Raw genomic sequence first — 141,070 nt, 5'->3', positions numbered from 1 at the left:
GAGGCATCAGGTTCGCGCCGCCCAGGACGACCACTGCTACAATTCGTCGGCAGTTCTCGTCAGAACTTCGGGCCGCGGATCTGACTTGGGAGGATGCGAGGGAGCTGGCAGCCGACAGAAAAGCCTGGAGACAGTTTGTGGACTCCATATGCTCCACCTAGGGAGCGGATATGGTTTAATTGATGGAAGTATTATCTATAAGTATTATGTAAGTTGTGCATGTTGTTATAAAAGTACTGAACAGTATTAGTTGGATTGCTCTTCGGCATTGCCAATTTGAAGAAATCTCAAAAAATCTTGTGTGGAGTTAGATAGTTACATAGTAAGTGTTGTTACTACTACTACTACTACTACCATCACGTAGGCAGAGAGGATGGAACGCCACACTCTTCTGTCCTGACATACACTCCTCGCCTCCTTCACATCCATACATCTAGTCATACATGCCCTCCGATCGCGCAGACTTTTGACACCGCCAGATTTTAGGTTCCGATTGATCTGATCGTGCCAAGTCTTTTTCGGTCGTCCACGTTCTGTTTTCCCTCTCACATTCGCCACATATATTTTCTTAGTCATTCTCTCGCTATCCATTCGCTCCACATGTCCATACCACCGTAAAGAGCTCTTCCTAATCTTTTCAATTATTCCTCTATCAGCCTTACATTCCTTTCTTATATCGTCGTTTTTAATTCTGTCATACAATGATTTTGCACACATTCGTCTGAGGGAGCGCATTTCATTCATAATAATCATTCCAAATATTTGAAGTTTTGTTGAAGCCCTGTAAATACACAGACTTCCATATTCTTCTTCGTCTATGTTGAGATGTCTAAAAAAGCTGATTTAGACGACAAAACAAACTAACAATGCTATAGTTTAAGACCATCGACGTGTAAAACTATGTAAATAATGTAATAATATTTAAGGAACATCTGAAATACAATACATAGAAAAATATAGAATAATAATAATAATAGTTATTATAATTAAGGTTGTACTATATACATATATATATATATATATATATATATATATATATATATATATATATATATATATATATATATATATATATATATTTATTTATTTATTTTCATAAAACATAGATACATTCAATATACATATTCATTTCAAATACACATTTATTATACATATTACGGCTCTTTAGGCACGGCCTGTGTTGAGCCGAATACTAACATGGTAATACAAAGTTTATTTATATATTTTTTTAAAATTTTTAATATATATATATTTTTTTTAATGATTAGATTATAAACATAACATACAGGAGATACAAAAATAATTTATGTTTTAAGGTTTTTCAATATGATAATTACACCTGGACTTTAATTAATTCACTTTCCACCTTGTCCCTTCCAATGTTAAGTAACCATCGACGGACACTGTTCTTAAAGACCCGATCACTCCTGGAAATCTTAATGGTTTCGGGCAGCAAATTAAATATTTTTGGAGCGAAAATTATTATTTTTAAATTAATTATTTTTTACATATATACATATGTAGCGAATGTGGAGGACATGTGGAGCGAATGGATAACGAGAGAATGACTAAGAAAATATATGTGGCGAATGTGAGAGGGAAAACAGAACGAGGACCTCCGAAAAAGACTTGGCACGATCAGATCAATCAGAACCTAAAATCTGGCGGTGTCAAAAGTCTGCGTAATCGGAGGGCACGTATGACTAGATGTGTGGATGTGAAGGAGTGTATGTCAGGACAGAAGAGTGTGGCGTTCCATCCTCTCTGCCTACCCCTGTGTGGAAACAGCGCGATGGTAGTAGTAGTAGTAGTGTATATATATATATATTCTTCTTCTTCTCCGTCTTATTCCTCATTGCTGAGGGCTGTGAGCCTTGCAGAAGCAATGACTCTTCTCCAGTTATCCCTTGCCTGCGCTGCACGTAGCGCTCCAACCACCGAGGTGCCTGCTGCTGCCTTAATTTGATCGGTCCATCGTGTGGGGATCTTCCTTTCCCTCTCTTTCCCTCCGCCATCCAATCGTAGTTCCTAGCAAATGGACTCAATGAGTCCATTCGCCATATATATATGTATATGTATATGTATATATATATATATATATATATATATATATATATATATATATATATATATATATATATATATATATATATATATATATATATATATATATATATATATATATATATATATATATACAATTCAGAACGCGACTGTTTGGACGAGGATTCATTTGTAAATTATGTTTAGAATAAATTCTGTAATTTAATTTCTCTTATTAATATGTATCTTTTATTAACTCCTCTCGATTCAATGAAAAAAATCAACTTCCCCTTGATGTTTAAATTTTAAGAGCGCCACACCACTCTGTCCTCGCAAACATTCTTCGCCTCTTCCATGTTCATGCATCTCCTCATACATACCCGCCGATTGTTACGACTCCTAACCTGACCACTTTCAAGTATTCCAAGTAGGATGTGTAATGTCACCGTGGCTGTTTAACCTATACATGGATAATTGCGTGAAAGAACTGAAAGATTTAAATGTTGGAGCTAGAATGAATGATTTGACTGTCTGTTGCCTTTTGTATGCTGACGACGCTGTTCTTCTTGACGATAGCAGAGAAGACCTGCAGGCGTTGGTGACAAAAGTGTATAATGTGTGCAAGGAAAGTGATTTATTGATGAATGTTAGCAAATCCAAGATTATGGTTAGATTTATATTATTTATTAATAAATTAGAATGCAAAAACAGTCCAGCACTCAAAAACAGTACACACTGAGTGTTTGATAATGTCTTAATAAGAGGAAACGCGTCCCATATTATCATATACATATCGCTCACTCCTTTCAAAAACGTCATAAATCAAAAATCAACAATTTTCAGTTGCACATGTTTCGGAATGCCCAGAAAATGTACTATATCCCAGCAAAAGCGGCATATTTTTAACTTAATATTTACCTACTGTTTTAACAGTAGATTTTAAGAAATAGTGGTATTTACTAAGTAAAACAATAATTAAATATGGATAGATTTTACCACAAAGTGACTACGGAATCAATTAACGAAATTAATATTTACCCGCTACAGGGCAGAAAGTGTTGTTTTTGCATTTTGAAGAAAAGGTATTGTTAAATTGTTTTTTCAAATATACTAAATATTTTTCAAATGGAGAAAAAACCTTTAGCTTTTACCTAAGAAGATCTGTTGCACAGTGAAAAGTTCAACAAGTGGCTTGATATTTATTTTCAATACATTACATTATATTTTTAAACTTTAAAAACGTTCTCCTGAAAAATCAAGTTTTTTGATTTATGACGTTCTTGAAAGTAGTGAGCGATATATGTAAATAAAAGTAGAATTCAATCCAATAACCGTGTTTAATTTGGGATATATTACCCGACAATTCAATATGGAATTCCACCAACTGTCTGCAGTTACGATAAATAAGTTAGACTAAGTTGCTTTCAAAAAATATTTATCAATGTCTTTACGAAATAAGGTCTTTAATACAACAAACAATTGTTATGTACTTAATAAAGAAACTACTTAAAAATTATGTGTTTCATTGAAAAAGATGTAAAAAGAGGGGAGTTGGTGAAAACGTCCCAGCAAAATCAGCAGCACACTATGCGAATACACACACGGAACCCCAAGATCAAACACATCAAAAACACTGAAAAATCAAACAACCCAAAACACATTGTTTAGAAAAACAGTCTTTATCCCTCCCTTCCCGGTGTTGTGTGTCTTGTACACATTGCTTCTAATAACCATAATATTTCTATAAAAATAATAAAGACTCAGCTAAGATTTTAGCTATTCCTCCATAACATATTTACGCATTCATTTCAATCTTAGATATTCATTTGAAAGGCCTATCAATGGCAATATGTTTGGTTTATAACACCGTTAAAATGTAGAATATATATATATATATATACATATTTATGTATATATATAACTAACTAACTAACCATCACGCCGCTTCCCCGCAGGGGTAGGCAGAGAGAATAGAGCGCCACACCACTCTGTCCTTGCAAACATTCTTCGCCTCTTCCATGTTCATGCATCTCCTCATACATACCCGCCGATTGTTACGACTCCTAACCTGACCACTTTCAAGTATTTGGCATACCTGATCGTGCCATGTTTTTCTCGGTCTTCCTCTGCTTCTTTTCCCAATAACATTCGCCTCATAAATTTGTTTTACCGTTCTTTCCTCACTCATTCGTTCCACATGTCCAAACCATCTCAACACACCTTTCTTAATTTTATCGATAATGCTTATCTCAGAATTGCATTCCTTCGTGTCGGGTTGTGGTCCTGTGGTTAGTGTCGCGGACTCCTAAGTCAGAGTTTCTCGGTTCCACAATTTGGAATCCACTCTACTACAATTTGATCCCTATTTCTAATAATCACAGAAATAGTATGAAATTGAAATATGTAAATTATTACGGGGCTCGGGTATAGGTAATAATAACTCGTAATTAGGATGCAATCGGTTTATTCAACAGGTCGCCATGACAGTACAATGACAAGTGTGTGCAGCCTCCCCTGCATTCGTCTCATAAGGGATAGAACGTAAACATTCCCCGCGTACACCCCGCCCTGCCCCTAGCGGGCGCACAGGGTCATAGTTCACGTTGCTACAAATTATTGCGCCGTAACAAAATAACAAAAACACTAATACATATTATGATTTTTCTTTTTTTTTTAAAAAAAACAGTAAATAAAACCAATTCATTGGAAAACAAAGGTGAGTAACATTAAAATAGAAAGTTAGTTTCTTCCCTATAAAAAGCTTCTTTTCATCTCACCAATAGATGTCTCTAGTGAAGTTCTAGTGATTCAAGAACGATGTTTCAAAATTGGTTCGTATATATTTTTATTTTATTTATAACCCTTATCCGCACCTAATGGTGCATGGGGCACTGCATCAAATTGACGCAGTGTTATCTTGATCATTATTCACATGAAGGTAAGGTGATTCTCTTGAGCTTCAGGAACCAGTCCAGGGTAATATTAAATAAATATTAGTGTTAAATCGCTAATATTTATTTTCACCTCCCCCCCTAAGAATCGAACCCGGGACCTCCAACACGGTAGCTAAACACGCTGACCATTACACCACGGAGGCGGACGATGTATATATAGAATTTGTCAATAATGGGTAGAATTGGTGAATGTTACACGCGTGTAAAGTGATCCCGGACTTCCATATTCCAATATTTCCACCTTGATTTTGGTTTCAGATTTGCATTGTTGCGATGTTGTGCTCTGTTTGTTTTCTTCACTATCAATTCAAGAAGAGCCGATGTAAAAGGCAAGTTGAAATAAGCGATGGGCTTTGAATCCGGCGTGGAACATGAAATGCCATGGAGACCAAATAGAGATTTCAATCTTATTTTTTGTACTGGGCGCAAGTAACACATCAAAGTTCTAGTAGCTCCGTTCTATGGTACTAACAATAATACATATAAAAATGTAGAAAAACTCAACTGGTTACCTTTAACAAAGAGACATATCGCTCACTCCTTTCAAGAACGTCATAAATCAAAACACTCCATTTTTCAGGAGAACGTTTTTAAAGTTTAAAAATATAATACAATGTTTTACAAATAAATATCAAGCCACTTATTGAACTTTTTACTGTGCAACAGATCTTTTTAGGTAAAACCTGAAGCTTTTTTCCCCATTTTAAAAATATTTAAAAAAAGAATTAAACAATACCTTTTCTTCAAATTGTAAAAACAACACTTTCTGCCCTGTAGCGGGTAAATATTAAGTTAAAAATATGCCTCTTTTTCTGGGATATAGTACATTTTCTGGGCATTCCGAAAACATGCACAACTGAAAATTAACGATTTTTGATTTATGACGTTCTTGAAAGGAGTGAGCGATATATATATATATATATATATATATATATATATATATATATATATATAATATGCTTATCTTTATACATAAAAAATTTAATGATAAATTACCCAATTATTTTAAGGAGAAAATAATTTTAAACAAAAATTTTCCTGAACATAGTACTAGAAATAAGGTTAAAATAAGACAGTCGCAAAATTGTCTATTGTACGAGGGTTTGAAAATGCATGAAGAATGAAAGGAGTCTGAAAGAATGTAAAAAGAAATCCTTTGTTTACTGTGAGAAGATTTTGTGTTAAATGTAATATAAGCTAAGTGTGTGGTTGTCAATAATGGGTAGAATTGGTGAATGTTACACGTGTGTAAAGTGATCACTTAAACCAGCCTATGACGGTCGTCAGCCCCGTAAATGCCCAGACTCCCGTATTCTTCTTCATCTTTGATGAGATGTCAAAAAATAATATGAAAATAACTCCTGTACTTGGAGATAATCCAGATTTTGTGAACAAGTATTTGGACACACTCAAAATGTTGTAAGCTAAGTAAAGGCGAGGCGTCCGCCTCCGTAGTGTAATGGTCAGCACGCTCGGCTACCGTTGTGGAGGTCTCAGGTTCGATTCCCAGGGGGGGTAAAATAAATATGAGTGATTTTTTCACTGTAATATTTATCAATATTACCCTGGACTGGTACCTGAAGCGGAGGGCTGATCACCTTTCCTTCATGTGTAAACATCAAGATAACACTGCGTTTATATGACGCAGTGCCCTATGCACCATTGGGGTGCGGATAAGGGTTTTATTATGATTAAATAAATGAAATATAGAATATACAGCTACGGTAGGTGCATAGCAGGTAGTAACCCCCCACAGCAGGTACGCGAGCGCCTATGTGGCCAGCGTGTTTAGAGGAGTGGGTACTCGTGTTGCAGATGGCAGATGGGTGCTTGATGCTTTCATTGAGAATAAGTAGAGATCCCTGTTTACATATATGTATTTATTATTTACAATATAAAAGCATGTACACTATGGTATATGTCGCCAACCGAGGCGAGGCGTGGATCGGGTGGATCAGTTTGACACGAGAAGAACGCGAGTCCGGCAAGTGGATTTCCTGAAAACAGACAAACATTTGCGCTGAATGTAAATACATTTCATGTCATATGCGTATTCAAGTACTAACCCGATTACGAGTAGACTTTCTAGAAAGTAAAGTTACTTTGCTAATTGAGGTCACAGATTGGCATCCGCTCCTGCCGCTAACAGGGCCTTCACCACGTCCAGGTGACCCCCTCGCAGCGCATACACCAGGGCTGTCCGACCTGCGACCGAGGACATACATCAGTGCAGTCAGACGTGCGAGTAGTTAGATCTGTAATCGGCCAAGGAGAGGATGGGTTACCTTTGCTATCCGATCGGCCGACCGCAGCTCCCGCTGCCAGTAGTACGTCGACTGCCTCCGAGTTTCCCTCCTCGGCAGCCACCATCAGCGGAGAAATACCTGCTACAGAGAATACATATTCAACCCCACTAGAGCCCAAACCATCCTCACGAGGGGGGGTCAAAAAGTTCGCGGAATGGCGGGGTTGGCGAGGGTGAGTTACTCATCCAGGTAGGCGCTAATTGAGTGACTCATTGTTAGTATATATACCAAGTTTCAGCCTAATCCGGTCATTAGCTTTTGAGTTATCAACGAGTAAACAAGTCAATCGGGAAGAAACTAGCCACTATGGAGAAAATTGAATATCGCACCATCATTAAGATTCTCACCAAACAAGGAAAGACACCTCAAACCATTTTTCGAGAGATGTTGGCTGTTTATGGGGACTCCGCTCCTGGGAAACCATGATTTATAAATGGCACGCCCTTTTCAAACGAGGGAGGGACTCCATTGAAGACGGCCCCCGACCTGGACGGCCGATTGAGGCTACCACGCCAGAAATAATCGAAAAAGTTGTAATCGTAATCGAAAAGCTTGCGGCATTAGTTGGAGTGTCAGAAACAACCATTTTAAGCATCCTACATCAACACCTTGGAATGACTAAATGTTTCATTTCGTTATCCTTCCCTGTCATTCCGCGAACTTTTTGACCTCCCCTCGTATATACAACTCTCTGAATCCGAGTAATAGGGTTCTCAATCGTGGGTAGAATGGTGAAGGTCACATGCCCAAACCATCTCCACCCACCTTCCTTAGTTAGCTGGATAATGCTTATCTCAGCCTTGCCCCCATTCCTCGTATCACCATCGGAACATCTACCGAGAGATTCATTCCGACTGCATTCAGTCTACTCTCATCCTTCTATGCTCCACTTCCATACATTACCGGGACAGTGCTGCTTAGCTTTCCCTGATGGGGTTTTATTTGATGACACTGAATTCAGCGCACCATTCACTCTCTTTTCTATAAATGTATTTATCAATATCAAATGATCCTAATGTTCCTTGTTTGCAAATCCGATGTAGAGTGTAATATTTGTCCATCGTGTTTGTAAAAATGTCCATTTAGTATCTCGCACTTAACAACAAGACTCAGTACCCGTGTCTTGGCGGTGTTGCTGCAGGGTTTCCAGGGAGAGGGCTGAGCCAGCTCGGGCAGTCAGGGCCTCCTCCAGCTCCTTAACTTTCTGCTCCAATTGTGCAATGTGTTGCAACATCTCCCGTTCTGAGGAACAAATAATAAGTCACTTGCCATATCTTGTCTGCGGTTGGAAAGCTGTCTTCGTATATATAAACTTATTTATGAAGATCCTGAATCAGTACCCGTGTCTTGGCGGTGTTGCTGCAGGGTTTCGGCCTGTTCAGCTTGCACCCTTTCCAGGGACAGAGCGGAGCTGCTAGGAGCGGCTCGGGCAGTCAGGGCGTCCTCCAGCTCCTTAACTTTCTGCTCCAACTCGGCCGTCTTGCGTTCTGAGGATCAAACAGTAAGTCACTTGTCATCTCTCGTCTGCAGGTTGGAAAGCTGTCTTGGTGTGTGTGATTCTGAATCAGTACCCGTATCTTGGCGGTGTTGCTGCAGGGTTTCGGCGTGTTCAGCTTGCACCCTTTCCAGGGACAGAGTAAGGGCAGTCAGAGCGTCCTCCAGCTCCTTAACTTTCGGCTCCAATGGTGCAGTGTGTTGCAACACCGTCCGTTCTGAGGAACAAATAGTAAGTCGGTATAGTGGGATCGCCAGCCGAGCCTCCTGTCCGCAGGTCGGGAGCAGTCTGTAGGGAAGGGAGAGAGGAAGGACAAGAAACATATGGAAAATACTTAATACGTCATATTTCTTACTCCTCATCTTATTAAATCACCTATTTTTCCAGTTTAATGTGATTACAATTAGCTTCAAACCATAAAGTACATTGCACTATATTTTATACCCACGCACAGGATGTGCCTAAATATTTATAAAATAGTGTGATGATGTAAAGGAAAAATTACAAATAAAATAATGATAAAGCCAGTCGGACTAGGTCTCTACTTTACGGTCTCCTATTAACAGACTTCACACTGCATGTCTGGAAAGGCAATATTAACATTGTTAGTATAACATGCTCTGTGATTGGTCATTTAGACCTGCATGCTAGTATCGTTAGAAGGACTAGAGTGAGGGCAGACCGAGAACGCGTGTGATTAGTATATTGCGCAGTGTTAGCGGGTGAATAGTGCTATGCTGGTGGTGTATAGAGAGGCGGTAGACACAAACCTAGCTACTCACCGAGGGAGTGCAAACACCAACATGCTTTATATTCATCACTTTAAATGACACATTCTTTGCACGATACAACATTAGCTATATCCATAACACGTTCAGTCCAGCAGGTATTAGGAAGAGTCCTCTACTTATTTCCTGTAAAACGTCGCCTCATTTTCGGGAACGGTATTTACTTCTTATGTTTTATTTTGTAGCGTGCACACATCTACTAGTAAATATATTAGTCTAGATTTAAGTAGGTACTTGTTGTGGGTATACTTATGTGAAAGTGTATAGTTGGTAGGAAATGTTTACATTCCGCTGGTTGTGAATACATTTACTGGCTTATACTTACTGCCTATTTCCAACTCCAGACAAGCTACTACTTCCTTGTGACCAAATCTTTTAGCCAGGTCGAGTGGTGTTACACCTAAAAACATTAAAAAATATAAAATAGTTTCACAAGAGCGGAGCTTGTACATTAAGCCTGGACACCCTCGGCATCTTGGTGCGGAATGAAGGTAGAAAGACAGAAATGACTTGTTCACTGGCAGACATTGAATCGTGTAAGTACATACATAACATAAGGGGGGTAATATGAACAATGTGCATTATTCGTATGGGGTATTATTCAATGGGTATTATTATACCAATGTTCCCATCCGTGAATGTTTTCACTATATTCACACCTATCCGCTACACAGCGAAGCGTGTTTTTTGTGTGTGAAGTTGAAGGTACCTACTGAAACGCACCAATGCGTGCAACCCGTAGTCAATAGGTTAATCGTGGGTAGAATTGGCGAATGTTGCACGTGTGCACGGCGATCACTCAACCAGCCCATGACAGCTCACAAGCCCTGTAATTGAGCGCCCAGAGCGACGGCACAGTGAGTCTGATCTATCATGTATTTAGTGTCTATGTTAGAATTGCTAAGGTTTTAAATAGTATATCTATAAACAAATGTTAACAAAACATTATGCATGAATAAACTATAAAACTCTCCTCCGCGACCACCGGTTTCGGAATAACCATTCATCATCAGGTCAACTGAATCGTGAGGTCATGAAGTAGAGCATTTAAGTGGTATTACACAAAGCGAATGATGAATGATAAGGAGAGTGTTATATTACCATACCACAAAGTTAACAATGCTTTTAATATTCAAAATATATTTTTAAAAATATATATTTTAAATCAGTTGTTATTGCTGGCGCATTAAGGTCTTTATGCGCCGTTTGCAAATAAATGTATATTTCCGTTTCTGCTAGTTAGTGATGATTCATGTAACCTATATACCATGGTGTCCTGTATGTACATTGCGTGTGTTGGGCATATTACTACTGCTACTACTAGTTACACTTACCATGAATAGTTTGCAGATCTACTGCAGCCCCTGCCTGCAGGAGTGCCCGTACTACCGGGAGGTGGCCCTCAGATGCTGCACAGTGTAGTGCAGTTCTCCCTGTAACGGAGGATGTACTGTATATACAGGGTGTACGGCCAGCGCGAGGCCATGTAGCAGGACCCCACTACCTATCCCAGTAACCTCCCCAGTGTGTTATAGTCACCAATAGTTTACATTTAATTATCTACTTCTTGGATAATTTATATAGCGCCGTTTTCGTACGAAATCACTGGAAGGGCTTATATGTACCCTACTTTACTTATGTAAATATTTTTATAGGAGTTATTTATTAAAATATTTTTTTACATCTCAACAAAGATGAAGAAGAATATGAAAGTCTGGGTATTCAAGGTGCCTTCGACCGACGTAGGCAGGTTTAAGTGATCACTTTAGACACTTTAAACACTTTATAATCACTAGAATTTTCACTAGTGACATCCATTGGTATGACGAAGAAGCTATTTTACTGAGCAGAAACTCTTGTATTTGTATGTGAGGTCCGAATCCTGGATTATAATCACATACAGGAGAAATGCCAGAAAATATCCTTTTCATTTTTATTGTTTTATCTTTTTTTTTTATTCATTTAATATATTTACATTTTTATTTATAACATAATACATTTGAATCATTTATACATATGGAGAACTTTTATATTTCGATTCGCTGTGCCTCTCCATAAAAGAGTCTGCGCTTTTGTGCTTGGAGAGGGACTTACACTCGTGGTTTAATGTTATATAATAAAAGATATAATAGTTTTTTTTTTTTTTTTTAAAGATTTAAATGTATAGAGCTTTAATTTTTTTCTTAAGGATTTTTATATCATCTATTTTTTTTATTTCTTTAGGAAGTAAGTTTATTGAAATGTTTGATTGCCAAATATTTGAAGTTTTGCTGAAATTGCTTGGTGTTGCATTTTGGAGTAGAAAAATCGTTTGAGAATCTCGATGATAAATTTTTTGTTAGATTTAAATAGTTGTCACCCTTTCGTATTTGAAAAACTGCGGTTTTTTTATAAATGGATTCTATATTTCGGACTTGAAATTTTTTAAATAATAATTTTGTTGGAAATATATATTTTTTTTCAAGATGACTTTAATGATGGTTTTCTGTACTATTTTCACTGAGTTCAGTATGTTGTTGTACGAGCCTCCCAATGCAATAATGCCATACTGCAGTAGTGAGTGAGCGATAGCGTAGTAAACTCTCTTCAGGTTGTCGATGGTTAGTATGTTTCGGATTCTAATGAAACATTTTATCTTATAATTGGACTTTGTGAATATATATAATAATAAAATAATTCGGGAGACTGTTAATATTAGAAAATGCTTAGTTAATTTCATTTTAAACGTTTTTTAAATTCCTATTTAATTTAGAAACTGTGACAGTTACTGGATTATTCACCGTATGGATGATACCAATAAACACGATAAATGTCTTATCTTATGACATGGCATCTGTCGTTTTATACGAAATAAGGCGTATATCCGAGCATCCCAGGGCTTACGACCTGGCATTTGGCTGACTTAAGTGATCACTTTACGTATGTGCATTTATACCCCTTCATGGTGTAGGCCTCGTGGCCTGTTTTTAAGAGGGATTAGCCTCCAGCGAAGTAGATTCCCAGCTGTGAATCCATCTCTATGGTGGTCTGAACGCGACTCGTCTACCTTGGAGTTGGCCGTGCGATGCAAAAAAAGTGTCAAATTATGTTTTCACCATATATATATATATATATATATGGTAAAAACATAATTTGACACTTTTTTTGAAAATATTTTATACACATCGGAATCATCTTATGTCTCCGGATCGATTTTGAAATATTAATGTTTTTTGTTTTTTTTTAGTTAATTTTTTGTAATAAGGTAAAAAATAAAAAATAAATTCATTGAACATGAAAAATTCGAGTCTTCAGTAGATTCAAATAATCAGTGCTTTTTTTAGCATTTAATATTTAAAAGGTCTTTAATTTTCATTTTTTGTACAAAAGTCAGACCGTAACAATGTCACAAAATCACTTTTTTTATGTGTTTTTCAACTATGAAATGCAACTAAGTAGTTCAAATAATCAGTGCTTGTTTTAACATTTAATATATAAAAGGTCTTTATGCGCCGTTTGCAAATAAATGTATATTTCCGTTTCTGCTAGTTAGTGATGATTCATGTAACCTATATACCATGGTGTCCTGTATGTACATTGCGTGTGTTGGGCATATTACTACTGCTACTACTAGTTACACTTACCTACTACATCTTGCAGATCTACTGCAGCCTCTGCCTGCAGGAGTGCCCGTACTACCGGGAGGTGGCCCCCCTCTGCTGCATGGTGTAGTGCAGTCCACCCTGTAACGGAGGATGTACTGTATATACAGGGTGTACGGCCAGCGCGAGGCCATGTAGCAGGACCCCACTACCTATCCCAGTAACCTTTCAAGCATTTAATTACTTTCTTGCATTTAATTATTTATTAATTGTATAACTTATATTGTGCCGTTTTTGTGAGAAATCACTTGAAGGGCATAACTAAATACTTATTTTCACATCATTTTATGAAATATAATTATCCATTAGTTTTTTATTGTTCTTTTCTATAACGTTTTAAAAAATGACATTTGAATTATAATCTAATAAGGAGATTTTCTATTCTGTATGAGTTCTCTACCTCGTCAGCAAGAAGATTTGTAAATTTGGAATAGAAACCTTGCTGGAATACAATGTTTAATTAGTGTTTATTGTTCTAAGTCAATGACATATACGGTGGAATATTTGTAGGAATTTTAAACATTTAAAGAAAACATTTATTATTACATAAAATTATTATATGTTACCCAATTTTGTTACAATTTGAGCGTCACACGAAGCGAGGCCGACGGTATTCAGTATTCTAGCCATCGGACCGGGGACCCGGAGCGCGGCAACCAAACGCGCTCACCACTGCGCAACGGAGACAGAATATTGAAGAAGCTATTAGCGGCGAGTAACTGTCCTCCCAATACCACTGTCCGAGGCACACAAGTTAGGAACGGCAAATATATATCATCCGGGAATGTGGAGGAACCAAACTAGCTTGCAGGGATAGGTGCCTTAACAGAGCGAACCATCTATTTGTTCCCAGACTTCCATATGGAAGTCTGGCTACTCACGGGGCTTTCCACTTGACATTGGCCGGCAAAGGTAGAATATATACAGTAATATTCTCCCACTTGTATATCATATCGCTTTACTAACATCACCTATTATTGCTACATTCCTCGGTTCACTAGTTCAATAATCTTGGAATATCTTACCCCGACTATCTGTCCAGTTTACGTTTATATTATGTTGTTTAAGGAGAGTGTTGACCTTCGCCACATGTCCGTCTTGCGCTGCCTCCAGTAAATCTTGTCCGAACATCTGTAGAAATATAACCAATAAATTATAATAAAAAACAGCCATTCCATCATCAGATTCAACATTCATAAGTAACAAAAAAACGAAACGGGTCAATTAGCTGTATTGGTCCGCAACGGGAGCGCTATGGGACCAATTCCAGAACGCTGAGGTCCTATTGTCAGGAATGGAAGGCGGACGCGCGTCAATAATACGCACTGGATGCAACGAATAACTTTATTATTCAAAGTTGATATTGCGTAAGCTTGCAACTTTTGACTACCGTAACGAGTGGCGTGAATCGCTTCTAGATAACTGTCCTTAACTGTCCCTGGTGTTACAGTGGGTGGCAGGTTTGTATATCTATCCATAGATTGATAAGGACTCTAATTAAACATGGTCACAAGATGACTTGCACGTAGCTACAAGTGGAATTCCACCTGTTACAGAATCAATATTATGTCGGTTATCAGTCTATGGGATATTTATGTACTAAATTCTAAGGCGAATGGCAGGTCCATTACACAATGAATGTCTCACAGTCTCACGGTGTATTGTTACAACTTGTAGCGCGTGTTCCGGAAGGTTAACAATAAATCAAACTTAGACTAAATATTAGAGGCCGATTCGGGGTCATATTTACTGTGATCACCATCACCATACGCGCCGCAAACAGGACGGTCGTGCGGAATAAGGATTAATGAACCGTCAAAAGTTGGACAAATAAAAACGTTCAATCCTTACACGCATCTAGTAAGTTAGATCGGTTACAAATTTTACAAATAAATACAGTAAAAACTCACCCTGACAAGGGAATATTGAATGGCCAAGTCACACACAGGCGTTCACCCGGAGATTATATACTAGAATGCAAAGATTATATACTAGTAAAGATTGATATCTCAGTCAAATTAGTATGGTAAATGATTATACATGTTGAAAAAAATCAAGAAAATTAAATATTCACACTAAAAAATAACCTACGCAGAAAAATCAGCTGATCGATGCACTCGACAGCCTTATAGAGACAAAAAGAAAGAAGAAGCTCAAATGTCAAAATCAAAATAACCTAAAAATGCCATCGACATGAAACTCTGTAAAATGCGTTTCGTCATTTTCCCGCCTTTTCAGGAAAATGGCAAAATACGCATTTTACAGAGTTTTATGTTGATGACATATTTAGGCTATATTGATTTTGACATTATTCAATGAAATTGAAAAATGAAAGAATCATTTAGCTGGTAAAAAGGTTTATTATATCCGTACTTTGACTGAACCAGAAGGTGAACCAATTACATACTCGAGTTGTTAGAAGAACTCTTAGTTCTCTTAAACCTATATATAACCTTCTGGATCAAATCAAAGAAAATTACAATATTACAGGAATATATAAAATTATTATTGTACTTAAAATTACACACACAAAGGCACTTGTCCACTACCCGGAATTTTACCCTCCGGCAGTCAGGTTTTGAAAAGTGAAAGCGACTACGACAGTGTAGCGTGATCGAATTTACGCGCAACGTGTTCACGCACCTATCAAGAGCTCCGATCCGAAGAAAGATGGAGTAAAGCACAAGCCAATCGTCGTTTAAAAACGCTAACTGACGTGCCGGACGGTAAAATGCCGTGTAGTGGACAAACGCCCTAAGGGCGCTTGTGCACTACACGGAATTTTACTGTTCGGCAGTCCGGTTATTGCAAATAAAAATGATTTCAATGGTTTAGCTTTAGTGATCGAGTTCATGCTAACCATGATCGTGCACCGATCGAGCGCACCGATCCGGAGAAAGACGGACAAGTGCACAAGCCAATCATCCGTTTTTTCATGCTAACCCGACTGCCGGACAGTAAAATTCAGTGTAGTGCTCAAACGCTTAAACTAGGTCCTAAAAAGCCTTCTTGTTTACAACTAATGTGCATTACTTTAAACGAAAGTGCTTAAGGCATTACCAAATATTGTATTTGTTTCATAACAATAAAGAAATATTGTTAAATACATATATCGAATTGTAAAGTCACCAGGAATACTGAAGAGTTTTCTTGGACCTATATATTATAGAAATGTACTTTTAGATATAAATAAATAAGATCGGCCTCATTTAAACAATTTTAGAATAACACAGTGGTACCCTGATCACATACAATAGCTATAGGCTTAAGGCCAAATAAAATAAATTTCTTTGTAGTTAGAACAATACCCTTCAGATCTGCATGTTTAGCACCACTTTCAAAAAAAGAAAAATATTGAGGTTGCTTGTAAGGTGTGTAAATCCCTTTTATCCTGATAGTTAATTTGTGATCGAAAAATATTGCACTTCGATAAATCCATTTCGTAAATTGAAATTTACATGAGGACTCATTTCATAAAATATAACAATTACAAGTTTTTACTGATCTATCATTATTATGATATATCATAATAATAATATATAATTTTATATTCTTTTGTTTTTAAATTGGTAAATAATATGTCATTAATGCCGGGTTTCAGCCTAATTAAGTATAGTTATTTTTCAATGGTTACTGGAGAAGGCAAAGCAGAGTTTAGCCAGTAACCTGTAGCCCTTAGGTCCTTCTGTATAAAAAGCGATAGCAAGAGCTTTATCTTTTCAGATATATCATCTACCTTTTATGGCGATGCGATTGTTTGATCTCACATTTAATAAATCTATAAGGAATCAGATTTAACAACGAAAGGTATTGTACTAATACTTTCCCCTCTTCTTTATATCTACGAGCAGCCTTGTGCCATTGTTCAAATGTTGTCGATTTCTTTTGAACATATCGAAGTTGCTTCTTCGTCTTCATCGCCCATGTTCAGCTTTTGATTCCTTGGAGTCAGATTAGAAACTCTCGATTCTCCAATAAAATTGACAAAACGGGTGGCTGCACTCCTAAAATAAAATATATTGCATCAAATGTAAAGTAGTAAAATATTTTTACATAGAATTCCACAGAAATGTGTATAATATTAAAAGGTGTGTATGAGAATGAATGAATAAGAAATTTGATAATTACATTAATGGGAAGATAATACCACAGGGTTCAGTAGCTAATAAAAAGGGTCTGCTAGCTGCTGATTCCATTGAATAGCTCTGCTAGTACTCGGTAACACGGAATAAAGAGCTGAAAAATTTAACTTAATGAATACTTAGACATAATACATTGATTTTAAAATATTATTGAAGTAAAATAAATGATTCCACCAAAGAAAAAGATACATACACCAGGGTTCAAGAGTAAACAAAGAGGCTCTGCTAGCTGGTCATAATAATTAGAGAGTTCCACTAGCACTAGATAACTCGGAACGAAGAGCTGTAAGAATATAATTAAATTAATATTAGGTATGTAATAGAGCCACAAGAATCTATATACATGTATGAGAAATAAAAACTCGATAAAATGGACTAATTGGAGAGAATAGGTTAGAAAATAGGTTTATAATTAACATTTTTTTCTTCTTCAAAATATGAACACTGTATTTAGATATAAATAAACAATGCAAAACTCAAAAAAAAAAATTGTCTTCGAACACTCGTCGTGAAGTGATGTTGCTGTTTGATATCGACACGCTTTAAGTAATCCTGCTTTGAAATGTTTTGTTTGCACTCTTTTAAAAAACAACAAACTTTTTTTTATAATCAACCCTCTAAAATTACGAAAATGCGTACAATATAGTAGAGCTTCGTTATCTGACAAATAGATGATAAATGTTATTGGATCATGGAGATGCGATCTTAACACTGATAACATAATTTTTTGCAGTGTTGTTTCTTCTTCGCTATCTTCGCTTTTATCCTCTTTTCTAAGGTTCACTTTTTCTGGTATTTCACTTTCAATCATGATACAAGTAGAAGTACTTCTTGATGACTGCAACTACCCATTGTAAAACATCCTCCTCACCACTTCGGCACTGTTATTATGTTTTGTCCTATAGAAATCAGGAACTTCAAACCCTTCTAAATCTGTCATTGTATATATATTCCTTGTAACATTGTACAAAAAAAAGGTAATAAAATAAGCATAATAAAAATCAACAGATAATTAACTTACGTCGTATTTCGTTGCTAAAGAATACTTGTTTGGCAGAGGCAGGTTGAGGAAGGATCCAATTAGTGATAAATTTAAATCTAGCGCACTGATTTTAAATAAAATCCCTTCGTTCGTTCACAGGGAAAATGTATATCTCAAACATCAATTCTTGATTTGGATTCTCGAAACAAATGATTCGTTTTGATATATTGTAGAATGCCTGATTGAAATCTTATCCATACACTCTGAAATAAAATAGAGATTTGTAAAAACCATTACAATTAAAATATAATAACATAAATAAGTAATATTTTGAGTAATTTTAGAATTGAAGAAGTGCGTAGAAAACGTTTAAAATGGCCGTCTAAATTCGGTTGAATTCAAGATTAAATATACGAAGTTTTGAAGATTACTTTCAATTTATAGTTACATACAAACTATAAATAATCATTAAAAAAAATAGATTAACGTTACACAACATAATGAAAGTGATAATGCAGAAATGATAAACATCAGCAAATAATTTAAACTTACGTTTCTTGCACAATATTTGTTTGGCAGTGAAACTTGGATTCCTTTTGGATTGATATAGAATGCCTACTTGAAATCTTACACCTGAAACAGATCGGAGATGATATAAACTAATAATATTTGTATAAACCATTTTATTTCAAATGATTCCAAAAAAATACCCGTGATAATGGAACGGTCCGCAAGCCGACGGGAAAGCGGCCATCTTGGTGAAGTTTTGTTTACCTACCGAAATCATGTTTTAATGGTTGGGGTGGGGGTAAACCACAGTTGAAATGATAGAAGGTATTTTTAAACTCGTCTAGTTCTGCGCATGACGTCATAATTTAGCCAATATAGGTCCACGGATACGTCATTCGGTAAATAGCCACTGCGCAAGGTCTGTCGAAAAATTTATTTTTTTCCCCTTCATACCCTTCTTACTGCAGGAATCAAAGATGGCCGCGAGATATTACAGGCTGCTAGAATGCAGCAAAGGTTGAATGCAAACAACGGCTACTCAAATGTCATGTCGATAAGAAATAACTACCCGAACTTTTAGAAGACAGGACTTCCCCCACTAATGGGCAGTAGAAAGGGTTGTCAACCGACGGTTCCAGATTCCCCAGACATTATTTCAATTTATTTTTATTATATAAAAAAATACATATGTAATATTTTAAAGTCGATCTGGAGGCAAAAGATGATGTCCGATGTTCATTGTTGTGTGGTCACGGCGGGAGAGGAACAGTAGAAGATTGCAAGTACGTTGGTTTATTCCAAAGGCTATTTTTTATGGTTTATTTTTAAGCTGCAACATTGTTTACACAGACTGTCAATGATAGTTGACACTTGATTTGTAGTCAGTACGTTTTGCCATTTGCAAGAGTCGAAACCGTGTGACGATTATGCGCGTCGAGGTTCGTTGAATGGGTCAAAAACAATATTCAGCTTGACCCTCTTTTTCCAAGGCAAAATGTCATTAAGCGGAATTGTCGAATTTGGAGTGGAGAAAACCCAGAAGCCTTTGTCGAGACGCCCTTACATCCGATAAAAGTCACTGTTTGGTGTGCTTTATGGGCAGGCGAAATCATAGGCCCGGTTTTTTTTATAGGCGATGCCGGCCAGAATGCTACGGCCAATGGAGAGAGCTACAGAACCACGATTACTGACTTCTTCGTGCCTCAGCTGAATGGCATTGGTGCGATACATCCTCTGCAATACTTCCTTATACCCAACAGGTATTACACATTTACCCACAACTTGCAACTGCTAGTTGTCAAAACTTAGTAATTTCCTTTGATCGTTGGATAATTTATGATTTTTAAATATTTTTTGGTACCACAGAAACAGACGCGCCAGAATCCAATAAAAATTTTAACTTTCTACTATTTATATTCACAATTATCTTAAAACTATATCATCTAAAGTTCTATTCTATCTGTTCCATGTTATTTCCCGATATCGCCTTTAAATTCTCGCTTTTATTCTTAGAAAAATGACAATTACTTTAAAATGTCCCGGTTTAGCACGCCTGTAGCATTTATTTACACTTACACGACAAACTACTCGTATACCTGACTAGAAACATTTGTGACAATTATTTTTACTTCTTATCGCCAACCGAACGATTCGGCTGAATTGCGAATTGTCAACCCGTTCCTGACTGATGATGATTCCTTTTTTTTATTTTTAAAACTGTTGACTTTTGAATATATATATTTTTTTAGTTCAGAACAATTCTTTAATTTAAATGTTTGATTGTTGACGCCATTTAAATGCATTTTTGAAAACTCAAAGCGTTCCCTTCATGAAATAAATGTTCTTTCGGCCTACATCCCTTTAAACCCATATTGAAATACCTATTAGACTTGCATATAATCTAGATCCAAATTGGCAGTTTGTACTTTTCGATTTTAATCTTACAGATAAAATTTTCATCCTGGCTCATCATAAACGCCAATCAAAGCGCTATATAAAATTTCGCTCTCACGCGATGTGAATATATTTCCAAAACTAACTTCCGTTATGATTTATGTGTAAACCTTATACTAACGAAAAAGCTGAACTTGAAAGATTCAATAGAAGTGAGTGCTTTCTGTTGGCGTTAAAATCATCATTTCGTACGAAAAATTGCAGGAGACGACCTTTTAATTGTTCCCAGACATCCGATCCGCGATGAAAGGGTTTGATTTGTGCCTAATGCATAGCCATCGGTCGATAGCAGCTCTAGTACTTGCATACAATGGCACGCGTGCACACCAACACGGACTACCCGCACAATACTTTTTTTGAAAGAGAAATATTTGTTATTTTATTATTTACACAAATATATCAATTTCATACTATTTTTGTGAGCCTAAGCGGCTCATTATTAGAAATAGGTATAAAAATCCACTGAATGATTGGTAACCAAAGGGTTTGTGAATAAATAGGTATTCTGGGGATGTGTAGGTACCTTGAATAGTCTATGCTCGTTTTACTGTTTACATAGATTTTACGTTTATTTCTTCTATGTCTGTGGTTTTTCGTCTGACACTGACAGTTGCCTCGACAGTCCGAAATCCGATTCGATTATCAATCATACCATTATTAAATGTAATATACAAATTTTTAGGACGCCGAGACTTAAAAGCGAAAAGGAGTAAGCGATTTGAAGGTATGAAAAGAGCATTTTCAGGATATACTAGTTGATTCGCCGGGAATGTCAATTTGTTATCGAAACATCGGCAGAAGTGATATTTGTCTACACCCAAGTAACTTCACTGCTAACTAAGATGCAATGAAATGTATAAACTCATGCCTGTAGCGAGATAGCGAGTGTTTTTGCCTAGAATTTTCACTCATGAATTACATGAAATTATAGTAAGTTTAAACATAAAGAGTAAATCCACTCACGAGTAGACCAAGGCTATAAAACTTAAAAAGTTGAAGTTCGAGTAGGGTTATGATAAGCGGTGCTGCATAAGCCGTAGCTAGATAAATGCCGGTATGGAGTGTAGCTGTGCTCAGCAGGCCGTGAATTTTTAACCAAAATACCTCCAGAACGGTAGCCGAGCATGCTGACCATTACACTACGGAGGCGGACATTTACTTACATCTAAATCTTGTATTCTTAAAATTTCAACCTACCGACGGTTATGTAGATTGGGAGGACGGTATCTTTACTCGATCGTATGTCCTCGTGTATTGACTGCTTTATCCCGCATTCATAGTTTATTTCAATACGTCCCGTTAAAAATTATAGATACAGGTTTCTTCTTCTTCTTTTAGGACTAGGTCCTGTCGTTCTCGGGTCGCTCTGGGAGGTGGAAGGCCAGCTATCCTTCCATCGTTTAGGCGGTCTTCCTGGGGGTCTGATCCCGCCTATGCCGCTGTCCGCTGGCACCCTCACCACTCGCTCTTCTCACATGATCTCTCCAGAAACGTCTTCTTTCTCTTCCCCATCGCACAACATCTTCAACATCGCAGATTTTTCTTAGAGGTTTCACTGTACTTTTTTATAATAATGTGAAATTCGTTGTTACGATTTTTTTTCTAATGTCCGTATGCGGCCCTTGGGAAAATTTTAGGTCATCGATGCGGTGCAATTCGGATTGGCCAGGCCTGCTCTAGATAATATTGTCGATATGGTTTATTGCTAAAAATATGTAGCGCCATCTCTCAGGCGAATGTGCGGCTTTCAGGATGGCCTCCTCTTCCGGGGTGGAGGAAGTGGAGGGCGCGGAGGAGTGCCCGAGAGTCATGTCGGGCTCCTACCGGGAGATCCGGGAGCCGCCGCGAGAGCTGCGCGGGGTGCCGCAGCGCGAGGGGGACATGACGCACTTCGTGGCCGAGGACCTGGAGTACCGCATCCGCCTGGCCAGCCCCGTGGGCCGCCGCGACGCGCCCGCCGCGCTCCACCGCCACCCGCTGGCGCCGCAGCGCGCCCACGGCGACCTCGCAGGTCCGCACCCGTTCCCTACCCCCCCTACGCCGCCCCGCACACCTCCAGGAGACTGCCCTAGCTGTCCACCTCATCATCCCTGCCAGATATCTTGCAGTACTTCCCATTCCTCCGCACAACACATCATGCTTCAGCCATTCCTGCGCTGGAGTAGCCCGCATCTCCGCACCAAGAGTGCACAGTGCCTTCTCTGTACACCTCCAGCAGACTACCCTAACTGTCCATCTCATCATCCCTGCCAGATATCTTGCAGTACTTCCCATTCCTCCGCACAACACATCATGCTTCAGCCATTCCTGCGCTGGAGTAGCCCGCATCTCCCTGTACACCTCCAGCAGACTACCCTAACTGTCCATCTCATCATCCCTGCCAGATATCTTGCAGTACTTCCCATTCCTCCGCACAACACATCATGCTTCAGCCATTCCTGCGCTGGAGTAGCCCGCATCTCCGCACCAAGAGTGCACAGTGCCTTCTCTGTACACCTCCAGCAGACTACCCTATGGCTCTATAAAGCAGATACATTAGGTCTCATAACAGTTATCAATAAGAATGCTACCGATAGTCTTATATTAATTTACTAGCCAATAACACATGATGAGAATGATCCATTCCGCATTCGTAGTATATTTGAGTAGGTCCCTTTAACGCTTTGAGGACAGAACAAAAAATGTTTTACTAAACACATTTTTATTTCTAGAAATTATTTACAAATAAGTGTATACAGCAACTGAAAATTGTGCACACAGATTCATACATATTCATCCCTCAACAAAATTAAAAATACACATTGTGTGTCCGGTAGTTAGCAACAAAGACCATGTTTTATAAAGTATAAATAAAATCATTTATTAAAAGCATTGTTTATTATTATTATTTGATGAGATGTCAAAAAATAATATGAATTTTATCTAACTTAACATTGGCAAAAGTATTAAATTCTAAATGCAACGCCATTCTATAAAAAAATGAAGTGACGGTTAGTGTTCTGTCGGCAGTCCTGGAGGAGCTGGAGCGCGAGGCGCGGCGCGTGGCGGCCGCCGTGGACAGCCTCACCGAGCAGCTGGCCGGCGTGCTGCACTCCGTGTCCGCGCTCACCGCGGCCGGCGTGGCCGAGTACGGCGCCGCCGTGGCGCGCACCTGCGACGCGCTCGACCGCAACATCCGCGCCATGTACACCGTGCTGGCGCGCGGCGAGGAGGTACTGCGGCGCCCGCACGCTACCGCCTAGAGCACCCCACACCCTGCACACTACACACGCAGAGCACACCGCACAGTGCACACCACACACTGCACACCCAGAGCACACCACACACTGCACGCCACACACTACACACCCAGAGCACACAGCACAGTGCACACCACACACTGCACACCCAGAGCACACCGCACACTGCACACCACACACTACACACCCAGAACACACCGCACACTGCACACCACACACTGCACACCCAGAGCACCCCACACCCTGCACACTACACACGCAGAGCACACCGCACAGTGCACACCACACACTGCACACCCAGAGCACACCACACACTGCACACCACACACTACACACCCAGAGCACACCGCACACTGCACACCACACACTACACACCCAGAGCACCCCACACCCTGCACACTACACACGCAGAGCACACCGCACAGTGCACACCACACACTGCACACCCAGAGCACACCACACACTGCACGCCACACACTACACACCCAGAGTACACCGCACACTGCACACCACACACTACACACCCAGAACACACCGCACACTGCACACCACACACTGCACACCCAGAGCACCCCACACCCTGCACACTACACACGCAGAGCACACCGCACAGTGCACACCACACACTGCACACCCAGAGCACACCACACACTGCACGCCACACACTACACACCCAGAGTACACCGCACACTGCACACCACACACTACACACCCAGAGCACCCCACACCCTGCACACTACACACGCAGAGCACACCGCACAGTGCACACCACACACTGCACACCCAGAGCACACCACACACTGCACGCCACACACTACACACCCAGAGTACACCGCACACTGCACACCACACACTACACACCCAGAGCACCCCACACCCTGCACACTACACACGCAGAGCACACCGCACAGTGCACACCACACACTGCACACCCAGAGCACACCACACACTGCACGCCACACACTACACACCCAGAGTACACCGCACACTGCACACCACACACTACACACCCAGAACACACCGCACACTGCACACCACACACTGCACACCCAGAGCACCCCACACCCTGCACACTACACACGCAGAGCACACCGCACAGTGCACACCACACACTGCACACCCAGAGCACACCACACACTGCACGCCACACACTACACACCCAGAGCACACCGCACACTGCACACCACACACTACACACCCAGAACACACCGCACACTGCACACCACACACTACACACCCAGAACACACCGCACACTGCACACCCAGAGCACCCCACACCCTGCACACTACACACGCAGAGCACACCGCACAGTGCACACCACACACTGCACACCCAGAGTACACCGCACACTGCACACCCAGAGTACACCGCACACTGCACACCCAGAGTACACCGCACACTGCACACCACACACTACACACCCAGAACACACCGCACACTGCACACCACACACTGCACACCCAGAGCACCCCACACCCTGCACACTACACACGCAGAGCACACCGCACAGTGCACACCACACACTGCACACCCAGAGCACACCACACACTGCACACCACACACTACACACCCAGAGCACACCGCACACTGCACACCACACACTACACACCCAGAGCACCCCACACCCTGCACACTACACACGCAGAGCACACCGCACAGTGCACACCACACACTGCACACCCAGAGCACACCACACACTGCACGCCACACACTACACACCCAGAGTACACCGCACACTGCACACCACACACTACACACCCAGAACACACCGCACACTGCACACCACACACTGCACACCCAGAGCACCCCACACCCTGCACACTACACACGCAGAGCACACCGCACAGTGCACACCACACACTGCACACCCAGAGCACACCACACACTGCACGCCACACACTACACACCCAGAGTACACCGCACACTGCACACCACACACTACACACCCAGAACACACCGCACACTGCACACCACACACTGCACACCCAGAGCACCCCACACCCTGCACACTACACACGCAGAGCACACCGCACAGTGCACACCACACACTGCACACCCAGAGCACACCACACACTGCACGCCACACACTACACACCCAGAGCACACAGCACAGTGCACACCACACACTGCACACCCAGAGCACACCGCACACTGCACACCACACACTACACACCCAGAGCACCCCACACCCTGCACACTACACACGCAGAGCACACCGCACAGTGCACACCACACACTGCACACCCAGAGCACACCACACACTGCACGCCACACACTACACACCCAGAGTACACCGCACACTGCACACCACACACTACACACCCAGAACACACCGCACACTGCACACCACACACTGCACACCCAGAGCACCCCACACCCTGCACACTACACACGCAGAGCACACCGCACAGTGCACACCACACACTGCACACCCAGAGCACACCACACACTGCACGCCACACACTACACACCCAGAGCACACCGCACACTGCACGCCACACACTACACACTACGGCAGGCACATGAACACCGCATGCTGAGAACTCTTTATAACTCCCTGGTGCGAAGTAGACTCGAGAGTGGCTCCATTATTTGGGGGCCACACGAGCTTAAGTACTCTCTTATGGCAGAGAAAGTCCAAAAGAAGTTTCCGCGGTATCTCTACATGAGAAAGTATGGCTATTATCCTCGGCTCTACCCGACCCAAAGTTCCACACCATGAAAAAATCCCTCCAAGTTGAACCGAGGTTGGAAACTTGGAGCAATGTAAAAACACATACGGTTATGTCAGCCGCGTATGGGGCATGTTTTGTGAAAACACATCCGGTTAATGTATACAATTGAAATTATTTATTGATTCGGCATTCATACAATTAAATTATTACACTCTGTTACAAATAAAGGTCAAATCATGAATAATTTAGAAAATTTAGAAATACACAGAAATTTTAATTCAGATAAAACATTAATTGATAATATACTGTTTCAAAATACGTCACCATTATTATCAATGTTTCCTTTTACAAAAAATCTTGTTCCTTAACCCCCCTCCCTATATTTATTAACCTATATATACACCTAAATATATTTTTGTTTGTTAGTTTTAATTTGTACCAGAAGATGAAAACATCTGTCGTTTTCGAAACGAGTCGTAAATATAAATAAAACTCACTAATTTTTTTATTTTTTTTTGACATCTCATCAAAGATGAAGAAGAATATGGAAGTCTGGGCATTTACGGGGCTGACGACCGTCATAGGCTGGTTTAAGTGATCACTTTACACACGTGTGACATTCACCAATTCTACCCATTATTGACAACCACACTACTCAAATTCTTGGAAGTTCTATATATATGAACCAATTTAGAAACCTTGTTCATGAATCACTAGAACTTCACTAGAGACATCTATAATAATATGAAAATAACTCCTGTAATTGGAGATAATCCAGATTTTGTGAACAAGTATTTGGACACACTCAAAATGTTGTAAAACTCACTAAAGTATATTCAAGTGTTTAATTTGAATAAAAAATACAATTAAAATTTTTTATAGTTTATAATGGATATATTAATTTAAATAAAATTTAAATTGAACACTACACGGCTGACCTGGTTTCCGCTTGCAGGTGTCTAGAGCGATGGCGCCGGTCGCGGCGCACGCGGCGCGCCTGGCCACCATCCGCAGGCTGCTCCTCATCCTAGAGTCCGCGCTGTGAGCCCCCCGGGCCGGGGGCCACGGAAGCGGGACCTGCTAATATATCACAGACGCCCTGCCAACCTCAGAGCTGCCAAGTGACCACGGGAAAAGCGGTCATACATAATAATAATAAAAACTTTATCCGAACCTAATGGTGCATAAGGCACTGCGTCATATAAACGCAGTGTTATCTCGATCGTTTACGCATGAAGGAAAGGTGATCAGCCCTCCGCTTCAGGTACCAGTCCAGGGTGATATTGAATAAATATAACAGTGAAAAAATCACTTATATTTATTTTACCCCCCTTGGGAATCGAACCCGGGACCTACAGAACGGTAGCCGAGCGTGCTGACCATTACGCTACGGAGGCGGACAAACATACCCAACGCCAATTGTTTCCACCCGACGTGAACACGCTCAAGTATTCAAATACTTGATCATGTATTATTAACACACTATCTGCGGGAAGGGTAATTTTACCTTTTCACTCGACTCATCGTAAATTGCGTGTAAGCTGTTTTTACGCATGACTTTTGCGGCATCTTCTGATCTCATATCGATGTATACAGTATGGTTAAATGTTATCTCTTCTTTTCAGAGATGTTTATCTCTATTATGGGCGCGAATCCGCCCGCAGATAGTGTGTTAATAATAATAATAATTTGGATAGCGCCAGCGGGGAAGAGATCAAAGGCGCATGAAAATATTCCACATGTCATTAGCGCCAACAAAAGAATTTTGCCTGCGATAACTGAAGGAAGATAACGGCGCTTCTATTCACCCCTGCGCTTTGCAAGTCACAACAACATTTCAGATAATAATAATTTGGATAATTTAATAGCGCCATTTTCGTAAAATACCACCTCAAGGGCGCTCATAAAGACATAGAAAATAATAATAATAGAATGGTAATGATAAACAAAAAATAGATGGATTGAAACGTCGTCAATCGGTCTCGGGCCGTCGAGTCTGGAGCGGGGCAAAGATGAGCCGACAAATAAATACGCCTTCCTCTTGATCCCACGGGCTGGAGAATGGCCAAGGTCTTGGGCAGGACGCCTTCCAATTATTACTCGATTCAAACCCTTATCCGCACCCCAATGGTGCATAGGGCACTGCATTATATAAACAGTGTTATCTTGATCGTTTACGCATGAAGGAAAGGTGATCAGCCCTCTGCTTCAGGTACCAGTCCAGGGTGATATTGAATAAATATAACTGTGAAAAAATCACTTGTATTTATTTGACCCCCCCTGGGTATCGAACCCGGCACCTCCAGAACGGTAGCCGAGTGTGCTGAGGCGGCGGAGTATTATTTCTAATTAATAAAATTCTAAATATTTCAACATCCCTGATCCGTTTTGGCTATGACTACTTATAGTACAAAAAAAAAAAATAAAGCCTCTTGGGATCTACCCAAGCTCCTTTGCCTAGCCGTCAAAATATTTAGAATTTTGCCAAGTAGATAGTCGGCTGTCCAAACTCAAAACTCAGTTAGGGACATTGTATGTAGGTTTTTTTGCATTTTTCGACTAAGTAGACTCTGCTTAGTCCAAAAATGCAAAAAAAACGTACTACAAAAAAAATGTGCCTTACTGTGTTTTTAGTTTGGACAGCCGTAGTGTTTTAGTATTATTTTTTGACATCTCATCAAAGATGAAGAAGAACATGGAAGTCTGGGCATTTACGGGGCTGACGACCGTCATAGGCTGGTTTATGTGGTCACTTTACACACGTGTAACATTCACCAATTCTACCCATTATTGACAACCACACTACTCAAATTCTCGGAAGTTCTATATATATGAACCAATTTAGAAACCTTGTTCTTGAATCACTAGAACTTCACTAGAGACATCTATTGGTGAGATGTAAAGAAGCTCTTTATTAAGCAGAAACTCTTTAAGACTAACTAACTAACCATCACGCCGCTTCCCCGCAGGGGTAGGCAGAGAGAATAGAGCGCCACACCACTCTGTCCTTGCAAACATTCTTCGCCTCTTCCACGTTCACGCATCTCCTCATACATACCCGCCGATTGTTACGACTCCTAACCTGACCACTTTCAAGTATTTGGCATACCTGATCGTGCCATGTTTTTCTCGGTCTTCCTCTGCTTCTTTTCCCGCTAACATTCGCCTCATAAATTTGTTTTACCGTTCTTTCCTCACTCATTCGTTCTACATGTCCAAACCATCTCAACACACATATTGACAACCACACTGCTCAAATTCTCGGAAGTTCTATATGTATGAACCAATTTAGAAAGCTTGTTCTTGAATCACTAGAACTTCACTAGAGACATCTATTGGTGAGATGTAAAGAAGCTCTTTATTAAGCAGAAACTCTTATAGTGTTTTAGTATTAATCAGTCTTGATGAAGAAGTGGTTAGCTTGGAAACCGGTAGACATTATAATAAAATATTTAAAGTGATTTTGAAACAAAGTTACTTTTTAATTATATTATATCTTTCATTCGCTTTCTCTGTTACTGGTTATGCGAAATGTCGCTTGTTAAAGGAGTAATTTGATCATATTTTTGGCTCCTCATGCGAATTGTCCGCCTCTGTAGTGTAATGGTCAGCACGCTCGGCTACCGTTCTGGAGGTCCCGGGTTCGATTCCCAGGGGGGTCAAATAAATATAAGTGATTTTTTCACTGTAATATTTATTCAATATTACCCTGGACTGGTACCTGAAGCTGAGGGCCGATCACCTTTCCTTCGTGTGTAAACGATCAAGATAACACTGTGTTCATATGAAGCAGTGCCCTATGTACCATTGGGGTGCAGATAAGGGTTTTATTATTATTATTATGCGAATTACTCGTTATACGAAGTTTCACTGTATTAATTTATTATTAGATTAAAACCAATATTTTTAGCTTTTCCATTGCAATATTGGTTTTAATCTAATTTTTCAATATTTTTAATAATAATTTTTTATTATAATAATTTTTATTATATAATTATTTTTATTATTTTATTATTATTTTATTTTATTTTTATTATTTTTATTATTATTTTATTATTATATTATTATTATTTTATTTTATTATTATTTTATTATTATTGTTATTTTATTATTTTTATTATTTTATTATTATTATTATTTTTTTATATAATAATTTTTTAACAATAATTCAATATTTTTAGCTTTCCCATTCCAATATTGGTTTTAATCTAATAATAAATTAAAAATGCAATTCCATCACCAAGTGTCAGTGGATAATATAAATCTTTCACTGTATTGTTTATTGTATTTATGTGTATGATGAAAAATAAATAATATTAGCGTTACGTATTTATGAAAAAAAATATACAAAAATAAAATAAAAAAATAATAAAAACATTTTATTTTTTTCATTCTACTATTTATTTTGCCCCTATGATTTACATAAAGAAATAAAAATAAGCTTGAACAATGGAAATACCCAAATTAATTATTAAACATACCGTAGTCGCACAGGAGGAAGCGACCGACTAACTATACGTAAAATGCTCAGGAGGGCCATTTAAGTCACTTTTGCTCGGCCACAAAATAAACACCAATGCAGTTAGTCATTTTTACCAAGTCAATATATTATACTTCCAAGTTTAAAACCCTTTGGGATATTTTCAGGGCAATATTAAACTAGTAAGATGTAAAATAGTCAATGATCACGTTTTTGTAAAAAATTCACTCGGTCACATTCTCCTGTATGACTACGATAATTCATATATATTTATATATATATATATATATATAAAGCCCTTTCTCCACGGCTGGGATGTATAGCCACGCTGAACGATGCCGGTGTATTCTAACCTTTAAATCTCCTCCGTTACATAACAATTATGATTGAAAATCGCTCGGACACAATTTGGCACATATCCATGCAGCGTGTGAGAGAATAGCCTATTGGATGGTTGGCCTCCAGGGGTGCCAGGCGGGCGGGGGCGCTGCGCCTAGAAGACGCGGTCCTGGTAGCCCGTGTCGGGCACGGGGCCGGGCTTGGGGGGCGCGGGCGGGGCGCCCAGCGGATGCACCTGGCGCAGGTGCGCCGGGCGCCGCGGCGGGGCCAGGAACTCAAACATGCCTGCAACACAACGCCTATGTTACACTCCGCAATGTGCCGCCAGTACTTGGGCGACTTTTCAACTAGGTAATATGCATATGATAAGTGATTGCTGCGAGTAATGAACTAGGTAACATGCGGGTATTGAGTGATTGGTGCGAGTAATGAACTAGGTAACATGCAGATGATGAGTGATTGGTGAGAGTAAGGAACTAGTAAGTGAGGTATTTTTTTTACGAAAATGGCGCTATATAAGTTATCCAATTTTATTATTATTATTATTAACTAGGTAACATGCGGGTAATGAGTGATTAGTGCGAGTAATGAACTAGGTAACATGCGGGTAATGAGTGATTAGTGCGAGTAATGAACTAGGTAACATGCGGGTAATGAGTGATTAGTGCGAGTAATGAACTAGGTAACATGCGGGTAATGAGTGATTAGTGCAAGTAATGAACTGGTGAACATGCAGATGTGTGCGAGTAATGAGCTAGTAAACGCGCGGGTGATGAGTGACCAGTGTGAGTAATAAACTAGGTAACATGCGGGTGATGAGTGATTAGTTATTTATCGTAACTGCAGACAGTTGGTAGAATTCCATTTCAAATTTTTGGATAATATATCCAAAATTAAACAAGGTTATCGGATTGAATTCTACTTTTATTTACATATACATGATAATATGTGATGCATTTCCCCTTATTAAGACAATATCAAGTGTTTGATAATGTCTTTATAAAAGGAATTGCGTCACATTTCATTATAAATATGTAAATAAAAGTAGAATTTAATCCAATAACCGTGTTTAATTGTATATATATATTACCCAAAATACAAAAGTGATATTTCGCTCACTCCTTTCAAGAACGTCATAAATCAAAAAACTTGATTTATCAGGAGAACGTTTTTAAAGTTGAAAAATATAATACAATTTATTAAAAATAAATATCAAGCCACTTATTGAACTTTTTACTGTGCAACAGATCTTTTAGGTTAAACCTGAAGGTTTTTTCTCCATTTAAAAAATAACTAGTTTATTTAAAAAAAAAAATGAAACGATACCTTTTCTTCAAAATGCAAAAACAACTCTTTCTGCCCTGTAGCGGGTAAATATTAAGTTAAAAATAAACCGCTTTTGCTGGGATATAGTACATTTTCTTGGCATTTCGAATACATGCACAACTGAAAATTGGCAATTTTTGATTTATGACGTTCTCGAAAGGAGTGAGCGATATGTATGCGAGTGATGAGCTAGTGAATGTGCAGGTGATGAGTGACCAGTGTGAGTAATATAGTAACATGTGTGAGTGATGAGCTAGTGAACATGCAGGTGATGAGTGACCAGTGTGAGTAATATAGTAACACGTGTGAGTGATGAGCTAGTGAACATGCAGGTGATGAGTGACCAGTGTGAGTAATATAGTAACATGTGTGAGTGATGAGCTAGTGAACATGCAGGTGATGAGTGACCAGTGTGAGTAATATAGTAACACGTGTGAGTGATGAGCTAGTGAACATGCAGGTGATGAGTGACCAGTGTGAGTAATATAGTAACATGTGTGAGTGATGAGCTAGTGAACATGCAGGTGATGAGTGACCAGTGTGAGTAATATAGTAACACGTGTGAGTGATGAGCTAGTGAACATGCAGGTGATGAGTGACCAGTGTGAGTAATATAGTAACACGTGTGAGTGATGAGCTAGTGAACATGCAGGTGATGAGTGACCAGTGTGAGTAATATAGTAACATGTGCGAGTGATGAGCTAGTGAACATGCAGGTGATGAGTGACCAGTGTGAGTAATATAGTAACACGTGTGAGTGATGAGCTAGTGAACATGCAGGTGATGAGTGACCAGTGTGAGTAATATAGTAACACGTGTGAGTGATGAGCTAGTGAACATGCAGGTGATGAGTGACCAGTGTGAGTAATATAGTAACACGTGTGAGTGATGAGCTAGTGAACATGCAGGTGATGAGTGACCAGTGTGAGTAATATAGTAACATGTGCGAGTGATGAGCTAGTGAACATGCAGGTGATGAGTGACCAGTGTGAGTAATATAGTAACACGTGTGAGTGATGAGCTAGTGAACATGCAGGTGATGAGTGACCAGTGTGAGTAATATAGTAACACGTGTGAGTGATGAGCTAGTGAACATGCAGGTGATGAGTGACCAGTGTGAGTAATATAGTAACACGTGTGAGTGATGAGCTAGTGAACATGCAGGTGATGAGTGACCGGTGTGAGTAATGAAGTAGCGAGTGATGAGCGGGTAACATGTGCGAGTGATGAGCGGGTAACACGTGCGAGTGATGAGCTGGTGAACGTGCAGAGGGTGCAAGCGGCGGGGAACTGACTCTGGGTGTGCTGGGCGAGCATGGTGCCGAGGTCGCAGGGCATGGGGTCGGTCCAGAAGAAGTCGTGGTTGAGCGCCGTGTCGCTGTCGTAGCGCTTGGCCGGGTCCAGCTGCAGCAGCTTGTCCAGCAGGTCGCAGCCGTACGGGTCCTTCACGTACGGCTTCAGGCGCTCCTTCACCTGCAAACAGTCCACATTCAAACCTCCGTCTAAGGATACTTCTTAGCCCTTTCAGGACAACTGGTTACTGCAGCTAACCACAAATTTGAAATAAATTATAATTTATATTTGAAGCACTAACTTTGTGATTTTCCATTTTATAATTAAAATGTAACTTTGTTTTAACATCACTATAAATATTTTCTTATAACTTAATTATAATGTCTACCGGATTCCAAGCTAACCGCTTCTTTATCAAGACTGATTAATACTATATTAATCAGTACTACTATAATACTATATTAATCAGATAATTAATACTAAGACATAGAAAGGAGAGTGAATGCTGGGAACAAAGTGAATGGCGCACTGAAATCAGTTATAGCAAATAAAAACCTATCAGCGGAAGCTAAACTGGCAGTGCACAACGGAGTCCTGGTTCCAACTCTAATGTATGGAAGTGAAACATGGTGTTGGAAAACGAAGGATGAAAGTAAACTGAATGCAGTCGAAATGCGATCTCTCAGAAGATTGTGCGACAAAACGATGTATGATAGATGTGCGAATAGTGAAATAAGGAAGGAATGCAAAGCTGAGATAAGCATTATAGATAAAATTAAGAAAGGTGTGTTGAGATGGTTTGGACATGTAGAACGAATGAGTGAGGAAAGAACGGTAAAACAAATTTATGAGGCGAATGTTAGTGGGAAAAGAAGCAGAGGAAGACCTAAAAACATGGCACGATCAGGTATGCCAAATACTTGAAAGTGGTCAGGTTAGGAGTCGTAACAATCGGCGGGGAGATGCATCTTAGAATGTTTGCAAGGACAGAGTGGTGTGGCGCTCTATTCTCTCTGCCTACCCCTGCGGGGAAGCAGCGTGATGGTTAGTTAGTTAGTTAGTTATTAATACTATATGAATGTATTAATCAGTCTTGATAAAGAAGCGGTTAGCTTCGAAACCGGTAGACATTATAATTAAGTTATAATAAAATATTTATAGTGATTTTAAAACAAAGTTACATTTTAATTATGCATTTTGATGATTTAGTCCGTTACGTTCGGCTATGTTGCATGTACATATATTAGTGTAATGGTCAGCGCGCTTGGCTACTGTACTGGAGGTCCCGGGTTCGATTCCCAGGGGGTGTTAAATAAATATAAGTAATTTTTTCACTCTCATATTTATTCAATAATACCATGGACTGGTATTGGAAGCGGAGGGCTGATCACCTTTCCTGCATGTGTTAGCCATCAAGTTAACACTGCGTTTATATGATGCAGTGCCCTATGCACCATTGGGGTGCGGACAAGGGTTTGAATGGAAAGATTTCCAAGTATGAAGACATTGTTGTCGGGCGGTTGTTGGCGTTGTTCGCTCCCCACTGCGGTATGGCAGTGTGCCTCGAACCCCATCTATCTGAGGGTGAAGAGAAGTATGCAGGGAGTAAGGTAAGTACCTTCCTCTTCTGGCCCTTGGGCAGCTCCATCTTGGCGTAGAGGTGCAGCAGCTCCACGCCGGGCCACACGTCGGGCGTGCAGCTGCCGCACAGCTGCGAGATGAGCACCAGCTGCTGCTGCTCCGTGGAGCCCTGCATGATGGGCGAGCGCGTCCACAGCTCGGCCATGATGCAGCCCGCGCCCCACAGGTCCACGGGCGGGCCGTAGTTGCGCTCGCCCAGCAGCAGCTCGGGCGGGCGGTACCACAGCGTCACCACGCGGTTCGTGTAGCGGTTGGCGGCGTCCGCGCGCGGCACGCTGAAGGCGCGCGCCAGCCCGAAGTCGGCCAGCTTCAGCACGCCGTGCTTGGTGATGAGCACGTTGGCCGCCTTCATGTCGCGGTGCAGGATCTTGTTGCTGTGGATGTAGTACAGCCCGTTGAGCAGCTGCTGCATCACCTTCTTGATCTCGCCCAGGTTGAACTTCACGTTCACGTTGGACAGCAGCCCGGCGAGGTCGTGCTCGCAGAAGTCGAACACCAGGTAGAACGTGGAGCGGAACTTGTTGTGCGCCGTGGCGCGCGTGCGGCAGATCTCCAGCAGGTTCACCACGTTCTCGTGCTTCAGCAGCTGCAGGATGCGGATCTCGCGCAGCGCCGTGATCGGGAAGCCCTCCTTCTCGTTGTCCATCAGCACCTTCTTCATGGCCACGAACTTCTTGCCGCACTTCTTCTCGCGCGCCTTGAACACCTCCCCGAACGTGCCCTGCCCGATCTTGGCCACCTTCTCGTACTTGGACGACTCGTCGCAGAACGGGAAGTCGAAGTCCTCGATGTACTTCTCCTTGTCGCGCAGCGACATGGTGGTGCTCGAGGCGGCCGGCCCGGACGCCTGCGCCTCGGGCCCCGGCAGAGGCATCTCGCGCGCGCCGCGCCCCGCTGCTCGAGCCTCAATGGCGCCGCATCACCGGACGCCGTCGGACACGATAGACCACTCGCTTAGTAATAGACTGATAGACGCGGGACCGGGACACTTCTCGTCGCTCGCCGAAAATGTCAAAACACACAAAGAAATTATTCCACAGATGAAAAAAAAACAGTTCTCTAAAACGTTCTTTAATATTTTAAGGCTGCTAAACTATTTTATTATATGGCCAGGTTCTTTAAAGTAGGTACTTACTCGTGTGGACTATGTTGCCCTTTGCCCTCGTTCGGCTACAATATGAGAAATACTTCAGTCACGACTTAATATTGTAACCCTTTAGCTAGCAGGACTTTTCGGGTGAATTTAAATACCGCGATTTACACATAAATAAATCAAAATCCGTTCGATAATTTGTAACACTCCTTGCCATTGTTGAAACAAATCTGTTTCGGTGCGGCAAAATATATCTCGGAGTTTCTACATGTATGCAACGTTATATCTACTAACAAGTATGTGCTGCTCATATAGTGTCCATCTTTCTTTTACGACTTAAATGACGACATCCCGTATTGAAACGAATGGAATAGAGTGTGAGTTTTTTTTTTTAATTCAAAACATGTAACATCAAAGTCATATATATAATATTCCCGATGAGTACTTTCTATTTCTCATTTTTGCAATATATGTATTAATTTATTACACATCTTTGAATAACCCTGACACGTAAAAACGTATATATTTGAAGAATATTTTTTTTTTAACATCTCATCAAAGATGAAGAAGAATATGGAAGTCTGGGCATTTACGGGGCTGACGACCGTCAAAGGCTGGTGTAAGTGATCACTTTACACACGTGTAACATTCACCAATAGTGATTCAAGAACAAGGTTTCTAAATTGGTTCATATATGTAGAACTTCCAAGATTTTGAGTAGTGTGGTTGTCAATAATGGGTAAAATTGGTACTTAAACCAGCCTATGACGGTCGTCAGCCCCGTAAATGCCCAGACTTCCATATTCTTCTTCATCTTTGATGAGATGTTAAAAACAATATGAAATTCCCGTAATTGGATATAAGATCCAAGATATCCAGATTTTGTGAACAAGTATTTGGACACACTAAAAATGTTGTATTTGAAGAATATCGCAGCTTACTTTTCGCGGAAACAAAAACGATGCATTGTACTTTTTCTCAAATTATTTTTTGACATCTCAACATAGATGAAGAAGATATAGATATCTGTGCATTTACGGGGCTTACGACCGTCATGGGTCGGTTTATGTGATCACTTCCCACACGTGTATCATTCACCAATTCTACCCATGATTGACAACCACACTACTCAAATTCTTGGAACTATACATATATATATTTTGTTCAAATTCGAAATAAAGTTCTTTAATTACAAGAGACATCTATGGTGAGATGAAAGAAGCTTTTTTGTTGAGCAGAAACTCTCAGATTCCATGAGAAACGCTAGAAAATATGCTTTTCGTTTTATTATTTTAGCTTATAATTTGACCAGTTAATTTATTTACAACTGACTGAGTCCAAATACTTGTTCACAAATCTGGATTATCTCCAATTAAAGGAGTTATTTTATGCCCAGACTTCCATATTCTTATTCATCTATGTTGAGATGTCAACAAAAATAAAATGAAAAATAGCTCCTATAATTGGAGATATTCCAAATTTGTGAACAAGTATTTGGACACACTCAAAATGTTGTAAATACTTATTTATTTTTACAAATATATCGCTCTTTCAAGAACGTCATAAATAAAAAAACACGATTTTTCAGGAGAACGTTTTTAAAGTTTAAAAATATAATACAATGTATTAAAAATAAATATCAAGACACTTATTGAACTTTTTACCGTGCAACAGATCTTTTTAGGTAAAACCTGAAGGTTCTTTCTCTATTTGAAAAATATTTAGTATGTTTCAAAGAATAATTAAACAATACCTTTTCTTCAAAATGCAAAAACAACACTTTCTGCCCTGTAGCGGGTAAATAGTAAGTTAAAAATATGCCTCTTTTGCTGGGATATAATACATTTTCCGGGCATTCCGAAAACATGCACGAGTGAAAATTGACGATTTTGATTTATGACGTTCTTGAAAGGAGTGAGCGATATGATGAAACAAGTAAACATGAAGAAACCCGTCCGTTCACCCTTAAACTAACTAACTAACTAACCATCACGCCGCTTCCCCGCAGGGGTAGGCAGAGAGAATAGAGCGCCACACCACTCTGTCCTTGCAAACATTCTTCGCCTCTTCCACGTTCATGCATCTCCTCATACATACCCGCCGATTGTTACGACTCCTAACCTGACCACTTTCAAGTATTTGGCATACCTGATCGTGCCATGTTTTTCTCGGTCTTCCTCTGCTTCTTTTCCCGCTAACATTCGCCTCATAAATTTGTTTTACCGTTCTTTCCTCACTCATTCGTTCTACATGTCCAAACCATCTCAACACACCTTTCTTAATTTTATCGAATAATGCTTATCTCAGCTTTGCATTCCTTCCTTATTTCACTATTCGCACATCTATCATACATCGTTTTGTTACACATTCTTCTGAGAGATCGCATTTCGACTGCATTCAGTCTACTTTCATCCTTCTTTTGCCAACTCCATGTTTCACTTCCATACATTAGAGTTGGAACCAGGACTCCGTTGTGCACTGCCAGTTTAGCTTCCGCTGATAGGTTTTTATTTGCTATAACTGATTTCAGTGCACCGTTCACTTTGTTCCCAGCATTCACTCTCCTTTCTATATCTTTATCAATCTTTCCATCCCTAGAAAACATACTACCCAAATACACCCTTGGATTTTGTAAACCATAAGTATTTGGACACACTCAAAATGTTGTACTATTTCAATCCGTTCACCCTTGGATTTTGTAAACCATAAGTATTTGGACACACTCAAAATGTTGTACTATTTATTGTCTAAGTATTTTTGTAATATAATTAATTGTAAGATACAGTAGGATGCTCAAACTATCACGGGTTGGGAGAGGCACAGCTGTGTCCCTCAGGATGGGGACAGGTGTAGCAGTTGCAGTGACCCGGGGGACCTTCCCGAGGGATGTAAGGCAGGGTACAAATGGCCACAGACTGCTTCTCAAGATGCCCAACCTCCTTACTAATAGTGATAGCGACTCCAGCCTCACACAACTGTACCACGCTGTATCTCTGCGGCGTCCAAAACCGACTGCGGACTCACCCAAACTAGATGGCAGCATTCGCTACAGAAGGATGCTCAAACCATGGGTCGGGAGAGGCACACTTGTGTTCCTCAGGATGGGAACAGGTGTAACATATTTATTGTAACTGCTGACGGTTGGTAGAATTCCATTTTAAATTGTTGATTCCCATCAAGAACGTCATAAATAAAAAATTGTCAATTTTCAGTTGTGCATATTTTCGGAATGCCCAGAAAATGTAGTATTTCCCAGCAAAAGAGGCATATTTTTAACTTAATATTTACCCGCTGCAGGACAGAGAGTGTTGGTTTCTTCTTCTTCTTGATATTTATTTTTAGTACATTGTTTTATATTTTTAAACTTTAAAAACGTTCTAAAAAATCAAGTTTTTTTATTTATAATGTTCTTGAAAGGAGCGAGCGATATCCCAAATTAAACAGGGTTATTGGATTGAATTCTACTTTTATCTACGTATATCGCTCACTCCTTTCAAGAACGTCATAAATAAAAAAACTTGATTATTCAGGAGAACGTTTTTAAAGTTTGAAAATATAACACAATGTATTAAAAATAAATATCAAGCCACTTATTGAACTTTTTACTGTGCAACAGATCTTTTTAGGTAAAACCTGAAGGTTTTTTCTCTATTTGAAAAATATTAAGTATATTTAAAAAAAATAATTAAACAATACCTTTTCTTCAAAATGCAAAACAACACTTTCTGCCCTGTAGCGGGTAAATATTAAGTTTAAAATCTGCCTCTTTTGCTGGGATATAGTACATTTTCTGGGCGTTCCGAAAACATGTACAACTGAAAATTGACAATTTTTGATTTATGACGTTCTTGAAAGGAGTGAGCGATATGTGTAGTGTTTGATAATGTCATAATAAGACAAAACGCACACACTCAAATATTATCATACCATAGTCATACAGGAGAAAGTGACCAAGTGCATTTTTTCAAAAACGTGATTATTGACTATTTGATGTCTTACTAGCTTAATATTGCCCAGAAAAAAATCCAAAGGGTTTTAAACTTGGAAGTATAGTATATTGACTTGTAAAAATGACTAACCCTCTTCTAGTTATTTTCCCAGTTAATTCCATAGAAAAGACATCTTTTTTTCTACAGAATTATGAAAACAATGTTAGTTGTTTATTATAACTGCAGACAGTTGGTAGAATTCCATTCCTTGAGTGTTTGTTTAATAAGAGGAAACGCGTCACATATTAACATATACATAAATAAATGTAGAATTCAATCCAATAAACCTTTCTTTAATTTTGGATATGTTAGCTGTATTCATACCTGATTTTTTTCGCCATAATAGTTGCTTTTAGGACGAAACTGATGTACTTTTTCGTTAGCGGGTTCCCTCCCTGTCTCGGATTAAATAATTTTGGCACAGGGTTAGCGCAATGGTGCGGAAAAAAGACGCGGATCACGTACGCTCGTATGTGTAGGGCAGTTTAATGGCCTTCCTGAACATTCTACGCTTTGTTAGTTGGTGGTCACTTCTAATGCACGACTATGGTATATCTCTCACTCCTTTCAAGAACGTCATTAAAAAACTTGTTTTTTTCAGGAGAATGTTTTTAAAGTTTAAAAATAAATATCAAGCCACTTATTGAACTTTTTACTGTGCAACAGATCTTTTTAGGTAAAACCTGAAGGTTTTTTCTCCATTTGAAAAATATTTAATAAATTTAAAAAAAATAATTAGACAATCCTTTTCTTCAAAATGCCAAAACAACACTTTCTGCCCTGTAGCGGGTAAATATTAAGTTAAAAATATGCCCCTTTTGCTGGGATAATAGTACATTTTCTGGGCATTCTGAAAACATACACAACTGAAAATTGACGATTTTTGATTTATGACTTTCTTGAAAGGAGTGAGCGATATATGTAAATAAAAGTAGAATTTAATCCGATAACCTTGTTTAATTTAGGATATATTACCCAACAGGTGTGACGGTTCTAATGTGCAAAGACAAATAGCCGCAAGTGAGTTTAAAGTTAACTTAAAATTATGCTTTTTGCCAACACATGTATCAAATTAATACGTATTATTTTTGACATCTCATCAAAGATGAAGAAGAATATGCAAGTCTGGGCATTTACGGGGCTGACGACCATCATAGGAATGGTTTAAGTTATCACTTTACACGCGTGTAACATTCACCAATTCTACCCATTATTGACAACCACACTACTCAAATTCTTGGAAGTTCTGTATATATGAATCAATTTAGAAACCTTGTACTTGAATCACTAGAACTTCACTAGAGACACCTATTGGTGAGATGTAAAGAAGCTTTTTACTAAGCAGAAACTCTAATATTAGTATGTGAGGTCCGAATCCTTCCAAGAATTTGAGTATGTAGTGTGGTTGTCAATAATGGGTAGAATTGGTGAATGTTACACGTGTGTAAAGTGATCACTTAAACCAGTCTATGACCCGTAAATGCCCAGACTTCCATATTCTTCTTCATCTTTGATGAGATGTCAAAAATAATATGAAAATAACTCCTGTAATTGGAGATAATCCAGATTTTGTGAACAAGTATCTGGACACACTCAAAATGTTGTAAATTAATACAAGTTAGCGGCTATTTGGATAGTGAATATCTCGGTGAAGGAAAGAGATGGAGCAAAGTCTGTGATTGTATATGATAGAGGTTGGTATAAGAATGCTTCGGGCCGTGTTACGGCCAGTTGTCGGGGATAGGTGGGGGGGGGGAGACAATGAAAGATGGCGTCGGGTTTAGAGATGGTTTATTGCGGCTACTCGCTCTCCTGGGTGCGCAGGCGCGCGGCGCCGTTGGTGACGCGGATGGACAGCTGCTGCGCCCGCGACACGATCAGCTTGCGCTTCTTGGAGGAGACGCCGTGCGCGATCTCCGCGCAGTAGCGCCGGTTCTGCATCATCAGGATCTCCAGCTCCTTCACATTGTGCACGAGGACCTGCCCACGGGACACCACGTTACCATCAGTTTTTCATATATTATTTTGAGAAATAACAATACCTGTTCCACGAGCCTGAAGGGGTATTATTTTACCTCTGTTTATTTATATTCATATTTATTTTATTATATGTATTCATACTTGTCCGCCTCCGTAGTGTAATGGTCAGCACGCTCGGCTACCGTTCTGGAGGACCCAGGTTCGATTCCCAGGGGGGGTAAGAATAAATATGAGTGATTTTTTCACTGTAATATTTATTCAATATTACCCTGGACTGGTATCCGGAGCGGAGGGCTGATCACCTTTCCTTGTATAAACGATCAAGATAACACTGCGTTTATATGACGCAGTGCCCTATGCACCATTGGGGTGCGGACAAGGTTTTTTTTATTTATTATTATATTCATACTTAAATTATGTTCATTTTAATTTTTTTATTATGTTCATATTTATTTTACCACTGATTTATATTTAATTAGCCAACACAACATTCATTCATTTTCATTCAAACCCTCATCCGCACCCCTATGGTGCATAGGGCGCTGCATCATATAAACGCAGTGTTATCTTGATTGTTTATGCATGAAAGAAAGGTGATCAGCCCTCCGCTTCAGTGTTTCGATGCATTCCACATCATTTTTTGAAAATGATGCGAAATGCATCAAAACACGTGTCACAGTAGATTTCAAGAAATAGTGGTATTTACTTAGTAATTTTTTAAATTAAAAATGGATAGATTTTACCACAAAGTGACTGCCGTATCAATTAATGAAGTTATCTTGATCGTTAGTTAACACACGAAGGAAAGGTGATCAGCCCTCCGCTTCAGGCACCAGTCCAGGGTGATACTGAATAAATATTACAGTGAAAAAATCACATATTTATTTTACCCCCCTGGGAATCGAGCCCGGGACCTCCAGTAAGGTAGCCGAGCGTGCTGACCATTATACTACGGAGGCGGACTCCCCCCTCCCAAATTTATTTTACTTTATAATATTTATATTATACATATCCTAGTCATACAGGAGAAAGTGACCAAGTGCATTTGTTTACAAGAACATGATCGTTGACTATTTGATATCTTACTAGCTTAATATTGCCCTGAAAATATCCCAAAGGATTTTAAACTCGGAAGTATAATATATTGACTTGGTAGAAATGACTAACTGCATTGATGTTTATTTTGTTGCCAAGCAAAAGTGACTTAAATGGCCCTCCTGAACATTTTACGTTTTGTTAGTTGGTCACATTCTCTTATTTTACCTCTGATTTATATTTAGTTAGCCGACATGACAACTCGTCCGCCTCCGTAGTGTAATGGTCAGCACGTTCGGCTACCGTTCTGTAGGTCCCGGGTTCCATTCCCAAGGGGGGTAAAATAAATATACGTGATTTTTTCACTGTAATATTTATTCAATATCATCCTGGACTGATACCTAGAGCGGAGGGCTGATAACCTTTCCATCATTTGTAAAATGATCAAGATAACACTGCGTTTATATGACGCAGTGCCCTATGCACCATTGGGGTGCGGATAAGGGTTTTATTATTATTATTAGCCAACATAACAACTAGAGGTGAAACAAGTGTAGATTCACCGCAGTTAGCTCCGGGAGAAGGACGGGAGGTTGCCAGACGTGGAGCGGTGGCAGCTAGTGGAGGGATGGGAGGTTACCTTGCGGAAGCCGTTGGGCAGCATGTGCTTGGTCTTCCTGTTGGAGGCGGACAGACATAACGACTAGAGGTGAAACAAGTGTAGATTCACCGCAGTTAGCTCCGGGAGAAGGACGGGAGGTTGCCAGACGTGGAGCGGTGGCAGCTAGTGGAGGGATGGGAGGTTACCTTGCGGAAGCCGTTGGGCAGCATGTGCTTGGTCTTCCTGTTGGAGGCGGACAGACATAACGACTAGAGGTGAAACAAGTGTAGATTCACAGCAGTTAGCTCCGGGAGAAGGACGGGAGGTTGCCAGACGTGGAGCGGTGGCAGCTAGTGGAGGGATGGGAGGTTACCTTGCGGAAGCCGTTGGGCAGCATGTGCTTGGTCTTCCTGTTGGAGGCGGACAGACATAACGACTAGAGGTGAAACAAGTGTAGATTCACCGCAGTTAGCTCCGGGAGAAGGACGGGAGGTTGCCAGACGTGGAGCGGTGGCAGCTAGTGGAGGGATGGGAGGTTACCTTGCGGAAGCCGTTGGGCAGCATGTGCTTGGTCTTCCTGTTGGAGGCGGACAGACATAACGACTAGAGGTGAAACAAGTGTAGATTCACCGCAGTTAGCTCCGGGAGAAGGACGGGAGGTTGCCAGACGTGGAGCGGTGGCAGCTAGTGGAGGGATGGGAGGTTACCTTGCGGAAGCCGTTGGGCAGCATGTGCTTGGTCTTCCTGTTGGAGGCGGACAGACATAACGACTAGAGGTGAAACAAGTGTAGATTCACCGCAGTTAGCTCCGGGAGAAGGACGGGAGGTTGCCAGACGTGGAGCGGTGGCAGCTAGTGGAGGGATGGGAGGTTACCTTGCGGAAGCCGTTGGGCAGCATGTGCTTGGTCTTCCTGTTGGAGGCGGACAGACATAACGACTAGAGGTGAAACAAGTGTAGATTCACCGCAGTTAGCTCCGGGAGAAGGACGGGAGGTTGCCAGACGTGGAGCGGTGGCAGCTAGTGGAGGGATGGGAGGTTACCTTGCGGAAGCCGTTGGGCAGCATGTGCTTGGTCTTCTTGTTGGAGCCGTAGCCGATGTTGGGCATCAGGAACTGGCCCTTGAAGCGCCTCCTCACCCTGTTGTCAATACCTGCCGACAAGTTCCACACAAATGTAACATACCAATACGGGTCAAATCTCATTGTAGCGAATACCGAATTAACGAAATTTCCAGTATAACGAATCTGCATTTCATCTACCATATCAAATGTACTGAACCAAAATACAATGTAGCCAAGCCGTCCTCAGAATAACCAACCTTTTTTTCATAACTTTAAAATGATGTTACAATTCATTTCAAAACATTGAGAAGTCCAAAAGAAAATTTCCGATTGTTTTTATCAAAAATTAAAAACCTATTTTAACTTTAAATTCACTTTTCTTTCATTGCTAATAAATTTCTTTTTACCAACAAAGTCTCGCAGTTTGGAAATCATAGTTTGATTTGCGTCGTGTCCTGTAGTAGGTAGGTGCCTATGTTGTATTGATCACCGGCCGGAAGATCGGGTGTGGTGTAACGGTAATAACTAATTTTAATTTTCACATAAGAGTAAGTATAATATAGCGATAAAATTAATTTAAAATGTAATACTACGTCCAGCGTTGCGAATTTTCATTATGGCGAAATATTTTTTTGGTCCCGTGAAGTTCGTAATACCAGGATTTGACCTGCACAAGTGTTTCTGCTCAATAAGCAGCTTCTTTTCATCTCACCAATAGATGTCTCTAGTGAAGTTCTAGCGATTGATATGAGATTAAATTTGTTCCCATTTGAAATTTCACCGAAATTATAAATTAAAAAAAAAACAAATCAGAGTAGATATTCTTCAAGTCCCCATCCGCACCCCAATGGTGCATAGGGTACTGCACCATATAAACACACTGTCATCTTGATTGTTGACACATGGAGGAAAGGTTATCAGCCCTCCTCTTCAGGTTGGTACCTAATAAATAATAGCCAAATAATGTTCACTTTGTCCACCTCCGTAGCGCAGTGGTCAGCGCGTTTGGCTGCCGTGCTGGAGGTCCCGGGTTCGATTCCCAGGGGGGTCAAAATAAATATGACCGATTTTCACTTTCTAATTTATTTAATATCACCCTGGACTGGTACAAGAAGCGCAGGGCTGATCACTTTGCATTGTCAACGATCAAGATAACACTGCGTTTATATGATGCAGTGCCCTATTCACCACTGGGTGCGGATGAGGGTTTGAAGAATGAAGATTCCAACACAGATGGCGGTTGTGAACTCACACATCGCTCACTCCTTTCAACAACGTCATATATCAAAAATCGTCAATTTGCAGTTGTGCATGTTTTCGGAATGCCCAGAAAATGTACTATATCCCAGCAAAAGCGGCATATTTTTAACTTAATATCTACCCGCTACAGGGCAGAAAGTGTTGTTTTTGCATTTTGAAGAAAAGGCATTGTTTAATAATTTTTTTAAATGTACTAAATATTTTTCAAATGGAGAAAAAACCTTCAGGTTTTACCTAAAAAGATCTGTTGCAAAGTAAAAAGTTCTATAAGTGGCTTGATATTTATTTTTAATACGTTGTATTATATTTTTAAACTTTAAAAAATGTCAAATGCAGTCGAAATGCGATCCCTCAGACGAATGTGTGGCAAAACGATGTTTGATAGATGTTCGAATGATGAAATAAGGAAAGAATGCAAGGCTGAGATAAGCATTATCGATAAAATTAAGAAAGGTGTGTTGAGATGGTTTGGACATGTGGAGCGTACGAGTGAAGAAAGAACGGTTAAACAAATTTATGGGGCGAATGTAGTTGGAAAAAGAAGCAGAGGACGACCGGGGAAAACATGGCACAATCAGGTATGTCAAATACTTGAAAGCGGCCGGGTCAGGAGTCGTAATAATCGTCGGGTATGTATGAGGAGATGCATGAATGTAGAAGAGGCAAAGAATGTTTGCAAAGACAGAGTGGTGTGGCGTTCGATTCTCTCTGCCTACCCCTGCGGGAAGCGGCGTGATAGTTAGTTAGTGAAAAACGTTCTCCTGAAAAATCAAGTTTGATATATGACATGGTTGAAGTGAGTGACATATTGTGCTCGGAGTTTGATCAATATATCTAGGAGTTCCAAAACCTGGAGTAGTGTGGTTGTGAATAGAAGTGCCAGCTTAGACAGAAGCCCTGTAAATACCCACACATCCATATTCTTCTTCATACATATTGTCAACCGACATCCAAATTATTTTTCTTTTTAAATTACCTGATTTACTGATGCGATTCGTTACTTTTTATAGTAAAATAAAGAACCAGATAAAGCTATTTCGATTTTCAATTCAATTTAAAGCGGTTTCAAAATTAATAAATCGACAATTACGGTTTCAAAAACTGATCTAGCGCCGACTAGAAGTCGAAACGTTTTTTGACATTTCAAGTCACGTGAGAATTGTGCAAATGTCGTGTTCGCTACCTCATAAAAATATTATCCTCAGTTCAAATTACACTAGGAAGGATCCATTGGAATGTATTAAGGTAAAATCATCGGTAGCGATACACAAATCGAGCGCATAACCTCAAAAACTCATATCTAACAAAGTGTCAAAAACGCGTGTATTTGAAATAAAAGCACAAAAATTTGTGTCGATTCACACGATCAAAGTTTCGACATCGTTGTGGATAAGAATCTGGTATTATTAAAGAGAAATAAACGTCATATAGGCGTTCCAAAGGTGATCAACAACGTGCGGATTTTAGTATTTTATATGTCATTTCCCCACCTTTCGGTTTACGCCAATTCCTCTTGAGCTTGTCATATCTGTCGGACTGGTGACGAATAAACTTTTTCGTCCTCTTCTTGACGATTTTGGGCCTATACACTGGTCGGATGGCCATGTTGCAGCCTTATTTTACTCTAGTGTGGTGTGAAACGGACCACGCGGCGAAAGGACCGCTGGAAAAGGAAGGCAAAGATTTGACACAAAATGGCGCCGGAAATAGAAGTAGCTGTTTTCGAATGTTTACAGCCTATTGAAATGGTGTTCGCAAAAGAAACGAGTCTTTATCGTAAGTATCTACTTTCAATATTAGCATTTTTAAAAAATTGGTATGTTTTTTGTCATAAATTATAAAGCTTGAAATTAATAATTTATTGAGAAAAGATGGATTTAAAAAAAAATGGTACATGTTTCTTTCAATCTTCTGGTTTTTATGATTTCAATGTTTGTGAATAATAATTTTAGCAGGTTTTAGTAGATACAATATAATTATAAGTTTTAAAAAATATATATACAATACTATGCCTGCTTCTTACAAGTATGGCGGAGAATGTGTACAATGGCATAAACTACAAATGACGACCCCACTTAACCTACATGGACAAGATTATCTCCGGTATGCGTTGTAGTGGGTGCGCTGGGTTGAAGAGACAAGCGGGGGATGGAAACGGGAGTAGACTGGTCATGAAATAAGCAAACCTCACAGATTGTAAGTAACTCATGAAGAAGATTGTAAAATGCCCGTTTGGTTCGAGTAACCCCAGGGAGGGTATTTTATGCAAATTATATTTTTTTATTATGTGAATGATGAAAAATAAATTAATAAATCGTATTTCCTCGGTATCTACCAACGTTTGGTCAAAGTTATCAAAATTTGAAAAAAGTATTTATCCGAGTACATTCGCGAACACGCTCTCAAATTACTTGACAGTTCGCTGTTATTAGTCCACAGAACGCTCCGCGGACGCCATCGATCAGTGACATTTGCCGCAGTATTGTAGAGAGTCGCGCTTCATGTAAACAAGCCGATAGCGACCTCAACTCAATCCGTCTGAAATGTACGCCAAGGGGAAGGGGTCCACGGTCCCGTCGGACGCTCAGGCGAGGGAGAAGCTAGCCCTGTACGTGTACGAGTACTTGCTCCATGTCGGCGCGCAGAAGGCGGCGCAGACCTTCCTGTCCGAGATCCGCTGGGAGAAGAACATCACCCTGGGAGAGCCGCCGGGCTTCCTGCACTCCTGGTGGTGCGTGTTCTGGGACCTGTACTGCGCGGCCCCCGAGAGACGAGACACCTGCGAGCACTCCTCGGAGGCGAAGGCGTTCCACGACTACGGCTTCGTCAACTCGGGCTACGGCGTCAACGGAATCGGACACAATGCCGGCCCCGCGCCGCCTAACGACGGTAGGCGTCCATTCGCTTCTTTTATTTGCTATATTTTAATTATTTATTTATTGGCAAAGCACCTAAAACTGAGGGATACATTTTATTTTTATTTTTTAAAAATTATTTAGTTAGCTTGTACTACACTTAATAGTTAGTTTGTTTGATTGAGACAGACATTCGTTCGATAATGCCCTAACAAGGCGAAACAATTGTCGCAATATAATTTTTTAATGTGTTTTTGTTAATAAAATACAACTTAGTAGACTCAAAAAATCTTTGTTTGATTTTAAATTAATACATAAATTGAAATGGAGTTCTACAAATTAAACGCCAAATCAATAAACTAATGAGTTATTTAATTTCACACATTTGTTTTTCTCTCCTGTAAAATTTGGTCTGAGACAGATATACCCCTTTGCCTTTACACTACCGATATACGCCTTGAATATTTATTTATTTAAACTTCATGTACAGAAAATAAATAAGTACATTGGCGGGCTTATTGCTGAAAAGCAATATCTTCCAACCAACCAAAAACAGACTAGTGATATTGATCAAAACGTTTGATACCATATATAGCTGTTTGCAATCAGAGGGTAGATGGTACTTGAACATTAAAAAAAAACATAAATGACAAATTGATGATAATAAGGAAGGCAAAGGAAGAAGGGAGTTTAGGGAAGGAGGTAGAGGGAGGAGGTTTGATGGGCAGTTAGGATTCTAATGATAGATAGAAATGTGATGAATGAAGAAGACTATGGAAGTCTGGATCTCATATGTAAAAAGTGATCACTTTACAAACGTGTAACATTCACCAATTCCACCCACGACTGACAACCACACTACTCGAATTCTTGAAACTTTATTCGGCGATTAATTTTGAGACACCCTTGAAGTATAACGTATAATTTAATTTGTATATATATTTGTAATGTTTGATGGACAGTTAGGATTCTAATGATAAATATTATTTTTTGACATCTTATCGAAGATGAAGAAGAATATGGAAGTCTGGGTATTTACGGGGCTGATGACCGTCATAGGCTGGTTTAAGTGATCACTTTACACACGTGTAACATTCACCAATTCTACCCATTATTGACAACCACACTACTCAAATTCTTGGAAGTTCTTGTTCTTGAAAACATTGTTCTTGAATCACATGTTAATGTTGTAAATAAATTATCTGGTCAAATTATAAGCTTAAATAATAAAAATGAAAATGGTATTTTCTGGCGTTTCTCATGTGTGTGATTATAATCCAGGATTCGGACCTCACATACTAATATAAGAGTTTCTGCTTAGTAAAAAGCTTCTTTACATCTTACCAATAGATGTCTCTAGTGAAGTTCTAGTGATTTAAGAACAAGGCTTCTAATTTGGTTCATATATATATAACTTCCAAGAATTTGAGTAGTGTGGTTGTCAATAATGGGTAGAATTGGTGAATGTTACATGTGTGTAAAGTCCACCAGTAAATGTCAGTAAATGCCCAGACTTCCATATTCTTCTTCATCTTTGATGAGATGTCAAAAAATAATATGAAAATAACTCCTGTAATTGGAGATAATCCAGATTTTGTGAACAAGTATTTGGACACACTCAAAATGTTCTAATGATAAATAGTATTGTTTGTTATGTATGTATTTATTTTTTTGTTAAATTAAATTGAGTTTAATTGACAATTAAATTACTGAGACTTGTTATACGAGGTTCTGACCTCGAACCTATGTATAAATATATATATATACAAAATAAAAAGCTGCATAATCGGAGGGCATGTATGACTAGATGTATGGATGTGAAGGAGTGTATGTCAGGACAGAAGAGTGTGGCGTTCCATCCTCTCTGTCTACTCCTGCGGAGAAACGGCGTGTTGGTAGTAGTAGTTATACGAGACTTCACTCGGGAAAATCTAATGTATGGAAGTGAAACATGGAGTTGGCAAAAGAAGGATTAAAGTAGACTGAATGCAGTCGAAATGCGATCTCTCAGAAGAATGTGCGACAAAACGATGTATGATAGATGTGCGAATAGTGAAATAAGGAAGGAATGCAAAGCTGAGATAAGCATTATCCATCAAATTAAGAAAGGTGTGTTGAGATGGTTCGGACATGTAGAACGAATGAGTGAGGAAAGAACGGTAAAACAAATTTAAGAGGCGAATGTTAGCGGGAAAAGAAGCAGAGGAAGACCGAGAAAAACATGGCACGATCAGGTATGCCAAATACTTGAAAGTGATCAGGTTAGGAGTCGTAACAATCGGCGGGTATGTATGAGGAGATGCGTGAACGTGGAAGAGGCGATGAATGTTTGCAAGGACAGAGTGGTGTGGCGCTCTATTCTCTCTGCCTACCCCTGCGGGGAAGCGGCGTGATGGTTAGTTAGTTAGTTAGTTAGCACTCGGGAAAATAATATTCTGTAATATTTGTAAATGTGTAATAGCGCATCCGTGCGTGAAGTCTAAATAAACAACTTATGAGTTTGAAAATGATTGCAGTGGGGATGGGGGGCGGCATGCCGGCGGGCTTCTTCCCTTCGGCGGGGCTGCGGCCCTCGCCGCCCGGCGCGCCCTCGCCGCAGCTGCTGGGCGCCGGCCCGCAGCCCTTCATGGGCTCCTGGTACCCGGGCCCCCGCCCGCAGGTGCGCATGCCCATGCCCAACGACTTCAACGGCCCGCCGGGTGAGCAATTTTGTAAATACAGCGAAACCTCTGTCTATCGTTCCTCGAATAATCGTTTTCCCCGATGCGTCGTTTATTTCTTCTACCCCGAATTCATTTCATGCAAAAATAGATTGCATCGATCTTTTCTATCCAACATTTTACCGCATTCATCGTTTGAATTACGCTACATATTTGATATAATTTATCTGTTTTTTTTTACATTTTCTCAATTTTGTTACATTCGACGATAATATTTTTTTTATATTATTTTTTGACATCTCGTCAAAGATGAAGAAGAATATGGAAGTCTGGGCATTTACGGGGCTGACGATCGTCATAAGCTGGTTTAAGCGATCACTTTACACACGTGTAACATTCACCAATAGTGATTCAAGAACAAGGTTTCTAAATTGGTTCATATATATAGAATTTCCAAGATTTTGAGTAGTGTGGTTATCAATAATGGGTAGAATTGGTACTTAAACCAGCCTATGACAGTCGTCAGCCCCGTAAATGCCCAGACTTCCATATTCTTCTTCATCTTTGATGAGATGTTAAAAAACAATATGAAAATAAATCCCGTAATTGGATATAAGATCCACGACTGACGACTGTCATAGGCTGGTTTAAGTTATCACTTTACATACGTGTAACATTCACCAATTCTACCCATTATTGACAACCACACTACTCAAATTCTCGGAAGTTCTATATATATGAACCAATTTAGAAACCTTGTTCTCGAGTCACTAGAACTTCACTAGAGACATCTATTGGTGAGATGTAAAGAAGCTTTTTATTAAGCAGAAACTCTTATATTAGTATGTGAGGTCCGAATCCTGGATTATAATCACACACATGAGAAACGCCAGAAAATACAATTTTCATTTTTATTATGAAGCTTATAATTTGACCAGATAATTTATTTACAACATTTTGAGTGTGTCCAAATACTTGTTCAAATCCAGATTTTGTGAACAAGTATTTGGACACACTCAAAATGTTACATTATTTTTTAACGTGTGGGATACAGACTATGGAAAGCTTGTGTGATGGATACAGCAGAAGAGGTCTGAAGATCTTTGGGTCCTGTTCAACTTTGTATTTTTTTTAAATTAATACATTTATTTACATCCAAAACTTGTATTCTTAAAATTTCAACCTACCAATGGTTATGCTATTGGAGGACGGTATCTTTACTCGATCATATATCCTTGTATATTGACTTCTTTATCCCGAATTCATTGTTTTCCCGCATTCGTAGTTTATTTCACTAGGTGCCTTTAAAACGATAGATGGAGGTTTCACTGTAGTGTAAATTTTGTGTCGGGTTGTGGTCCCGTGGTTAGTGTCGCGGACTCTTAGGTCAGAGTTTCTCGGTTCGAACTCACTCTACCACAATTTGATACCTATTTGTAATAATGAGCCGCCCAGGCTCACAGAAACAGTATGAAATTGAAATATTTGTGTAAACAGTAAATCAAAAAAAAAAAAAAGTCCGCCTCCGTAGTGTAATGGTCAGCACGCTCGGCTACCGTTCTGGAGGTCCCGGGTTCGATTCCCAAGGGGGTAAAAAAGATGTAAGTGATTTTTTCACTGTCATATTTATTCAATATTACCCTGGACTGGTACCTGAAGCGGGGGGCTGATCACCTTTCCTTCATGTGTAAACGATCAAGATTACACTGCGTTTGAATTACGCAGTGCCCTATGCACCATTGGGGTGCGGATAAGGGTTTTAAAAATGTATATATTAATTTTTTGTTGTTGAATAAATTGAATAGATTTCAGAGTCACTTGGACGTTAGATACATAATTTAAAAAAAAAATCAAAATTGACAAAAATGTAGTAAGAGCACTTTACGTTTGAGATGCTTGTTACAGGGCAGCCCATGATGGGCAACTCCCTGGAGCGCGGCGGGCCCGGCATGATGGGCCCCCGCATGAACCCGCCGCGGGGGCCCGCCGGCGCCATGGGCCCCATGAGCCCCTCCGCCTACCCGCCGCTGCGGGGCCCGCCTCCGCAGGGACCCGGTGAGTCTTGTTCTTCTCTCTGCGTCCCCCGACCTCTTATACAGTGGAAACTCGCTATACGTCCTTCTTTTTAACCTTTTAACCGCGTCAACTTTGTTCCTGAGAGACGCCTGTACGTGGCGGTATTTAGCTGTTTTTAAAATGATTACTTTTATCATGTATTTAGTTAAGAAACGATTTATTTTCCTAAACAAAAACGTTCAATGGGATTCATTGTGCCTTTTTGGTACTCTATAATACACGGGTGTCACATTATTCTTGAAATATATCGTAATATAAACAAATAAGATCGTAACATAAATAAATCAAAGCGCGCATCGTGTGTCACTCTTACCCACTGGCGATGCGTAGCGTCGAGAGTGAGACAGATATAGGGCATGATTATGGCGCGGACTAATTACCGACCGCAAGAAAAATCAGGGATCTGTTCTTTTATTTATCCTTGTGATGTTACAAATTATTAGTCAGATATTTCAACAGATGTCATAAGGCCGAGGATTGACGTATTATTTTATCCAAAGTTCCACACCATGAAAAAATCCCTCCAAGTTGAACTGAGGTTCGAAACTTGGACCTAAGTGAAAACACAAACGGTTATGTCTGCCGCGTGTGGAGAATGTTTTGTAAAAACACATACGATTATGCGAGCCGCGTGGATAGAGTTAATGGCTTTTCACCCCTTTTGGATGTTATAGCCAGTGTCGAGTTATTTTTTATTTCCACTTTTTACATTTGACTTTCAAGTGTTAGTATTCCTGTTAGTGGGGCTAGTTTTACTAGTAATGTTAGTTTGTTTAGTGACTTATCATACGCCTTCACAAATTTATACAATTAATTTTAAGATATTTGATGTATGACTAGATGTATGGATGTGAGGGAGGCGAGGAGTGTATGTCAGGACAGAAGAGTGTGGCGTTCCATCCTCTCTGCCTACCCCTGCGGGGAAACGGCGTGATGGTAGTAGTAGTAGTAGTTAAGATATTTACAAATTTTATTTTTGTATAATTGTGGATAATTTAGATTTTGGAACAGGTAGATGATTTCGTGTATTTGGGTAGTATGTTTTCTAGGGATGGAAAGATTGATAAAGACATAGAAAGGAGAGTGAATGCTGGGAACAAAGTGAATGGTGCACTGAAATCAGTTATAGCAAATATAAACCTATCAGCGGAAGCTAAACTGGCAGTGCACAACGGAGTCCTGGTTCCAACTCTAATGTATGGCAGTGAAACATGGAGTTGGCAAACGAAGGATGAAAGTAGACTGAATGCAGTCGAAATGCGATCTCTCAGAAGAATGTGCGACAAAACGATGTATGATAGATGTCAATCAAGAAAGGTGTATTGAGAGGGTTTGGACATGTAGAACGAATGAGTGAGGAAAGAACGGTAAAACAAATTTATGAGGCGAATGTTAGTGGGAAAAGAAGCAGAGGAAGACCGAGAAAAACATGGCACGATCAGGTATGCCAAATACTTGAAAGTGGTCAGGTTAGGAGTCGTAACAATCGGCGGGTATGTATGAGGAGATGCATGAACGTGGAAGAGGCGAAGAATGTTTGCAAGGACAGAGTGGTGTGGCGCTCTATTCTCTCTGCCTACCCCTGCGGAGAAGTGGCGTGATGGTTAGTTAGTTAGTTAGTTAGTTCAACCACGTCAATGTATAATATATATTTATGCCAAAAAAATATAAGAAATTTCTTAATTTGGTAGGTGTACCTTGAATAGGAAAAGTTTGTGTAGTGTGTAATGTGCGGTGTGTGTTACAGGCATGCCGCCGGGCATGGGCATGGGCGCGCGGGCGGCGTGGCAGGGCGGCGGGCCCGTGGCGTACGCGGGCGGCTCCCCGGGCGGGGGCTACGGCGCGCCCCCCTCGGGCGCCGGCCCCCCGGGCCCCGGCACGCCCATCATGCCCTCCCCGCAGGACTCCAGCAACTCCGGTGAGTCGCCCCATTCATCAGCCCAACCACTAATTGGATGGGGGAGCATTCAACAGTCATTTAAAGCCTATTATCAACCCTTCACTGCATAGTGTATCCAATTTGTTACATACCCAAAAGTTAGTGTTAAAACATTCTTTAAAAATATACGCAACCATTCTTTGTTGTTGCTGATTAGATACATTCATACTCACGTATATAGTTCATAATTTATCCATAAGACGCGCTATGGACGCCAAAATAACAACTTCACTTGTCTCTCCAAGACGAACTGTCACTGCCGTCATCTCTTCTCCGTCTTATTCCTCATTGCTGAGGGTTGTGACCCTTGCAGAAGCAATGACTCTTCTCCAGTTATCCCTTGCCTGCGCTGCACGTAGCGCAGGCCAACCACCGAGGTGCCTGCTACTGCCTTAATTTGATCGGTCCATCGTGCGAGGGATCTTCCTCTCCCTCTCTTTCCCTCCAGGCTACCGATCACAACTAGTCGTTCCAGGCCATCTGAAAGAACTGGAGAATCCGTCGGGTACAGACATTGGCCAGAGTCAAGCCATCCAAGCATAGTTCCTGGCGAATGGACAATGCAGTCATGCAGTCATGCAAAAAAAAGCCATGCAGTGAAGGGTTAAAATCATCCGCAGGTGACTCCTTCCACACTACCTATAGAACACATCCTAACACCAACAAAATGGTCTGTTTTATTATGTATAATACATGTTTTTTATTTATTTATTAAACGTCTAATGCCTTTAATTTATTTACTGTAACTGCAGACAGTTGGTAGAATTCCATATTGAATTGTTGGGTTATATATCCCAAATTAAACGAGGTTTGTTGGATTGAATTCTACATTTATTTATGTATATGTTAATACGTGACGCGTTTCCTCTTCTTAGGACATTATCAAACACACTATTCTAATTGGTGAGTGTTTGATAATGTCCTAAGAAGAGGAAACGCGTCACGTATTAACATTTACATAAATAAATGTAGAATTCAATCCAACAAACCTTGTTTTATTTTTGATATATTACCCGACAGTTCAAAAACTTACTATTAAAATCATCTGCAGGTGACTCCTTCCACACTACCTGTAGAACACATCCTAACATCAACAAAATGGTGTATTTTATTATGTATTATGGTTTTTATTTATTTATTGAACGACTAATGCCTTTAACATGGTAAATACATATATACGGCACCGGCGAGTGTTTTTGCCTAGAATTTTCACTCATGAATTACATGAAATTATAGTAACTTTAAACATAAAGAGTAAGTCCACTCACGAGTAGGCATAGGCTATGAAACTTATAAAGTTGAAGCCTGAGTGGGGACATGATAAACGGTGTTGCATAAGCCGTAGCTAGATTTCAGAGTCACTTGGACGTTAGGTAATTAAAAAAAAAAATATATATATATATATATATATATATATATATATATATATATATATATATATATATATATATATATATATATATATATATATATATATATATATATATATATATATAAATATGATAAATCCCTTACCGCACCCCAATGGTGCATAGGGCACTGCATCATATAAACGCAGTGTTATCTCGATCGATTACACATGAAGGAAAGGTGATCAGCCCTCCACTTCAGGTACCAGTCCAGTGTAATATTGAATAAATATTAGAGTGAAAAAATCACATTTATTTATTAAACCCCCCTGGGAATGGAACCCGGGACCTCCAGAACGGTAGCGGAGCATGCTGACCATTACACTACGGAGGCGGACAAGACTATATATATATATATATATATATATACGGCATTTTATTTATTGTTTGGGCATTAACTCTGTGGTAAGACATGTGACAATGATTAAGGAAACACTTGTTTTTATACCACTTGAGTTTTATTAAAGACTACTAGTTTAGGAAGTTAAACTTCCATCGTCGGGTCTAAATAATAACTGACGTCTAATAATAACGGGTCTAATAATTATTCAGACCTGACGGTGGAAGTTTAGCTTCCGAAACTAGTAGTCTTTAATAAAACTTAAGTGGTTTAACTTAAAAGTGGTCAGGTTAGGAGTCGAAACAATCGGCGGGTATGTATGAGGAGATGCATGAACGTGGAAGAGGCGAAGAATGTTTGCAAGGACAGAGTGGTGTGGCGTTCTGTTCTCTCTGCCTACCCCTGCGGGGAAGCGGCGTGATAGTTAGTTAGTTTGTATAAAAACAAGTGTTTCCTTAATCATTATATACAGTATGTCCGCCTCTCTAGTGTAATGTTCAGCACGCTCGGCTACCGTTCTGGAGGTCCCGGGTTCGATTCCCAGGGGGGGATCAAATAAATATAAGTGATTTTTTCACTGTAATATTTATTCAGTATCACCCTGGACTGGTGCCTGAAGCGGAGGGCTGATCACCTTTATGCGTGTGTTAACTAACGATCAAGATAACTTCATTAATTGATTCGCCAGTCACTTTGTGGTAAAATCTATCCATTTTTAATAAAAAAAATTACTTAGTAAATACCACTGTTTCACAAAATCTACTGTGACACGTGTTTTGATGCATTTTGCATCATTTTAAAAAAATGATGCGGAATGCATCGAAACACGTGTCACATTAGATTTTAAGAAATAGTGGTATTTACTAAGATTTTTTAAAAATAAAGATTAAGGTAACACTGCGTTTATATGATGCGGTGCCCTATGCATCCTTGGTGTTATGGGTTCTAGTTGAACACCAACTTAATTTAACAGAAGGGAAGCAAGATGAAAGCGGATTACTTTTAACACAAATTTATTCAGTTCTAGAAAATTACAGTCAAGAAATATTTAAGAATAATCGCGTGATTCTAATGTGAGAACAGTTGGAGGACGTGTCGATCACTGGACGGGCGGTGACGGAATGTGACGTTCTGGTTCCTGTTCGGGCCGAGCTCGGTTTGGGTGTTCGATTATGCTCGTTCATTCGATTGTCGAGTTGCCACAGCGTGTTCGATTATGCTCGTTCATTAGATTGTTGTGGGTTGCCACAGTGTGCGGATAATGGTCTGAATGAAATGAATGAATGATATACGATACGTCTCTTGTGATGATGGCGAGTGTACAGTGCGGTAAAACAGTAAAAGTTATCATTTTATGAGATGCGTTAACGATCAAGTTAACACTGCGTTTAAATGATACGGTGCCCTATGCACCATCGGAATGCGGATAAGGGTCTGAATGAAATGAACGAATGATATACGAGACGTCTCTCGGGATAATTGTTGACACATCTCATAAAATTATAACATTTACTGTTTTACCAATGAATATTGTTTTGTTGTTACAGGGCTGGGCGGCGTGGACGGCATGAAGTCGTCGCCCGGGGGCGTCGGGGGCGGCGGCGTGGGCGGGGGCCCCTCCACGCCGCGCGACGACTCGGCCGGGGGCATGGCGGAGTACAACCTAGGTAACTACTTAGCCGTAAGACAAATGTCGGAAAGAATAACTACTCCGTGCCACAGCTAATTTAGGTACACAAAGCACATCACACGTAGAAGCACACTTTTACACTAAAAACAGACCCAAACATATCACCTTGGCAGATAATAAACAAGGGATATTAAGTGACACAACAAAGAAAAAAAACCTAGGTAACTATGCCCCCACTAGATCCAATCCTCCCAACTAACTCTTCACATTGTCTTCGGGACTGTCGGTCAACTGCGGGACACGGCAAATGCCGTTTTTGTCGACTGTCGGTTTTCGGCGGGAGACGGCAATATACGGGTTTGTTATCAGCGTGAAATAAAACGCCTCGAAGGGTAATTCGCTACCCGGGTGCTAGGCAATAGTCTGTCCACGTTATTTGAGATGTCTTGTCCGGATTGGCTAGTGTGCCGCTTGTAAAGGCGTCGCCAGAAATCTAGAGTTTTTATGCGATCTCAATCTCCAGTTTAGTTTGAGTCATTTCACGTATCGGACTATTTTTCGGTCCCGGGTTCGATTCCCTGGGGGGTGAAAATAAATATTAGTGATTTTGCGCTGTAATGTTTATTTAATATTACCCTGGACTGGTTCCTGAAGCGCAAGAGTCATCACCTTGCCTTTGTGTAAGTAATGATCAAGATAACACTGCGTCAATTCGATGCAGTGCCCTATGCACCATTGGGTTCGGATAAGGGTTATGAGTAAGTTTTAAGTTGTATTTTATTGTTGAAAAACGCATAAAAAATAATATTGTGACAATTGTTTCGCCAGTTATGGCATTTTCAAACCAATGTGAAGGTAAAATGTTACCCCACATAGTGTTAATCCCTTCAAACTCCCTGCGACACTACAAGATTATTATATATATTTTTTAAATAAAATTAAAAACTTAACAAAATAAAGATGAAAAAGTAAAACTTTAGCAAGCATGTACTACAAGAAAAAGCAGCTTCAATCTGTCCCTTCAATGAACAATCTAAGCAAAATTTTAAATCTACACAAACTTAGGGAATTAACATTTAACCTTTTAACCGCGTCAACTATGTTCCAGAGAGACACTCGTACGCGGCGGTATTTCGCCGTTTTTAAAATGATTACTTTTATCATGTATTAAGAAAGAAGTTAAGAAACGATTTATTTTCCTAAACAAAAACGTTCAATGGGATTCATTGTGCCTTTTTGGTACTCTATAATACACTTGTGTCACATTATTCTTGAAATATATCGTATTATAAACAAATAAGATTGTAACATAAATAAATCAAAGCACGCATCGTGTGTCTGCACTCTTACCCACTGGCGATGCGTAGCGTCGAGAGTGAGACAGATATAGGGCATGATTACGGTGCGGACTAATTACCGACCGCAAGAAAAATCAGGGATCTGTTCTTTTATTTATCCTTGTGATGTTACAAATTATTGGTCAGATATTTCAACAGATGTCATAAGGCCGAGGATTGACGCATTATTTTATCCAAAGTTCCACACCATGAAAAAATCCCTCCAAGTTGAACTGAGGTTCGAAACTTGGAGCAAAGTAAAAACACATACGGTTATGTCAGCCGCGTATGGGCCATGTTTTATGAAAACACATACGGTTATGCGAGCCGCGTGGATCCGGTTAACAAACTTAAGTAATTAACATCTAATAGTCTTGGAGAAACTGTTTTGGAGCTATGAAAAATGAGTGTCTTTGCGCAAGTCTGGATTTAGAAAAAGGGATTTCTAATAAACTATTCATCCTTTGGCTAGATGTATTATTACATTTAGGAAATAAATGTTGGTGCATAAAAACGTATCTTAGACACTGTTGGCAATAGATTTCTCGTAGCTCCAAAAGTTCAGCTTCCTGAAATAATTGGTTGGAAAAATTCTTCGCCTCTTCCACGTTCATGCATCTCCTCATACTTACCCGCCGATTGTTTCGACTACTAACCTGACCGCTTTCAAGTATTTGGCATACCTGATCGTGCCAAGATTCTCTCGGTCTTCCTCAGCTCCTTTTTCCAATTTCATTCGCCTCATAAAATTGTTTTACCGTACTTTCCTCACTCATTCGTTCTACATGTCCAAACCATCTCAACACACCTTTCTTGATTTTATCAATAATGCTTGTCTCAGCTTTGCATCCCTTCCTTATTTCACTATTGGAACATCTATGATGCGTGGTTTTGCCGCACTGAGAGATGGCATTTCGACTGCATTCAGTCTAATTTCATCCTTCTTTTGCCAACTCCATGTTTCACTTTGATACATTAGGGTACCTGATCCTGATTATACCTGACCGTGGCAAGTTTTTCTCGGTCTTCCTCTACATGTGTAGTTGCTCACTAATAGCCGGTTGATAAGACTGTTTCTATTAAGGCGGGTTCGGCGGCCCCGGCGGCGACCAGAGCGACCAGACCGAGTCGGCGGCCATCCTCAAGATCAAGGAGAGCATGCAGGAGGAGGCCAAGCGCTTCGAGAAGGACTCGGACCACCCGGACTTCTTCATGCCCTAGGAGCCCCGCCCCCCGCTCCCCGGCCTTGTCCGCCTACTCCCGCATACACGACACACGGTACATACGAGTTTCATCCGCCCCGCGGCGTAATGCTCGTGTTTAGCCGAGGTCCCGGGTTGTATTGAATATTAGCAATTTTACACTGTAATATTTATTTGATATTACCCTGGACTGGTCCCTGAATGTAACCTTCATATTTTTATGTAGTATTATGTTAACAGTTGTGGCCCCAAGGATCGGTTTATTTTTACTAATTTGGCAGCCAGTGTGTTAATAACTGTGTGCATTTAAAATGCTATTATATATATATATGTGTATATATATATATATATATATATATATATATATATATATATATATATATATATATATACACATATATATGTGTCCGCCTCCTTTGTGTAATGGTCGCCACGTTCGGCTACCGTACTGTAGGTCCCGGGTCGGATTCCCAGGGGGGTCAAATAAATATAAGTGATTTTTTCACTCTAATATTTATCCAATTCCACCTTGGACAGGTACCTGAAGTGGAGGGTCGATGCAGTGCCCTATGCACCATCGGGTGCGGATGAGGGTTGAAGAAGAACATTATATATATATATATATATATATATATATATATATATATATATATATATATATATGTGTGTCAATTTTTAATTGAAGGAGTGTTCCTTGAACTGTGATGACGGACATCTCCGATCTTGGATTTACATCTTGTTTGTACGGACCGCCGACGGCTTTCCATCACGAATCGCTGATAATGTGATTTTTGTTTTTAGATAAATATTTTTTTTTTAAATTTTTTTTAAATAGCATTGTAGAATATATATTGTATAAAAATATATATGGAATATTTAAAAATATAGGTATGTGAGATATTATTTAAATTATGTGTTTTTAAGTTAGGGTTTTCACAAAAATGTAGCGTAACGGATCCAGTCAATTTGACAACTACCCGCATTGGTTGCATTCGCGGGCAGTTGTCAAGTTGACTGGTTCCGTTCAAAAAGTTGCATCGCCCAATTATTTTCCACTCTCTTGTGACGCACGGCGAATATGTTTATACCAACCATCACGCCGCTTCACCGCAGGGGTAGGCAGAGAAAATAGAACGCCAAATCGCTCTGTCTCTGCAAACTTTCTTTGTCTCCTCATACATACCGGCCGACTATAGATTATGACTCCCGACATGACCGCTTCCAAGTACTTTGCACACCCGACCGTGCCAAGTTTTTCTCGGTCTTTCTCTCCTCCTTTTTCCTTGAATATGTTATCTACTATAGTTTCGGGAGGAGTGTGGAAATCACGTACCCCCGAAACTAGTAGTAGTTTGGGACAAATAAACTACCATTGAAAATGTTAATCCACTATAGTTTTGCAAAGAGAGTCAATTCAATGCATGCCAAAAATCATGTACTCCCGAAACTAGTTGTAGTTTGGAACAAATAAACTACCATTAATTAATTTGATTGTTAATGCACCTTAGTTTCGGGAGAAGAATATGATTCGATGTATTTTTTTATTATTTTATTATTATTTTTAATTGGAGGTCTTGTACTCCCGCAACTGGTAGTAGCGCAACTATATCATTGCGTCATCTTTGGCGAGAATGCGGTGCCAATTTACACTATATTTATAAATATACTTGAATCAAGACAATTCTACTTTAAAATATGTATAAATTATACTGTTGTGTAATTTTGTATAAGATGTTAAATTTTAGTGTTTTATGTTAAATTTGTATTTCGGAGTGAATGTGAATGTCCAAGTGCCCTACGCACCGCGAGGATGGGACGCCTCGCGTCAATGCTCGCTATGCGAGTCTCAACAGAGACGGAAAGGCTCGGGAGGTTGCGTATGTCAAGTATTTTCATGCCTGGAATGTTATTTCAACTTATCTTCGTCTATGTCAAGACACCCGTTTCAAAACTCGACTGCGGAAGAATCAAAATGTACTGTAGTCTAGTGGTTAGCACGCTAGGCCACCGCGCCGGAGGTCCCAGGCTCAATTCCCAGCAGGGTCAAATAAATATGTGTCCAAATACTTGTTCACAAATCTGGGTTTTCTCCGTTCGGAGCTTTTTTCTTGACATCTGAACAAGACGGATGAAGAAGAATATGGAAGTCTGGGTGTTTATGCCGAGCTTACGACCCGTCACAGGCTGGCTAAGCGATCACTTTACACACGTGCAACATTCACCATTCTGCCCGTGGTCGCGACGACCACACATCTCAAATTTTCGAAACTCCTAGATGTATTTATCAATCTCGTGACACTGTCCGTGTGAGTTCACAACAGCCATCTATGACTTTTTTTTACTCCAATCACCTTTTTTCACGTGTTGATCAAGATAGCACTGCTTCCATAGGGTGTGGGGCCCTATGCAGCAGAGGTTATAGAAAATTTATGGGTGTATTGGGAAAGTTGGGAATAAATTATTATTTTGGGCGGGCGTCTTGACATCGGCAATGTTCCCGTCTTTGTCTCTGTTGAGATACCTGAAGCATGTTGATGTGGAGTGCTTGTGGAGTGGAATCCGGCATATGAGTGAATGTAATAATAATTTACGATTTTAAGGAATACACGTATTTTAAAATGGACAAAATTGTATAATTTTTTGATATTTTTTTTTGTAATCTATGTACTTTTAAATATTTAGAAATATACTTATTATAAGATTGTGACTTTGTGTTTCCATCTCCCCGTGTCCCATACGATGTAACCTATATCTAGCCACACTTCGTTACACGAGAGAGAAGAAAGATACAGAGCGGAGGGAAGGAGAAAGAGAGCTCCGATGTCACGGGAGCGGAGCAGGAGAGAGCGACGCGTACACAACGATACAAAGCGATTGAATAAGATAGAGTCGCGTTATAGATATACACTATATACGAACAGCTGAGGTATCACGCGTTGTGTAAGTAATAATTCTTTCTAGCTATCGTTGAAATGTGGTATCACGGACATATCGTAGTCATACAGGCCAAGTGTATTTTTTACAAAAACGTGATCATTGACTATTTGATATCTTACTAGCTTAATATTGCCCTGAAAATATCCCAAAGGATTTTAAACTTGAAGTATAATATACTGACTTGGTAGAAATGACTAACTGCATTGGTGTTTATTTTGTTGCCAAGCAAAAGTGACTTAAATGGCCCTCCTGGACATTTTACGTTTTGTTAGTTGGTCACTTTCTCCTGTACGACTATGATATTAGCACTGATATACTACGAAGTTCATCATAGCTGCAGGAATATGGCAAGTAAACACAGCAGGAGATGACTCCTAGTCCAAAGCAGTCAACGCGTTAAGTTACCACTATATCAGTTTGTTTTAAAATCATTTAAAATATTTTAAAACTAACTAACCATCACGCCGCTTCCCCGCAGGGGTAGGCAGAGATAATAGAGCGCCACACCACTCTGTCCTTGCAAACATTCTTCGCCTCTTCCACGTTCATGCATCTCCTCATACATACCCGCCGATTGTAACGACTCCTAACCTGACCACTTTCAAGTATTTGGCATACCTGATCGTGCCATGTTTTTCTCGGTCTTCCTCTGCTTCTTTTCCCACTAACATTCGCCTCATAAATTTGTTTTACCGTTCTTTTGTCACTCATTCGTTCCACATGTCCAAACCATCTCAACACACCTTTCTTAATTTTATCGATAATGCTTATCTCAGCTTTGCATTCCTTCCTTATTTCACTATTCGCACATCTATCATACATCGTTTTGTCGCACATTCTTCTGAGAGATCGCATTTTGACTGCATTCAGTCTACTTGCATCCTTCTTTTGCCAACTCCATGTTTCACTTCCATACATTAGAGTTGGAACCAGGACTCCGTTGTGCACAAAATATTTTATTATAACTTAATTATAATGTCTACCGGTTTCCAAGCTAACCGCTTCTTTATCAAGACTGATTAATACTAAAACACTATCACAGATAGTGTTTAAGTATTAATCAGTCTTGATAAAGAAGTGGTTAGCTTGGAAACCGGTAGACATTATAATTAAGTTATAATAAAATATTTATAGTGGTTTTAAAACAAAGATTTTATATTTTTTATTTTATAAAGAGGAAAATCACAAAGTTGTTGCTTCAAATATAAATTATATACGTTAATATCAGTATTACTAATTGAAGCACCAATCCATGTGTAAAAAATATTCAATACCAGAATATTTCATATGTAAATTTTCTATTTTATTTCTTTTTGGATATTCTGTCTCTAAAATCTCTCTGATTCTTTATTTTTTAAGAAGTTTCACTTGTATAAGGCACTCACAAGTTGCCAATATGACTACCTCGTGAATACTAAATAGTAGATAAACAGTATACGCAGCTTTCTGAGATTGCCACCCGTGCCTGTGATGAGGAGACACCTCAAGATGAGGGATCACCTGTTGACGCTTTGCCCCCTTTCAGCTTTCAAAGACAACAGCCAGAGGCGCGTTGCAGGAGCCAGGGTGAGGACCTATCCGACATCGTATCCGTGCTAGTTCATAAGTAACTGTCACGAGAGGTGGTATCATACATGATAAAACTAGTGAAGGATATCGGTGCCATAGACCAAGCTAGGACGCAAAATGTCCAACCCTCTTCTAGTGGAACGGAAGGTCTGCTGAGGACAGTCAACAGTCCGGCTTCTCCTGGGGAGCGCAGCGTGGCTTCCTCCACAATGGCGAATGTTGTTTGAAATGGGAAAAAGCAGCAAAGGAAGACTTATTTTTTATTTATTGGAAATCAACAGCCAGTAACAAAAATAATATAAATATACAATATAAGGAGCCGATAATGAAGCCAATTACTGATTTCACATATATATATATATATATATATATATACATATATATATATATATATATATGTATATATATATATATATATATATATATATATATATATATATATATATATATATATGTATATATATATATATATATATATATATATATATATATATATATATATATATGTATATATATATATATATATATATATATATATATATATATATATATGTATATATATATATATATATATATATATATATATATATGTATATATATGTATATATATATATATATATATATATATATATATATATATATATATATATATATATATATATATATATATATATATATATATATATATATATATATATATATATATATATATATATATATATATATATATATATATATATATATATATATATATATATATATATATATATATATATATATTCCGTTCCACTAGAAGAGGGTTGGGCATTTTGCGTCCTAGCTTGGTTTATGGCACCGATATCCTTCACTAGTTTTATCGTGTGTAAATATATATATATATATATATATATATATATATATATATATATATATAAATATATCGTTTATATATATATATATATATATATATATATATATATATATATATATATATAAATATATCGTTTATATATATATATATATATATATATATATATATATATATATATATATATATATATATATATATATATATATATATATATATATATATATATATATATATATATATATATATATATATATATAAATATATCGTTTATATATATATATATATATATATATATATATATATATATATATATATATATATATATATATATATATATATATATATATATATATATATATATATATATATATATATATATATATATATATATATATATATATATATATATACAAGAAAGAGTGAAAATACTAAAGCTCAAAATAAAATGTGTTTGCCTGATGTGGCGTGCGGTGTGGTGTGTTGTATGAGTGTATTTTGTGTTAGAGTAAAGAGTGTGCAAGGCCTAGAGCTGTAGTCGTGAATTATCCCTAAGCTGAGTTCCGACTTGGTACGAAGTCAGGAGTCGAAATAATCGGAAAACCCAAAAGCCTTTGTTGAGACGTCCTTACATCCATTAAAAGCCACTGTTTGGTGTGCTCCCACGCAGGTGGAATCATCAGCACATATTGTTTCAAAAACGATGCCGGCCAGAATGTTACGGTTAGTGAAGAGCGCTACAGAACCATGATTACTGACTTCTTCGTACCTCAGCTGAATGGCCATTGCACATCAATATGTGACACGGCTGTGGTTTCAACAATATGGCGCAACTGGTGGGTGCCACCATCAATATATTGCGGGAATTTTATATTTGTATTCCTCTCAAAAAACACCGTATGTTGTATTTGTATCTATTTCAAAATATCACAGGTTTATTACACAAGTTGCTTTTCGCGGAAAATAGAATTGGTTTAATGTATAAAACGAGTATTGCATAACTCAAAAAATAAAGATAAAAATCATTTGTTTATTACTCGCACCCCTACTCTATTTCTTTCAACTTTTTCTTTTAATTTAATTCATTTTAATTTTAATTATTTTCTTTATATTTTTGGCAAAAATGTATTTGTGAACTAGTATTTGGAAAATGGTGTAAAAATATATTAACACTTCTTACCCTCCATTGTTTATTTTGTGTAATACCACTTTTTTAAATCACTTTTTTGTGACTACCTGATGATGGAATAATTTTAGACTCATAAATAAGTGTTTTGAAAAAGTGGTATAACACAAAGTAAACAATGGATGGTAAGGAGAGTGTTTATTACCATACCACAAAGTTATCAATGCTTTTAATATACAAAATATAAAAATATATTGTTTACGCAATAATGACGTCGCGTGCCTATTAATTGTTTACTGTTTTGTTTGCGAATTGGTGTTATCTAATTCTTATTTACTGTCTTATCTTCGCATTAATTTACTAAACATTTAAAAAACAAGTTTATCTAAATCCTCCAAAGTAAACTGTTGTAAAGTGATAGGACGCTATCTGGACTAACCCGCAATACCTTACCGACCGTCTGCACCAATTCCAGAACCGCAGCGTTTAATTTATTCCCAATATTCTTCAATACCCTTTACCATTCCTGCGCTCCTTGCAGAACTCTATAAAGAAAAATATGAATATTATTTTTTCACTCTAGTAAATGTGGTATCACCGCAAGGAGAGAGCGAGATAATTAGATTATTCCGCTTTCGTTAGATCCGATTTCCAGCCTCTCGCTTATCGGATGGTCGCCGGCAGTTAGGCGGCGCGCCGGAAAGGATGTGGAATATGTGACTCAGCTGGCGGCGAGTTGCGAGCTGCGTACTAAGATATCCATACAAATATGAACCGAGGTCTTTTGTTACCCCGCTTTAGATCGAGTGTGAATTTTGGAATCGACACTGATGTAAGTAAACCTTTTTGGAAGAAAGGAAAGCGCCTCGACTCCATTTAGAAAATTAAAGTTACGTTCACTGTCACTGTATCAAGAAAGAATTTAAAAGCCTACGCGAAATCTATGGTGAAATCACTAAGATCACGCGAAGTTAAAATATTTTACACTACATTTATGATATTTCACGGTACACTGCTGAAAGAAATACATTTGTTAGGAGTAGGTATATTATAAAACATACTGAATAAGTTATTTAAACACATGTTATTTACAATACATCTTAACATTGGTAAAATATTGAATATTTCAACTTAACCTAAGTTGAAAAAGAAAAATATGATTGGTTAGGAGACGATCTGCCGCTGCTGCTCCCCGATCAGTCTGGAGGTCTCGTGCCGAACATTAGGTAATGTTTCGGCAGCCTGTATGTGTAGCTGTACAACGTCCACGTCGTATTGTCCGAGTTTGTTGATGAGTGGGTTTGTGTGGGATGGAAATGCTTAGTAGAAAAAACGTCCACACTAAGCCGACACGGTTTTATACCGTACCGTGAGTCGTCCTAACGGCACTCTGGGTACCTTCACCTTCAGGCGGTCCCGCTCTCCCTTCTGGGCCGTAAGCCGTAGTCGGGGCGTCATACAATCATACACCATTTATAAATAAATATAACCCGGTGCCTGTAGGTGTTGTCTCCAGAGCGGAAAAGGGTCCTTTATTGGGACACAATCGCCCTACGTACACGACCTACCGACTTGACGGACCTACCGGTCCACTCTCCGTTTAGGTACCTATCTGAGTCACCACACTATGAATATTTTGTTCTCAGTAGACTTTAGATACAGTGGAACCTCTCATAAAGAGTTTAATTCGTTCCAGCATCTTACTCGCTAACCGAAACATTTTTTCTCATAGAAATCAATGTAAAATACGATAATGCGCTCCAGGCCGAGAGAAAACTTAATTTCTGTGAGTTCGGTGGCTGTTTCCGGTGCTGGATGCGGTGCGGAGCGTCGTCCGAGATAGCACTCTCCGAGATAACGCGTCGAGTATAAAACATCACATTGGGCGTCATTCCCTCATAGTAGGACCACCAGGACCACCAGTACCACCAGTATCACAACCACAAAACGGTGAGTCAATATTCTAACTTACTGTACATTTAAAAAAAAAGTTGTGTGCTGTCATTTCTTGGCATTTTATATAATTAAACAACAACTATACTCATATATTTTTTTACTCATAAGTTTTATTTGACCTGTGACCGGGTTCCGTCGTTACCGACATCGTCAGACTGGTGGGCTAGACAAAATGCTATGTTATAAACATTAAAAGGAAGGGGTTGAAGTCCATGATTTTATGTAAAATTTTCTGACAAAGTTTTTAATAATAATTACACATAAGTTATGGTTTGAAGTATGACTTTATACAATTTTATTATAGAAATGGATTTTTTGTTCATAAATTGAAATAATATCTGGGGAATCTGGAAACGTCGGTTGACAACCTATTCTACTGCCCATTGGTTGGGGAAGTCCTGTCTTCTAAAAGTTCAGGTAGTTATTTCTTTTCGACATAACATTTAAGTAGCTATAGGGTGATGTCCACTACCCGGAATTTGACCGTCCGGCAGTCCGGTTTTGAAAAATGATCAAGAGCACTGACCCAAAGAAAAATACACAAAAGCACAAGCCAATCCAAGCCAATCTTTGTTTTAAAACGCTAACTGACGTGCCGGACGGTAAAATTCCGTGTGACTCCGCAAGCGTGTTCCGGAAGGTTCAGTTTATTCAAACAAGGCTGTGAGAATTCATCATTGTTAGCTAATTGACCCATTTCGTTAGTTAGTTTAATTATTTTGTCGTTTCTGTGGCACTAAATGCATTTTGTTGCATATAAGGGTTGAACCTGGTGATGGAATGGCTGTATTTTATTATAATTTAAAGGTTTTATATTTCTATAGATGTCCGGGCAAGATTTACTGGAGGCAGCGCGAGAGGGAGATTTGGCAAAGGTCAACACTCTACTTAAACAACATAGTATAAATGTAAACTATGAAAATAAAAGTGGTAAGGTAGTCCAAGAATATTTAAACTATTAATCCGAGGAATGTAGCAATAATAGGTAATGTTAGTAAAGCGATATAAATACCCAGAATACCCAGACTTCTATATGGAAGTCTGAGTATAAAAAGATGGTTAGCTCTGAAGACACCTATCATTGCAAGCTAGTTTGGTTCCTCGACATTCCCGGATGATATATATTTGCCGTTCCTAACTTGCGTGCCTCGGACAGTGGTATTGGGAGGGCAGTTACTTGCCGCTGATAGCTTCTTCAATATTCCGTCTCCGTTGCGCAGTGGTTAGCGCGTTTGTTTACCGCGCTCCAGGTCCCCGGTCCGATGGCTAGAATACTGAATACCGTCGGCCTCGCTTCGAGTAAGGCTCGCATTTCCAACATTCATTTTACAGGTAGTTTGTAGTAAGCGAGCGTGTTTCCCCCGTTTCTAGGTTCCAACCCGCTCTACCGCAACTCTTAGGGCCACCCAGCCCTATGAGGAAAGCCATATAGCCATATACCTATCAACTACTATACGAGGTTGTTTCTTTCAAGGTAAAAGTACATTCTTTACAAGTTTTTACATTTCAATATAATATTACAGTACTCGAATAGCAATACAGGCACACTACTCTGTACTTTATTCTTCTTTTAGCCCTTATTCCCACCCGAACGACTATACGGGGTAGAGAACTTCATAATTCAGATCTAATTTTTGAAAACACAAATAAAAGATTTAAAAAAAAACTAGTTAACAATTATATTTTATAAAACGATGTGAAGAACAAGTATTTAGTCACTTATGCCATTGAGTTTTCTCACAAAAACGGCGCTGTGTAAATTATCCAATAAATAAATAATTACATGCAAAAACTGTAAACTATTGGTGAATATAACATACTGGGAAGGTTACTCGGATAGGATTGGGGTCCTGCTACATGGCACCCTGTATATACAGCACATCCTCCGTTACAGGGCTCACTGCACTGCACTGGGCAGCGGGGGAGGGCCACCGCCCGGTAGTGCGGGCACTGCTGGAGGGGGGAGCTACAGTAGATCTGCTAGATATGTGGGGTAAGTGCAACTGTTTATTAGATTTTTTTGTAATAGTAGCAGTAGTAATATGACCAACTCATACAACGGAAGTATGGAGGACTTGGGATATAGATTTGGCATTAGTGGTGCGTGAGGCACCGCATCAAACTCAATTCTAAATATACAAAGGCGGGGTGATCAGATCGGTGATATCCAGTTGACGTAGGTGAAGGAGCTCAGAAATGGAGTAGGAATAAAAGGTACATGGAAGTTTATTTGGATAGGTATTGAGGTCCCGCTACACGGACTATTTGTAACATGTGCGCGTATGTGTGTGATACAAACACATATATCTCCCTCATTTAGAATAACATACATAAACAATATTCCGGCAGGGTTTGGTTTTTATATTTCCTAATGGACTTGCTGACGAGGTAGAGAAGTTATACATAATAGAAGATCTTATTATTATTATTGATTTCTTCTTTATTGAACTTCCTTTGTACAAAACGTTATTGTGAGCGTAGCGGCGTACACGTGAAGTGCCGCACGCATGGGTACTCTGAGAAACGTTTGTGTATCGGTGATTCTATCCCCCATTTTTTTACAATTCATTTATTTCCAACGCTGCAAATGAATAACTTTATATAATAATACTTTTATGTAACACGTAAACGTATTACGGAGGATTTATATTATCCACTGACACTTCGTGATGGAATTGCATTTTTAATATATTATTAGATTAAAAACCAATATTTTTAGCTTTTCCACTTTATTTTTATTTGACCAGCGACCGGGTTTCGTCGTTACCAACATCATCAGACTGGTCTGATGATGTCGGTAACGACGAAACCCGGTCGCTGGTCAAATAAAAATAAAGTGGAAAAGTTAAAAATATTGGTTTTTAATCTAATAATGTATTACGGAGGAATATAAAAATTCTGAGATTGTATCTATTATATTGTATATTGATACTCTCATTTTGAAAGTCAAGTTGTAGTGAATACATATCGTCGGGAGGGGAAGGTTTAAGTGGATTTTCGATCATTAAGATCATTAAGTGGATTTTTGTTTGTTCTAACTAAAAAAATATGTTTTTATTTGAATCTGTATTGGGAACAGGAGGGATAATCTAGTGTGGGCCAATCGGGAACTTCAGCATTTGCTCATTGCTGGGAGGAAACCACGTTGCACTCCTCAGGAGAAGCTGGACTGCTGACTGTCCTCAGCAGGCCTTCCGTTCCACTAGAAGAGGGTTGGGCATTTTGTGTCCTAGCTTGGTTTATATTACCAATGTCCTTCACTATTTTTATCATGTATGACACCAAATTATTGACATTGGGGTCCTGCAGCATGTGGTACACCCTGTATATACAGTACATCCTCCGTTACAGGGCAGGTTGCACTGCACAGGGCAGCATGGTGGGGCCGCCTCCCAGTAGTGCGGGAACTGCTGGAGCGTGGAGCTGCAGTAGATCTGGGAGATAATGATGGTAACTAGTAGTAGCAGTAGTAATATGCCCAACACACGCAATGTACATACAGGACACCATGGTATATAGGTTACATGAATCATCACTAACTAGCAGAAACGGAAATATACATTTATTTGCAAACGGAGCATAAAGACCTTTATGTGCCAGCAATAATATCAAATTGCTCTCTATATAAGGAATATGGAATACTCGTGATAGTTACAAGTACAGCCTCCTCATCATTCATCCTTCACTTTGTGTAATACTACTTTAAAAAATACTTCTTTGTGATGACCAGTTTCGGAATAATCATTCCATCATCGGGTCAAATGTAGATTAAAGTAAAACTGTTACGGTCTGACATTTATTCAAAAATAAAATTTGAAGGAGAGAAAGAAAACGAATGCATCACAATGGGAATATTTTTAAAAGCGGAATTGTAGTTAAACTTTATTGGTTCTATATTTGTCCGCCTCCGTAGTGTAATGGTCAGCATGCTCGCCTACCGTTCTGGAGGTCCCGGGTTCGATTCCCAGGGGGGTTTAGTAAATATAAGTGATTTTTTCACTCTAATATTTATTCAATATTACACTGGACCGGTACCTGAAGTGGAGGGCTGATTTACTTTCCTTCATGTGTAATCGATCGAGATAACACTGCGTTTATATGAAGCAGTGCCCTATGCACCATTGGGGTGCGGTAAGGGATTTATTATTGTTCATTTTACACTCATTATGTTTTGTATGTACTTAAACGATTCAATGTCTGCATTCTACTTTCATTCTGCACCAAGATGCCAAGGGTATCCAGGCTTAATCTATAAGTTTTGCTCATGTGAAACTATTATATAATTTTTAATGTTTTTAGGTCTAACACCACTTGACGTGGCTAAAAATAGTGGTCACGAGGAAGTAGTAGCTTGTCTGGAGTTGGAAATAGGCAGTAAGTATAAGCCAGTAAATGTATTCACAACCAGTGGAATGTAAACATTTCCTACTAACTATACACTTTCACATAAGTATACCCACAACAAGCACCTACTTGAATCTAGACTAATACATTTAGTAGTAGATGTGTGCTAGCTACAAACATAAAAAGTAAACACCGTTCCCGAAAATGAAGCGATGTTTTACAAAAAGGACTCTTTAAAGAACTCTTCCTAATATCTGCTGGACTGAACGTGTTATGGATATACCTAATGTTGTATCGTGCAAAGAATGTGTCATTTAAAGTGTGAATATAAAACATGTTGGTGTTTGCACTCCCTCGGTGAGTAGCTAGGTTTGTGTCTACCGCCTCTCTATACACCACCAGCATAGCACTATTCACCCGCTAACACTGCGCAATATACTAATCACACGCGTTCTCGGTCTGCCCTCACTCTAGTCCTTCTAACGATACTAGCATGCAGGTCTAAATGACCAATCACAGAGCATGTTATACTAACAATGTTAATATTGCCTTTCCAGACATGCAGTGTGAACTCTGTTAATAGGAGAACGTAAAGTAGAGACCTAGTCCGACTGCCTTTATCATTTTTTTATTTGTAATTTTTCCTTTACATCATCACATTTTTTAAATATTTGGGCACATCCTGTGTGTGGGTATAAAATATAATTTAAACTAGAAAAATACAATAAAGAGTACAAAGTATGAAATATTAAGAAGTAAAATATAATAAAACTATGAAATATTGAGTATTTTCCATGTGTTTCTTGTCCTTCCTCTCTCCCTTCCCTACAGACTGCTCCCGACCTGCGGACAGGAGGCTCGGCTGGCGATCCCACTATACCGACTTACTAATTGTTCCTCAGAGCGTAAGACGGCCAAGTTGGAGCAGAAAGTTGAGGAGCTGGAGGACGCCCTGACTGCCCGAGCCAGCTCCGTCCTGTCCCTGGAAAGGGTGCAAGATGAACTCGCCGAAACCCTGCAGCAACACCGCCAAGACACGGGTACTGAATCAGAATCTTCAAAAATAAGTTTACATACACGAAGACAGCTTTTCAACCCGCAGACATGAGATGACAAGTGACTTGGTATTTGATCCTCAGAACGAAAGACGGGCGAGTTGGAGCAGAAAGTTAAGGAGCTGGAGGACGCCCTGACTGCCCGAGCCGGCCCCGCCCCGTCCCTGGAAACTCTACAGCAACACCGCCAAGACCCGGGTACTGAGTCTTGTTGTTAAGTGCGAGAAACTAAATCAACATTTTTACTAATATGACGGACAAATATTATACTCTATATCGGATTCCCAAACAAGGAACACTAGGATCATTTAATATTGATAAATATATAGAAAAGAGGGTGAATGATGCGCTGAATTCAGTTTTAGCAAATAAAACCCCATCAGGGAAAGCTAAGCAGCACTGTCCCGGTAATGTATGGAAGTGGAGCATAGAAGGATGAGAGTAGACTGAATGCAGTCGGAATTCCATCTCTCGGTAGATGTTCCAATGGTGATATGAGAAATGGGTTCAAGGCTGAGATGAGCACTATCCAGCAAACCAAGGAAGGTGTGTTGAGATGGTTTGGGTAAGTGAATCAAATGAGAGTAGTAAAACAAATTTATGAGGCGAATGTGGCTGGTAATATGTGGTCAGGTCAGGAGTGGGAATATTGGGCAGGCATGTATGAGGAGACGCATGAATGCGGAAAATGCGAAGATTGTTTGCAAAGACAGAAGACGTGCAGTTCTTCTCAATGAAGTCGGGGTCGACATCAGCCGAATCAAGTGATCAATTGCACATTGTGTAACGTTCACCATTCTACCCACTATTAGTCGGAGTCAGAGAGTTGAATATATGTTACACTACTGTTCATAAATTTCATCAGCTTGGCTGATTTTTTTTTCAAATAGCAGATACCTTCATGAATCTCTGCAAAGTTCCAATTATATTCCATACTAGGAAACACCTGAAAATATCATTTTCAAAATATTAAAACCAGTTTTGTTCATTCCCAATATTTTGTGCACAATATTTTGTCCACTTCTTCTAACTTTTATTTGCAACACAATGTTTGTCTATTTTCAGCCAAATGACTTGCCTGACTCTCGTTCCTCTCACACCGCACTGCCTACTGCTGCTCCTAGCACTGCTGCGAATGAATGTTTACACCGCTCTGTTGACGCAATTTAGGCGCAATTTAGACTTTTTGGAACCTAATAATAACTGTAGATAAATCTGGATACACCACGCTACTCCAGAAACAAAATACAGTCCAAACAGTGGACTGCGAAGGGGGAATCGGGCCCAAAAAAGGCAAAAACTGTCCCTTCGCCTGGGAAAGTGATGGCTGCTGTTTTCTGGGATAGTCACGGAGTTATTTTCATAGATTACCTAGAAAAAGAAAAAACTATTACAGTAGCATACTGCGCATCATAAATCGATAAGTTGAATACAGAAGTTACGGAAAAACGGCCACATTTTTCAAGTTTAATCAAGACAATGCGCCTTCTCACACCTCAGCGGTTGCTATGGCAAAAATTCCCAAATTATGGTTTGAACTACTTGACCACCCTTCTTATTCACCAGATCTAGCCCCGAGTGACTTTTTTTTTTCCCTAAGCAAAAATTGCGCTCGGAGGATAGAGATTTTCATGGAATGAGGGGGCCATCACCTTCATAAATGACTATTTTGCAGGGAAAGATGCCAACTACTATTTGGACGGGTTGAAGAGATGGGAGCATCGCTGGGAGAAGTGTATATATGTAAAAGGAGATTATGTAGAAAAATAAAAATAAATTTGAAGAAAAAAAGACTTGTATCATTGTTAGGTCGGAAAATTTTCAGACAACCCTTGTATATGTAAATAAAAGTAGAATTCAATCAAATAATCAATAAATTTTTATTATTTTAGGTTAGGTTTTAGGTTATAATTTGACCAGTTAATTTATTTTCAACATTTTGAGTGTGTCCACACTTAAACCAGCCTATGACAGTCGTCGGCTCCGTAAATGCCCAGACTTCCATATTCTTCTTCATCTTTGATGAGATGTCAAAAAATAATATGCAGTATTTTTGTAAATTATAAAAACACAAGTCTTTCTCTTTTTAATATATTTTTTAATGATAATATATCAATTATAAGTACTTATAATAGTAGTCAGTAATATAATAGTAGAGTAATGGTCAAGTTGGATGAGTTTAAACAATTATAAATTGAAATCTATATTTCGAAAGGATCTAGTAGAATGGACAGGGCCCAGAGCTTGGACATGGGGATACCAAACACTCGGAAATTCTGCATCAGACCTGTAACATAAGGACAATCTATATTTTGAATCTCCATTTGCGTGTATTTCGATGCAACTTTGAATTTTTTTTCCCATTTTTAAATCACATTATGAAGCTAAACTGGCAGTGCACAACAGAGTCTTGGTTCCAACTCTAATGTAACTCCTGGAAGTGAAACATGGAGTTGGCAAAAGAAGGATGAAAGTAGACCGAATGCAGTCAAAATGCGATCTCTCAAAACGATGTATGATAGATGTGCAAATAGTGAAATAAGGAAGGAATGCAAAGCTGAGATAAGCATTATCGATAAAATTAAGAAAGGTGTGTTGAGATGGTTTGGACATGTAGAACGAATGAGTGAGAAAAGAGCGATAAAACAAATTTATGAGGCGAATATTATTGGGAAAAGAGGCAGAGGAAGACCGAGAAAAACATGGCACGTTCAGTATATACTTGAAAGTGGTCAGGTTAGGAGTCGTAACAATCGGCAGGTATGTACGAGGAAATGCATGAACGTGGAAGAGGCGAAGAATGTTTGCAAGGACAGAGTGGTGTGGCGCTCTATTCTCTCTGCCTACCCCTGCGGAGAAGCGGCGTGATGGTTAGTTTGTTAGTTAGTTTAAATCACATTTTTATATGGTGTACACAGTACATATCATCGGTGCACGTGGAAGTGTTCTAGCACCGTAATGGAAGGTTAATGTTTTAAATTAGGTATCCCTAATTTTTGGATTAGTGAATTGTTGCCGGTACCTGATATTGCTGGATATCCTGAAGCGCTGAGAGAGTTCCTTATGATGTTCAATTTGTGTTTCACCAGAGCACTGATCTTCCCGTAAGTTATCTTGTCTTCCGGACTCATGTTGGCACCGCTCCAATCGGCTAGAATAAGAAATGGCAATCGCATGGAGTTGGAAAGTGTTATGCGGCAGGCGGTGGAAGATAATAGAAGTAATACCTCGCTAGTACTTTGACTTTGGTTTCTTACAAATACGTTTGACCAGTATTCGGTATTCTACAGAACCGTCAGGTATTTTAGCACCGTGTTCGGTGTTCAGTATGACAAAAATACTGAAGTATGGGCAGTTTGATATTTTTTCTTATTAACACGTTGTCGGCGGGACACGGCATTTGCCGTTTTTTGCGGACTGTCGGTCAACTGCGGGACACGGCAAATGCCGTTTTTTATCGACTGTCGGTTATCGGCGGGAAACGGCAATATACGGGTTTGTTATCAGCGTGAAATAAAACGCGTTGAAGGGTAATCTGCTACCTGGGTGCTAGGCGACAGTCTGTTGACGTTATTTGAGATGCCTTGTCCGGATTGGCTAGTGTGTCGCTTGTAAAGGCATCGCCAGAAATCTAGAGTTTTTATGCGATCTCAATCTCCAGTTTAGTTTGAGTCATTTCACGTATTGGACTATTTTTCATACCGCTCACACTGTTTTGTTTACTGTTTGGTATTTTATTATTTGAATATATTAGCATTTTATAGGGAATGATACCTCGGAGGGGAAGACTATTTTTTAGAGTTTACAATGCTTTTAAAATTGTGAAATATGGAATACTTAATTAAAAATTATGATTATAATTTATTTTTGATGATCAAATGTCATAAATGATTTCTTTGAAAATTTCAATCGAAAATATTATTTGGTTTATGTGTCAATTTTAAGAAAGCAATATATTTTTGCGCTAATCGCGAAAAACGTCCGCTATAGGCTAGAGTCTATTGTTCGAAACGCCCGACTACAATGTGTTAATATAATTTTAACTAACTAACTAACCATCACGCCGCTTCCCCGCAGGGGTAGGCAGAGAGAATCGAACGCCACACCACTCTGTCTTTGCAAACATTCTTTGCCTCTTCTACATTCATGCATCTCCTCATACATACCCGACGATTATTACGACTCCTGACCCGGCCGCTTTCAAGTATTTGACATACCTGATTGTGCCAAGTTTTCCTCGTAATATAATTTTTCTTCATAATAAATGATGCTTATGTTAACCAAAAATATCATGCCCATATAAAAGATCGATTTATTTAATTTATTGGCAAAGCACCCAATTTTGGGTGATACCTGAATAAAAGTTCGATGGGCAACTTTGTTTCCAGCTGTCAAAAGGCTGTTGCTTGATTGGAATGCTATCAAAAGCTAGTGAGAATGAATGCGATAAGATTATTTGGTCCTTCGTTGCTAATGAAAACAGTGGATTGCAGAGTGCAGGACAGCCCTAATAAATGAAGTATGGACACGGTGAAGGCTGAATTATGTATACGATGTAATTTCAGTCTGACATGTTGCGAAATGCACGGGGCAGGTAAAGCAAATAAGACGTTGCTGGAAGCGTGCATTAGTGAATAAAAATAACATTTTTATAAGTTAGGTTAGCTAGTTGCTCTTGTGCACAAGAGTGCACAGTTACCATTGCAATGGTACTTTGTATTTTAAGTTAATAATATAAATAAACGATTGAAACTTTTTTTTGCTCAATGTTCGGTATTTATTTGGAAAAGACCTGGCGACCCTGTGTATGGCTGTTATGATTGGTAGCGCGGAGAGGAAGATCCTCACGTGATGGACCGATTTATTTAATGCGGTTGGAGCGCTACGTGCAGCGCAGTTTAGGGACAACTGGAGAAGAGTCATTGCTTCCACAAGGGTCACAACCCTCAGTAATGAGGAGTAAGAATTCTTTCATTCTGATATTGTGTTTGTGATATATCAGTTAGTTATAACTAATCTTTATGACCCGTTCCTTTGTATGGACCGGCCGACTGCATCCCGATCACTAACTTGAAGAAGTTATGTGGTCGGTACACTGAACTGATTCACATTTACCGATTGATTCCAGCGCTTCTTCCAATTTGGCGGTGGCTTGCTGGATGATGTGGCACTGGTCGGCGACACCGCTGCCTGCAGACAGATGCTCGCACAGCATCCTGAACTCGTCCTGCGCCTTCAAAGGAGCCGATGCACCTAGAAACATATAAACATATATATAAAATGTGTAAAACTTTGATATGAGGCATTTAAGCGTGGTCGAAAATTCAGTTCCGTATAATAAAAACATATTTTGTTAAAACATTATTTTTGTTAGACAAATTGTCGCGAGGGTCGGCCTGAAGCTTGAAGCCTCAGTCAGCTCCAGGTACCGCCCATTGTTTAGAAGCACGCACAGGATCGAGCCAGATGTTGGGAAATTTCCAGCCTAGGCGCTATCCCAGCGTGAGATAAAGGTTGGCCTAGCAACCTAACTATCTTCTCCTCCCTCCAAGACTTTTTCTTTTATTGCCTTCGGCCCGGGAAGGATCCCTCAAGGAAGGCAAGAAGTCGGCGTCCCGAGCCCCTCGCGGTTGACGCGTTGCTCCACGAGCTCCCCGGTTTCAACCGGGAAGGCTAAGTAATAATACAGCATTGTTTTTAAGAAGCAGAAATGTTTTTCATAATGTAGAGAAATGTTTTTAAGTGTCTTAAAAGTATTGAAGTGAAGTCGGGGCGGTGCTTCAGTGTGGCTGATTGCCGGCATCACGCGGAACGTCGGGAGTACACTTCCACCGCGCATCACGCGGGTGACATATTTTAGTTTCCCCTCTTACCTTCGCCGGCAACAAATTAAAAATACTCCGAACTATGCAGAGGAAGACCGAGAAAAACTTGGCACGATCAAGTATGCCAAATACTTGAAAGTGGTCAGGTTAGGAGTCGAAACAATCGGCGGGTATGTTTGAGGAGATGCATGAACGTGGAAAAGGAGAAGAATGTTTGCAAGGACAGAGTGGTGCGGCATTCAACTCTCCCTGCGGGGAAGCGGCGTGATGGTTAGTTAGTTAGTTTATGTATTGAAGTGTTCTACTTCCATATTTATTGTTCACTCTCGGGAGCATCAACCCTTGGTTGTGAGTGATGCGGGTGTCATAGTTGTGTACTACAGGTTTTTTATACTTTATACTAGTATATTGGTTACTTACCGTCAGCTTGACCCGCACAAGATCCCAACATCGCAATGCTCAATACTAGTAAGAAGCACAATAAGGCCGCCATTGTTGTATTTAAAATAATTGAATTACTTCAAAGAACTTCGACAATACTGAGTGTATTTCAAAAGCTTATATATGTTTTTAGATACAAACTAAATTATATACAGCAGGTTTTTTTAAAATAACGAGACACTGTTTCTTTAAAAACCAAACTACGTGGGAGCATTCCAAATGTGGCGGTATAGAAGGATGCTCAAACTAGCATGGGTTGAAAAAGGAACAGCTGTGCCCTTCGGGGTGGGACCATTCCCAAGGGATCTAAGGCAGGTAAAAATGCTCACAAACTGCTTCTTTAAAATGCCCAACCTCCTTACTAATAGTAATAGCGACTGCATCCAAAGCCGACTGTGGACTCACCCAATATATATATATGTAATAAAATACCTAGGTACCTACCTATACATTTTAATAAGTACTTACAAATAGTACTTACATAAAACAGTTCTACCACCAGATGTCGCATGCGTCGCACAGAATAAAACAAAAGACATCCGATAGAAAAAATATAATATTCTGAACTGTCAGAATCAGATAGATAGAAAAATATTATAAAGATAAATTAAGAATAAACTTTAATTACAAAGCAACACATTGTTTATTTTATTATTATACACCCACTTTACATATTATTTACACCCAATTTACAAAGAAAAATATTACCACGTTATATATATATATATATATATATATATATATATATATATATATATATATATATATATGTATATATATATATATATATATATATATATATATATATATATATATATATATATATATATATATATATATATATATATATATATATATATATATATATATATATATATATATATATATATATATATATATATATATATATATATATATAATTTGCACATCCTGTATAACAAACATGTGTACTTACATTAAGACAATGAGCACATACATTAGGATTCTTATCACAAATTCTAGTTTGAAATGTCACCTGTCAATTTACATTGGATATAACTACATAACTTCTAACAAACTAACCATCACGCCACTTTAACGCCTACGCATGTAGGCAGAGAGAGTAGAACGCCACATCACTCTGTATTTGCAAACAATCTTCGCATCTTCCACATTCATGCAAACTTTCATACATACCCGCCATTTATACTGATTTACCCGACCATTTGAAATATGTATTGGATCATGCCTCGGTCTTCCGCTGCTCCTATTTTCCACAACATTTGCCAAAATTACTGTTCTCTCCTCACTCATTGGTTCCACCCGTTCAAAACATGCCAACAGGCTTCCTCAGAAACTATCGAGATGGCTTATAATATACAATATTATATTAATCGCAAAATGGTATTGGCAATTACTTTAGGTATTTAAAAAATATAAATGTATTGATTTTTTTTACAAAATACATATTTAAATAATACTAAATAGTTGGTAAATATACAATACATTTCAAATACAACGTTTCTATTTTTCTAATAAAGTAGATACTTCGCTCACTCCTTTCAAGAACGTCATAAATCAAAAAACTTGATTTTTCAGGAGAACGTTTTTAAAGTTTAAAAACATAACACAATGTATTAAAAATAAATATCAAGCCACTTCTTGAACTGTTTACTGTGCAACAGATTTTTTTAGGTAAAACCTGAAGGTTTTTTTCCATTTGAAAAATATTTAGTAGGTATATTTAAAAAATAATTAAACAATACCTTTTCGTAGCGGGTAAATACTAAGTTAAAAATATGCCTCTTTTGCTGGGATATAGTACATTTTCTGGACATTCCGAAAACATGCACAACTGAAAATTGACGATTTTTTATTTATGACGTTCTTGAAAGGAGTGGGCGACTTGTGTTTAGAGAGTTTATATTGTAGGAGGTTTTGATAATGCCGGGTGGCCCTTTCTTCTTTTGCAACTGAAATTAAAAATGTCCGACTAATCTTTATTTGCTTGTTAAAAATTATTTAAAAGTCAGATTATTTATATTCATCTTAAACATTTTGGTACAAACACCGCAAGCAGTGGTAGCGAAAACATACTCAACCTGTAAAGGATTGTATTAGATTCGTAAAGTGTTTATAACAGCCGGTATAATCAATATTTTCATTCGTCGTTTTCTTGTGGAAAATTCGGCTTCGTAAATACGTTGTTTTCGTAAGTTGGCAATGAATGACATCACAGAAACGATGGGGTTAGTTTAATATTGGTAACATTGCTAAAATATTGGCGGCTCTATTTGTGATGTCTATGGTCCACTCGAAGGTGGAGAGATAGCCGGCAGTCGACGTCTAAAGATGGAGACTGACCGGAGCATTTCGTCGTAAAGTAACACGTTACGATGCGAGCATTCAGGCATTCAGTACAGCGAGCCGAGCGCTCCATCCATAGTTTGGGATGCTCGGTGATGCTCGCCGCGAGCGATGTTACGACGTTATGTTACGACGAAATGCTCCGGTCAGTCTCCTCTTTAAGGGCGACAGGCGGCGGCACTTAGAGATCTGAGCATTTTTAATTGAAGGGTCCACGAGGTGTGGGCAAAAGACAGATCTTCTGGCTCCGGAATATGGTTTGCGAGATTGGGCGGGATCAGGACCGCCAGGGCACCTGACAGGACGCGCACAGATGAAGGTGCTATAAATAAGCGACTCCTGACGTCATCGGGTGCGCCGTCATCTCGCGTTTGATGTCGTCTCGCGACCTGCAGCTGCGTTCTGCTCGAACGAGTGCGTCCTGGCTAGAACGCGCTACGGCTCCCGATGCAGGCGCGCCTCCACACTCGTAAAGGAGGCGATTGTAAAGGTACAATACACGTGCTCTATATTAGCACAAAAGCATGTGATTTTTGAACAATCGCTACTTAGTAGCATGTGTATTACTTTGCTAGAAATAAGCACGCTTAAAAATCGTCAGGCGTTGGATTTTACTATCTAAACAAATTATATACCTACCCAAGTAACTTCATTGCTAGGTTATTTATTATTTTAGAGTGCGTTTTGAAGTAAGATATGATTAAATTATTAATAAAACATTGGTTTTTTTCTTCTTCTTCTTCTTCAAATCCTTATCCGCACCCCGATGGTGCATAGGGCACTGCATCATATAAACGCAGTGTTATCTTGATCATGAAAATGAAGGAAGGGTGATCAGCCTTCCGCTTCAGGTACCAGTCCAGAGTAAATTGATTAAATATTAGCGTGAAAAAACACTAATATTTATTTTCACCCCCCCCCTGGGAATCGAACCCAGGACCTCCAGCACGGTAGCCGAGCGTGCTGACCATTACACTACGGAGGCGGACGGTTTTTTTTACCACTTGAGTATTGCATTGTTAAGACTAGTTTCAGAAGCTACAAATGCTTCCATCTCCCGGTATATATTTAAACCCGTATAAGGAAGCATCTGTTGCTTCCAAAATTAGTCGTAGCAATATAATACTCAAGTAGTAAAAAAGTCAAGTTTTTTTATTTATAATTAAACTTTATTGCTAACTTGGAATCATTGAACTGTCTAAACTCGTGCCTCTAGCGAGATAGGGAATGTTTTTGCTTAGAATTTTCACTCACAAATTACATTACATGAAATTATGGTAGGTAACTTTTATCGTAGTAAATTCACTCACAAGTATGAACGGGCTATAAAACCTCTCAAGCTGAAGTCTAAGTAGGGCTATAATAAGCCGTAGCTAGGTTTCAGAGTCACTTGGACGTTAGGTAAATTAAATTTTAAAAAAAACTTTATGAGCATTACACAATAGTTTATAGGTTTAGTATGTTAAATCGGATATTCCTCCCAAGTGGTAATATCCTATTCGTCATGAACAACCTAAAAATTGAACCAAAAGAGATAGATGTCCGTCAGGTACTTGCATGAAGAAGATAGCACGATGAGTAGTACGTCGGTTACCTGAAAAAATAATCGAGTGCGGGCGCTTGTTACTTGTGACAATATAATCGCTTCCCAGGGATAGGTTTTCTTGACTGTTAGTACATCACAAGCGGGCAGTATGAAATAATTGTTAATATTGTTTTTGTAAAATAGAGTGGAACTAATGGAATTAGGGGTCATAAATTATTGTATTCAGTTTTATTGGCCTAATATTCAACCCGTTGTGATCCAATATACGAATATTGGCTTCGAATGGCTTTGAAAAACCAAAAAAAAAACAAACAAATATCGTGAATTTTCTGCTTCCGGTGCCACTCGAATTCAATTATCTAAGCATATAGTTGAATTTTATATATTTACCCATATAATTCTTCATCTTCTTTTTCCTTCTTATAGATTTTCGGATCTGTGGGTTCTCTTGAAGAGCAATTTGGGCCAGTCTTGTTGGGCATTCCAGAATCGTCTTCTCTGTCCTCCCCATCTGACTATATCCTCCGTAGGTACGTCATTTTTCCAATTTCCGTGTTCCTTATTCGGTCTCTCGACGTGTGTCCGGTTATTTTTTTAATTGATTTATTGAACGGCTAATGCCTCTAACATGATTAATACATATATTAATATAATAACAATATTGTTATTATATAATTAGCGTGCGTCGAAGAGGTACTAGGCAAAAATCTATATTCGCAGTATTTTTACATAATGCAAACTATGCCATGTTCTCTCTGATTACGCGGCTTCACATATTAGTAAAATACACGTCTCCTTCGCACACAAGTGTGTAAATATCCTCATTTCTAAGGTACTTACAAGAGATTCGGTTCTCGCTGTGTCTGCTCTGGTCTCTATCCCATATGCGGCAATCGGTCTGTTTGTGGTATGTTTTAATTGTATATGTGCAGAGAGAATAGAACGCCGCACCACTCTGTCCTTGCAAACATTCTTCGCCTCTTCCACGTTCATGCATCTCCTCATACATACCCGCCGATTGTTACTCCTAACTTAAAATGGAATTTTAACTATAATTTAATTGTATATGGAATTCATTAAAACTATATGTACCTGGCCAAGCCCCTGTGTCTCAACTGATTGAAACGAAAAAATATATAAAGCGCACATTTCTCATTTTGATATCTTGTTCTTCATGTGTCCTGCCGGGAGAGACATTGCCTGTCCCGGGCAGCACGGAGCAGCTCCTCCACACGTCTCATCCCGGTCCACTCTGGAGTGTCCTTAAACCAGGAGAGCTGCCTTCTTCCGACCCCTCTGCGACCCTCAATCTTCCCTTTTATGACCACTTGTAGGATGGCATACTTTTCACCTCTCATTATGTGAGAGAATTTAGCTCCGTATGAAACACACACATTATTTTTATCGATATTCATGAAGGTTTGTGCTGCTAAAAAACTTATTGAATTCAACCATATACATATAATCGCCTAATAGTTCTTTTGTAGCATAAATACAACGTTCAAAATTCGAGTAGTGTGCTCGTAATCACGGGTAGGATGGTGAATGTTACACAGTGTGTAAAGAAGCGATCACTTACACCAGCCAATGACAAATCGTAGCTCTTGTGAATGCCCAGACATTCATATTATTATTCATCTATATTTGAGATATCAATAAATAAAATCCAAACATATTTTTTAATATTTTCATTGCTTCACAAGGATTGTTAAATTATAATATGTTTATATTCGTTTGAGTGTTAACACTCATTTGAGTGTTTTTTTTTCATTTAGCGAGACTGAGCCACAGGTAGTTTTTTTTTACAATTTGAATTGTGTTTTTATTCGTTTTGATAATTATTTAAGCGAAAATAATGATGATATCAATAACGGGGATATATTCGTACACTAATATCTGCCTAGAAGCTAATTGGTCGAGCTGTTTCAAGTGTGTAACCCGTTCCGTCCCGAGGGAACCTATTAAGACTTCTGATTTCTTCCAACCCTCATCGGTGCACAAGGCGCCGCGAGGACATCACGATGCAGTGTCATCCTGATCGTAAAAGATTTGATTTGTACATATGTTATGTGTGCATTAAATAGACCTCATGTGTGCGTAAAATATCTTTATATTTCCTTAATTTATTCACGAATCCTGCATACTGCCAGTAAACACATATCGCTCGCTCCTTTCAAGAACGTCATAAATCAAAAATCGACAATTTTCAGTTGTGCATGTTTTCAGAATGCCCAGAAAATGTACTATATCCCAGCAAAAGAGGCATATTTTTAACTCAATATTTACCCGCTACAGGGCAGAAAGTGTTGTTTTTGCATTTTGAAGAAAATGTATTATTTAATTGTTTTTTTTAAATATAATAAATATTTTTTAAATGGAGAAAAAACCTTCAAGTTTTACCTAAAAAGATCTGCTGCGCAGTAAAAAGTTCAATAAGTGGCTTGATATTTATTTTTAATACATTGTTTTATATTCTTAAACTTTAAAAACGTTCTCCTGAAAAATCAAGTATTTTGATTTATGACGTTCTTGAAAGAAGTGAGCGACATATGCACTATGTAGAGACTATGGCTCTGACAAAGAGAAATGCAGAGAAGCTCGAGTGCACACAGCGATCCATGGAAAGATCCACGCTTGGTTTTAGCCTGAGATAAAATAAAACTTGAAGTTACCGGGAAAATAACCAAAGTAGAGGATATCATGGATCGCGTGGCAAAACTCAAATGCCAGTGGGCAGGACATATTGCGAGACAAGATGGACCCCGAGAATTCTACGATGGAGACCTTGGAAGAACAAAAGAGGTGTCGGAAGACCCCAAAAGAGATGGTCCGACGACATAGTCGCTGTGGGGGGGAGAAACTGGCTGCAAGCAGCAACCGACCGGAGGAAATGGAAAGAAGGGGAAGAGGTCTATATCCAGCAGTAGAGGTCAGAGGGCTCATGAAGAGCTTAAGTACTCTTTTATGGTAGAGAAAGTCCAAAAGAAGTTTCTGAGGTATCTCTAAATGAGAGAGTACGGCTATAATCCTTGGCTCCACCCGACCCAGTTCCTCCAGGGTATGCTCGGCTACAACAGTTTAGAGACTAGAAGGAATGTGTATTTGATGAGGCATTTTTATCGATTGTTGCGCGGTATGATCGATAATCCTGAAACTATCCGGAGCATCGGTCTGTATGTTCCCGATAGTTACCTAAGACAGCGTCGGCATAGATTGTTTCCCATTCCTATAAACGGGACCAACCTGCCGATAGTTATGCCTGTAGGAAGAGCTACCGCTATGTTCCGCTATATCTCATTGAATATTGATCTGTTCCATGTGTCTGAAGGAATTTTTCGAAGCGGAATTCATCTACACCTTTAGCAATAGTTCTTGCGTATTTTCGATTTTCGTATGTATTTTAATGTACACGCTTTAAATTTTTTAGTTTTTAATGTAGTTGTTAATTGAAAATAAATAAATTGAAATTGCATTAAAATAAAGAAGGATAATAATTTATTCCCAGATATTGAGTAGGATAACGTATTTGATAGTTTATTTGGTTTTAACAAATAAATTATTTGGCTACTCGTCATTCAGTCCGGTGGTAAAGGGGTTACAATGCCGTGTGTCTATTTACGGTATACTTACAGAATCCAGAATTGGTAGTGCCCGACAAACCACCAAATGTTCACTGTCGCAGTTTGATAGATCTGCTTTTAAAAGTAAATAAATAAAAAAAATCGTTATATTATAAACCTCACCCAGGTAAGTGTTCTCCGATAATAGCAATAAATACTTCGTGGAAAGATATCGTCGTCGTACGGGAGAAAGTGACCAACTAACAAAAGGTGAAATGTTCAGGAGGGCCATTTAAGCATTTAACCTGCCGATGGTTATGTCTGTAGGAAGACATGCTGAACAATATATTACATTGGATATTGATCTGTTCCATGTGTCTGAAGGAGTTTTCCGAAGCGGGATTCTCCTACATCGTTGAGATTGTCGCTTACTTTTTAATGTATTTTTCATTCATTCATTCATTCAAACCCTTATCCGCACCCCGATGGTGCATAAGGTACTGTATCATATAAACGCAGTGTTATCTTGATCGTTAACACATGAAGGAAAGGTGATTAGCCATCCGCTTCAGGTACCAGTTCAGGGTTATATTTAATAAATATTAGAGTAAAAAATTCATTTATACACACTTATTTGATCCCCCCTGGGAATCGAACCGGGGACCTCCAGAACAACACTTGAAATTGAAAAGAGTCCGCGACACTAACCACGGGACCACTCGGTCAGGTCGGGAGTGGGAACATGGTCAGGTCGGGCGGGCGCGAGGAGAGAAGGGGCGGGTTGGCGTGCCTCTGCTAGTGGTCCGGGCTGGTTGGCTGTTGCAGGAGCAGCGGGAGTACAGGAGTACAGGAGCATGCTGGCGGCGGACTGGCTGCTGGTCGCGGCGTGCGTGTGCGTGCTCGTGCCGCACTCTGGCGCAGCTCCGGCCCTCCACTCCGCAGGTGACTACCCGCACTCTTTTACTCCCACCCTCATGCACACACGCACGCACGCACGCACACACATTCACATACACCCTTGTCTTAATATACGACAATATTCATAACATATACCACATGGGCGTTTGTCCACTACACGGAATTCTTCCGTCCGGCTGTTGTCGATTTTGAAAAATGAAAGCGACTACGACAGTTTAGCGTGATCGAATTTACGGACAAAAGCACAAGCCGATAAAAGCAAATACTCGTTTTAAAACGCTAACTGACGTGGTGGACAATTCCGTGTAATTCCATGTAGTGGGCAAGCCCCCTATGGAATTGTTTAATTGGCATTTATCATTATGTACGAGCTGTATAATTTCCAAACAATTTAAAAAAAAAATGTTTTCTTAAATTTTCTAGATATCCACCATTACTCGTACAATACGAATACACAATCGACAGCAAGCGGTCATCTTCCAATGGCTAATGAAGGTAGAGTATACACATTATCCATATATCATGTACGTGTTATTATTAGAAACTCATGTCGAGAGTCTACATAACATGGCACAGGGTGGAGTGTGGCCTGTAGCGTGCGGTTCGGTTGCAGGGAGGAGCGTGCCGGAGCCCGGTACTGGTCCTGCTGCTGCTCGTGCCCCTGAGGAGGGCGTGCGCGAGGAGCAGCGCGCGCTGTGCTCCCTGCGCACGGAGCGCGGCGAGCTGGCGGCGCGCGCCTCCGTGAGCCGCCACATCATCGGGGCCTGCCAAGCTAGTTAGTACTGCCACTACTGGCTGGAACGCCACACCCTTCCGGCCTGACACACAACCCCATCTGGGGACGGGCCGGAGGAGGAACTCCTTCCTGGGGGAGGGACTATCCAAAATACTTAATATGCACATCAAACGACAAAAAATTCTTCAATTCAAAGAAATCAAATATTTGATATTAGTTGTAAATGTGCACCTCCGTAATGACCTTTGACCAGAGGTCCCGGGTTCGATTCCCAGATTCATTCTTTCGCTATCCATCCGCTCCATATGTCCATACCGCCTTAAAGATTTTTTTCAGGTATATATTCAGGCAAATATTCCTTTCTAATATTTTCATTTATAATGCTGTCATATGTATAACGTTTTTCCACACAATCTGCCTTTCTTCTTTTGCCAACTCCACGCTTCACTTCCATACATTATGGTTGATACCAGGACTGTACTGCCAGTTTAGCTTGAGACATCTATTTGCTACAAGAAACAATCCGATAGAATGGCGAGTTAGCTCGGTACGTTGGTAGGCGTAAGACCTAACGCTATGCCGATGTTGCAGGAGAAGTGCGGGAGCAGCTCAGCCAGGTCCAGTACAGCGTGCTGAGAGCGGTGCGCGCCCTGCGGGACGAGCTGCGTCGCTCGCCGGTGACTCCCGTGGTCTTCAGGTACCTGTAGGCCGACCTGCTCCCTGCTCCTGCTGTCCCGGGACCACGCGCACAATATACAGCGCCTACTCGCAATGGCCGATAAGCAAATAAATCTACCCAAAATATAAGTTGACTTAAAATCATACTTGTTTTATTTACTAAATTTTAGTTTTAGCAATCGTGCGCTTAGTCACTAAAAGATGCTGAAACCACGAACCGAGCACACGATTGCTTTTCCGAACGGAAAATAATCCGAATTCGGAGTTTATGTATTAATTTGTTATTTTATTATTTACTTGTAAATAAGGAAATATAAGTAAGTAAGCAAGTAAAGAAAATGTTTTTGTTTTTACTTCTTTTGTTTTAATTTTTCCTCAATGTAACGTTTATCTACATTTCTTGCCTATTCTATCATATCGCAGTTTTTGTTATATAGTCGAGGTTTTGTAATATTTCGTATTTGTACATACATTTTATGTCTTCAGTTCAAATTAACACATTTTTTATGATTAAAAAAATATTTATATATCGGACACAAATATCGGGCAAGTCTATATCCGTAAATGTACCGAAAAAAAATATTTACATATAAATTTAATATTCTTATGAATTTAATATTATTTAATTCGCAAATTGACAAATCAATTCAAGGTTTGAAGTTTTGAAAGAGATGGCGGCAGAAAATTCACATGTGCATAGCCTTACCGCATACGTCAATTCCCTCGAATATAATTTACACATTTTTGGACTTCAAATAGGGATCTTTTCTTGGAAAGATTTATATGATTTATATTATAAAAAAAATATAAAACTCATTGCTTTTCATCACTATTTTGTAAATGTATAAATTTATAAATCTCAACAGGTGTGTGTTATCAAAATGGATACATTTGTTCGAATCGTTTTTCATTATATTTCTTATCATTAGAAATATTTTTTAGCATATTTTTTTATTCATAAACTTATTACTTACGAATGACATTTTTTATGAAATCTAGCGCAGAAAATGAATAAAATTAGGTCATTATTTAATATGAATATAAATGAGCATCGAGCCTGCACTGGGCTTACTGAGTACGGAAATTGGTGACATTTGTGCAGCGAGATATCGATTGGAAAATGGCCAGATAATTACGATGGCGACATTTCCAACAATGTAACGATATCATTGAAATCGTTCGTGAAGTCGTATTGGCTTATACGGCCTACACTAATGAAGCGCAGCAGTGTTGGAAAAAGAACTGAACAAAATGCCAATGATTATGAGTGGTGATTTCAAATTGAACTTCAACTAATCAACTAATGAAAGATTTTCATTTGAAGTGAAAAATTCAAGTAAAAATTGAACACTAACAAAGGTCAGTTAATCAGATCAGGCACTACCATACTCGTTATTTAGAAAATTTGCACTTTAAATTATTTGTTTCATACTTCAGCCATCATGTACTCATAATTTCCTTTTTAAAGTATGAATTAAAAGAAATTGATAAATGAAATAAATATTTCGTGGTAAAATCTATCCATTTTTCATACAAGGTTTACTTGTTGAATACCATTATTTCTCCAAATCGATGCGGAATGCATCGAAACACGTGTCACACAACATTTTGAGAAAAGGTAGTATTTACCAAATAAATATTTCAGTGAGATTTTCTTAAATTGAATTCTATATAATTTAATATAATACAAATTAAATTTTTTATCCTAAAATAATAAAAATCGCCAACAAATGCAAAGATAGCGATGCATAAAATCAACTGTTTTTAGAATCTAAAGTTTCACTTCTAACGTGCGAGTCTCGTGCATATTTATAAAAATAATAAAACCGTGTTCTGCATAGGTAGGTACCTAGGTATGTTTCGTACATTCCGAATTCGGAAAACTGAAGTTTGCGGTGAACACAAAACACTTGTCTGGGGAACCGGCGAAAAATTGATTATTGATTTTATTTTACGAGACGTCGCGCCATACAAGTTGTTAGTCTGTAAACAAATTAGTCGGTCCTTGTCAGTCTGCAAAAGTGAATTGAAATCGTCCGGAGATGTTTTTGCAAGCTTGTTCAGCTGTTTGCGCGTGCCTACTGTTCCTCCTGGAAGCCGGGGTCATGGGGCTGCGTGTCGTGCGAGCCCTGCCGCCGCTGCTGATGGACGCCACCGTGGCCCTGGTGGCCGGCACCTACGTCACCAGGTAACCGTCGCGCCGCTCCGTCCTTCGGCTCCCGCTTCCGGCTACTCCGTAATCGCTCGCATCTCCCGCAGGTTGAAGCGGCCGCCGTCGGGCGGCGTGGCGCTGCGGCCCGAGACCTGCATCGCGCACCGCGGGGCCTATCTCGACGCGCCCGAGAACTCCATGGAGGCGTTCCGAACCGTGAGTACACAACGTTCGGAAACAGATCAATATACGCATCTCGCTCGCGCTGCATCTTGGATAGTGACAGAGTTGCTCTGTCAGGAAGCTCTGCCTTCTGCCCACACCTCGTGGCCCCACACTAGATGCAATACCTCGTACTTGTCTCCTGTCAGCACATGCCCCAGATAGGGCACCTGCCGGACCTTGATACCAGCCACCGACTGTCTCCCTGCTCTTGCCCTTTTAAGTAACATTTTTATTCTCATTCTGGAGTGGATAATGTTTAACTCACTAAGAGCGCTTGTGCACTTATCGTCCGCCAGTCCGGTTAGTCCCTCTTTCTCCGGATCAGTGCTCGACGGTGCGCGTGAACTCCATCACGCTAAACTATCGTAGTCGCTTTTCTTTGAAAAACCCGACTTGCGTACAGTAAAATTCCATGTAGTGCAGAAGCGCTAAGGACGGGTGTTTTTTATGCTGCGGATCGCTGGCGACAGGATTTGATAGTTATGTACATACATACAGCTTAAACCTTAAGTCGGCGCAGAAGGTAAACTACACTTCCTGTCCTTAAGCGTCAATCGATGGAGCGGCTAAAAATACCTTTCCCGTCCGTAGTGTGTTTAAAATGTTTTCGCAATATGCTCTGTGATATTTATTTCGACTTTGGATAATTAATTAGGTAAAATGTAATGTCGGCAGTGCATCGAGAAAGGCTGTCGCTTTGTGGAGCTGGACGTGCGTTCCAGCCGCGACGGGGAGTGCGTGGTGTGGCACGACGCCAGCGTGGCGGGCCTGGAGGTGGCCTCGCACGACTGGGCGGAGCTCAGCCGGCTGGACACGGGGCGCGGGAGGTAGGTACCGGCACCCGCGCGGCGCGACCGCACCCCGCCCGCCTACTGACCGAGCACTGACCCTTGCAGCGGCACCCCGGTGCGCCTGTGCCGGCTGCGCGACGTGTGCGCGCTGGCCGCCGCGCACGGGCTCGCGCTGATCGTGGACCTCAAGGACTGCCACGCGCGCACCGCCGGCGGCGTGGCCCGCGCCCTGCGCGCGCACCCCGCGCTGCTCGCCTCCTCGCTCGTCACCTCGCACAACCCGGTGGCCGTCTACAAGGTCAGTGCCGCCCCCCCCCGCCCCCGCCCAGCCCTCTCCGGCCGACTGAAGGCGCGTGTCGCGTGTTGCAGGTGCGCCGGATGGAGCCCCGCATAACGGGCGCCCTGAGCTACCAGCCGGACGCGGCGAGCGTGCTGCGCTACTCGTGCGCGGGGCAGCCGCAGTACAGGTTCGCGTCGCGCCCGCTGCTGCAGCTGGGGGCGCGCGCGCTGGACGCGCTGTGGGAGGTGGCGTGGCGCTCGGGGCTGCCCGCCTACTGGGCCGGCTGCTCCGCGGTGCTGCTGCGCCTCGACGTGGCCTCGCCGAGCGCGCTGGCCGCGTGGCGCGCGCGCGGTTACTCTGTGGGCGTGTTCCCCGTCAACGTGCTGCGCGACAAGCTGCACGTGGCGCGCACGCTCGGCGCCGCCTACCTCGCCGACACGCTGGTGGGCGAGCCGCCCGCGGAGCACGCGCGCGCCCAGTGGTACTGCCCGCCCAGCTTCATGTAGGGCGCCTGACGGATGAAGCGACTGTTTTAATTTGCATATCATTTTGTCTGTCCGATCCGCCTCGCGCGGGCATAGGTAAGGTTGTTAAATTCTCCCCCCGGAGGTGGCGGGAGGTTCCGGTGTCAGCCAACTCAAGTCTGAACTACCCAGAGCTTATGACCTAGCATTCGGGTACGCATCCCCGAGTGCCGGAGCCATCGTCGCCGTTCTCCCTCTCCGGGCGGCGATGGTGTCGCTCTCTCGTCTCATCTTCATCCCGACATGCATTTTCACCCCCTTTATCCAGGATTCTGGAAGCACCCGCCCGCCCTATGCACCTTTGGGTTCTGACGCGGGCGGGATATTTATGTGTCATATTTTTGTGTTTTTTTCTTGAATAAAATGTCTTTCGTACTCCGCATGAAGATTTTTATTAATAAGTAAATATACTGTGTGTTATTCCTCATTACTGAGGGTCGTGACTCGTGGAAACAATGATCCTTCTCAGTTATCCCCGCGCCGCACATAGCGCTCCATCGGCCCATCTTCCTCTCCCTCTCTTCCCCTCCAGGCTACCCACCGCAACCAGTCGCTCCAGGCTATCCTCGTTGCCACGCGCAACGTGTCCAACTGGAGAATAACTTCTTGCTACCTCCAATTAGGAATTATTTAGTGAAGTATTTGGACACACTCAAAATGTTGTAAATAAATTAAGTGGTCAAATTATGAGCTAAAATAATAAAATGAAAAAGATATTTTCTGGCGTTTCTCATGTATGTGATCATAATCCAGGATTCGGATCTCAAATGAAAGAGTTATATCTCACCATAGATGTCTCTAGTGAAATTTGAGTGATTCAAGCACTCGAGCTGTTTCCAATTTGAATCATATATATAGAAGTTTCAAGAATTTGAGTAGTGTGGTTGACAATCACGGGTAGAATTGGTGAATGTTGCATGTGTGTAAAGTGATAACTAAAACCAGCCTACGGCGGTTGTACGCCCCCTAAATGCCCAGACTTTTATATTCTTCTTCATCTATGTTGATTGTCAATAATAATATATACCACAATGCGAAGCAATGAAACATTCAAAATCTTAATAACAGCAGGTGTCGAGAAGCACGCTGTTCTCCATCAGTAATGGTTAGGTTAGTATTGAGTGTGTTACGTTCAACAGATGTTCAATTATATTATCTTTATATGAAAACGTTACATCGGTGCAAATTTATGAGGCAAATGTAGTAAGAAAAAGAAGCAACTTCAGCTGCAGAGGGAGACCGAGGAGATCTTGGTACATCGGGTATGTCAAATACTTGACAGCGGCCGGGTCAAGAGCTGGAACAATCGGCGGGTGTGTATGAGGAGATGCGTGAATGTGAAAGAGGCGAAGAATATTTGCAAAGACAGAGTGATGTGGCATTCTATTCTCTCTGCCTACCTCTGCACTACTGCAGGTTAGCTAAGACGCATTCACATGCGACATTAAAATTTCAAAGCAATCGGTGAACAACTTAAAAAAAATAATAATAACATTTTGAACAAACAATATACATATATCGCTCACTCCTTTCAAGAACGTCATAAATCAAAAATTGTGAATTTTGAGTTGTGCATGTTTTTGGAATGCCCAGAAAATGTACTTTATACCAGCAAAAGCGGCATATTTTTAACTTAATATTTACCCGCTACAGGGCAGAAAATTTTTTTTTTGCATTTTGAAGAAAAGGTATTGTTTAATTATTTTTTTAAATATACTAAGTATTTTTCAAATGGAGAAAAAACCTTCAGGTTTTACCTAAAAAGATCTGCTGCGCAGTAAAAAGTTCAATAAGTGGCTTGATACTTATTTTTAATACATTGTATTATATTCTTAAACTTTAAAAACGTTCTCCTGAAAAATCAAGTATTTTGATTTATGACGTTCTTGAAAGGAGTGAGCGATATGTACATTCATTTATTTATATCCGAGGTTAACCAACTCAATACAAAATTACATCTGCCCACCTAGTGTAGTGGTCTCCGTGCCCGGAGTTACCTGGTTCCATTCCCGGGGGGGTCAAAGCTAACTCGAGTGTTTTTTACCAATATTTATTTTATTTATAATTTTGGCATTCACTTTGTGGCAAGACATGAGGAAATTGTAAATGACAAAGAAAACACTTTTATTTACAACATGTTGAGTGTGTCCAAATACTTGTTCACAAATCTGGATTATCTCCAATTATATACATATATAAAACCCTTATCCGCACCCCAATGGTGCATAGGGCACTGTGCCTTATAAACGCAGTGTTATCATGATCGTTTTACTTATGAAGGAAAGGTTATCAGCCCTCCGCTTCAGGTACCAGTCCATGGTAATATTGAATAAATATTACAGTGAAAAAATCACTTATGTTTATTTTTACCCCCCTTGGGAATCGAACCCGGGACCTCCAGAACGGTAGCCGAGCGTGCTGACCATTATACTACGGAGGCGGACAGAATATCTATCTAATATCGGACAGAATATAATCTCCAATTACAGGAGTTAATTTTCATATTATTTTTTGACAAAAAATAATATGAAAATTAACTTATTAAAATTAACTTATTAAAAATATAAAAAAAAGCTTCTTTTCATCTCACCAATAGATGTCTCTAGTGAAGTTCTAGTGATTCAAGAACAATGTTTCTGAATTGGTTCATATATGTATCTAAGTTCTATAACTTCCAAGAATTTGTGTAGTGTGGCTGTCAATAATGGGTAGAATTGGTGAATGTTACACGTGTACACACTACAAAGTGATCACTTAAACTAGCCTATGACGGTCGTCAGCCCCATAAATTCCCAGACTTCCATATTCTTCCGCATCTTTGATGAGATGTCAAAAAATAATATGAAAAACACTTGAGTTTATTTTTATGTCAACTAGTTTCAGAAGCCATGCCATGATCTTCAGGTTTGAATGTAACTGTTGTATAAATAAGGAGAGGGGTAAGGAAGGATTTATACAGCAGTTGATTAACCTGAAGATGGAAACATAGCTTCTGAAACTAGTCGTCATAAAATAAACTAAAGTGGTAATAAAAAACCCTGTGTTTTTCTTTTTCATTTAAAATATTTATTTAATATCTGAAACGCTGGACAGACCACCTTGCCTACTCGTATTTGATGATAGAGGTAAAACAGTATCAATGCGGTGCAGTGCCCTATGTACCACATTGGGGCGAATAAGGGTAAGAAAAAAACAAATATTAACATTATTTATTAGTGGTTTATTAAGCGTTTTATTGATATACGTCAACAAAGATGAAGCGGTCTCCGCTCATTTACTTATCTCGCAATTTTGATCATAAGTGGGTAGAATGGTGATGCATGGAGTGATCACTTATACCATCCGATGTGAGTGGAGTTCTAGAATAGGTGGTAACTATATTACACGGCTGCAACGACTCGCTCTGCTAGTATTCAGTCTTCATTTCCCGAGTCGGCCGATTGCTCTCCGTGGGCGTCGAACGTCTCCTCCGGGCCGACGACGCCGGTGGCGTTGCGAAAAAGGGAAGCGACCGCCAATCCGGCTCCTAAATTATACTCATTGGTGTCTTTTGATTCGTCGCCATTTTCCCGGTTGTATCGTCCTCGGTACTGCCGCGGCGGAACTTGAAAGCTATCGCTGTCATCGGTGGGATCTGAGTCGTCGTTGTTATTATCGTTTTTCTTCCTCACACTGCCCCCTCTGGAAGGAGGGTGGTTCTTCTTTCTGGCTACTCTCCCCTTTCTCATGTCTTTCAGCAACTTTTGTTCGCTGTCGCTTTCGCTTTCTGAACCGGAAGAACCGCGCTTAAAGCGACGATCATTTTCTTCGCTAGTGTCATCTGATTTGTTTTTCGTTGCGCTGCAACTGTCTATCGCTATCTTTTCAACGGCTGCATCTTTAACGCCTTCTTTTGAGTAGTCACATACAACGGCATTATCTTTATCGCCCGCTACCGAGTTCCTTTCGACAGCTATATTACCACCACTCTCCAGCGGGTCCTTCACGGTGGATACGTCTGTACCAACTTCAACCGAGTTCTTTCCAACGACCGAATCCTCGTCGCCGGAAGGCGAGTCTTCGTCTTGTCCTATTTGCCTGGGAAAGTGCGGCAGGTTGCCCTCCAGCTCGGGCATGGTGCGCGCCAGCGCGGCCCGCTCGCGCGCGCGCATGTCGTCCTCGCGCCGCAGCAGGCGCTGCCGCAGCTCGCCCAGGACGCTCCGCGCGGCCCGGAGCTCCCTCTCGCCCGGCCCGTTGGGTATATCGGCGATTACGATGTCGGGGTCGTCGTGTTTTTTCTCGTAGTAAAACACCTGGTCTTCGATCTCGACCGGCGTGTCTTCGCACACCACGCGAATGCTTTGGGATTCTTGGATCAAATCGGGGGTTTTCCCTTGCCGCGTCACCGTCGCATCGCCGTCGCCTCTCCGGAGCTCCGCGATGACGGAGTCCACCTCGGCCAGGCAGTCTCGCAAACAGCTCTTCAGCAGGACGAGCTCCTTTTCTAGTGAATCTTTACCTGCCAAATACAGATGGATCAATGGACAATGGACCCGGCCAGAACCAACGGGACAGAAAATAAGTCACGTGTCGGAGTCAAATAACACTAACCAATTATAATATTACCAACATTTGATAAAGCTTTAAAAACAATGCCATGTTATTAGATTCTTCCTTTCGCCAGCATGAATATACCGACATGCCCCATTAGCTATTGTTGTCTCCCGTAAATTATTACTGCACATGTTAAAACTATTACTTAAGTACCTAGAATTGAAAACGCCATAACGAGGCGAAACATTGTCACAAATTTTATTTTTGTGTTTTTTAGCAATAAAATACAATAAATAAAAAAAATCAGCGTTTGATTTAAACATTTTATATATAAACAGTAAATAAGGCTTATCTCCACTACAAGTGTACGCATATTCAAATACATCTTGAAAGCTTCTTTGAATAAACAAAGGGAATACTAGAACTAATTACTCAATTCTTAGAAATCGCATCCCCAGAACATCCTTGTCTGTGTGAGCGGCCAGACTATGCGGATGCTCACAAATGCTATCGGAAAACTAACTGTCCACGATCTCATTCCTTCCGGAGAAAGAGGAGAGGCGGACCTGTCCCCCTCGCCCGCCAATATTCTGTACAAGAATTTAATTAATAAAATCTTAACCGGAATGTTCCATACTCAGTCGGAAATGCCATCGAGAGCTTTGTAAAGTCAGAAGCTTTCCCCTTACTTTATTTATTTAATTATTTTAAGGAATAACTCGCAAAGACTCTAAGAGGATTGTCTGCGGGTAGGATAGTAAGGATAGGGAAGGTTAATGTGAAAAATACATCACAAATACCCAGACCGATTGAAAATAAATCTTTCTTGAATTTATTTTGCACTTGGCGGGAATCGAACCCGCGACGCCAGTTTTGCAGTCTGACAATTCTCCCGACCCGAGTTCTGGAGAAATCGATGTCTGAATATCTCACCAGTTTTTTTATCAAGTTCGTAGGCCTCTAGTGTGGTCTCCAGGGCCCCGCTCCGCTCCAGCGCGGCCCGCAGCGCCTCCCGCACGCCGGCGCCCGCCCCCGGCGCGGCGGAGCGCCCCCAGGCGGCGAGGCGGCGCGCGGACGGCGCGGCGGGGGGCGGCGCGGGGGGCGGGGCGGGGCGCGCCGCCCGGTAGGCGCGCAGCAGCGCCGGCAGCAGGCGGCAGTGCGCCCAGCGCAGGCGGGCCGGGAGGTCGCGCGGCGGCAGCGCGGGCGGCACGTGCGCGAGCGCCACCTCGCGGAGGAAGCTCGACTGCAGCACCAGGAACAGATGGTGGATCCGCTGAAAACAAAAGCAGAAATGTATCATTAATATCCCATGTAGGCAACTCCCAACACTTCACGGTTCGGGCAACTGTGAATGCCCTGGACATTCTTGCTTTTCTTTTTTCTATCTTTCTTTAATAATGATTTTGGAAAACTCATTGTCCGTCTCCACGTTGTAGTGGAGAGCGCGTTTGGCTACGCTGGAGGTCCCAAACTCAATTTCCATGGAGAGTCAAAACAAATAGTGATTTTTTTCACCCTAGTATACTTTTGTTGTATATCATCACCCTGGATTACATTGCATTCGTGCAATTACGATCAAGACGATGCAACTTCATGTGATTCAGTGCCCTATGCACCATCCATCTGGTTGACATAAGGATTGGAACAAGAATAAAAATAATTGTCAAAAATAAGCTATCCATACATTCAATATCCCAAATTTATAAAAACATCCTATTGTCTCATTAAGGTTAATAGATTTTCTAGGTAGAAACCAGTTTGCGCATTCAACTGTTCTCGCTACGTGCGCAGAGTGCATCGGATGCACAGTCCGGCGGCTCACCGTTGCGTCACAACTCTGCAGGGCCCCCTCCGCCTCGGGGCCGAGCTCCCAGGGAGCGGCCAGGCGCGGCGCCAGCAGCGCGCCGTGCAGCGCCGCCAGCGCGCCGCGCAGCGCCCGGCAGAGCGCGGCCTCGCGCACGTAGCCCCGCCCGCGCGCGCTTGCGCCCGCCTCGTGTAGCAGCGCGCCCAACGCGGGCGGCGAGCGCACGCGCGACAGCAGCGGCAGGCACGCCGCGCACGCCAGCGCCAACACACCACCGCGGCTCCTCCTGAAATATATATCTTCTTTTATTCTACATCGGCATTCAAATGGCACATAGGGTACTGTATAGGAAGGACGTGGAATTTCTTCGATTGCCGCCTTAGCCTCATTACTGAGGGTTGTGATCTTTGTGGAAGCAATGACTCTTCTCCAGTTATCCCTTGACTGCGCTGCACGTAGCGCTCTAACCACCGAGGTGCCTGCTGCAGCCTTAATTTGATCGGTCCATCATGTGGGATCTTCCTCTCCAGGCTACCGATCACAACCAGTCATTCCGGGCTATTCTCATTACCACACACAATATGTCTAAAGAATGAAATAATCCGTCGTGTACAGATACCGGCCGGAGTCGAGCCATTCCCGAGTGTAACTCCTGATGAATGGACTCTTTGGTGCATCTAGCTGTCTTTTTTAGCTAATTTTTCTCCTTTCCGCTGCTTTTATGGTCCACATTTCAGCAGCATACAGAAAAATGGAGTGGACCAAGCTCCGGACAAGCTTCATCATGGTGTTGTTACTCACACCCTGGTCTTTTCAGGTTTTGTCTACATGGCTAGATATAGCACTTTTGACTAAAATATAAGAGGAATATAAGGTATATTACGGAATTGAGCGACGTTGCCGCAGGATGGGAAAGAAAATAAAGGAGAAATGGTGGGCAGAGACAGCAATTGCTGGACTTGGAGTTGCGTACTCGTATTACGCTTGCGATAATACCGTAAAAGTCAACGAGAAAAACAAAAATAAAAAAATAATATTCAGTAATATTTGTAAAGATGGGAGGTTCCTAACCCTGTGCCGTGGCGCCCACGGAATGAGTTGTATGTGCCCGTCACTATTCGACAGAGACAAAAAATATTCATAAACATGTGAACATAAAAATGTGAATTATATTTATTTATTTGTTAGTTAAAAATAAATAAATGTGATTTTTTCACTGTAATATTTATTTAATATTACCCTGGACTGGTACCTGAAGCGGAGGGCTGATCACCTTTCCTTCATGATCAAGATAACACTGCGTTTATATGACGCAGTGCCCTATGCACCATTGGGGTGCGGATAAACGGTTTAAAAAAAAAATAGATAAAATAAAGGTTTATTAAATATGTTTATATGTTTGGGATATTGTATGTATGAGAGGTTCCTTTGCTGACAGTATTTGTAAAGTGGCGAGCCAGACTGTCGATTAAAAATAGGTGGTGCCCGCTACCTTACCGACATTTTAGAATGTGCTCTAGAGTACAAAAAGGTTGGGAACCCCTGCTGTATATCGTAGTCGTACAGGAGAAAGTGACCAACTTACAAAACGTAAAATGTTCAGGAGGGCCATTTAAGTCACTTTTGCACGACAAGAAAATAATCATCAATGCAGTTAGTCATTTTTAACAAGTCAATTTATTACACTTCCATGTTTTTAAATCCTTTGGAATTTTTTTCAGGGCAAATGTTGTCAAATAGTCAATGATCACGTTTTTCAAAAAAAATGCACTCGGTCACTTTCTCCTGTATGACTATTATATATTAAGTAATGATCTAGTCAACAGATGGGCGGGTTCTCCCGCTCCCGGAGGAGAGAGGGGGCTCACACGGGCACGACGGCGGCCGTGAGCAGCACGGCGAGCGCGGCCAGCAGCGCCTCCCCGCGCCCGTAGCGGGCCAGCGCGCCCCCGTCGCGCAGCCGGCCCGCGCCCGCCGCCTCGGCCAGCACCGCCGCCTCCACGCGCAGCGCGTCCTCCCGGAACAGCAGCCCCGACTGCAGGATCTCCACCACGTGCTCGCGGTTATGCTGGAACACAAACCGACGAAGGTCAGACCAGTCTGATGATGTCGGTAATGACAAAACCCGGTCGCTGGTCAAATAAAAATAAAGTGGAAAAGCTAAAAATATTGGTTTTAATCTAATAATATATCATATTATCCACGATTGTATGACTCCTGAAAGAAAGATAACTAAATAAACAAGTATTATATAATGTGTCCTGGGCACAGGAAAGTCCAGTGAAGAAAGATTATTAAAAATTGTAAATATGTGTACAATTATTTACAAAAAATACTTGAATTTCATACTATTTATGTAAGCCTAAGCAGCTCATTATTAGAATTAGGTATCAAATTGTGGTAGAGAGTAGGTTCCAACCGAGAAACTCTGACTCGAGAGTCCGTGACACTAGCCACGGGAGCGCAAACCGGCAATAAATAACCCTCCTCCATAGAACGGCGCTGGAGGTCCCGGGTAGGAGTACTTACTCTGTTGGTCCCCCATATAGGATAGTACCAGTATCTCCTGTAGGGCGGGAACTGCACAACGGCAACGTCGGTTTCTGACATAATCAAATAGCTTCAACTATGTATTCGCATTCATCGTGAACGCCAAACACCCGCAGCGGTCGTATCAGCACTGGGTGTAGCGGATCATCGCTATTTTTTGTATACAAACTCAGCGACAAAAATATACCGGGGAAACGTCAGAATAAGTTATCTGTCAAATTATTTTGGTATCAGATGTTTCGGTGCTGCCATAATACGGTGTTTTCAATAATAATGGCCAATTCACATAGCGCCGCGCGCCGTTCTAAAAAATCACCTCTAGGGTTCATTTAGAATTATAACCGTGATAAATTTGTGATGCTTTTGAAAGCGTATCATATTTACACTGGAGGGTTTTCTGAATATGAGCGGGAGCTTTCGATGGGATTTTTTAAAAGCTCCCCCCTACTCCCGGATATTTTTTAAGCTTTGGTGTTTTTGTTGCAATTTTCATTTGCAGATTTAATTGCAGATTTTTACTGATGTGGATAGAATAAAACAGTTCTCTTACTTGAAATGTCTTCAATGTAATAAATATGAATACAAAAAAATACAAATTGTCAATTATCTAAAATAAAAACCGAATATTTTAGTTGACAACTCATATTATATACGTACTTCGATAGCTGAAGCATGATACAAATAACAAGAGCGTCAATGAGAGCATCTGATTTGATTGTAGTCTAGTCCTAACCTAACCAAGGACAGGATTTAAAAGAGATCGTGCAATTCTTTCAAGGAATAACGTAGATATATGTATAATTTTGATAATGAACTTTTCGACAGGCACTTATTTATATTTTTGTTAACTAGTAATACCATACACAGACGCTGAACATCAAGTACTCAAAGCTCAATATTAAGAAGTTCTGCGAGATACCTAAAAATATATTGCTTTTCTGTTCCTCTTATGTCAGCTGCGCAAGTTAGAAAGAAACAAAATAAAGTTTCATTTGCGGTCAACATACGTACTATATTTCGGATAATCTATGCTATCGTTCTCAATTTGACATTTGCTCAATTTTCTCACCATTTACTAAATTGGTGGTAATTGTTTAAAATTGGGTTTCTTGACACAAAAAGTTCAAGATGACTTTCAAAAAGGATTTACTATTACTTTTGAAGCCTTATTATTGGTTTAATATCCTTTTAAGCGTGTCATATATATCGGCGAAGCGAATCCCAGTATTGTGCTCGTTCATATTTCAGCAGGCCGACTGTGAACTCAACGGCAGGGAGACGGAGATATTGTTTTTTCTCGTGATTGTGGTAATGATCCGCACGAGAAAGGCCGGAAGCGTCACTATGATCAATTACCTGACTTCCGCCTTTATTTATACTAAGATAGCGAACCTGATTCTTTGGTTTTATTCGGATATCAAATTAGGTCTCGTGTTCGGGACAGTGTTCGTGTTGTGCGGTCTGCTGTTGCCGGAACCCACGTACAGGTGAGGCCGCTCTGCTAGGTGCGTTCCCCCGCTCTCGGGAGGCTAATATATTGGTCACTTTCTCCTGTACGACTGCGACTGCACTTGATGCGGTAGTCCACGATATTGTGTCTGATTGCAGCGGTCCCGAGAACGTGGTGTACTTCCGCGGATCGGACAACCTGCGCGAGGAGCTGTCCCGTGGCGGCGCGGGCACCACGTGGCTGGTGGCCTTCTACACGGCTTGGCACCCGGCCTGCGTCAACATGGCGCCGCTCTTCGCGCAGCTGTCCGACCAGTTCACTCTGCCCAACCTGCGCTTCGGCAAACTGGACGTCGGCAGGTGAGACCAGACCCCGTTACTCCTACAACAACCATGTTACACCCTCGTAGTATCATGTTACACCTTCAACATATCATGTTACAGCTTCAACATATCACGTTACACCTTCAATGTATCATGTTACAACTTCAACGTATCACATTATACCTTCAACATATCTTACACCTTCTACATATCACGTTACCCCTTCGACATCATGTTGTACCTTCATCATATCATGTTACACCTTCGATATATCGATTACCATATATATAGTAAAGTGCCTCAAGGGAGTTTACTCTCTCTCGGTCGGGTGCCCGCAGTTCCAGCCTCCCCTAGAGTTGATATCTATTTTAAACCACCTCTAGCTCTGATTAGAGTAATCTAAAATATGGAACACATAGACATCTACCGGGATGAGCAATCAATATTATATTACACTTTATTGATATCATTTCTCGGAGATTTACTTCTCTTCTTCTCTTGTACAGGGTTAGCAGTCTTCTCCTTAATAGGTGTAATCGCCTTACATTTTTCTCTGTTGCAATCTGAATGCCAAATTGTGTAAAGAAAAATATTTTGGTGTATATAGCTTATAATTTTCTGTTGTGTTTGGTTTTTCGACACATGTTTCCATTTTCTCTATGGCAAAATGTGACAACCCCGACATTTTGTAAACGTTCCAGTTGTGTTTTTCTGTGTGAACGGCGGCACAAACCATTGTACACATATGGTAAATTGTACATGTATGGAAAATCTTCAAAATATCCTCGAAAATATAGATTAAAAAAGTCATTTTATATGAAAAAATTGCTAGGTGATTTAAAGGGCTAAGTTGGAGTATTGTCACAAATGGGGATGGCAGCTAGGGCAGCCAACATGGCGAGTGAAGAGGTGATGAGGTGATGAGAGGTGTGCGGAGTGTGCGGGGTGTGATGCGGTGTGCGGGTTGCAGGTACCCCGAGGCGGCCGTGAAGTACGGCATCCTGGACAGCTCGCTGAGCCGCCAGCTGCCCTCGCTGCTGCTGTTCCGCGACGGGAAGGAAGCGCTCCGGCGCCCGGACGCCGACTCTAGGAACAGGCTGCAGAAGTGAGTACCTACTCTTACACGAGAATTAAACTAATTCAACAACTGAATCATCTAATATTATAAAAAAAACTATTACTTCGTGACTAATAAGGTTTCTTAGTTCTAAACTCTAAATATAATAAACTTTTTTTAAATTTAAGTTTTACTTAGCAAATACCACTATTTCTTAAAATCTACTGTGTCACGTGTTTCAATATATTCCGCGTCATTTTCAAAAACTGTACAGTGTTTGAAAAAGATGCGGAATGCATAAAAAAACATGTCAAAGTAGATTTTAAGATATAGTGGTATTTACTAAGTAAAACTTAAATTAAAAATGGATAGCGCAAAGTGACTGTTGAATCAATTAACGAAAGAATAAACCCTATTAGAGAAAAAGACCTATCTATAAAAATCTATCAGCGAAAGCTAATCTAGCAGTCCACAACCGAGTCCACACTAATGTAAGCAGGTGAAGAAACTGAAGGATGAAAGTAGACTGAATGGAGTCCAAATGCGATCCCTCAAACGGATGCGTGGAAAAATTATGTATGATAGATGTTTGAACGGTGAAATAAGTTGAATTAAGGATTATCGATCAAATTAAGAAAGGTGCGTTGAGATGTTTGGACATGTGCAAGGAATGGGTGAGGAAAGAAGGGTAAAACAAATTTATGAGGCGAATGTAGTTGGAAAAAGGAGCAGAGTAAGACCGAGGAAAACTTGGCTTGTATCTTGGCGTGTCAAATACTTGAAAGCATCGGGTCAGGAGTCAAAAGAATGGTGAAACAATTATGCGATGTGGACGCGGTCAGAGATAGAAGATAGGGATGATGGGCGGGCGGGTATGTGTGAGGGGGAGAACAAGCAGCTCCATTTCTCTGATGATATTATTGCGCAGGTTCTTCTTCTCGGAGGACAACATCAAGGCGACGTTTGACCTCGTGGGGCTGCACAAGGAGTGCAAGGAGCGCCTCAAGGCGGCCCGCAGCAAGCCCAAGGCGGAGTAGCCGCGGCCCCGCCGGCACCGCACCTAGTCACGCGCGCACTCCAAATGACGTTATTTATTAAGAAAATTGCTAGTGCTATTACTTTTAAGAATATTTTGTTGTCTGTGCCGTTATTGTAGTGTTTTTACTATGATTTAAATTGTTTTTTTAAATAAATATTGTGTTTAACCTAATTTCTGCATTTTAAATCAATTTCGACATTTCCACAATCGTGATTTCTTTTATCGCCAGCTGTACCCGGCCACGCATCGCTGTGGCTCACTCTGATTAAAAGGGAAAAAAATAGAAAACACTAATTTTAAAATATTTATTTTTACAATGTTCGTAAAGTAATAATATATTAAAAATCTTCGGGACAATAATGCAAAAACATGGAAAACGGTAAGTGACGACAGCTGTTACGAAGAATGCTGTCCACTATAAGCAATGTTTAGTATTGCGTGCTTTGCTGTTATATATATATAACAAATGGTGTTGCCATTACAGTCGAAACAGCTATTTAAAAAAATAATAATTTCCCGTCATAGGTCACCTCTGACAGTTCTCGCCACATGCCCAGGTCGGGTAAAGAAACTGTCGGTTTCTATTCGGACCATCCATTAAAAAAAACAATAATTTAATTTAATTTTAAAAAGTTATACAATTTTTTTCAAAAGGTAAAAACACCCGCCAGGCCAGGATATAAACACAGGTATTTGAATGCAGACTCAAAGCGATCAGGGAATTACTTCAGGACAGCGATGGCCGCACGGAGCTAGCGGTGGCTCGCGTTGGATATTAAATTTGCCTTCATCTTCTTTAAATCCTTATCCACACCTAATGGTGCATACGGCGCTGCATCATATAAACGCAGTGTTGTCTTGATCGTTCACACATGAAGGAAAGGTGGGTAGCCGAGCGTGGTGACCATTATACTACGCAGGCGGACAAAGCTAGTAATCTGTAAGAGTGTGAGGAGCGAAGTGAGGAGGCAGTCGGAGGGCGCTCTAGACGAAGTAGTGGGGCTTGCGGGCGGTGATGCCGTACTCGGCCAGCGCGGGCAGCAGGTCCTCCATGGTCATGACGTACTTGCGCTCCTTGGCCTTGCCCTTGGGCGGGTGGCCGGCCGCCGAGTTGCAGCGCGTCTTGCAGTGCTGCAGCGCGTCGTTGGCCACGTCCGACAGGAACTTCTGCGCCGCCAGCGCGATCAGCCGCACCAACCGCGGGTCCTGCGACTCGAAGCCCGCCGAGGCGAGGTAGTGCGACACGACGGGGTCCGGTACGGTCGGACTGTAGTCCTCCAGCTGCAGCAGGAAGTCGCTGAGCGCGTACCCAGCGCAGTTTTCGTCCTCGCTATTCCCGTTCCCGCCGCCGTTATTCATCGCCGACATACTAATTCGAGAATACGATCAAAAGATTATACGCGCTAATCTTCGATCAAAGACCGACTAATTTGTCCCCAATCGCCAACGACAATGACAATAACACATTGACAGCTTTTCCATAGATTATTGTTGTTTTACAGATTAAAGTGATATAAATAACAGGTGTTACCAGTAGAGAAAACAATAGTTCGGTCACAGCTGTTTCAACTAATCAACATACAAGATTTTCTAAAATAGCATTTGGATGAAATTACATATCCCAGTTGCATTCCACATCGAAACAAATATTAATGCATAACGTATGCCTAATACATATTTAATACAACAATAAGAAGTAAGTACATAGTTCATTCGAGTACAGGCATACAATTCCGAGTGTTTTATCCATTACTGCTCTTTTTCGTTTTCTACCGTGGGATCCTTTTTCCTTTCTCATGTAGGAATAATATCATTCACTCACATCATCTGTATATTTGTCCATCTGACACCGTGTTGATCCAATGGTGGTTAAACACTGCCTAGATGACCAGACACTCTCTAGAGCACCGTTGTAGGGTAAAAAGTCATTAAAAAATGAAAAATCCAGCGCGGTATCCTGTGCACCTTGTCAAACAGATGACGATTAAAAAAAAGTAATTTGTAATGCCGTGAAATAATAAAACTGTGCACTACCGGAATTTTACCGTCCGGCAATCCGGTTTTGAAAAATAAAAGCGACTTCGACAGATTAGCGTGATCGAATTTACGCGCAACGTGTTCACGCACCGATCAAGAGCACCGATCCGAAGAAACGTGGACAAAAGCACAAGCCAATCATCCGTTTTATATGCTAACTGACGTGCTGGACGGGAAAATTCCGTGTAATGCACAAACGCCAATATAGAGAGAAAATAATCCGAGAGAATACTTCTTTGATCAAAATCGAATATCTGTTTCATAGTATTTTGAATAATTTCACCTTTGGTAAATGTAGGTACCAACTCGTCACTATACACTAAAAAAATCTATGGCATGGATTTCTCGCTTATCTGTCAACTTCAAGGTCGGATGGATCGTTCTTTTATATCGGGTACCAGTATTAAAAATATCAACTAATGGCGGTTTCGGGAGGAAATTCGATTTGTAGAACTTGCTTGACCGAAGAAAATGTCACCATAGACCTTTACGACGTTTTGGAAATAGACGGGGAAAGGATGAAACTGTGTGACGTGTTGAAAATATGCACAGAATTACAGGTAGGATTCATTTTGTAACGTTTTACAACAATACTCTTTGTCGCTGTTAACACGGACAAGAAATTAATTTTTTAAATGAACTAACGTCCGAGTGACTGAATTCTAGCTACGGCTTATGCAACACCGCTAATCATGTCCCTATTAAGGCTCTAATTTGTTCTTTTTATAGCCTGTTCCAAATTATGAGTATGAGCTTATTCTAAAGAATTCATAAATGCTAAAGAAGATCATAAATGATCAGTTACCATAATTCAATGTAATTCTTGAGTGAAAAACACCCACCAAAAAGTTTATATGGCAGAGAGAGAGAGAGAGAGAAAAGAAAATGAAACAAGTATAATCAGTAAAGGTACTAATTATTATTAGATATTTGAGAAGTACAAAAAGGAGGGTAATCTGAGGCAGACAGCCTTTTTAAAAGCATTATTAAGCAAAAAAAACTAACCACCACACCACTTTCCGCAGGGGCAGGCAGAGAGAAAAGAACGCCACACCAATCTGTCTTTGCAAACAATCTTCGCCTCTTCCACATTCATGCATCTCCTCATACGTACCCGTGGATTATTCCCACTCCTGACCTGACCCCGTCCGAGCGTTTGAAATACTCGATGGTGCCAATATTATATTATTTGAATTACATTAGTATGAAATTGCAGATAAAGTCCGACGATAAGGACAGACTTCCGCGCAAGGTGTGCGCGGGATGCGCGGGCCAGCTGCGCATCGCGCACACGTTCAACCGTCGCGTGCTGCGCGCGCACGCCGTGCTGGCCCGCCCGCCTCCCTCGGTCAAGAAAAAGCCGGAAAAAATTAAACCCAAACCGACCGTCACTAAAGAGGTAACTATGCGCACCGCGTGTCGCCCCCCTCCTGCCCGGCTGCACCGCACTCTAGCTCCTGTGTACATTGTGCTGTGGGTCCTGTCCCGCTGTGCTGGTCGGGGTTGTGGGCATCTGTAACGGCCAACGTCGAGTCGGAGTCGGATCTAGCTGACTATTTGTACTAAACACTAATCCCTTTCACTGCCTACACCGGGGTACTTCTAGAAAATTTGGTGATGGACTTACAAACTTGTATTTATTTAGATTGGCAGTGACAGGTATATTGAAAGCTTTTAAATGTAAATTCACAGTAAAATCGGGATACAATTTTATATTGTTTCACATTTTCAATAAATTTCGAATACTAGTTAAAAAAAAAAAATTGCTTACCAAGAGCAGATCTGTCAGGAAGCCTAGATGCTTCTGTATCAGATCTGGGCATGCGGTGGGACAGCTTTCAATGGGGTCCTGTCTGCCGTACGTTATGTACCGCACTTATGTGCAATCAAAGGTCCTCACTATGTGCCAAATGCGGCAGTATCCGAGGTGTCACCGACTGTGTCCCGAAGAGTTGAATATCCGAGCACACATTCACACCTGTAATACCTGTACACTAGGTAGATAACATATTTGTGTTTACAAAGATCAATTAACATTATGGAGTTATTTTATTGGTAGGTGCGTATTCTGCCGCGCCAGGAGTCGCCGGCGAGCGTGTGCGCGCCGCGCGCGTGCTCCGTGTGCGAAGTGGCGCTGCCCTCCGCGGCCGCCCTGCGCGCGCACAACCTCGCGCTGCACTTCCCGCGCGCGCTGCCTGAGCGCCGCAAGCGCCACCACCTCGTCTGCGAGGGCTGCGGCAGGTACGCCGCCCGCTTCTTCTCCCTCACTCTGATCAGTCGACGAGATGGCGCCGATGTTACTACTCGGATAGAGTGGTATATATTAGACAGGTGAAGGTGTGGCGCTACACCCGACTGTATCGGGAGAGAACCGACCCTCAGCTCCGCTGTTTCTCTTCTTTCGTCGAGTAGAACCAACTGCCGATGGCCCGCCTCTGCGTGCTCCGATATGTGCATATAGTAATTTTGTCAATATTTGCGTCGAGGCCATTACAGGTACGGTTGTTGCAGGTTGTTTGGGACGGGCGCGGCGCTGTCGGCGCACCAGAAGCGCTCGTGCGCGGAGCGGTGCGCGCTGTGCCGGCACTGCTCGCGCGGGTTCGCAACGCGCGCCGCGCTGGACGCGCACGCGCTCACGCACCGCGCGCAGGAGCGCCCCTTCCTGTGCCTGCACTGCCCCAAGCGCTTCTCCGCCAGGAAGGTCTGTACCTTAACACACTCCCCGTCCATATTTACTGCGCTATCCTGCGCCCTATGTACCGCTCGGGTGCGTGGCCGGACCTGAGCGGCCGGAAGCAAAATCTTCACAAGTGCAAAACGTCACCTCGTCTCTGTGTAGGTGCTGTTACGCCACCAGCGAGCGCGGCACGGCCTCGCCCGGGAGGTGCTGGTGTGCGGGCACTGCTCCTCCGCCGACACGGGCTTCCTGTCCCCCGAGCAGCTCCAGGAGCACCTGCGCCGCGAGCACCAGGTACGGCACGCCGCTGGCGCCCCCGAGCCCCCACGGCCCGGATGACCGCCTAATCGTTGTGTACTGTCCGCAGGATCTGTCCGAGGAAGGTGCCAACAAGGATAGTTCCTACCTCATTACATATTACACAGTGGACCAAGGCGCTCCCGAGTGGTTGAAGAATGCAGTTTCCATAAAGAAAGAAGACATCCAAAGGTACAGCTTTCTTACATTGCGCTTCCTACTTTCTTATACATGTTTATAATGCAATGAAAGTGTTTCAGGGATGGAGATGAACCGGGAAGTATCCGGATGCACACGGACCGGATTACGGGCCGAGTGCGATGTTGCGATTCTCAAGGGAATCAAGTTAACCAGGTCACACAACTTCCTAGTCAACTCTCTTCCATACAGAGTGAGTCACCCCACTTCCTAGTCAACTCTCTTCCATACAGAGTGAGTCACCCCACTTCCTAGTCAACTCTACTATGAAAATTAACCATTTTTGTCCAGACAAGAATGTTTCAATTCAATTTATGCAAATTGACAATGTATATTTTAAATTAATTTATAATTCTTTCAGGTATGCTGGAAGACAATTATCAAGAGGAATCAGCTAAAAGGTTTGTTTTTATTTTTATTAATTGGGTCTTACCATAACTTAAGGGAGTATTTCCCAGTGGCTTGTAAGTTTGTACGAGTATGCAACCCTGAGTGCTTCAGCCATAGCAAGGTAGCAAGGATAAATAGTAAATATTTCGGTTTGGAATCGCTTTTCATTTCGTCGCAGAATGTTTAAGTTATTAAACATATTTTTTTATTTCAGCCCGAGCAACATAAACGAAACTTTGACAAAGCAAGAAAATTCTACAGGGACCGATGCGGTGTTCACATGCCAGATATGTTATAAAAGGTTTGTAAAAATATATTTTTTAATGTTTCTACTAGTCCGGTATTACACTCTATTTTATCGATTATGCGACACGTTTTTGCATTACAGTTTTCTGCGGCTGGTAAACTTGGAGAAGCACGTCCGACTGCACATGCACTCGGGCGCCGAGGAGCTCCGCTGCGCCGTATGCGGCCATGTCGCCGCCGACGCGGCCGCCCTGCAGTCCCACGCACCCGCCTGCAAGTACGTGCCCGACCGACCGATGTGTTTAACATCGGAGACACGACGGTGAATACTGAACATGTTCGGTTTGCAGGTCGAGCCAGGCGGAGCAGAAACTCACTTGCCCGACTTGCTCCAAGCGGCTCACCACTCCGGCGGGACTCAGGTGAGATGCTCGCTTCGAGCGCCCCTCTCCATAGACATATCTAGTCGGTGCTAACGGGTGTGTGCTGATGGGCAGGTACCACGTGCTGACGCACAGCGCGGTGCGGCGCCACGCGTGCGGCGCCTGCGGGCGGCGCTTCCTGACGCGCGCCGGCCTGCGCACGCACGCGCGAGTCGTGCACTCGGCCCTGCGCCCGCACGCCTGCGCGCTCTGCCCGCGCCGTTTCGCCTCCGCCGACCACCGAGCCAAGCACGCCAACAGCGTACACCACAAGGTAACCGGTCGGCTTTACTCGTCCGCTTCTTCACTATGGAGTGTACTATATATTACGTTTTACATTCGTTCCAGTCGCGAGAACACGCGTGCAGAGTGTGCGGGAAGACCTTCTTGCAGAGCTCCCACGTACGGCAGCACATGTGGCTGCACACCGGCATCAAGCCGCACTCGTGTCCGCACTGCCCCAACCAGTACACGGCGCGCTGCTCTCTCGCGGTCAGTGCCCTTTCCCTACACGCGCAGGCGGTGGTCGAGTCCGCAGTAGAGTTGTTACCGCATGGATTCGAGGGTCAGAAAAAGATCCCGGGATAGAAGGTTGTTGCCATCCGAGTTTTGAAATGACTAGAGCTTTATACTGGGCCGAGTGGTACTACTATAATGGAACTATTTTGTATTTTAAAAGCATTATTAACTTTGCGATATGGCAATATGGCTCTGTCATCATTCTTGGAGTGGTATTTCACAAAGTGAAAAGAAGAGTGTTATAGTGGAACTAGTTTAAGGAGAGTAGGATGTTGATTTATTATTTGTTTGCAGAAACATCTGCGGAGGAACCATCGGGAGCAGCAGCGTCAGAAGGAATTGGAAGAAGAAGAAATGTACAGAAAGCTACTGGAAGAAGAAGATAGTCCCGAGAAGGAAGCGAACGCGGGAAGGAAGCGGCAGCGCGGCGGAGCGCCGGCCGGCGACGCGGTGAGCCTCGACGAGGCGGTGACCATCTCCCCCGGCGACATCCTCACCATCGGGGAGCACGGGGAGGTGCTCGCCTTCCAGAACACTCGGAGCGTCGTCCTGGAGGACTATAACGACATGCTGGCGGACGGCGTGAAGGTCGTCATCGTAGCCGAAGATGAAATCGGAGAATGGAATGTCTAGTCCTTGAAAAAGTGTTTTCTTTAATTTATTAACCAACGTGTACTCGCCAAAACTGATTTATTTTATGTTTGTACTTATAATTAGGTATTTTGAAAAATTGAACCGGTATTTATTTACTATTTGGAACATACACCGACATTTGTAAAAAATCCCATCATATAAAATCAAAAAAATGAAAGAAGTGTTATTTGTAGTTTGTTACATCCCTCGCAGTACTCGGTACTCGGAACTTTAGTACAGTACATGTTTTATTACTTTGCCGTAAGTGCATTTTGATGTTTTAGTTTGTCACATTCAGTAATGTTACATGTACATGTGGTTTTTATCATTTTGCGTGTCCGACCTCGCAGCAGCCGGTCTAAGTCGGATAATCGAGACTCTGCTGTACATTGAGAGCATCTCAGGGGAAGTTAGATTATGGTGATGTTTAGTCAAACATGATTCTAGTATAAATTTATACTCGACCAAAACACTTTATTTTGTTTATAATTCTGTTTCCATCACTGAGAACATAACTCGGCCTAGGCCTGGGGGAGGGGACAGACATTGTTTCACAATCAGGGGAGAAAAATCCCATATGTATAATTTGTATTTTCATTAACAAAGGACTCGTGTCTACAGACCGGCTCCGGAGTGAAATATATTTCGAGGGTTACAGGTGACGTAAGTGAAGTCCAGGCAACACTGGAATAAAAATATAGCGTAACTAGACAGAGTGCCTTTATTTTACAACATTGTTTTGGCCGGTTGGAAGATATTGCTTTTTAGCAATAAGCCCACCAATGTACATATTTCTTTTCTGTACATGAAGTTTAAATAAATGAAATATATGTACTAAGTAATAAATAAGGAGTAACTGACACTAAATGAATATATCATTAGGTTTTTTTTCTTTTGTTTTCTTCTATACATTTCCGGAATTCTGACACTTCATCCTGACATTGTCTCCAGTCGCGCGTCCTCGAAAAGCAGTCCTGGAAAAAATTATATACATATATAGTAGCAGCATACAAGGAGGAATATGCAAAGCTCCCTCTCATTTAAAGCGTCTCGAGGACAATCAGTGAAATGATTTATTTAAAGCGTCTCAAATAGCGAGTAAAAAAAATCATCCCAATGTCAGTAAAATATTTTAAGAGTCAACGCAAATATACCAAGACCGTCAATAAAATAATTTACTAAAATAACTTGTGCCGAAAAGTTTAGACTCGTTTAGTTCACCAACACTCGGCAGTATGCCAACTGTCAAAAAAGCTTTGCGAGTTTAAGATAATTTAATATTAGGCAGGAAGGATGTTTGTGGAAAACCAAAAAATTGCCGAGTGGTCTACAGCAAGGTGAAAAAGTTTTGTAAACTATTGTCTGCAAGTATTACACACTCGCAATAGAGCGCCTATCAAGTCGGGTTATTTAGAAATTGAAAAATCAATTCATAATGATTTATTAAAATGAGTAACGTACAGGTATATGAGGGGCGTGCCTTCCATATACGCAGAAAAGCAGTGCCTATCCTAACTTATCCGCGTGATATAAAAAAGAAAACAGTACCTACCCTACCTTACTAAGTAGTACCAGCATAAGTTGTACTACCTACCCCGATTACTCTATTCTCTGTGCACGCCACTGGGTATATGTACAGTGATTTCACAACAAAGGTATTTTGTAAGTTCTCCCCTTCGCCTCGTTCATTTCTTCACAGATTTTGATAGGAATTTATTCGCCGATAAAAGTCACAATACCCTGTCCCGAAGTCCGACTATCATCAGCGTACCTGCACTTTGTAATGTAGATGAATGCATCCGGTCTTCTTGAGCAATTTATCCACCGGGTCTTCATCGTCCGTTTCCAACTTGATCGGTTCCAACGTCATCCTCCAACTACAAAACCAGACATCCTATGTTAGTGCACTCAAATCTCCATATTGCAAATTACACCAAAACATGGACAATCACTAACACGTTGAATGTCTTTCTTTGATCTCTATCTGCATCCAGACGTGCCCATCAGCCCGGTTACACATTCTGAGGTATTTAGTTGCCGGCACGCCTTATCCCTCAGCACTCCTTAAATTTCTTAACATGTAATTATTTTTTAATGCTACATATTTTGTAAATTGACTGTATTGGAACATTGCAGAGTGTAAAAAACATTACGCCACATAAAGTGGACAGCGGAGTTGGCGTATCAATATAACGTCGAGCCACATTCGCATAGGAACCATTATAACTGAGTATATCAATCGGCTCTTAGCAATGGGTAACAGCATTAACTACGTATTAATTAGACCATTGCTACTAGTTTCTAGCATGCCGGTATTGGGACCAACACTCCATACAGCACTGCCAGTTTGGCTACCATTCTTCCAGTGAGTTTTCTGCATCATATTTTTTATGAAGTCATTTAAAATTCTTTATCTTTTTTCAATCCATTTAGAACAAAATTCCTTGCTGAAAATAATGATTAAAAAATCCATTTGTCCCATCCGATGACGGTATAGTCACCAATAATTGTTAAAATTATATAAAAATGCAAGATTCTTACCATCTATATTCCTAAATAATGCACATTCATATTTTAGGTTATGTACATAACTAATTGGTTGTTGTTTTGACGTTTTGTTAGCTAGCTGCAAACGGTCGTTTTCTGCTTTCGGAATATGCAGTTTTGAAAGGGTGTCAAAAAATGACGTACAGCTTTGTAAGGATTTTTTCAATAAAATGTATGAGATTTATATTTTCACTCTGGAGAAAATTTGAATCCTAGGGAATGAAAGCTAACTCAAAATAACATTTCTAATATTTTGTAATCACTTTCAAACAACAAAACAACCATTGAAACACACAGGTAAACACTGGGCTATAGCCCAGCGAAAGATTTTTTCACCATATATGGTGAAAAAATCTTTACCGATATGAAAACGGTTACAAATAAATTTTACTTAGACACCGGTAAGTGTTTAAAAAAGTGGTATTACACAAAGTAAACAATGGACGGTAAGGAGAGAGTTTTGAGATGCTTATCGGTTAACATAGATACAGATCTGTATTTATAATATTTTTTGTGTACTCCATTTTGAAGAATGAGTGACAATACAGTATGCACAACATAATAGTAATTGCATTAGAAAAATTGGCAAAAGAATGCTCGCTCAGAGCGCTTATTTGACGACTAGAAATTATTCATAATGGCAGGAAAATCAAAACGGTTTTGGCCCTTGGAACTTACTTTAGCAATCAGTATGGCCTTAAGGCTGAAATTTTCAGAGACTCCAGATATAAAACCAAAAAATAGAGGGGAAAAAAATTAAGTATTAAAGAATAAGTAGAATAAAAAATTAATGTCCAACTAAAATACAAAATTCAAATTATGAAAACATCCCTAATTTTCATAAATTTAAATTTATTTCTTCAAGACACCATTCATACACCAGACTACTACTCATCGGAAATAAACGTCGTTGATGACTTCCCCCTGCAAATCGCAAAGTGGTAAATCGATGAGAAAATAAATAAATTTATCAATTCACTTACTCAATCTACAAGAAATTAATTCATCCGATGTACAACTAATAACTCTTGCGTCTAGTACTTCACTTAAATACTTTATTATTTATATAATACGGTATATTTGTGCCTCCGTAGTAAAGTGATAAGTGGGTTTGACTACTGTTTTCCCGAATCTGATTCTCAATGGGGTTTAAATTGGTAGAAGTGATTTTTAACACAGATATTAATTTCAATCAACTTGGTAGGGTCAATTATCTTATCTTCAAATAAATTACCAATAAATTTAATACTGCTTTAAAATAATGTACCAATAATTGGAGATAAAAGTTACAGGTGAAGAATGCGTATGAAATATTTTTTTGGAGATTTTGTAAACAATATATACCCTATTCCGGAATGAATGGAAAATATTCCGACAATAGATTCGATTCGTTTATTCACATCACTAGTGATGTGACTCTTATGTCAAAATGAAACAAACGTCAAATTTACGTGTTTTGCTTGTGTATGTTAACAATGTCTGGTAACACGAACCTGGGCGCTGTTGATATTAATAAAACCGCAGACGTAATCGGAACAGACAGTTCTGGGGTATTTTGCCGCCTGTGCGCCAAACTGGGCGGTGTAATATCCTTATTTGAGAAGCAGCAGGGCCGTCCTCCGCTCAGCGAGCAAGCCATGACCGTCGCTCCCATTAAAGTAAATTAATATATTATCGGCATTTTTAAAGGTGCATTTCTCGCGCTATAATCTATATCCGTCCCCTATGTGTAGCGCGCGGAGTTCGCAAACTTTGAGCGAAAGGTTTACCATTTCACTCGCGCAATTCGAGAATTCATTAAGTACCGATGCACAGCTGCCCGCGTATACACGAGCGGCTGTGCATCTCTACATTGCGTACACCACGGGGAGACGCATCTCGGGACATAACGTCACAAAATGCAAGTTACAGTTTGGTTTTCCAAAGTAAAATATCCTCGAAGTAGCAGGTTTATGAATACTATTAAGTTATAGAATATGTGTAGTTAATTTAGCGGAATTTCCCCGATAACCGTCGGGAGAACTCCGCTAAATTGACTGTATGTGTTCTGTATTAGGAAACTTCCTAGTGCGTAAGTTTGAGCGTGTTACTTTTACGGTTTGGTTTGGTTGAACTGTTGTAGATATTCCAGTGGGACGGGCTGCCTCAGGTGGTGTGTCGGCGGTGCGTGGAGTGTCTGGCCGCCAGCCTCTCCTTCCGAGCGCAGTGCGAGAGCGCTGACAGAGTTCTGCGCTCGCCCGCGACTCTCTCCGACCTCGGAAAGGAGAAAGTCGGCTCGGAAAGATGTTGCGTCCGAGCCACGCGTGACTCGGATACTCCGATTGCCGACAGGCGCTCGCACTCGAAAAATTACAAAGATAAAAATCATTCCGAGAGAGAAGTGACCGTAGACAAGAAACACACGGACAGTAAAAGTAAAATCAGTCGACATCGTAAGATTAAAAAAACACGCTTTAAATGTAAAAAACGTCACAAAAGTTGTAGTAAAAAGTGTAGTTTCTTAAACATAAATTGTCGAAATAAAAATGACTCGAACACGCTGAATCCCAACATTAATAATCACCCGGAGTCGAAAAACAAGAGCGGTCGCTGTCGCCGAGACACGAGGCACTCCAACAATGAAGCTTGTAATGGCGGGAGCGATCCCGACGCGTTGCCAAATGACACCGGATATGCGAATAACTCGCGGACATTGAAAGGTCAGGATGTAGACCCGGATGGTGAGAATAAGTGTAAAGGCGACATTGACGAGAATGGCGAGAACAGCGGTGGCCCGGGGGGGGGTGAGGTGGGTAAAGAGGACGCTGACTCTGTTTGCAAGATGGAGGGGTCCGACCATCCGGATTCCGAATACGCGCGGGATTGGTGCGACTCCGACGAAGAGAACTTGTACTCTACGGCGCAGCGGATGACGTCCCAAAAGGATATCAAAGATTGGTTCCGGGATTCCCGCATTCCGGACGGCAGGTACGAATACTTTCTCCCGTGAATTCGAATTGATTATTATCAGCGACCGATGAAGCGCAGCGTGATCGTTTTTCAGTTTGCAACACTCGGAGGCGAAAAGCGAACCGGCTCCAGAATCGGAACTTCCCATATCCATCATCAAGCGCGAGGAGGTTTCCATCAGCTTCGAAGATGTCGGGTATGTAGCGCGCCTGGAACGTCGTGTCAGGCGGTCGGGTGGCCGCATTTGAATGACGCTTCGTGGAATGTAACTCGATTATGTGTTTTTACGCTCGGTGCGGAGTTAAGAAGGGTGTGTATGTTTTCAGCCTAGAAGAGGTTCCCGCCCGCCCGGTGGAGAGCGTCTCCGCGGGCGCCCCCCTTTTGTGAGTATTTCCTCCGGATTTATCCGGTTTCCTGGGCGTTATATTGTTGGATCGCCGCGACTGTACAATGATCTGCGTGCAATTGCAGGAAAGTTAGAGAAGATTTGTACGAAGATGACCACGAGACTCTCGGTGAGGCAGTCGCCGCAGACGTCGGAAAGTCTTCCAACACGAGGAAAAAACTCTACCGGTGCTCGGTCAGTACACATCTCATTCCTGATTTCCACTCTATGTATCGTATACCTATAACTTATGCGGTACCTACGAATTCTGTAAAACTACCATATCTTATGTATATATATTCTCAATATTATTAATATTTAAAGCATTTACTTTGTGGTTAGTCATTTTTAGTTATTTATTTTTTTTACAAAAATGTTAATAAAATTAGTATATAACCACTCACCGTAACCACTCACTCGGTGAGTGGTTATATACTAATTTTATTAACATTTTTGTAAAAAAAAAAAATAAGTCTTATGTATATCTATCGTATCCCACGAATGCTAATGTCCTACAACTGACAACTGACTGCTCCGCGTGATGTGTTCCCAGATGTGTCCCAAGGCGCTCAAGACGAGACTAAAATTCAAATTTCATCTCGGAATTTGTCGGAAGAAAAACCTAACAATTCCTCTGGAACCAAAAAGGTAAATATTATACTCCTTTCTAAAAGACTTTCCAACTTAGTTAATATGAATCAGTAAGTGAGGGGGATATAACGCACGTTATATCGCAAGGACAGATTTGACGTACGTGAAGGAAGGAGCCCAGGATGAGGCGCATAACCGCTATATGGAAAAAGAAGCGGAGGAGGAATAGAAGAATAGCGACAATGGCTAGGCACTCGAGGTTCCATACCGGCACTAGTACCGCTTGCGTGACTCGGACACGGCTAATTTTTACGATTCGTTCGAGGAAATAAAGTAGTCGATATTTATTTTATAATTTTGTATTTTGCAGTCTATCCTCTATGGATACTTGCGAGGGCTCTGCCGTGCCAGAAAAAGAGGGAGGTTCTCAAAACGGAGTAAAGTTGTCGGAATCTTCCTCGAGTTTGAAGAAATGTCGGGACGTGAAATGGCCGGCAAAATGCGGAAGGAAAGGCAAAGAGCGAATGTGCCGGGTGAGGACCTTTCATTATCTAGATGTGTCACAGAGACGAAGCAAGTCTGCGGGTGATGTCAGGTATATACCGTAGTAAGTGGTCCAGAAGAGGGAGTCGGGTGGAGTTGAGGTGAAGGACACGTCTGCTGCGCGGGAAAGGAAATGGAAACCAACGGGTAACAACGGTTACGGCTGACAGACTATATTACGAGGATTTCTACATACACTAACATGCTTCTTTCAGTGCATATTACATATACCAGCCACATTGACTTTCATTTAGAACAAATAATAATATTTATAAGTTTTTAATTATTTGGTAAGTAAATAATAATAAAAAACTACTTAACTCAATCAGAGATGGTGCCGAAGAAGTACATAGCATGTGTAAGGTGTGAATTGAAGCACAAAGATGACCTAATCAATTGAGGTGTGGATAGAATGGTAGAATGTTACATAAAGTGAACACTTAAACCAGCCTATGCCAGGTCAAAATCCCTGTTAATACCTACCTACACTTCCCCGTTCTTCTCTATGTTGAGATGTCAATATACATAACTCTTAAGTAGAGACAAACCTGGAATTTGCGAAAGAAGATTTGGAAAAACTCTAACTATCGTATATATTATAGATTCTAATTTGTTATTCCAGTATTGCGGCCACAAAGTCGGCAACAGAGCCAAACTGAAGGAACACATCAGGACGTCTTGTACCGGAGCGACGCACCTCCCGATAAGGTAACTGGTACGCTTCTGCCGACTGAACTGGCGGCGCGGCAGTGCTCTGCGTGTCTGTGTGTCGCATACATGGGTCGGTACGTTGCAGGGACTTCATGTGCGACCAGTGCGGCAAGACCTTCAAGCACCGCAGCGTGCTGCAGCAGCACATGACCGTGCACCTCGACACCAAGGCCTACAGCTGTCCGCAGTGCGGCAAGAACTTCACGCGCGCCGCGCACGTCATCTCTCACATGCGAATCCACAACAACGTAAAGGTATCGTCGCTCCGTACGTGACTCGTAACGCGACTCCATTTCCGACTGGCTAATTTAAATAATGAGTTCTAGCCGTACGTTTGCGAGACCTGCGGGCGCTCCTTCACCAAGTCGTCGGACCTCACCCGGCACCGGAGGATCCACTCGGACGTGCGCAACTACGCGTGCACTCTCTGCTGCAAGGCCTTCAAGCGCTCCGGCGACGTGGCGAGCCACATGAGGACGCACACGGGCGACCGCCCGTACAAGGTGAGAGCTCCTCCACCGAGGTGAGCGCTCCTTCCTCGCCGTCTCCTCGACACGTTGGACTCGTCGCCGATATACAAGTAAACTCGTATTTACAAGATAAGCCGGCTAATGTTGATACTTTTTACTTTCAGTGTGAACCTTGCAACAAGTCGTACAGTAACCAGTCCAGCCTTTTGAAGCATCGCAAAACTAACTGTTCCCTTTTGAAGAACTGCTCCTCTTCCAAAATCACATCTGGCAGCAAAACGACCATTTCTGACGACGCCGCGCCATCTGTCGATGCTAAAGATGAGAAGCCGGCGGTTTCAGAAATATTAATCGCATCTTAGCTAAATTTAGTCCCTTAAAACACCATTTAAATGTAAAAATTAAGCGCTTGTATAAGACCACTTTTTGAGTTCATTGATGCGGAGACAAACAGTTCCGAGAAAAACAGGCGCTCTCATCGACGGGTGAAAATATAATCCTGTATTTTAACCATTATTTATTGTTCTCGAAACTAGTTTAGTTTATATTTATATTCTCAAAAGTGCTCTTACAAAATTAATGCCAAATTAATAATGAATTTATACACCATTATAAATTGTAGTGAAATTGAATGGTTTCAAAACCTAAGAAATGTAATTTGAATCAATAAATTATATGAATTTTGTCTTTGTACTTTTACTAAAATGAAACATCCAGAGTTGCGAGCGCTGAACGGGAGCGGTGGATTGGAAAAGTGCATACCATGATTAAATTAAGAACATATGATCTCGCAACTAGTTGGTGTGTTACTACTCCGCTACTTCCTCCTCCTCCATTGACAAACTCTTCTCTATGCAACTCCATAAGCTCCTCAGTGGTCAGCTCTTGGCTGAACTCTTTCGCAAGCTCTTCAATATCCTTGTTATCCACCTCGAGTCCCCATGATATTGGCTAATGACACACTCTAGTTGACTTCACAGTTACTGTTTCAAAATTACATTTGACAATGTGAATGTCGTGAAAAAGGGACTTTCCCTTTCTTTGTTAATCGTTATGCGAATTACTCGTTATGAGAGGTTCCACTGTACACACACACACATATATATATATATATATATATATATATATATATATATATATATATATATATATATATATATATATATATATATATATATATATATATATATATATATATATATATATATATATATATATATATATATATATATATATATATATATATATATATATATACTCTGTCTCCGTAGTGTAATGGTCAGCACGCTCGACTATCATACTCGTCCCGGGGGTCAAAACCCCCCCCCCTGGGAATCGAACTCGGGATATAAGTGATTTTTTCACTCTAATATTACCCTGGATCGGTACCTGAAGCAGAGGGCTGATCATCCTTCCTTCATGTGTTAACAGTTCAAGAAAATACAATGAACAATCATGCAAGTATACAAATAATTACACGTGGAAGTACACGCGCAATTGCACGTATGCACGTAAATGCTTACGCGTTCATTAACACGAGCAATTATGTGTGCATTACACATGCATTTAAACGTACAATTACAAGTGCAATAATATGTGCAATTAATGTGCAAGTAAACGATAATAACGCGTGCATTAACACGTGCAATTATACAAGCGATTACACGTGCAATTATACGTGCTTTTCCACATGCTATTACACGTGCAATTACACGTGCATATCCACGTGGAATTATACGTGAATTTACACGTGAAAATATGTAATATTGCACGTGTTATTGCACATGTGTACAATAACACGTGGAATTACATGCGAAATTACACGATATTTTTCCACGTGGCAATAACATGTACAACAACACGTGCATCTACACGGGCAATGATACGTGCATTATCACGTGCAAGTACACGTGCATTTACACGTGCGATTACACGTGCAAGTATATGTGCATTTACACGTGTAATTACACGTGCATTTACACGTACAAGTACACATGCCTTTACACGTGCAATTACGCGTGCTATTTCACAAAAATTGCATTTACACGTACAAGTACACATGCATTTACACGTACAAGTACACGTCCAATTACACGTGCAAGATCATGTGCATTTACACGTGCTATTACACGTGCATTTAAACGTGCAATTACACGTGCTATTTCTTAAAAAAATACACGTGCGATTGTGTGATCGCAAGTACATGTGCAAGTACACTTGCAATTACACGCAAGTACGCGTGCGATAAAGTGTAAGTTCAAAGGTCAAAGTTCAAAGGTAGAAGTCCAAAGGCCAAAGTTCAAAGTTAAAGTTAAAATGTCAAAGATCAAAGGTCTAAGTTCAAAGTTAAATGTCTAAGTCAAAGTGAAATGTCTAACTTCAAAGGTCAAAAGTCAAAGGTTAAAAGTCAAAGTTTAAAGGTCAAAGGACAAAAGTCAAAGTTCAAAGGTCAAAAGTCAAAGGTCAAAGTTCAACGCCCAAAGTTTAAAGGTCAAAGTTAAAATGTCAAAACTTTAAAGTTCGTGCATTATTAAAGTTTTTTTTTTGAGAAATAGCACGTGTAATTGTACGTGTAAATGCACGTGTAATGCACGTGTTTTTATTATTTATTATTATTATTTACTATTTTATTTTTATTTATTTACTTATTTATTTTTATTTTTAATTATTTTTTTTTTTTTAAATAAATACCGCGTGTAAAGGTATTTACGAATAGCTAGCTTAGAATGATGCCTTTTATACGATGCAATAGTTTCCTATGGTTTCTGCATTTCTCTTATTGTGCTAGAAGATTGTTGATCTGCTACTTCCTCCTCCTCCATCAACAAGCTCATCTCCATAATTTCTTGCTGTGAAACATGATGCAACTCCATAAGCTCTTCGGTGGTCAGCTCTTGGCTGTGCTCTTTACAAGCTTTTCAATATCCTTGTTATCCACCTCGAGTCACATAATATTGGCCATGACACAATCTCGTTGACTGTAGACTGTAGAGTCTACAGTCAACGAGTACCTGTAGAGGTACTGTTTCAAAATCACATTCGACAATACTCTCTGGCCAAAGTTTTTTCCAAGCATAAGTGAGGGTCTTCTTGGTAACTCCTTCCCGAGCCACGAAAGTCCCGGCTCACAAGTGAATGTCGCGAAAAGGAGACTTGCTCTTTCTCTGCTCGTTATGCGAAATGTCGCTCGTTAAGAGAGCAACCTTTTCACATTTCTTTGTTCGTTATGCGAATCACTCGTTATGTATACATTCCACTTTAGTTACTATGCGAAATTATTGATTCGTGCATTGCTTTTACCCTTTTGCACGTTTATCGTGTGTATCAAAATATTACTAGAAACGTGTTTCATTTCAAATAATGATCCGATAATCGATGGCATTGTTATCAGTGCTTGCTTTTTAGTTGTAATAACTATTTTAGCTAATTAATTAATTCATTGCTTGTGTTGTTTTCAGCAATCACAAACTACATAGATGTTACAAGAACAAAAAAAAATATATATATTTACATTTTTACGATGTGGTGCACATGGAAGTGAACAATTTCGCACTGGTTACTATTTACATACATAGATCTTCGGTGTGTGAACGTACGTGCATAATGTTTTTAAATAAATATATTGATTCTCTTAATATTATTATGTGTATTTTATTTTTATAAATCTAATGATGATTGTTAAATCAATAATATTCTCGACCATATACAAACAATACGTGTGTAGGTATACAGTTTCCTCCATATACCACAACTTAATTCAATTTTTAATAACGGACTGATTACGCTGAGCCATTTGTATTTTTCTCGTGGTTTTAGGTTAAGTAAATAGCAAATTCTTTAAATAATATCTGTGTATGATATTCCTACTTTTATACTACACAACGCCGTCGAGATATAATATCTATCGAGTATTTCCATACTGAATCTAAGAATATGCATTTTGAAAATATTTAAGTATTACATTTCAGATATCGCATTTGTAGTTCAAATATTTTTAGATAAAAAAAAATGAATTCTTTTAATGTCACTCAAATAATCAGTTATTTTCTAACATAATACATACTCGTACATACTAAGAAAAGACTGATCACCCACAGTTCGACTGCAGGTAGATAAGTCCCGTCAGTGCAGTAATGATATTAAATACATATACATTAACATATTTCGCAACAACAAAAACGGGGCCATTTCATTCCTGTCATCAAATTATAAGTGCAGAACAGCTCTGAATTCTTTTCGACAGACTTGATTTTAAAAGATTAATAGTAAAATTTAATTAACCTATTTGTAGATGATTTATTATTCCCTACCTTCAAGCGAAACGTCCATACGGCATATTTACATCAAAATTATATACTACATATAAACATTAAATACAAATAAGGCTCATGTGGATCTCCTTCAAGATTGGAGTCACGAGTATCCTTATCGTAATAGGGTATGCTCCTGTGAACTCATCTTCTGAGGATGTGAAACGAGAGTTCTGGGAGAGTGTAAGAGAAGTGCTGACAAATAGAAGATCGAATGAAAGAGTGATTCTAGCAGGTGATTTTAACGGATGGGTAGGCACTCGGAGGGATGGCTTCGAATCAGCCTTAGGTATGTTTGGTGATAACAGAACGAATGGTAATGGGAATAGTCTGCTCGAGTTGTGTCTGGAATGGAACCTCTTTATTTCGAATACTTTTTTCGATCACAAGGGGATCCATCAGTATACGTGGGAGAGAGGGAATGAAAGGACCATAATCGATTATGTTGTTGTTGACTCGAGATTGAGGAGAAATACAATCGATACGAGAGTATTTAGAGGGGCTGAAATGGAGTCGGACCATTTCCTCGTCGTATCGAGAGTAATTCTGTTCCGTGGATGGCGGTCCAGGAACAAAACTGTTCCGGTTTCATCTAGAGTCAAAGTTGAAAAACTACAAGTCGAGAATGTAAGTAAGTCGTATGAAAGGGAAGTGAATGAAAGATTGAATGTAAGGAATATGGATATGAATGTAGACGATACCTGGGAGCACATCAAATCGTGTATGTATGAGTCAGCAAAGAGTGTATGTGGAGTTGCGATCCAAGGTAGAAAAAAAGGAGATGCATGGTGGGATGAGGGCATGAAAGGACTTGTCTCTGAGAAGAAGAATGCTTGGCTAAATATGTTAGCAGTTAACGATGTTAAGAGTGAACTTTTTAAAATAATGAAAGATCGGTATAAAGAATGTAAGAGAAAAGTAAAAATGGGAGTAAAAGAACGGAAAGATCGTCTAAAGAGAGAAGAAGGTATGAAAATGTCAACCCACTTTCAAAAAAACATTAAGCTTTTCTGGAAAGAGGTAAAGAACGCAAAAAATGAGACTGAAAATGGAGGTATGAAAGTTATCAAATCAAATGATGGTAAAATATTGACGAATGAAAGTGAAGTGAAAGAAAGATGGAAAGAATACTTTATGGAAATTTATGAAAGTAACGGCAATGTCTCCACCGAGACACCCATAGAGGCAAGGGTGAGTGAGGGTATGGTATGTGAGATAAGTATGTCAGAAATAACGAATGCCTTAAAATTAATGCGGAACGGTAAGGCTGTAGGGTATGATAATATTGCTATAGAGTTTGTAAAATGTGGTGGACTGACCACCCTCACATGGATTCACAGACTATTTAACCTGTGTCTTGAGGAAGGATACACACCTCTGGATTGGAGACGGGCAGTAATCATGCCTCTATTCAAGGGAAAGGGATCTCGCGCAGAGTGTGGGAATTATAGGGCGATAAGCCTGCTAAGCTCTGTCGGTAAACTCTATAGTAAGATTATAATTGAAAAAGTTAGAATGGTGACGAAAGAACGGATTTGGGATGTGCAAGGTGCTTTTATGAGTGGAAGAGGTTGCACAGATCAAATTTTTGCACTACGAATGCTGACGGAAAAGTTTTTGGCTAAAAATCAGAAACTCTTCTGTGCTTTCGTGGATTTGCAGAAAGCGTATGATAAAGTTGATAGGATAAAATTATGGAGCGTGCTGGAAAAATATGGAGTAGACAATAAACTTATACAAGCAGTTGCTTCCCTCTACGAGGGCAGCACAGCTAGTATAAGAGTGAATGGGGACATTACATCATGGTTTGCAATATCCAAAGGCGTAAAGCAGGGATGTGTAATGTCACCATGGTTGTTTAATCTCTATATGGACCATTGTATGAAAGAGATTGAAAGTATGGGAGTCGGAGCGAAAATGATGAATATAACTGTTAGTTGCTTGCTGTATGCGGATGACGCCGTACTGCTAGCGAGCAGCGCGGAGGACTTGCAACTAATAGTGTCAAGAATGTACGATGTATGTATGGAAAATGATCTGGCAATGAATGAAGGTAAGTCAAAGGTCATGGTGTTTGAAAGAGAGAAAGATTTGACAGAATGCAAGATTATCGTACACAATGAATCCCTAGAACAGGTGCAAGAATTTTTATATCTAGGAAGCATGTTCACAAGGGATGGAAAAGTGGATAAGGATATTGAGAGAAGAGTGAATGCAGGGAATAGAATAAATGGTGCTTTTAACAGAGTGATTGGGAATAAGAATATGTCCATGGAAGCCAAGCTAGCGGTTCACAACGGCGTGCTAGTACCGACACTAATGTATGGAAGCGAAACATGGAACTGGCAAAGGAAGGATGAAAGCAGAGTGAATGCTGTTGAAATGCGCTCCCTCAGACGAATGTGTGGAAAATCATTGTATGACAGAATTAAAAACGATTATATAAGAAAGGAATGTAAGGCTGAACGAGGAATAATTGAAAAGATTAGAAAGAGCTCTTTGCGGTGGTATGGACATGTGGAGCGAATGGATAGCGAGAGAATGACTAAGAAAATATATGTGGCGAATGTGAGAGGGAAAACAGAACGTGGACGACCGAAAAAGACTTGGCACGATCAGATCAATCAGAACCTAAAATCTGGCGGTGTCAAAAGTCTGCGTAATCGGAGGGCATGTATGACTAGATGTATGGATGTGAAGGAGGCTAGGAGTGTATGTCAGGACAGAAGAGTGTGGCGTTCCATCCTCTCTGCCTACCCCTTCGGGGAAACGGCGTGATGGTAGTAGTAGTAGTAGTAGTACAAATAACCCTTAATGAAACCAGATGGTAAAATATGTCAATAAGTATAAAAGATCAATGCTGTGCCTTGTATTTTCGATTTTGATCGAGGCAATGTTTTATCTTTTTTCTGTGGTCTCCCCTAGCTCAATAGATGTTATTTACGGTTTTTGCAAAATCCTAAATATGTGTCATACGAAATTCAACTTAATAACCTCAAAAATGTTTGCCTATGTGATCTATATTCGCACGCATTTTTAATACGCGTTAGTGCTTGTTTTTCTGCGCTTTGGTCATTTTTACCCTTCAGAAGTGTACGCGGATCATGCACGGATGTCGTGTTTTGTAAACAATATTTATTTTGACAAATTTATATTACACAATCATCAGCTTCCTTATTCAATCGTGAAAGGAACTTTCACGTCAAATTATTTTTTCATCTGATAAATTGTATTCATAAAACTTGTATAGGGTCCGCCATCTAAAGTTTTTTTTTTCAACTAGTGCTTATTTCGTGAATGGTAACACTTAGCTCATGTCTGATTTGACAGATAATTAGTTTTATCCTTCCGCTGAGCGAATATGGTTGTGTATACGCTTGAACAACGCTGGGAAATATTGCGACATTACTTTGAAAATCATGGTAATGTTGCAGAATGTGTGCGAAAATTGCGTACGGTTTTTGGAAGAAGAGAAGCACCGTCAGCTCCGTATGTTCGTTATCTTGTGAAAAAAGTGAAAGAAACTGGCATCCTCATCGATAAACCAAAGCGTGAAAAGCCAAAAACAGTGCGTACACCCGAGAATATCGATGTTGTGGCAGAAAGTGTGCGTGAAGCGCCATCAACATCAATTCACCGTCGTTCTCAACAATTGAACATTTCGGAGACATCATTGAGACGAATTTTGCATAAAGACCTTGGTATGACGCCATACAAAGTCCAATTGGTTCAGGAGTTGAAGCCAACTGACCATCCAATGCGTTTTCGCTTCGCTGAGTGGGCCTGCGATCGACTTACAGAAGATGCCGATTTTGCCAAAAAAATCATCTTTTCGGATGAAGCTCATTTTGATCTTGGCGGGTATGTAAACAAGCAAAATTGTCGTATTTGGGGCACAGAAAACCCGCACGCATACATTGAAAAGCCGGTACACCCAAAACGAGTCACTGTTTGGTGCGGATTTTGGTCCAGAGGCATAATTGGGCCATTTTTCTTTGAAAATGAGCAAGGAGTGGCCGTTACAGTCAATGGCGATCGTTATCGGGCCATGTTGAACGGATTTTTGTTCACAAAAATTGAAGAGGAGGATATTGGCAACATTTGGTTTCAACAGGACGGCGCTACGTGCCACACAGCCGAAGCTACACTCGATGTTTTGCGCCCTGTTTTAAAAAAAAAAAAGTTATTTGGCGGACCCTTATTAAAAAAGAATGTGCTTTGTATTTTCATTACAGTAGACCTTATTAAAAAAGAATGTGCTTTGTATTTTCATTACAGTAATATTATTTGTCTTTTAAATGTTTAATGTGGATATTAAAATAATGAATCACCTAGTTTTTTTTCATTTGTTATTTATTGTATTCAAATTGATTAAAAATAATTATTTTTAAGATCCCATGTGTGTCTATTATTGTGTGATTATAATAATTTAATTGATAAAAAAATGTATTTGTATTGTTTATTCCTATTATTATTATTGTGTTGATCTAAACATTGATTTAAACAATTGATTTTTTGTAAAATTGTCGGTGTGAAACAAAGATTTTCCATGTGTGAAATTTCAGTCGCATGTCGCACGCGGCATGCGGACACTAGCTGATCTCTGACTTCGTTATTCGGCGTTTGATCCAATCTATATGTGATATCAACTTATTCATCTAAAACTGAATAAAATACCACCCATGTTGGTTCCTGTAGAACTTCACATTAAGTGCTAATCTTACATTTATCCGCAGATTTTAAATTTCATCAGCACGTGTTACGTGACATGCAAGTCATTCTTGTATATTCAGTTGCTCCAGCCATAAAAAATCGAGGCAGTTGGCGGTCTTTATATAAATTAGTTAGTCTGTGGTTGCAACTCCAGCAATAACGAGAAAATAATCCTCCTTGCTCCTACATAATTCCGTTGTGTGCTGATGAAATTTAGATTTTTCACGTTTGATGATTATCTTTATTGTGTAGCCTTTAATTCACAAGTACAATGCTTACAGTCAATAATATAAACGAATATTGAGTTTTTTTCTCAGTTCAAATCAGATGCACCTATTATAACTGATTTTGACAGTTCTCCGTATGTCCTAAATTTTCAATTTTCTCGATCACCGGTTTCGAGTAAAAACGATTTCAATTCGCTAGTAAATTATGCGGCAAATCGAACTAGGTATCTAGAAGAAGAGGTTAATACACACAAAACTAAGAAAAAAGTAGTAAAAATATGTAAAAAAATAAATATCTTCATTGCAATTCAGAAATTAACTCTGAAGGTGATGATTGTCCGTGCTTGTTCCGAATCGGAACAAGAACAGACACGCATCGCGTCGCCGCATTGGCCGTCCGACATCCTCCCGGCTGCGGCTCCCGGCAACCGACGAGTCTCCTATCATAGTTGGGACTCGGAGATATTGCGAATTTTTTTAAAGCAAAAAACTAAACCGTATAGATAAGCTCAACAGCGACTTCGCAGGGATCGGTATCAGTGTTCCCATATGCCAAACCAAAAAATCTGAATCAAACAGTCTAGACATCTGTATAGAATCAACCAAATCAAAGAAATAACCAAAAGTATAAAACATATTTTCATACACATTTTTATTAATTTTAATCCCAATCCCTTTCTATTTTAAGTTTGTAGCGTGGACCATTATAGTTATTTTGATAGTAATAATCCTTAAAACGTTTCAGTATTTATTATCAAATCTATACATATTTTCATTCTTCTGTTTTATTATATACATACTATGTCCAATTCCAAAAATCTCTATAAAACTAAAAGTACTACCTAAGAGTAAAATCTGTTATCTGTAACGCCAGCTTAAAATCTGTATCAATACAGATAAATCTGTATATATGGCAACAATGATCGGTATAGCGTCGGCGGTGACTTGTAAGCAAGGTTGCCAGGTCTTTTCCAAATAAATACCGAACAGAGAGCATTTTTTTTTTATTTTATCGTTATACAGTCGAACTCGGTTATTACGAGCACGGTTATAGCGAGGAAACATTCGTTGACATTTTGGTTTCTGATTGTCTCCATACATTTATTCACGGTTATAACGAGGAACTTCTCGGCTATAGGGAGCAAATAGATATCGTCTTTTTTTTATGTTGAAAATACTCCAATGCTAGAACATTTTCAAACTTAAGCAATAAAAACTTACTTAAATCCGACCGGTCAATTAGACCGTTGCCGCCGGGATCGGATTACGTTTATAGCTCTTAAGTAAATTTGGTGTTGTCACCGACGGTAAAAAAAAAGTTTCACGCATATGGGTTTTGAATTGCATGTTGCAAATTGTAAGCTTTGTCATGTCTGTAAGGAACTATTTTGTTACAATAAATAACTTATTATATAGTTTTTGGACGTCATGCTTGTTTCGGGGATTATAACGATAGTTTCTATATTTTGTATATTCTATGCTTACTATGGACATTGCATAGTAAACATAACGAGGTGAGGAATGTCAGATCAATTCTAGAGCAGGTCTGTTAAAAACAAACCCTCGAATTATCAACAAATGTACTAATAAGAAAAAGCGTCTCTCGTGAACAGGTATAAATTAAAATTGAAGTGTTTAAAAAGTTTTCGTCATTCTCAGTGTAAATATTGTATTTTTATATGCATTTAAAAAATCATCACGGATTAAAAAAAAAAGCATACGAGAACTGTGATCGTACGAATTTTAATCAAACTGCTACAATGGTATGTACTCAAGCAGCATAAGATTTTCCATTTCTAATAGGAAAACTGGATTGAAAGAAAAATATGACATGTGTGTAATGGGTGAATTGTATAAAATTTGTTTCAATTATGACATATTGTGTTATGTGACCAATCCAGATAAAAAAACTTCATGTGATAGGTATTTAAAAAAAACATATTCTCTGACATAACGAGGAACAATTATAACGAGCAAAATCAGTCGGTCCTTTCATCCTCGTTATAACCGAGTTCGACTGTATTTATATTATGAATTTAGAAGTATAAAGTGCCTAGCACAAGAGGAACTAGCTAACCTACCTTTATGCACTGCATCTTGATCAATACTTACATGAAGGTAAGGTGATCACTCCTGCGTTCAGGGACCAGCCCAGGGTAATATTAAATAAATACTAATAATATTAAAAATATTAATAATAGTGAGAATATTTGTGTAATATCAAATAAAGATGACTCTTTAAGTGATCACAATATTCTAGTACTTGACTATCGCATCTCACTCACTACTTCATCTCCGTCTCCATCTCCATCTTCATCTCCGTCTTCATCTTCGTCTCCATCTCCGACTTCATCTCCGTCTTCATCTGCGTCATCATCATCCTCTTCATCTTCATCGTCTTCTTCATCTTCATCTCTATTTCCATCTCTGTCTTCATCTCCGTCTCCGACTCCGTGTTCATCTCCGTGTTCATCTCCATGTTCATCTCGGTGTTCATCTACGTGTTCATCTCCATGTAAATCTCCGTGTTCATGTCCGTCATCTCCGTTTTCATCTCCGTCTTCATCTCCGTGTTCATCTCCGTGTTCATCTCCGTTTTCATCTCCGTGTTCATCTCCGTCTTCATCTCAGTGTTCATCTCCGTGTTCATCTCCGTGTTCATCTCCGTGTTCACCTCCGTCTTCATCTCCGTGTTTATCTCCGTGTTCATCTCCGTGTTCATCTCCGTGTTCACCTCCGTCTTCATCTCCGTGTTTATCTCCGTGTTCATCTCCGTCTTCATCTTCGTCTTCATCTCAGTGTTCATCTCCGTGTTCATCTCCGTGTTCATCTCCGTGTTCACCTCCGTCTTCATCTCCGTGTTTATCTCCGTGTTCATCTCCGTGTTCATCTCCGTGTTCACCTCCGTCTTCATCTCCGTGTTTATCTCCGTGTTCATGTCCGTCATCTCCGTTTTCATCTCCGTCTTCATCTCCGTGTTCATCTCCGTGTTCATCTCCGTTTTCATCTTCGTGTTCATCTCCGTCTTCATCTCAGTGTTCATCTCCGTGTTCATCTCCGTGTTCATCTCCGTGTTCACCTCCGTCTTCATCTCCGTGTTTATCTCCGTGTTCATCTCCGTGTTCATCTCCGTGTTCACCTCCGTCTTCATCTCCGTGTTTATCTCCGTGTTCATCTCCGTCTTCATCTTCGTCTTCATCTCAGTGTTCATCTCCGTGTTCATCTCCGTGTTCATCTCCGTTTTCATCTCCGTATTCATCTCCGTTTTCATCTCCGTGTTCATCTCCGTCTTCATCTCAGTGTTCATCTCCGTGTTTATATCCGTCTTCACCTCAGTGTTCATCTCCATGTTCATCTCCGTGTTCATCTCCGTGTTCATCTCCGTCTTCATCTTCGTCTTCATCTCAGTGTTCATCTCCGTGTTCATCTCCGTGTTCATCTCCGTTTTCATCTCCGTATTCATCTCCGTTTTCATCTCCGTGTTCATCTCCGTGTTCATCTCCGTGTTCATCTCCGTGTTCATCTCCGTTTTCATCTCCGTGTTCATCTCCGTCTTCATCTCAGTGGTCATCTCCGTGTTCATATCCGTCTTCATCTCGGTGTTCATCTCCGTGTTCATCTCCGTATTCATCTCCGTTTTCATATCCGTGTTCATCTCCGTGTTCATCTCCGTGTTCATCTTCGTGCTCATCTCCGTGTTCACCTCCGTCTTCATCTCCGAGTTTATCTCCGTGTTCATCTCCGTGTTCATCTCCGTGTTCACCTCCGTCTTCATCTCCGTGTTTATCTCCGTGTTCATCTCCGTTTTCATCTCCGTATTCATCTCCGTTTTCATCTCCGTGTTCATCTCCGTCTTCATCTCAGTGTTTATCTCCGTGTTTATATCCGTCTTCACCTCAGTGTTCATCTCCATGTTCATCTCCGTGTTCATCTCCGTGTTCACCTCCGTCTTCATCTCCGTGTTCATCTCCGTGTTCATCTCCGTTTTCATCTCCGTGTTCATCTCCGTTTTCATCTCCGTGTTCATCTCCGTCTTCATCTCAGTGTTCATCTCCGTGTTCATCTCCGTGTTCATCTCCGTGTTCACCTCCGTCTTCATCTCCGTGTTTATCTCCGTGTTCATCTCCGTGTTCATCTCCGTGTTCACCTCCGTCTTCATCTCCGTGTTTATCTCCGTGTTCATCTCCGTCTTCATCTTCGTCTTCATCTCAGTGTTCATCTCCGTGTTCATCTCCGTGTTCATCTCCGTTTTCATCTCCGTATTCATCTCCGTTTTCATCTCCGTGTTCATCTCCGTCTTCATCTCAGTGTTCATCTCCGTGTTTATATCCGTCTTCACCTCAGTGTTCATCTCCATGTTCATCTCCGTGTTCATCTCCGTGTTCATCTTCGTTTTCATCTCCGTATTCATCTCCGTGTTCATCTCCGTGTTCATCTCCGTGTTCATCTTGGTGTTCATCTCCGTTTTCATCCGTTTCCGTCTTCATCTCCATCTCCGTCCTCATCTCGGTGTTCATCTCCGTTTTCATCTCTGTGTTCATCTCCGTTTCATCTCCGCCTTCATCTCAGTATTCATCTCCGTCTTCATCTCGGTGTTCATTTCCATCTTTGTCTTCATCTCCGTCTTCATATCCGCCTCCATCTTATCTCCGTGCTTATCTTCGTTTTCATCTCCGTGTTCATCTCCATCTCCGTGTAAATCTCCGTGTTCATCTCCATGTTCATCTCCGTTTTTATCTCCGTCTTCATCTTCGTGTTCATCTCCATTTTCGTTTTCATCATCTCCGTTTTCATCTCCATATTCTTCTCCATCTCCGTCTTCATCTTCATTTCATCTAATTCATCATTTCATCTAATTCATCATTTCATCTTCCATCTCCATCTTCATCTCCATCTCCGTCTCCATCTCCGTCTTCATCTCCGTCTTCATCGCCGTCTTGATCTTCGTCTTGATCTCTGTCTTCATCATCATTTCATATTTTTCTTCATCTGCATCTCCGTTTCATCTTCATTTCTTCTTATTCTTCATATCAAAGGTCACACTTCAAAGGTCAAAGGTCAAAGGTCAAAGGTGAAAGTTCAAAGGTCAATGTTAAAAATGTCATACTTCAAAGATCAAGGTCAAAGTCAAAATGTCTAAGTTCAAAGGTCAAAGGTTAAAAGTTAATGTTCAAATGTCTAATTTCAAAGATCAAAATTCAAATATCTAAGTTCAAAGGTCAAAGTTCAAAGGTCAAAAGTCAAAGTTCAAATGTCTAAGTTCAAAGTCAAATGTCTAAGTTCAATGTTCAAATGTCTAATTTCAAAGGACAAAGTAAAAATGTATTAATTTTTAAGGGCAAAGGTCAAAGTTCAAATGTCTCAGTTCACAGGTCAAAGGTCATGAAATTAAATTAAAATGCAACGTACGTGCAATTACACGTGCAAAAATACGTGCAATTACACGTGTCATAACTCGTGGATTTACACGTGAATTACACGTGCGCAATTACAATTGAAATTACATGTGAAATTACACATGGTTTTACACGTGAAATTACACGTATCTATGCTTGTGGATTTACACGTGCAAGTACACGTGAATTAACACGTGCAGTTACACGTGCATGTACGTGCAAATCCACGAAATTGAAAATGAACACACACTTGCACACGTAGACGTGGACGTGTCACGTTATGGTTATCTCAGCAGAACTCAGCAGAATGTTGGTTATAAAAGATGGGGAACGGTGGAATGTTCAGAGATTTGACGAATAGAAAAATCTCGAACATGACTGAAATCACTCTGCAGTCACTCCAAAAGGAAACGTAAGAGAAAACACAGTGTTCACGGAACAACGGAACAGAGTTGCGAGGATAATATAATCGAGAAAAGTATTTTTCTGTGGAAACAATTTTTCTTTGGGAGTTTTGAGGTTATCGTTTTCTGAAACGTCAAATTAGATTGGAAATAATGACAACGAATATCGAGACGACGGATCAATAATGTATGTGTTAGAAACCGATTCTTCCTTTTTTATACAATATATAATATACATTAACAAAACTTTTAATATTTCAGAAACTTTTTTTAAAAACTTTTAATATTTCAGAAACTTTTACACCGACAAAACAACGCGTCACAAGGAGTTGTCAGTGACATCGATAAACACAAATGAAGTCAGCAGCAAAACGATCCTGAGCAAAACAAGTATTGTTAAAAATGGCAAGTAAATTTTGCGTGTTTGTAAATTTTGCACGTTGTTTTGACCTTTTTGCACGTTCGTCGTCCATTACGTATTATGATACGTAATCAAAATGAACTCATATTATATGTAATATGATTTCATTTTGATTTATGTACCTAACATATGGGGATATAACGTATATCCGATGGCGTATAAGTTTACGGATATGTATATGCATCAATCATCGGGTGCATGATAAAAAAAAATATTCGCCAACGACGAATGCAACGTTATATTATCATCAAGCCGACACGTTAAATATATTAGTTCAATAAAATAGCATTTTATACAAACTATTTTAATGTGGGCGGTCGATGATACAAGCCAATTGAATAAAAATAACAGCAATCAAGCAATGATGGATAGGGTTTTTTTTTTTTTTTTTTTTTTTTTTTTTTTTTTTAAGTCCCTGACGTTTCCCCTTACAGGACAAGTCTTCTACTTTCCTTCTCCCTCGCCTCTTCGAGTCCTCCAATCACGCACGCAGATTCCTCCATAGACAATAAAATCATATGTTTTTCGATCAACGACAATAGTAAAAAATAATGAATTCTTCTCACTCGTTCATTTCAGGCACACTACCGCCACCTGTCTACCGGTAGAAAGCGGAAAGCAGATTTCTTCTACCATACATCGATTCGGAGTTTCCTACTATTCGTCTACAGGTGACAAAATATCTTCGTAAAATGGTATGTTTAATTCATTTAATTTTTTTTGTTTTTTTTTTTGTTCCTCGTTCATTTTTTTTTTCGCTACTTAATTTAGTTTATTTAGTTTATTCTTTGCGTACAAGATAAGAGTTTTGTTGAGTTTCTTCTTGCTGTTTATTTATCGATATTTTCTGTTTGATTTTTGACAAATTTCGTGTTTACTTACGTTCATATGTAAATAATTTAATTTAACCTTTTTTGGCATTCGCAAAGGCGAAACTTAGACATTTTAACTTCAAAAATCTGAACTTCTTCCTTTTAATCATTGCACTTTGATTTTTGCTCTTTGCCCTTTGATCTTGGCCCTTTAACCTTCGACATTTTCCTTTTACCTTTGACATTTTCCATTGACGTTTGACATTTTCCTTTGACCCTTGACA

The 141,070-nt window shown here is 40.3% G+C and overlaps 14 protein-coding genes, 2 long non-coding RNA genes and 1 pseudogene across 24 annotated transcripts in view; 9 read left to right on the top strand and 8 right to left on the bottom strand.

The window, feature by feature from the left end:
- LOC148303636 (uncharacterized) overlaps positions 1–2,055 on the top strand; it is a 4,165-nt gene extending 2,110 nt beyond the window's left edge. Inside the window, exons 2-3 of the long non-coding RNA XR_015838446.1 lie at positions 1–326; positions 1,812–2,055. The exon at positions 1–326 is cut by the window's left edge and continues 443 nt beyond it. This is a non-coding gene — a long non-coding RNA (uncharacterized LOC148303636). The remainder of the gene's footprint in view (positions 327–1,811) is intronic.
- The window catches only part of LOC148303634 (uncharacterized), a 68,926-nt gene extending 49,806 nt beyond the window's left edge, over positions 1–19,120 (bottom strand). The window contains exons 1-12 of the mRNA XM_088269653.1: positions 19,062–19,120; positions 18,904–18,984; positions 18,391–18,614; positions 17,563–17,652; positions 17,356–17,463; positions 15,138–17,231; positions 14,253–14,358; positions 13,210–13,308; positions 9,912–9,986; positions 8,875–9,015; positions 8,644–8,790; positions 8,420–8,545 (exon numbers count right to left, since the gene is read on the bottom strand). Of these exons, the coding sequence (XP_088125779.1) occupies positions 8,420–8,545; positions 8,644–8,790; positions 8,875–9,015; positions 9,912–9,986; positions 13,210–13,308; positions 14,253–14,358 (694 nt within the window). The 5' untranslated portion in view covers positions 15,138–17,231; positions 17,356–17,463; positions 17,563–17,652; ... (1 more) ...; positions 18,904–18,984; positions 19,062–19,120. The remainder of the gene's footprint in view (positions 1–8,419; positions 8,546–8,643; positions 8,791–8,874; positions 9,016–9,911; positions 9,987–13,209; positions 13,309–14,252; positions 14,359–15,137; positions 17,232–17,355; positions 17,464–17,562; positions 17,653–18,390; positions 18,615–18,903; positions 18,985–19,061) is intronic.
- On the bottom strand, positions 5,216–7,615 carry LOC148303635 (uncharacterized). Its single transcript, XR_015838458.1, has 3 exons — positions 7,283–7,615; positions 7,100–7,202; positions 5,216–6,994 (listed from the first exon to the last, which is right to left on the bottom strand). It is a non-coding gene; the product is annotated as an uncharacterized LOC148303635 (long non-coding RNA).
- Positions 19,121–21,409: 2,289 nt separating the features above from the next.
- LOC148303633 (BLOC-1-related complex subunit 6-like) lies at positions 21,410–29,156 on the top strand. 2 transcript variants are annotated; one of them, XM_088269632.1, is made up of 5 exons: positions 21,410–21,538; positions 22,153–22,363; positions 22,566–22,825; positions 23,824–24,026; positions 27,685–29,156. In XM_088269632.1, exons 3-5 carry the CDS (start codon positions 22,567–22,569, stop codon positions 27,772–27,774), a joined length of 552 nt encoding a protein of 183 aa, XP_088125758.1. In that variant the 5' UTR covers positions 21,410–21,538; positions 22,153–22,363; position 22,566; the 3' UTR covers positions 27,775–29,156. The 2 variants fall into 2 exon arrangements, with proteins under 2 accessions (XP_088125758.1, XP_088125760.1); XM_088269634.1 differs by lacking the exon at positions 22,153–22,363.
- A 1,950-nt stretch (positions 29,157–31,106) lies between these two features.
- On the bottom strand, positions 31,107–36,830 carry LOC148303632 (cyclin-dependent kinase 9-like). The gene is made up of 3 exons (XM_088269638.1): positions 35,786–36,830; positions 34,170–34,347; positions 31,107–31,833 (listed from the first exon to the last, which is right to left on the bottom strand). The coding sequence occupies exons 1-3, from the start codon at positions 36,680–36,682 to the stop codon at positions 31,703–31,705; spliced, it is 1,206 nt and encodes a 401-aa protein (XP_088125764.1). The 5' UTR covers positions 36,683–36,830; the 3' UTR covers positions 31,107–31,702.
- A 5,834-nt stretch (positions 36,831–42,664) lies between these two features.
- LOC148303631 (large ribosomal subunit protein eL32) lies at positions 42,665–48,500 on the bottom strand. The gene is made up of 3 exons (XM_088269639.1): positions 48,319–48,500; positions 45,548–45,657; positions 42,665–42,870 (listed from the first exon to the last, which is right to left on the bottom strand). Exons 1-3 carry the CDS (start codon positions 48,431–48,433, stop codon positions 42,691–42,693), a joined length of 405 nt encoding a protein of 134 aa, XP_088125765.1. The 5' UTR covers positions 48,434–48,500; the 3' UTR covers positions 42,665–42,690.
- Positions 48,501–49,247: 747 nt separating this feature from the next.
- On the top strand, positions 49,248–62,429 carry LOC148303630 (single-stranded DNA-binding protein-like). Of its 2 annotated transcripts, none has more exons than XM_088269635.1 (6): positions 49,248–49,717; positions 52,200–52,382; positions 54,249–54,398; positions 56,167–56,337; positions 59,655–59,774; positions 62,159–62,429. In XM_088269635.1, the coding sequence occupies exons 1-6, from the start codon at positions 49,372–49,374 to the stop codon at positions 62,293–62,295; spliced, it is 1,107 nt and encodes a 368-aa protein (XP_088125761.1). In that variant the 5' UTR covers positions 49,248–49,371; the 3' UTR covers positions 62,296–62,429. The 2 variants fall into 2 exon arrangements, with proteins under 2 accessions (XP_088125761.1, XP_088125762.1); XM_088269636.1 differs by having other exon boundaries at positions 62,144–62,282.
- An 8,250-nt stretch (positions 62,430–70,679) lies between these two features.
- Positions 70,680–77,901, top strand: LOC148303629 (uncharacterized). The gene is made up of 8 exons (XM_088269629.1): positions 70,680–70,705; positions 71,536–71,641; positions 72,606–72,704; positions 74,063–74,161; positions 75,011–75,085; positions 75,958–76,095; positions 76,195–76,308; positions 77,176–77,901. Exons 2-8 carry the CDS (start codon positions 71,536–71,538, stop codon positions 77,181–77,183), a joined length of 639 nt encoding a protein of 212 aa, XP_088125755.1. The 5' UTR covers positions 70,680–70,705; the 3' UTR covers positions 77,184–77,901.
- Positions 77,902–78,267: 366 nt separating this feature from the next.
- Positions 78,268–83,109, bottom strand: LOC148303628 (uncharacterized). Its single transcript, XM_088269637.1, has 4 exons — positions 82,821–83,109; positions 81,226–81,363; positions 79,133–79,261; positions 78,268–78,397 (listed from the first exon to the last, which is right to left on the bottom strand). The coding sequence occupies exons 1-4, from the start codon at positions 82,885–82,887 to the stop codon at positions 78,312–78,314; spliced, it is 420 nt and encodes a 139-aa protein (XP_088125763.1). The 5' UTR covers positions 82,888–83,109; the 3' UTR covers positions 78,268–78,311.
- A 3,591-nt stretch (positions 83,110–86,700) lies between these two features.
- Positions 86,701–92,376, top strand: LOC148303627 (uncharacterized). Its single transcript, XM_088269656.1, has 5 exons — positions 86,701–86,798; positions 90,654–90,770; positions 91,170–91,241; positions 91,360–91,521; positions 92,074–92,376. Exons 2-5 carry the CDS (start codon positions 90,683–90,685, stop codon positions 92,187–92,189), a joined length of 438 nt encoding a protein of 145 aa, XP_088125782.1. The 5' UTR covers positions 86,701–86,798; positions 90,654–90,682; the 3' UTR covers positions 92,190–92,376.
- Positions 92,377–94,202: 1,826 nt separating this feature from the next.
- LOC148303626 (glycerophosphodiester phosphodiesterase 1-like) lies at positions 94,203–96,252 on the top strand. The gene is made up of 5 exons (XM_088269631.1): positions 94,203–94,348; positions 94,420–94,528; positions 95,213–95,364; positions 95,434–95,626; positions 95,698–96,252. The coding sequence occupies exons 1-5, from the start codon at positions 94,203–94,205 to the stop codon at positions 96,112–96,114; spliced, it is 1,017 nt and encodes a 338-aa protein (XP_088125757.1). The 3' UTR covers positions 96,115–96,252.
- A 3,079-nt stretch (positions 96,253–99,331) lies between these two features.
- LOC148303625 (uncharacterized) lies at positions 99,332–105,247 on the bottom strand. Its single transcript, XM_088269630.1, has 5 exons — positions 104,999–105,247; positions 104,338–104,537; positions 102,488–102,755; positions 101,599–101,938; positions 99,332–100,630 (listed from the first exon to the last, which is right to left on the bottom strand). Exons 1-5 carry the CDS (start codon positions 105,077–105,079, stop codon positions 99,546–99,548), a joined length of 1,974 nt encoding a protein of 657 aa, XP_088125756.1. The 5' UTR covers positions 105,080–105,247; the 3' UTR covers positions 99,332–99,545.
- Positions 105,248–106,073: 826 nt separating this feature from the next.
- LOC148303624 (thioredoxin-related transmembrane protein 2 homolog) lies at positions 106,074–109,059 on the top strand. Its single transcript, XM_088269649.1, has 4 exons — positions 106,074–106,506; positions 106,628–106,828; positions 107,763–107,897; positions 108,778–109,059. The coding sequence occupies exons 1-4, from the start codon at positions 106,148–106,150 to the stop codon at positions 108,884–108,886; spliced, it is 804 nt and encodes a 267-aa protein (XP_088125775.1). The 5' UTR covers positions 106,074–106,147; the 3' UTR covers positions 108,887–109,059.
- Positions 109,060–109,179: 120 nt separating this feature from the next.
- On the bottom strand, positions 109,180–110,342 carry LOC148303623 (transcription initiation factor TFIID subunit 10 pseudogene; annotated as a pseudogene). Its single transcript, XR_015838448.1, has one exon. The product of XR_015838448.1 is annotated as a transcription initiation factor TFIID subunit 10 pseudogene (transcript).
- A 930-nt stretch (positions 110,343–111,272) lies between these two features.
- LOC148303622 (uncharacterized) lies at positions 111,273–117,196 on the top strand. 2 transcript variants are annotated; one of them, XM_088269643.1, is made up of 14 exons: positions 111,273–111,485; positions 112,142–112,324; positions 112,985–113,166; positions 113,437–113,626; positions 113,765–113,896; positions 113,970–114,091; positions 114,160–114,290; positions 114,459–114,498; positions 114,702–114,788; positions 114,876–115,010; positions 115,084–115,155; positions 115,231–115,429; positions 115,504–115,647; positions 115,969–117,196. In XM_088269643.1, exons 1-14 carry the CDS (start codon positions 111,345–111,347, stop codon positions 116,305–116,307), a joined length of 2,097 nt encoding a protein of 698 aa, XP_088125769.1. In that variant the 5' UTR covers positions 111,273–111,344; the 3' UTR covers positions 116,308–117,196. The 2 variants fall into 2 exon arrangements, with proteins under 2 accessions (XP_088125769.1, XP_088125770.1); XM_088269644.1 differs by lacking the exon at positions 115,231–115,429.
- On the bottom strand, positions 117,011–128,856 carry LOC148303620 (uncharacterized). Of its 4 annotated transcripts, none has more exons than XM_088269648.1 (3): positions 128,814–128,856; positions 118,079–118,184; positions 117,011–117,281 (listed from the first exon to the last, which is right to left on the bottom strand). In XM_088269648.1, the coding sequence occupies exons 2-3, from the start codon at positions 118,175–118,177 to the stop codon at positions 117,186–117,188; spliced, it is 195 nt and encodes a 64-aa protein (XP_088125774.1). In that variant the 5' UTR covers positions 118,178–118,184; positions 128,814–128,856; the 3' UTR covers positions 117,011–117,185. The 4 variants fall into 4 exon arrangements, with proteins under 4 accessions (XP_088125774.1, XP_088125773.1, XP_088125772.1 ...); XM_088269647.1 differs by lacking the exon at positions 128,814–128,856 and adding an exon at positions 120,945–121,040; XM_088269646.1 differs by lacking the exon at positions 128,814–128,856 and adding an exon at positions 118,264–119,745.
- On the top strand, positions 120,276–125,188 carry LOC148303621 (uncharacterized). Of its 2 annotated transcripts, none has more exons than XM_088269641.1 (11): positions 120,276–120,512; positions 120,986–121,821; positions 121,898–121,999; positions 122,130–122,186; positions 122,275–122,383; positions 122,742–122,836; positions 123,150–123,312; positions 123,945–124,030; positions 124,119–124,287; positions 124,360–124,536; positions 124,668–125,188. In XM_088269641.1, exons 1-11 carry the CDS (start codon positions 120,321–120,323, stop codon positions 124,863–124,865), a joined length of 2,184 nt encoding a protein of 727 aa, XP_088125767.1. In that variant the 5' UTR covers positions 120,276–120,320; the 3' UTR covers positions 124,866–125,188. The 2 variants fall into 2 exon arrangements, with proteins under 2 accessions (XP_088125767.1, XP_088125766.1); XM_088269640.1 differs by having other exon boundaries at positions 120,977–121,821.
- Positions 128,857–141,070: the final 12,214 nt, after the last annotated feature.

The sequence above is a fragment of the Brachycentrus maculatus genome, unplaced genomic scaffold (assembly GCF_059751285.1).
Source record: "Brachycentrus maculatus isolate JH-2025_06_01 unplaced genomic scaffold, ASM5975128v1 h1tg000359l, whole genome shotgun sequence".
Taxonomy (NCBI): Eukaryota; Metazoa; Arthropoda; class Insecta; order Trichoptera; family Brachycentridae; genus Brachycentrus; species Brachycentrus maculatus.
This window is presented reverse-complemented; position numbering and strand designations above follow the sequence as displayed.

What these genes read in the sequence shown, in the direction of transcription:
- LOC148303633 (XM_088269634.1), top strand. Translation starts at nt 22,567, where the DNA reads ATGGCCTCCTCTTCCGGGGTGGAGGAAGTGGAGGGCGCGGAGGAGTGC. An exon ending in CGCCCACGGCGACCTCGCAG is followed by an intron (nt 22,826 to 23,823) that starts GTCCGCACCCGT and finishes TTCTGTCGGCAG; the next exon opens with TCCTGGAGGAGCTGGAGCGC. An exon ending in TGCTGGCGCGCGGCGAGGAG is followed by an intron (nt 24,027 to 27,684) that starts GTACTGCGGCGC and finishes TTCCGCTTGCAG; the next exon opens with GTGTCTAGAGCGATGGCGCC.
- LOC148303632 (XM_088269638.1), bottom strand. Translation starts at nt 36,682, where the DNA reads ATGCCTCTGCCGGGGCCCGAGGCGCAGGCGTCCGGGCCGGCCGCCTCG. An exon ending in CCAAGGGCCAGAAGAGGAAG is followed by an intron (nt 34,348 to 35,785) that starts GTACTTACCTTA and finishes GACTGTTTGCAG; the next exon opens with GTGAAGGAGCGCCTGAAGCC. An exon ending in GCTCGCCCAGCACACCCAGA is followed by an intron (nt 31,834 to 34,169) that starts GTCAGTTCCCCG and finishes GTTGTGTTGCAG; the next exon opens with GCATGTTTGAGTTCCTGGCC.
- LOC148303631 (XM_088269639.1), bottom strand. Translation starts at nt 48,433, where the DNA reads ATGGCCATCCGACCAGTGTATAGGCCCAAAATCGTCAAGAAGAGGACG. An exon ending in GAATTGGCGTAAACCGAAAG is followed by an intron (nt 45,658 to 48,318) that starts GTGGGGAAATGA and finishes ACTTGTCGGCAG; the next exon opens with GTATTGACAACAGGGTGAGG. An exon ending in TGCCCAACGGCTTCCGCAAG is followed by an intron (nt 42,871 to 45,547) that starts GTAACCTCCCAT and finishes TCCCGTGGGCAG; the next exon opens with GTCCTCGTGCACAATGTGAA.
- LOC148303630 (XM_088269635.1), top strand. Translation starts at nt 49,372, where the DNA reads ATGTACGCCAAGGGGAAGGGGTCCACGGTCCCGTCGGACGCTCAGGCG. An exon ending in CGACTTCAACGGCCCGCCGG is followed by an intron (nt 52,383 to 54,248) that starts GTGAGCAATTTT and finishes TGCTTGTTACAG; the next exon opens with GGCAGCCCATGATGGGCAAC. An exon ending in GCAGGACTCCAGCAACTCCG is followed by an intron (nt 56,338 to 59,654) that starts GTGAGTCGCCCC and finishes TTGTTGTTACAG; the next exon opens with GGCTGGGCGGCGTGGACGGC.
- LOC148303629 (XM_088269629.1), top strand. Translation starts at nt 71,536, where the DNA reads ATGTCCGGGCAAGATTTACTGGAGGCAGCGCGAGAGGGAGATTTGGCA. An exon ending in AAACTATGAAAATAAAAGTG is followed by an intron (nt 71,642 to 72,605) that starts GTAAGGTAGTCC and finishes CCTCCGTTACAG; the next exon opens with GGCTCACTGCACTGCACTGG. An exon ending in AGATCTGCTAGATATGTGGG is followed by an intron (nt 72,705 to 74,062) that starts GTAAGTGCAACT and finishes CCTCCGTTACAG; the next exon opens with GGCAGGTTGCACTGCACAGG.
- LOC148303628 (XM_088269637.1), bottom strand. Translation starts at nt 82,887, where the DNA reads ATGCGACATCTGGTGGTAGAACTGTTTTATGTAAGTACTATTTGTAAG. An exon ending in GTACTTATTAAAATGTATAG is followed by an intron (nt 81,364 to 82,820) that starts GTAGGTACCTAG and finishes ATATGTTTCTAG; the next exon opens with GTGCATCGGCTCCTTTGAAG. An exon ending in AGGATATCCAGCAATATCAG is followed by an intron (nt 78,398 to 79,132) that starts GTACCGGCAACA and finishes CTTATGTTACAG; the next exon opens with GTCTGATGCAGAATTTCCGA.
- LOC148303627 (XM_088269656.1), top strand. Translation starts at nt 90,683, where the DNA reads ATGCTGGCGGCGGACTGGCTGCTGGTCGCGGCGTGCGTGTGCGTGCTC. An exon ending in TCCGGCCCTCCACTCCGCAG is followed by an intron (nt 90,771 to 91,169) that starts GTGACTACCCGC and finishes TAAATTTTCTAG; the next exon opens with ATATCCACCATTACTCGTAC. An exon ending in TCTTCCAATGGCTAATGAAG is followed by an intron (nt 91,242 to 91,359) that starts GTAGAGTATACA and finishes GTTCGGTTGCAG; the next exon opens with GGAGGAGCGTGCCGGAGCCC.
- LOC148303626 (XM_088269631.1), top strand. Translation starts at nt 94,203, where the DNA reads ATGTTTTTGCAAGCTTGTTCAGCTGTTTGCGCGTGCCTACTGTTCCTC. An exon ending in CTGGACACGGGGCGCGGGAG is followed by an intron (nt 95,365 to 95,433) that starts GTAGGTACCGGC and finishes TGACCCTTGCAG; the next exon opens with CGGCACCCCGGTGCGCCTGT. An exon ending in ACCCGGTGGCCGTCTACAAG is followed by an intron (nt 95,627 to 95,697) that starts GTCAGTGCCGCC and finishes CGCGTGTTGCAG; the next exon opens with GTGCGCCGGATGGAGCCCCG.
- LOC148303625 (XM_088269630.1), bottom strand. Translation starts at nt 105,079, where the DNA reads ATGTCAGAAACCGACGTTGCCGTTGTGCAGTTCCCGCCCTACAGGAGA. An exon ending in ACGGCCGCCGTCGTGCCCGT is followed by an intron (nt 102,756 to 104,337) that starts GTGAGCCCCCTC and finishes TATATATTTCAG; the next exon opens with GAGGAGCCGCGGTGGTGTGT. An exon ending in TGCAGAGTTGTGACGCAACG is followed by an intron (nt 101,939 to 102,487) that starts GTGAGCCGCCGG and finishes TTTTGTTTTCAG; the next exon opens with CGGATCCACCATCTGTTCCT.
- LOC148303624 (XM_088269649.1), top strand. Translation starts at nt 106,148, where the DNA reads ATGACTTTCAAAAAGGATTTACTATTACTTTTGAAGCCTTATTATTGG. An exon ending in GGCAAACTGGACGTCGGCAG is followed by an intron (nt 106,829 to 107,762) that starts GTGAGACCAGAC and finishes TGCGGGTTGCAG; the next exon opens with GTACCCCGAGGCGGCCGTGA. An exon ending in TCTAGGAACAGGCTGCAGAA is followed by an intron (nt 107,898 to 108,777) that starts GTGAGTACCTAC and finishes ATTATTGCGCAG; the next exon opens with GTTCTTCTTCTCGGAGGACA.
- LOC148303622 (XM_088269643.1), top strand. Translation starts at nt 111,345, where the DNA reads ATGGCGGTTTCGGGAGGAAATTCGATTTGTAGAACTTGCTTGACCGAA. An exon ending in TCCCACGCACCCGCCTGCAA is followed by an intron (nt 115,011 to 115,083) that starts GTACGTGCCCGA and finishes TTCGGTTTGCAG; the next exon opens with GTCGAGCCAGGCGGAGCAGA. An exon ending in CCAACAGCGTACACCACAAG is followed by an intron (nt 115,430 to 115,503) that starts GTAACCGGTCGG and finishes CATTCGTTCCAG; the next exon opens with TCGCGAGAACACGCGTGCAG.
- LOC148303620 (XM_088269648.1), bottom strand. Translation starts at nt 118,177, where the DNA reads ATGACGTTGGAACCGATCAAGTTGGAAACGGACGATGAAGACCCGGTG. An exon ending in ATCTACATTACAAAGTGCAG is followed by an intron (nt 117,282 to 118,078) that starts GTACGCTGATGA and finishes AATTTTTTCCAG; the next exon opens with GACTGCTTTTCGAGGACGCG.
- LOC148303621 (XM_088269640.1), top strand. Translation starts at nt 120,321, where the DNA reads ATGTTAACAATGTCTGGTAACACGAACCTGGGCGCTGTTGATATTAAT. An exon ending in TGACCGTCGCTCCCATTAAA is followed by an intron (nt 120,513 to 120,976) that starts GTAAATTAATAT and finishes GAACTGTTGTAG; the next exon opens with ATATTCCAGTGGGACGGGCT. An exon ending in CGGGCGACCGCCCGTACAAG is followed by an intron (nt 124,537 to 124,667) that starts GTGAGAGCTCCT and finishes TTTTACTTTCAG; the next exon opens with TGTGAACCTTGCAACAAGTC.